General features: G+C 41.9%; 1 protein-coding gene across 2 annotated transcripts; it reads right to left on the bottom strand.

Annotated features, from left to right (window-relative positions):
* Positions 1-14,470: 14,470 nt before the first annotated feature.
* On the bottom strand, positions 14,471-79,080 carry AQP4 (aquaporin 4). Of its 2 annotated transcripts, none has more exons than XM_082258844.1 (5): positions 78,967-79,080; positions 28,833-29,247; positions 26,931-27,095; positions 23,913-23,993; positions 14,471-15,270 (listed from the first exon to the last, which is right to left on the bottom strand). In XM_082258844.1, the coding sequence occupies exons 1-5, from the start codon at positions 78,996-78,998 to the stop codon at positions 15,007-15,009; spliced, it is 957 nt and encodes a 318-aa protein (XP_082114970.1). In that variant the 5' UTR covers positions 78,999-79,080; the 3' UTR covers positions 14,471-15,006. The 2 variants fall into 2 exon arrangements, with proteins under 2 accessions (XP_082114970.1, XP_082114971.1); XM_082258845.1 differs by lacking the exon at positions 78,967-79,080 and adding an exon at positions 71,730-71,790.
* Between the last annotated feature and the right edge of the window lie 65,099 nt (positions 79,081-144,179).

A 144,179-nucleotide genomic window follows, 5' to 3' on the forward strand; every position in this document is an offset into this window, starting at 1 on the left:
AAACATGGGTCAAGCGTAAGATGTTGAGGGGAGAAGTCCACCCCCAGCTCCCTCTCCCATTCCCGCACATAATAAGGTGGCGTGCGGGAGGCCGTGCTCAAGACCAACTTATACATGTGGGACAGCAGGGGGTGGGATTCAGGGGGATCCACAAACCACCTCTCCAGTACTGAGATAGTGGTCAATCGATCGGGGAGCAATAGGGAGTTTTGTAAAAAAATCGGTCAATTGTCGGTAACGCCAGTCAGACATCGGGTAATCCCTGAAATGCTCTCGCAAAGTCTCTATAGGTAGTAAGGTGCCCGCAGGTGCAAACTTGCCGCAATAGGTTTTCCCATCCGAACCCCACGATCGGAAAAAATGGACGTCATACAGCGTTTTTAGGTCAGGGGAAATGTTAACCCCAAATATGGGAGATAGCCCTCCCGCCACCTGAAGCCAAATGACCATCTTAGTGTCTCCGACATATTCGGGGGGTATATGAATGGGCAGTAATTCCGATTTGTCGTAATTAATCTTGAAGTTGGAGAGTTTGCCAAACAAGTCCAACTCACGCACTAGTACAGGGAGAGAGAGCTGGGGTCGCGACACATAGAACAGTAGGTCATCGGCATAAGCCGATAACTTGTGCTCCATCGAACCCACCGTGATGCCAGCAATGTCGGAAGCGGCCCTCACTCTCCTCAAGAAAGGCTCCTTGTTGGGTGCCGTTGAAAATAGGAAAGGGATCCGACAATAACCCATTCACCCTGACTCTGGCGCTTGGGCCATAATATAGTGCCAAGATCCATCCCAACTTGCTGGCCCCAAGCCCCAGGGAGCGGAGGACATCCGACAAATAGGGCCAGGCCACCCTGTCGAAGGCCTTCTCCGCATCCAAGGAAAGGACCAGGCATGGACTCTTGTTGAGCCCACTGAAGAATATGGAGGGCGTGGATGATATTGTCGCGGGCCTCCCAGAGGGGCATGAAGCCCGCCTGGTCAGGATGGATCAGGGCAGCAACATGATCCTGTAGGCATAGTGCCATAATTTTGGCCAATATCTTGGTGTCAGTTTTGAGGAGAGAGATAGGCCTATAACTGGCACACCGTTGGGGGTCCTTGCCCGGTTTAGGCAACACCACTATGTGAGCCATTAATGCCTCTGGGGGAAGGGGATGCTCGTTAGAAACCTCATTAAAGTAGCAGCAAATCTGAGTGCCCGGGACAGGCAACAGGGCTTTGTAATATTGATTCGTGAAACCGTCTGGGCCCGGACTCCTGCCCGGGGGCAGACCCGAGATCACCCTGTGCACCTTGGCTTCAGTAATGGGAGTCTCCAGTTCCGCCAGAACCCCTTCCGGGAGCTGAGGAAGACCAGAGTCCTTCACATAAGATTGGATGTCGACCAACCCGTGCCCCCCTGACAAGGGAAGATGATACAGGGATTCATAAAATTGCTGAAAGGAGTGGGCTATCTGGGGGTAGCTAACACCTTCCTCCCTGCGGTCTCCAGTGTATGGACATGGCGCGCTTCGGCACGCTTATGTAGCATGCGGGCCAAGCATGCGACCGCATTTTTTACCATGTTCGTAAAAGCGATGAGCCCAGAAACGTAGTTTGTCCCGAGCCCGTCACTCCAAACATGACGTAAATGTGCCCCTAAGAGTCTAGTGATCGTGCATCTTCCGGTGCCAGGTCGCGCTTGTGTTTCAGTTCCAGCTCATGGATCCGTTCCAGAAGATCGGAGATCTCCTGTTGACGTTGCGGCTTAAAACGAGCACCCTGAGAGATAAGAACCCCTCTGAACACTGCCTTGTGGCCCTCCCCAGTTCGCGAATGGAGATACATCAGAGGAGGAGTTGAGCTCAAAGTAGGATCGCACCTCCTCTGTGACCTGTCCCAAGACAGAGGAATCATCTAAAAGATTTTCATTAAGCCGCCACGTGCGGGTCACACAGTGAGCCCCAGGGGGCACAAAGGATAAGGAGACCGGGGAGTGATCAGAGAGGGTGATCGATCCTATTGAAGTGGAACGAACAGAATCCAAGTGGAACTGATCAATCATAAGCAAATCCAGTCTAGAGTACATATCATGAACCTTAGAATAGTAGCTATAGTCCTTGGCACCGGGATTGGAGACCCGCCAACAATCCACCAAATGTAGGGCCCTGAACTGCCTCCGAAGGTACCTCTGAGCCCTAAAAGAAAGGGGAGAGTGACCCGAGGAGGAGTCCAGGGCAGGATCAAGAACCACATAGAAATCCCCCCCGAGGATGACTATACCCTCCCTAAAACTCTTCAGTTTATTAAGAGTGGAGGACAGAAAGGAGACCGTTTTAACGTTGGGGGCGTATAGGTTAGCAAAGGTGTACACATGGCCAAAAACAGTGCCTTTCAGGGAAAGGAAGCGACCCTCCGGGTCCACAAGAGTATTAGACATCACGAAGGGGTAATGTTTTTGAATAGCAATGGTGACCCCTCTGGCCTTGGCAAGCGTGGACACACTGTGGAACCATTGAGAAGACATCTGAGTCGGCAAGCAAAGAGTGGATGAGGTGGTGAAGTGTGTCTCCTGAAGGAAAAGGACATCAGGGTGTAGATAACGCAGTTCCTGCCACATCCTGCCACGCTTATTAGGAGAACATAACCCTCGCACATTATACAAGGTCACATTTTAACTTATCAGCCATAATGAAGTACGAGAGAGCGCACGTGGATACTCATATTGGTAAATAAACCTAGCTCCCAGCACCAAGTACCATGCCGGGTAAACGTGCCTCCAGGACGCATTGCTCCGTTCACCTGATGTAAATGAAAAGCCTCCAGGAAATAAGGCAAGAAAAAAGAGGGGGGGGGACACAGAAAAAACAAGAAAAAATATGGGTTAGCAAAGAAAAAACACAGGAGGAGGAGACAAAAAACGTCTCCACTATGGGGGAACAGCCCAGAGGTATGCTCCACCGTAGCCAAAATATACAAGGCTAACTCAAAAAACAAAACCCTCGAGAGCAATACACACTCGGGGCCGCCTATTGTGGGGTAGTGACTGGTCTATCAGGGAGAGGAGCAATGCATCCCCGAGCCTAATGCAATATAATAACAGATATGAAACGTCCTGCAGCCTGTCCGGGGGAGACCAGCCCCCCCAAATCACTCCAGCCTGCACCACCACATCTCTTCCCCCCGCCAGCCCACCAGTTTACTTATCTTGTTCCTCCGGAATGACAGGCGGCGGCTTCGCCCTCAGGCTCCTTCATGTCCCTTCTCGGCTGCCATCTCCTCCCCCCTTCTTGGCCAATAGCATGCCTTCTCCTTTTGGCCAATCGGGAAACAGGTCTCAGGACCAACTTCCTGCTTCCTGATTGGCCGGGAGGAGAATCAGTGTGGCAATAGTGAATATTAATTCGCTATTGTCACACAACTGGGTGGGCTCAGGGCGCAGTGCTCTGCGCCCCGAGCCCGCCCTTTTTTGAAGCCTATTAGAGCCTCTGGCTCTAATCAGGTGCTGGAAAAAAAACCCCATTGGAATCCATGCGTCTGGTGCCCTGTAAGTAGGGGACCGGATGCATAGATAGGGGGGCGACGCCCCTGCGCCCCCAATGGACGGGCCGCCACTGCTCTTTGTGTCTTTGGATACTGATTCTAAATGGCTGTAACTAATTTATTTTAATCAGCTGGTGCACGTTCATGGTTCCGATGACAAACATTGCATTGTTTGCATCCCTTTAGAAGCATCTTACTGAAGATTACATGCAGAGGATGCCTAAAACCTGACTTGTATCTTAGTGCAGAGCTCAGTCAAGTAGGAAATGACATTTCTGGGGGTGTTCAGTAAAATGAGTGGAAATGAATGCAAAAACACAAACAGCACCCCAGGATCCGCCTTTACTAATTCGTATAATTGGACTACAGAACATTGGAGGAGGCTGCCTATAAATCAGCAGTGAGATTGCTGCACTGGCACAGCTGCCAGATCCTATCTCTCTGCTGTGCCTACCTGGCACAGTCCTATGTGCTGCTCTCAGGACAGCTCCTTCTTTCTGTTCTCCATGTGCTGTATGATGGCATTGCCCAGTGATTAACAGATAAATAAGAATCAATACCTGGGATTGCCATTATCTCTTCCATGTGGGTGCAGGGCTTTTGTGTCACAGGTGTCCACTAGGAATATGCAGGCACACATACTGAGGACATGCTGCAGGCTTATGGTCGCCCAGCATCTTTATGAGTCTTTGAGCTATTACACGTGCTACCTGCCTCATGTCTGATACATGGTTATTGCTGCCCAGCATCTTTTTGAGTCTTTGATCTACTGCAGTTGTTACCTGCCCTATATGTGATATATGCTATCCGCAGCTTGTGATACATAGGATATATTGATACACCCTGCCCTTCGGGATGCTCCTATATATTTCGGCCGTATGCCACGATTACATTATATGAAGTAGCCAATTAGGCCCTGAATACGGAAACGAATATGCACCTATATATGTCGTCCTACGGAAGTTTAAGAATTATTCTCCTGGGCAATTATATAATACTCTATCAACATTGATCTTGGACTAGTATTATCCTCCTCTTGCATTTTGTTTTGCCTGCCACCGTCTGAGTTGCATCGGAAATATCGGTTTATCCTGGTCTCTCTGGCCCTGAGGAAGCCTTGTGCGAAACACGTCGGCTTGCTGGGGACCCTAAGACCGTATTCCATCAGAGACCTCACATCATCATCTAATTTAAGTGATCAGCATTCCCCTATTGGGAAGTATTTCTACAATGCGATTCTATATGTTTGATGTTTTTTATGTTATATATGGGTAACCATTCCCATGTATCATTTTAATATGTATAATAAAATTACTTTTTAGTTTACATTGTGTTGTCATGGATCCTTCTACTCTCATTTAGCCCCCAAAGCCCCATCTTTCCTATTTTTTGGTACATACTATTTAGGGGTATGGGCTTCTCTTACACGGGTATTTTTTGTCTATAGGTATATGCAGGGGATGCTTATTTGTTGGGGAAAAACACCTCAAAACAGGGAAAAATGGTAAACTTAACAAAGATACACATTGACAAATTGTTTCACAAGTAGGAGAGCTCATGTATTATTACTAATATTATTATTATAATACAGGATTTATATAGCGCCAACAGTTTGCGCAGCGCTTTACAGTGTGGGGGAAGACAATACAGTTATAGTACAATTCAATACAGGAGGAATCAGAGGGCCCTGCTCGTTAGAGCTTACAATCTAGAAGGGAGGGTCAAGTGAAACAAAAGGCAGTAACCGAGGGGGATGGGCAGATGGATAAAATGGAGGTAGAGTTGTTAGGTGTGGGTAGGATAGACTTCTCTGAAGAGGAGGGTTTTCAGAGATCGCCTAAAAGCTAATAGAGTCTGAGATAATCGGACAGATAAGGGTAAGGAGTTCCACAGGATTGGAGAGGCTCTGGTAAAGTCCTGGAGGCAAGCATGGGAGGAGGTGACAATTTGAACCATGTACTGTACTTAAAGCGAAGTTCCGGCTGAATTTTTTTATTAAAAAAAAAAAACACCCTAGTATAGTTAGGGTTTGTGCATTTACACTAAGTTATCCTTTAAACCATGGGTGTCCAACCTTTTGGCTTCTCTGGGCCACATTGAGTGTAGAGAAATTTTCTCGGGACGCAAATAAAATATATACTATAGTTAAGGTATATAAGTAATAAAACCTTGCTGCGCCCTTCCCGTGCTGCTGCGTCCCCCCAGCACTAATTTAACACAACTAGTGGATGATCCCCTCTGAGGCAGCCTCTGCCTACAGTTAGTTGGAAGCCGCTGTGGCCGTGCACCGACTCGACTTCCTTCCTCCCCAGCAAAAAAATAAATTGTCAGGGGGCAGAGGGCCGCATTGCCTGCGGTTTCGGGCCGCATGCGGCCCCCGGGCCGCAGGTTGGACATGCCTGCTTTAAACTGTTTTTGTTTTGTTTTTGTGCAGCATGTCTCACTTACTTTATTCTTCTCCCGGACAGCGCGGCCATCTGCAGTCTGGGCATCTGAAGCCGCACTGTAGTTCTTCCGGGATTCCTTGCATGCTGGCTACTCAGCATGCTCCTCCCGTTCTCACGCATGCACAGTGCGTCACGGTGAGTCCCACAGCTTGCTATGAGCTGGCGTTGCCCATTGCCTCCTGGGATTGTTGACAGGAGCAAATGCAAAGAAGGAAATAACGTAGGCGGCTGTGGCGCAATAAGGAGGAAGTGAAGAGATTTTTCATCAAAAGTAAGGTAAAGGAACCAAAAAAAATAAAAATAGCTAAATAGTTTTTAGCATGTAAAACAGTTATGCATGATGGGAAGTGTAAAATATGGCTGGAACTCCGCTTTAATGCAAACCTAAAACAAAACCTTTTTTTTTTTTTTTCATTTCCCATAGATTGGGGTAGGAACAAAACCATTGTGGAAGATTTTTTATTGTCATCTGCATCTCATTAGGTAGATTTCCTTTCAGTTCCTTTTTTATAGATACAACAATAAGCGAGAGGATATCGCTGCAATTTGAGGGATATTACGTCTTAGACAATTGTCTGAGAGCATATTTCCCATTTGGAAGATTTCTACTTTATTCCTGTTCTGGTGGCAACTCAAATATATAAACAATGGAGTTGATTTACTAAAGGTAAATAGGCTGTTCATTGTGCAAGGGAAGTTGCACTTTGCAAGAGAATTTTCCCCATAGCGTAGTAAATGATGATTTTTATCATCAAATCATGCTGTTTTTTTTATTATTTTCCTTGCACATGATTGAGTATTGATGTTTAAACTGTGTTCTATATTTACATATAGCTTACACTTTTAGTCTTCAACTATTTTGATATCCTTTTTTTATACTTTGCATTACATTACTGTATATCCTTTGTTTTCCACTACTGCAAAATATGTTGTTTATTTTAACAAGAATTTAAGTGGCGAGTTGGACTGGTTTTACAGACCTTATTAGATCATTTGACCCTTAAGTGGCGTACACACATAAGAAAATAGGGGCGAATGATCGTCTGATTTTCCTCATTGTTTCACAGCAAATCAGAACCGATGAACGAAAATTCACACAAAAATTCTCGTACGACAAAGGCTTTTTTTGTAGTATATTGTTTCTGATCATGCGCAGTCTTTCTTTTCTGATTTTTCTTGTACAAAAATCGTACGAAAACGGTATACATTACGTTCGTATTTTCCCATATGAGAAACATTTTGGAGTTTGTCCCTTCAAAATTTTTCGAACGAAAATTCAGAATCGGCTGTCGCAAGTTGTGTACACACTATACGAAAATCGTACGGAAATTCTATGGATGAAAATGTTCGCCCGATTTTCCTATAGTGTGTACGAGCCTTTACTTCCTTCATTTCTACAGCAGGTGAGTCCATAGTATGTCTATACAATTGTTGTTGTAGATGTCAGGTTAAAAAATAGTAAATGTATCCAAAGCCATACAAACACATATAATACTTATTTTGCTTTTATTGAATAGATATACTGTTGTCTGCAATCAACTAAAATATACACAAGCATTTATGCAAATAAAAAAAGTAATTTTTATTGTCAAATTCTCACACAATTCTGCTAAACAGCTGAAAATCAAAACTGCAACCGTATATTAAACAATAAAATGTTAAAAAATATATGCAAATCAATAAAATACTTTTCTGCCTATATAAACCGTACAATTTTAATCAAATATTTTATAAAAGTAAAATCCCAACTCAACCCTTTTTTTAGACATAGTTGGGAAGAATTAGAACCTCTGTAAATTCTAACCCCTCCCAACTATGTCGGTCTGAACACTAAGATGATTTGTTAGACCTGGACTTTAGTGGAACATCGGTCTTTTGACACAGACTTATATACAAGCACACTTTTATGCAGTAAATTAAAAAAAAGTTTTTCTTTTGTTGTCTATGTCCCCCTAGAGATTTCTACTTATTTTAGGTGCCCTCTTTCAGGGGGACACAGTCATGAGTAATAACCTGAAAGAGGTGCTAACCCTTTCCTACTTTATCATACACTAATATACATATATATATATATATATATATATATATATATATATATATATATATATATATATATATATATATATGGAGAGAGAGAGAGAGAGAGAGAGAGGGAGATAAATATAGATATATATACACACAGTATCTTACAAAAGTGAGTACAATTCTCACATTTTTGTAAATATTTTATTATATATTTTCATGTGACAACACTGGAGAAATGACACTTTGCTACAATGTAAAGTAGTGAGTGTACAGCTTGTATAACAGTGTAAATTTCCCTCAAAAAAACTCAACACACAGACATTAATGTCTAAACCACTGGCAAAAAAAGTGAGTACATCCCTAAGTTAAAATGTCCAAATTAGGCCCAATTAGCCATTTTCCCTCCCCGGTGTCATGTGACTCGTTAGTGTTACAAGGTCTCAGGTGTGATGAGGGAGAAGGTGTGTTACATTTGGTGTTATCGCTCCCACTCTCCCATACTGGTCACTGGAAGTTCAACATGGCACCTCATAACAAAGAACTCTCTGAGGATGTGAAAAAAATAATTTGTTACATAATTGTACATAAAGATGGCCTAGGCTATAAGAAGATTGTCAAGACCCTAAAACTGAGCTGCAGCACGGTGGCCAAGACCATACAGCGGTTTAACAGGACAGGTTTAACTCAGGTTCGACTCAGAAGAGGCCTCGCCAAGAAGTTGAGTGCACGTGCTCAGCGTCATATCCAAAGGTTGTCTTTGGGAAATAAATGTATGAGTGCTGCCAGCACTGCTGCAAAGGTTAAAGGGGTGCAGGGGGGGGGGGGTTCAGCCTGTCAGTGCTTAGACCATATACCCCACACTGCATCAAATTGGTCTGCATGGCTGTCATCCCCGGAGGAAGCCTCTTCTAAAGATGATGCACAAGAAAGCCTACAAACTGTTTACTAAAGACAAGCAGACTAAGGACATGGATTACTGCAACCATGTCCTGTGGTCTGATGAGACCAAGATAAACGTATTTGGTTCAGATGGTGTCAAGCATGTGTGGCGGCAACCACATGAGGAATACAAAGGCAAGCGTGTCTTGCCTATAGTCAAGCATGGTGGTGGGAGTGTCATGGTCTGAGGCTGCATGAGTGCTGTGGGCATTTGGGAGCTACAGTTCATTGCTGAAAGCATGAATGCCAACATGTACAGTCTCCCTTCGGAGACTGGGCCACAGGGCAGTATTCAAATATGATAACGACCCCAAACACACCAAGATGACCACTGCCTTGCTAAAGAAGCTGAGGGTAAAGGTGATGAACTGGTCAAACATTACTCCAGACCTAAACCCTATTGAGCATCTGCGGCCTTCCTCAAACATAAGGTGGAGGAGCGCAAGGTCTCTAACATTCATCAGCTCCGTGATGTCATCATGGAGGAGTGGAAGATGACTCCAGTGGCAACCTGTGAAGCTCTGGTGAACTCCATGCCCAAGAGGGTTAAGGCAGTGCTGGAAAAAAATAGTGGCCGCACAAAATATTGACACTCTTGGCCCAATTTGGACATTGTCACTTAGGGGTGTACTCACTTTTGTTGCCAACCTTTAGACATTAATGGCTGTGTGTTGAGTTATTTTGAGGGGACAGCAAATTTACACTGTTATACAAGCTGTACACTCACTACTTTACATTGTAGCAAAGTGTAATTTCTTCAGTGTTGTGAAAAGATATAAGAGATAAAGAGATAAATATATAATAAAATATTTACAAAAATGTAAGGGGTGTACTCACTTTTTTGAGATACTGTGTATATATATATATATATAGTTCTGCAGTAACATGATAGAAGTATGTATGCCCAAGCAGGCGACATATTGAAAGTAATAAAATGGATGCAAAAATGTACCTGGGTATCAATATAATGTTAGCATTGTCCAGGCTGTCCCTTGTAAAACATTAGTGTAGGGAAACATATCAAATACCTTCCACAAATACATGAACAGTGAAACATATAAATCTGAATTAGCACATTTAGGATATAATGTATGTAAGTTTTGTTATACTATATGATAGGTGTGGGTTACACCCTTCTTTATAAGTTTGCTAAGCTGCTGAGGGGTGTTAGAAAAGGGTTAAAGTTCCTATAAATTGTTTCCTATAGAATTTAGTACCCACAGTGTGATGCCATGTTGCTTACAGGTACCTTCAAGTGCACTTGGGAACATGTAGTAGATTGAATAACACAGGTAATAAAACTTTAGCAGACCTTCCTAACAACTATACTAGCTCATTAAAGTCAACCTCTTATCTCTTTACACAAAAACAGATCTGATCAGCAAGAAAAACAGCAGATAAAGCAAACTTAAAGCATATCTAAACCCCAAAGCAAGGATGTAATATATTGCAGCAATGTCGTATTGGGATAAAACAATAGAACATCTTCCTCCCCTTATCAATATAACATATAGGGAGTAGTTCTGTAATCCTCAGACGAGGACTAGGAAACTGATAACTGAGAAGTGCGCAGGAAGTTAAAAAAACAAAAGATTTCTGGCAGAATAGAGAGGTATTTTTTTGTACTTGCAGAAAATGTACTTTCCATTAACCGCTTGATGATCAGGTCATTTTTTGCTATTCAGCATTGCGCTACTTTAACCTGTAATTGGGTGGTCATGCAAAGCTATAACCAAAATAAATATTATATCATTTTTTTCACACAAATTGATCTTTCTTTTGGTGGTATTTGATCACCACTGGGTTTTTTATTTTTTTGTGATATAAATGAGAAAAGACCCAAAACTTTGAAAAAAAAAAAGATATTTTCTACTTTCTGGTATTAAACATATCCAATAAAAAATTAAAAATCCAATAAAAATAAAGAAAATTTAATTTCTTTATAAATTTAGGCCAAAATCCCAATAAGTGTGTATTGGTTGGTTTGTGCGAAAGTTATAGTATTCACAAACTATGGTATAGATACTGGAATTTTTATTTATTCATTTTTATATAGTAGTAATAGCGGTGATCAGTGAATTATAGTGTGACTGTGATAGTGCAGCGGGCAATCTGACACTTTATGGGAACTGACTGTCACTGACATCTCCAGTGACACTAATACAGTGATCAGTGCGAATAATAAACACTGTCACTGTAGTATTGCCACTGGCTGGGAAAGGATTAACATCCAGGGCAATCAAAGGGTTAACTGTGTGCCAAGTGTTCATATATGTGCCGTGTGCTGTTTTTACTAACCAATGAGACATTTTTTACTCCCTGCTTTGCACAGCTCTGTCCGTAGAAAGGTTGTTGGTGAACAACAGAGGACTCTCTTCTGTCATTGACTCAGCCGATAAGCGAGTGCCGGCTATAAATCATTGGCCAGGATTACCTTGTGCTGCAGCGAATGGTAGCTCAAGCTTCCAGGTGCGCGTGGGGACCCGGAAGAAGCCGCAACAAACAGGTATGTGATTGTGTAAATCAAGTAGGCGTATCCCCCGTGTGCATGAAACGCATTGGTGGGGCCTTACGCGCTGACATCACAGCACCATTTCTGGGTTCAAGATAGGCGGCCATTATTGTAAGTCCGGCAGCATCTGTTTGTGTACACCACATGGATGTTTTAATTTGTATTATATGGGAGAAAATCATATAATAAACACTACACTTGATAGTACATCTTGGGCTCCATGTGGTGAGCATCTTTTGATTAGAACTCCCCCTGGCTAAGTGATATATACCTGGGAAAGTGATTGCTGGAGACCCTGGAAGACTGGAATATTGTGCAATAACTATTTACTATTACTACTATATAACTATTATATTACTACTATATAACAATTTACTATTACTATTATATAACTATTATATTACTACTATATAACTATTTACTATTACTACTATATAACTATTTACTAATAATGCTCTGGTGAGGACATAGTGGTAAAGGACTGGCACTTGAGACCTATTAAATCTTTGTTTTGCTGCACTGGGAAGTGTCACTACTAGTGAATCTTTTATGTGGACATTTAAATATATGTGGATAGTTTATTTTTTATTATGGGCACTTTATGATCACATGTATGGTGTTTATTACAATTTTTTTTCAAATTTATGCATGCTGTTTTTGATGTGTATGGTTGTTTTTTACACATTTTACCCGTAATAATATATGTTATATATTTTATATATATATATATATATATATATATATACATATATATACATATGTCATATGAATTTTATAGTATTTATAAATATATATATGCTGCACATTGTTTTAATTTATATTGTTTACCAGGTTGGTCACCTTTTAGTGCTAGCATCTCCACCCTCTAAGCGCTCACTGTTTTCACTATCTTAGGTATGTGATTGTGCCCGTACGAGATGACCTGATGCAGTAAAAGTACTGCGATAGGTCGACAAGCGGTTAAGGAAAACAAATGTAGTCAGCTAAAGACTGGTAGGCTGCTATATACTACATTTTTCTTCTTGGGTTTAGATTTACTTTAAGGCCCCGTTCACATAGCAGCGACGCTACTTCCCGGGGTGACCTCCGAGGTCACGGCGCGCTGCTCGCCCCGCGACCTCGGAGTGGCCGGCACGGACTTCATAACATTGAAGTCTATGACGGTCGCTCCGGGTCGCCCCAAAGAAGCTCCGGACCCTTTTTCTAAGTCGGAGCGACTTGTGTCGCTCCTATTAGAACGGGTCCGCAGCTTCCCTATGGAAGGCGACCTACGGCGACCTGTGAGGCGACCAGGTCGCCTCACAGGTCGCCCCAGTGTGAACGGGGACTAAGTCCACAAAAAATTGTTTTAGTTTCATAGAACAGCACCTGAGTAAGAATTTTCAAAGCATAATTAGATACATTTTTCTAAACTTCTTAAAAGAATGTTTTGCAAAGCTTCATTTCAAACTCCAACATACAGGGGATGATTTACTAAAACTGGAGAGTGCAAAATATGGTGCAGCTATGCATGGTAGCCAATCAGCTTCTAACTTTAGCTTGTTCAAGTAAACTTTGACAAAAAAAGACCTGGAAGCTGATTCGTTTCTGTGCAGAGCTGCACCAGATGTTGCACTCTCCAGTTTTAGTAATAAAACACACCATAGTAGAACTGCACGATTTTGGATAATATGAGAATCACAATGTTTTTGCTTAGAATAAAGATCACAATTCTCGGTGTAACATCATCTTTCACATTATACAAAAAAATTGGGCTAACTTTATTGTTTAGTTTTTATTTTTTATAAATTCCTTGAAGTGTATTTTGTCCCCAAAAATTGCGTTTGAAATACAAATACAGTGTGACATAAAATATTGCAACAACTGCCTTTTTATTTTTTAGGGTCTCTGCTAAAATTATATAAATATATATAATATATAATATATATATATATATATATATATATATATATATATGTTTGGGGTTCTAGCAACACATTTTCTAGCAACAAATAGTGATTTTAACTTGTAAACAACAAGTGTCAGAAAAAGACTTAATCTTTAGTGGTTAAACTGACCTCATTTGCAGACCAAAGTTCATCCCTTTGATCTCTAAAAGAACCAAATAATATAATGTTTCATTTTATCTCTCAGCGCTGAGCAATGTTGTGATAAACTTTGCAGGCTGCTTTTTTTTTGACAACTGTGAGCAGAGAACTGCTCTGCACTTGTTACATGATTTGGAAATGCTGGATTAAGATCGTGAGGGGGGTTGAAACAAGATCGCAGTGTTTTAACAATTAATCTTGCAGCTCTACACCATAGTTTCGTTTTCGATTTGGTGATAGCATGATGCAGTTCTAAGTTAATGGAAAACATCTAGATAATTCCTGATTGCTCCTTGAACTCTTTCCCAATTTTTGCATTCTGCAAATAAATAATGTGTTCAAGCTTGTTCTACAAAGTGACTGGCACCCATCTTTTGTCTAAGAACATAGAGAAGAATCAACCCTCAAATGGCTATTCCTGGGGCATTACCACTACATGAAGCATCCACAACATGACCTGTTTTGTTATCTGATGGTCATTAGTTGTCCCACAAAAGGTAAAAAAATTACACAGGTAAGGATCATTGAGCTACTCTACATAGCGTGTTTTCTCTACTCAGTACATAAACATGAATATTTGACTAAAATAATTATGAACTTGCGTAAAAATATTTTACAAGAAGATCTTCTGTTGTAGGAATCTTTTGACTTTCATCTCATGCATGTTTCTAGCTGTTGTTTTTAGATAACCAGAACGAGCTTCTATTTTTAGTATGATCTGGACTCTTTTGCACCGTCTTGATAAATTGCTACAGCCATTCAACAGTTCAAACAGAGGGAAAGATACATGGTCAGAAAAATCCAGAAAGGTGCTTAAAGATTTAATTTTCTTCCTGAAGCCATTGGCTGTTTTTCATCCTGTTTCTTTACCTCCAAACTACTTTTTTTTTAAAGTTTATACCAGCAAGCAATCCTTAAAAATAAAAAAAAATCTTTAAAAAACACATTTTTTTTTTTTTACAGAGGAAAAAAAAATAATACTTTTAATAAAACATATCATATTTTTAAGGCTTGATTTTGAATTTGCTCATCTGCTGCTACAATGCTTCTGGATAGATTAAATGGGGGCATGTCTTAATCAGTGCTGACAACACAACAGCCAATTATGCGCCAGAGGAAAAACCATTTGTTTGAATTTGCCAGTGGGTGTTTTAAACTAATGTGCACTGTCAATCTAGATGCTAAACGGGCAGATTTTAGGCTCAGTATTGACTTCTTGTTAAATTAAGGATCATTCTTATTTACCTTAGATCCGCCAAAAGGATTTTCATTTGAAGATCTTGTGTATAAATATTTTTATAGTGTATTTACATTGTTGTGTGTGTTTAAATTATATTTGGTAATATACCTAATTAGGTTTTTGTGACTTTTTACAAAACACCTGCTATCATAATATATCAGTTTCTTTGATTGGAAGAAATGGCGATGGTGATATGGGTGGCGTTTCTTTTGTTGCAGAAGCCGGTGCTAGTCATACAGAAGATAATACTTCACCAGATGGACCTTTTTCTTTTTTCTCATCGAAGACATGAACAATGCCTGGCTTCAGCAACAGATCATCCGATTCAATCTGACTTTTGCTTTCTTCTACCTCACTGTATTTTCCTTTTCTTTGTTGCGATGCTTTATTTAAGACTTCTTTTAAACGATTCTTTATTTCAACATCAGGACAGAAAACATATTCATAAAGGCATCCTGCAAAAACAGCACCAGCAATTGGCCCAACCCAATAGACCTAAAATATAAATAAAACAGTTACAATTATAGTTGGCCCGAACCTAAATTAAATAAAGTGAGAAAGTTGCACTTGCATTTAAACACTATTAAATAAAAACATATTTGGGACCCCATACTTACTCACAGACATATGGATGCACATATATGCAGTATATTCATACTATAAATGAATGCAGTGGTACATACAGTATACACACAGTTACACACATTTATAAAAAAAAATCAGTATATGCACATAAGAATATGAATACTCACATATATACAATGGGGTTGGTTTATTAATGGAGTAGAGACTGTTCACTTAGGAAAATAAATGTTAGTAAATTAGATAAATGCACACTCATGTGTTAGCAAAAATCCTGCTTTTTTCTTTCTTTTGTCGATAATTAAAGAGGAAGTAAACCCTCCTCTGCAACTTGTACCTATAGGTAAGCCTACGATAAGGCTTACCTATAGGTACTGTAAATATCTCCTAAACATGTACCGTTTAGGAGATATTTACCTTACATGCAGCCAGTGACGTCACTGGAGCATGCACTCTGAAGGCGCTGGTGCCGTTCCTTCAGAGCCCCGTGCTGTGACCGTCGGGTCCCGCGCGCGTGCGCGGGAGTGACGTCACCGCGGCTCCGGCCAATCAGATGGCCGGATTCCGCGATCCCGGAAGACGGGCGACTGAAAATGTCGCCCGTCATAGAGGTAAGCGGGCGGCACGGCGGGGGCTCGTTCTAAGGTAAGTATTTCATAATGAGCTAGTATGCGATGCATACTAGCTCATTATGTGTTTCTCTTTCAGGGTGAAAAAAAAAATGGGTTTACAACCTCTTTAAGTATTTAAAATGAACAGTTTCACCTTATTTAATAGCATTAACTTTGAAAACTGAACATAGAATTTTCAAAGCAAGCATTTGCTTTCATGGCAGAGCAGCGCATAATCCTTTAGTAAATGAACCCTGCTTAATGTATATTCAATAATATACAATATATACTTTTATATGTTTGCGTAAACTCGCAAACACACACGTGCAGCCTTGTTGTAGACTGTGCTGCCACGTTCTCAGCAACCATGTTAAAAGAGACAGACCTGTTCCCAGAAACTGTAATTTTCTCAGAAACTGACCTGTTCCAAGATACTACGATGTTTAAGTTACAGCACAGTTTTTTTGTGCATCACTGGCAACTCTGTCATGTGGCCTGTGGCATACTGGAGGTTAAACCAGAACTTAAGTTACACACTGTGAGCAGGCATTATTTTTATTGCACAAGAGACATGCAATAAAACATACAGTGGTCAGCCCAATCCCTATCTGCTGAAATGATTAACTCCTAAGCAGGAGTGATGTCATTCCACACCGACCAATAAAGATGGCCAAAACTGGCACACAGGAGATGATGTTATACACTGTGAGCAGGCAGGATTTTTATTGCAGAAGAGACATGCAGTAAAACATACAGTAGTCGGCCCAATCCCTGTGTGCTGGAATGACTAACTCCTGAGCAGGAGTGACATCGTCCCGCACCGGCCAATAAAGATGGCCAAAACTGGCACACAGCAGACGATGCCAGTGTTGGTGAGGGAACGTTGGAAAGGTGAGTATTGGTCCCTTAATTTCTGCTTTAAATATAGGGATTAGTCCAGTGGAGTTTTCTGAATTGGCCACCAGATGTTGCCATAGTTAAGGTTCTTGTAAGAAGGGTAGGCAACCAACAGAGCCATTGGAGCCATTAGAGATCCTTATATGTAAGATAGCATTGATTAGAAAGGTCAGAAAGAGTTAATTCCAGCCATGCCCCTGCCAGTATAGGACATCTTGGGCAAAGGACTATACATACTCATATACATTCCTGATATTAGGCTTGTGCAAATGATGGACAGCTGTGTGACGACTCCTTGCTGTATGGCCTCTGTAGTGGGTATGTGAAAACGCAGCTGAAGAACACCAGCATGATGGGAGACCTCTGAATAGATACATTTAATTTAAGGGGCAACTGATGGAAGTTTTTAGAGTGACTATGAGCCCAATGACAAAAGTATCTCAGTATGCTGTTAAAAACAAACACAGGTGGGGAAAAATGTCTAGCGCATGGGGTAGTAGACAGGATTTCTCGGATAACTAAATAACTTAAACTAAGATAAATAAATGACACTACAATAATTTAAGGTTGGAAATTGAAGAGGCCACGGCCGTTTATTATTTATTAAAATTAACCAATAACTTTATATATCAATATAAAACATCATAAAACAACCCAGTCACCACGACCCAGGTTGCCACCAGCAAAATTAAAACTCAAAATAATTATCCAAACGAACTTAGAACATTCAATCACAAGAATAAACGTCCTCCTTTGCAGCATGCAAAGGTGACCCTAAAATAATAAACTGACCGCGACAAACAAGGGAGGGGGGGGGGAACCGCTCGGCTTCGGCTTCCTGAGGCGAACTGAAGTCCAGTCAGTGAGAGATCCCTTAAGTGAGGCTGAAGGAGGGCTCTGAACCAATCCTGGATGAGGAAAATAGGCGGGAAAAACGGGATGCAGCAGGTAAGAAGCCTAATCTGCCTGGATACTGGGGCAGCTAGTAAAAGGAACAGCCAATCAGCTCAAGGATGAGCTAACTGGCTTAAACTCCCTAGAAATATCCCTGGTCCTATAATACTTATGCTAAGCTAACTGTACCTGTCACTACCCCATAAATAAAAGGGGTTAATTAACCCCTTTTCTTTTTATTACCACCATAACCATTTACTGAATCTCATAAACAATAACATACTCACAGATATGAATTAAAATAGGCATATCAAACAACAACTCCAGCTGTAGGTGCCCTCATCGACTCCAATGCCACATGGTTGGGAGGCTTTCACATTTTGGGGGACAAGGCCCCTTCCTCCCAATAGGGGCTTGTCACTGAAACACATAACTGTGTGGCTTTGAAGTTGCCTATGACTGTTGTTGTTGTTTGATATGCCCGTTTTTATTCACGTCTGAGAGTAATGGTTATGGTGGTAATGTGCTAGGCGTTTGGGTCCTCCTGAGTGTGTTTTTTGCAGTGTATTGAAGATTTGAGAAGAGTTGCATTGAGCAAAACATTACATGCCAAGATATCACGTGAAGCATTCTTGTCTGAACACTAGAGGGTTTAGAGTTTTCTGTAAATTTATATCAGTGTGCTTAGGGGATCCGCATTCCCTGTCCATGCATGAAAGCTTGAATAGTACAACATAGTGACCATGCAGCCCAGCATGTGGCCCTGCACCATTAGACAACAGTATTATTTGCCAAGCTCCAGAGGACAACACTCCTGACAACACTACAATTACACATAGGCAAGCAGAAAAAAGCCATTTGATCACCCTACAGAAAAAAAAGATGACAATGTTGCTCCAGGCAGGAGTAATGTCATCCAGCCATAAGACTAAAAACATAAAGATATTGAGGAGAAAGAGGTACACAGCTTCAAATGAAGCCATGACCCATGGGTTACACATCTTGGTCTCCGGGCATTGCTGCTCTATCCCTGTCATTCTAGAGAAGGAGGAATGAAGCTAAACAGTTAGCAACCTCATAATATTTGATGTCAATATATATAACATTGTACAGGTACCATCATAATAATAAGTTATGCATTGTATTGCACTGGGACACATGAGGTTTTTTGACCTATTATGATTTTAACTATTGTGCTTATTGGGAGAAATTACTTATACTTAGGTTAGCAACTGAGGTTGTGCAGTAACAGTAGGTATCTGTGTATGAAATTACTAATTGTAAATGGTAAATAGTTACTACAGCATGTGTAGGAAGATGTCCCTTAATATTAATATTATGAGGGAGTCTTTCTATTCTACACATAGACTGTTTGTCCCTCTTGCTTTAGGTTTGATGTTATTTAGCATCAGGGCCAGAACCACCAGGCTCAGGAACAGCTTTTTTTTCCTGATACTGTGAAATTAAATAATTATGCATCACCCTAAATTATTAAGATTGATAATATTGCACTTTTCTATTGTTAGCCACCTCAGCTAAGAAGGGTTTTATCCCCCTCATGACCAGACATTTTTTTGCTATTCATCACTGTGCTACTTTACCTGGCAATTGCACGGTCTTGCAACACACATTTTTTTCCACACAAATAGAGCTTTCTTGTGATGGCATTTGATTGCCACAGTTTTTTTTTAATGGTTTTTGTGATATAAACGAAAAAAGATTGAACATGTATCCAGTAGGGGGGATTCTTTGGAGAAGGATTAGAACCCCTGTCAGTTTTTATTGCCATCTGTGTCCCCATTAGGGTGATTCACTCTCTCTATTGTTACTGTTTTTCCATATCACTAAAAGTGAAAGGAAAAGAAATTCCTACATTTTGAGTTGACATCAGAACATTAATAGTGGGGAAATCTCCCCAATGGGATATAGATGGCAAAAAAACAAAAACAAAAAAAACTGCCAGGGGTTCTAACCTTTCATTACTCTAAAAAGTAAGTTTTGTCTTCAGTTACACTTTAAAGTATTTTTTGCTGTGATATTTGGCAAATGAATTGCTATATCTTTGGACAGGTCTGGTTTTTCATCTTTCTTTGATTTTTTTGAAAGTGTCACTCTGATATCCATCTGCCAAACCTTTAAATTGATGACAACCCTCTCCTAACAGCTCAAGTTCCACACCTTTGTAAGAATACTTGTCTATTCCTAATCCGATTCTGTCTTATTATATATTATTAATATTTGCACCAAAATAATTGTGAAAAAGTATCCCCAATACATATGACATATATTTTAGCAAGGGATTTGACCATTGTAATATGCACGTACATTCTATTATGTTTGGAGTGATTGTTAGGTTTATGCAGCAATTGATATATATGCTTGTATATACACATAAAAGTCTCTGAAAATCTAGTGAAATGATGGGAGAAAGTAGATATATTTTACTACATGCAATGGGGTTGATTTACTAAAGGCAAATAGACTGTGCACTTTGCAAGTGCAATTGCTCCAGAGCTTAGTAAATGAGGGGGAGCTCTGCTGACTTTCATCACCCATTCATGTGCAATCAAAAACATTTTTTTTTATTTTCCTTGCACGTTGTTGGGTATTCTTTGTAAAGTGAAGTTTTTATCTCATTTCCAAATCGCTAGAGCAGGGTTTTTTTTTACCAGGGTTCCTCCTGAGGTTGCTAGGGGTTCCTTGAAACTGGGAGATTTCTGCCTCTCAGATAAGTTCCCAATGACACCATTGTTTCTTTTAGCTATCTGTAAGGGGGTAATTCTTCCCAATGATGACAAGAATAGAGAGCATTCTTCCCACTGTTACCCTAATGTGTCATGAGTATTAGATTTTACATTTTTAGCAGGGGTTCCCCGAGACAATAAATTTATTTCAAGGGTTCCTCTGTGTTGAAAAGGTTGAGAATGACTGCGCTGGAGCAACCCCAATGTTTCTGTGTTTTTCCATATTTAGGTTTCTATGCATTACTGTTGAGAGACTGATCCAAAAAAGGTAGAGAATACTCCAAATTGGCTATTATATTACATTCCTTAAATACCACATGCCTGGACCACCAATCATTTAACTTGAGCATTTATTTATTTATTTCCTTTAGTGAAAAGGAAATTGTACTTTTTTTTTTAACATACTTTCAGAGTAGTTCAGTGTCACCATAGTAACATAGCCAGCATCTGCTTGGAAGCAGTGCCCTTCAGACATGGCGGTGTGGGGCAAACTGTCCTAGATGCCATCCAGATCTCATGGGGATTGTGATGCCTCTGCCATGACCAACTCAAGTCCTCAACTCCCTCTATGGATGTTCCCCGCCTTGCACCTCTATCCTGCTTGCAAGCTGCTTCATGTGGCCGTAGCGGCTATGGGCTTACTGACGGGGACTTGTGCGTGATGTCACTTCCGCCGGGTTGGGCTGGCACATGCGCACTGGTGCGATTTATGCCGTCCACTTCCTGCCGTTATTGGCAGATGCCGGCGGGATGGGAGGGGGAAATAAAGTGGCGTCTAGTCACCATTGCCCATCACAGCGGCAGTAACCTGAGGACTCTGTCCCAAGTCACACCAGTGAATGATCACATATGTAGCGAGGTAGGTTAAGGATCCATGCTAATAAACCATTTGGGGACACTGTTTGACCTCTAGCTGGTAGGTAAATAGAATGCCTTCTGCTATATTTCCCTGCGATTTGACAATGACTACATTGTGGCTTTTTGCCCTTTTTCCTTGTTGTTTCCTTTTTAGTGAGTAGACAGTGGTCCTATCTCTGGATGGCCCCATGGGGATTTCGAACTAGATCTGGGTAAGAGGGATTACATCAGGGCAAAAGTGGTGTCATAAAAAGTAGAAATGGGGTTATTTATATAGTTTCTTTTATGTTGTTTATTATAGATAAAGATAGATATCTTTCTCTACTGACCTCCTGTCCTCTCCCCTCCTCCCACTGGGTCCTCCTGGTTCTTAAAGCTCTCCTTGGGATTCATCCTGGTTGGGGATACCCTGTTCTTAAGGAACTACAATTGCAACTAACAATATGTAAAGTCTGCTAAAGGCATTCTGAAGGGTTTTGGTTTCCCTATATTGGGATTATCAGTGTGAATATACAAACATGTAAGTACAGCATATATTCATATATTTTAGGCAATTGTTGTTTGTCCCTCCTATGGTCACAAATACTTCCTGTGTGGTCACATCCATTGGAAACCTTAAGCACGATTGAATTAGCATTTTCATCTCTTTGAGCATTCCAGTAGGTCCCTTTCCCCAGCATGACTCATATCTTTGTGATCACTGATGGTTGACCTATTGTGTTAATTATAATGCACATTTACATGTCCATGTTACTTATGTACTGTATGTTTTTCTATTTATAGTGCCATTGTTATGCAGCACTCATAAGACTCCCGAAGAAGCCTTTATGGTGAAGCATGTAGAGCGTAATTTACTGCATCTCTGTACAAGCCGCATCGTTCTTTGTGGTGAGTTTAATATTTTGTTTATTTAAATTTTTGTATATGTAATAAAAATTATGTTTTATCTAATCCAAACAAAATTGTGAAGTAGTCGTTTTTGGGAAACAAAAAAAATCCAGTTTTTATTGACCAATTGATTTTCAAATTATTTGGGATGTACTGCCCATTGATGATCCTCTAGTACCAGACACAGCAAATCCCCATAGTTTACTACTTGGGAGGGTGATCATGGATTTTATTATTATTATTTTTTTACATTTTAATTGCTGTTACAATGTTGATCATTGCAATGTCTTGTACTGTCATGAATGGGTTACATTCATAACAGCTGTGATTACTAGTGATCTGTAATTGGCTACAGCTAATCACATTGTACTGGGTGCTGTGGTTGGCCCAGGTGTGATCGCTGTGGGCCAATCACAGCATAGGAAACACGGCTGTTATGATTAAATTTATTAACAGCTTTGGTTACATTGTGATTATGCGATCGCATAGCAATCACATGATCACCGGGCCACGGGTGCCAGCATGCCCCAAACCTGAAGCAGGCTGAATGAGATAAATATATGTCATCTAGCCTGCCTGTGTCACCTGCCCGCAGTAAAAGTACTGTGGGCAGTCGGCTAGTATTAATAATTGCAAAATGATTTTATTTATTTATATCTACATATTTATTTTATGTATTTGTCTTGATTGCATTATTATTCACTAGGACCTATGTATCTTATTTCATTCCTTTCATGTATAACATTGAAAGACAATAAAAAATATCTATATCATTAACTACCACTATTGCCTGACATGGTTAAACCTGTTAAAGATCCATCCATGGTGCACCTCTGTGGGGTGACCACAAACAGGTATAGAAGTGGTAATATGCCAAACAAATATATTTCTCTTATATTAAATGTTCACTTATCAACTGGAACAAGCTAGTTAGATGAAATTGGAAGGCTTAACACAGATGTAAATCTAAACTTTTTATTTTATCAGAACAATTAGGGGCTGCGAATAAAAGAATGATATTTAAAGAAAAACTACCTACATTCCCCTTTTTTTTTAATCTCCTCTATATCAGCTGTCATGTGATATTCCTGAATCTTCTCTCTTCTTCTATGTAGAGAAGGGTCCCTCTTTGGGTGTCCCCATCATAGCTGTCTGACGTGGGCACTTTCTATTGGCTGTTTAGCAGCCGGGTCCTCTCATGATAAAGAACATATTAAAGTAAAAAAAGCGGACTGGATTACTAGCCCCCTCACTCTGAAACTGTGTTTTAGAAGGCAAATTAAATAAAAAATAAAAAGGTCTGAATGTGTGTGTTGGGGGGGGGGATTTTCATTTTTGCCTGGAGATGAGCTTTAAGATGTAAAGACAAATTTAAAGTAGTAAATCTGCCATTCAGCAAACATTCTCTGTAGGAGAATCTTCTAGGTGCATGTGTTTAAATGACAATGGTTGATTTGCCACCAGAAAGCCATATTCACTATTTTTTTTGTTTTTCTCCAAATAGAAACATTAATGTTAAAAAAAAAAACAAAAAAAACAAAAAACTAGTGTAATACAATCCCCGCAACTAAGGATTTCTAATAGCAATATATAACTTTATACATATATATTTTATTAGACTTTTAACAATTGTATTGTAAATAGTGTATTTAGTTTGTCTTACCCAGTGGTTTTCCCATTTGTTCATAATGACAGCTGGCCCAAATGATCTAGCTGGATTCATGCTGGCTCCTGTGTAGTTGATCTATTAAAGGATTAGACATAAAACAAAGGAAGTAGCTAAACAGGGAGATTTAAATGTATCAGCTTTGTTCTATGTTAATAACCTTTTGACATTCTTGTCCATATCATTACCATACCATAACAGGTGATTAGCTTGAGACAGTGCTACTCCAATGTACCTGATCATCATCAGCACTGACATTACATCATCATCATCATAAATTCATATAATCAAACCGTATTCACTATTAATATTATCATGATCATCCCTATCAGTTTCTAGACATTTACCCAGCGGTGTGAAGGATGCTGAATCTATTATTATTAAAGCAACCCTTTATTTTGCCATAACTCACACAAACCACTTCCAAACATGAGCTATTTAGCTTAAAATCAACTAATCATTAATTAACAATTGACACAAAAAAAAGTCTATCTACAGATGCCCAGCGTTCCTCTATTGTGGTATGCCATCTTTCCCTTTATAAAGCATAGAGAAGGTGAGGTGAAGGTAGGCAACTACATTTAAATTACACATATAGTAGAAGTAGATCCAGTTTGGAAACATGATTGCTGCACTGGGAATAGCTTGATCATAAATGTGAGATGGTGTGAAAATCCAGGGCTTCTTTTTATTCCCAATAAAAATATATGCAATACAGCGTTTGGGATATTCTCTAAATCTCCCCCAAAACAAAAATAATAAACAAATGTTCTAAGCAGCTGGAATCCCCTTTTCCCCAAAAAATGGTCTCAAATCCAAATTTTATATTCCCAGAGCTAAGAATTCTAGTGTGCAAAGTCAATATTTCAGTTGGCCATGAGCAAATATTCCTCCTTCAATAATCTTCTATGTGAGACTTCCACGCAAATTTCTCAAATGCTCACCAGAAATATAGACCCTTATACACTATTGGGTCAAAACAAGCATGTGTAGTAGTGTAAATAACCATCAGGTGTCACTCTTCCACCATTCCCCTCCTAAAGAAGCCCTATTGGGAAGGTTCAATCAACCAAATACGTTGAGGAAGTGACGTCATCAAGCCAGAGCTGGAAATACATAATCGGGACCAGAAGTTACAGTGCCGCAATCTTTGATAGTAATAAATGTGTGTGGTAAACACCTTTATATATATAACCCTATATATTTTTGCTTTCAATAAATTTTTATTGTTTTAAATGCAAAGGAAAATAATACATAATAAAACAGTGTAGAGAACGTCCGTTGTGGAGTACATGGGTACAACTTAGAAACACAGCAAGTGACACAGTCTCCGAAGGGATTCATAACAACATACAACATTTCCAAGTGATACATTGTTTGCTATGTCCCCGGCCGGTCGGTCCGGGCCAGGCCCGGCTCCGCCCCCTCCCGGTGCCCCGCAGGGGAACACACTGCGCCGAATGGAGGGGGGCGGTCGTCCAGACCCCAGCCCATCCCCAACCCCGGTCTCAGGGGAACCATGTAGCCGCAGTATTGCACCAGATGGCATAACTACAGTGCATAGTAAGGCCGCTCCAGGCGGCACTGTCAAACCCAACGGGATCCCAAGGGGACCGCGTCTTAGAAAGTATGGATCAACAGAGATACAGGAAAGAAAAAGGAAAAATAGAAAGAGAGAATAAGAAAGTCTGGGAAGGAAAAGAGGGAGTAGAGGGAGTAGAGAAGGAGTAAGACAGGGGGGGCAAGGGGAGGGTGGTGTCCACGTCTGCCACAAAGAAACCAATGTAGCCGTGGAGAGGTGTTTCCAGAGGAGCTCACCCTGAGAGCCTCTCATGCTACTGGGGTCCCGCCAGATATCTCATCCAAGGGTCCCAGGTTTTCTCGAATATGGGTAATTTGTCCTGAAGGATAGCCACCATTCGCTCGTTCACCATGATCCAGGTTAATTTAGCTTTAAGTAGTTCTAATAATATTAACCCTATATATTTTATAAAAAAAAATTACACTAAGTCTAATTTCCTTTCTTGTGAGGTCAACTGGCCGTTCTGAGGAGATACCAGTGGGGTCACCGATTTCTGGTGAGATTGTAGTACATGTTGGTGACACCTGGTGTTGGAGAAGAGGAATAGGAGCACAATGTGATGTTTGACACTTTATTTTTATGTGAGCACAACTCCAAGGAGTTCTTTGGGAAGTTATCTAGTTTTGATATTACTGCACTATGATGTTTGTATTTGTTTTTGTACGACTATGTGGTAAATTGGAATTACAGGGAGCGGAATGGTGGAAGAATGAGTGACACCGGGGGGCTATTTACACTACTACACATGCTTGATTTGACCTAATAATAGGGGTCTAAAATTCTGGTGAGCATGTGAAAAATTTGTGTGGATGTATTGATAAAATATTATTGGAAGAGGGGTTTATTTTTTTCAGCGACAAATGATATAATGACTTTGCACACCAGAATTATTAGTACTGGGAATATAAAATGTGTATTTTTTCCCTAGACCGACACTTGGAGAGAACTTTATGAATGCACAAGAGAGGACATTATAATATATACACTTGTACTACATTTAAAGCCTAAGAGCTCAGTGACATCTATCTGTTCTTTTGCAGTGCATTATTGCCCATTATGTTGCACATTGTTGTGCATTGCATTAAGGTAGCCTATCTATTTGATTGGTCTGTCAACACACCACAATGGACCAGAAATTGGATACACACCATTTTTTCCGATGTAGCGCATCACAGCACTTGCTAATTTGTTATCTTGTGTTATGGTACACAGCAATACAAGTACTTTAGTGCATTATGGTGCCACCTGAATGGCACTGCAATGCCTTAACACTTGCATAACACATGGCCATGTGCTGTGGTAACACCTGTTTTCACATGGATTAGGTGTGAATGGGCCCTAAAACATATTCCTTATAATGTTTAACCCACAATAGTGTCAACTCATTAAATAACAAGTTCTCATGATATATCTACAGTGGTTGTTATACTTACAGCAAACAGATGACCTATTGCCACAGAAAATCCAATTGCTAGTGCTACTGATCCACTGATATCATTGCGCTTTGAATCACAACTTGCACAAATGGTAAAAAGCAACTGGAAAGTAATTATCAATTCAACCAGGAGCCCATGACCAGGAGAAAGCTTTTCATTCACCTATGAATGTATTAAATAAAAAAATTACGAGAGCAAGTAAAATATAATGTTTTTCTTTTTATATAAATGTTCTCAAACAACAAGCATGATTCTGTCCTTAATCTGGTCCTCCAAAGAGTGTCAACGGAGCTCCACATAATAAATATTGACAGTGTATAAATATGACCGTGGTAAAAGGAGACCTCAAAAAGGAATTGTGAGAGTCCATTTTGGATAATAGACAACAATCTACCTCCTTCTAGTTTGAAGCATTAGCCCTCGTTTTGCCTACATCTGATCTAAGCTTAAAGTGAAACACTATTGCACACTTCTTACTATTTCCTGTCTTAAAACTCTCAAAGTGAGAGAGTGGAAAGGGTGTCCTTCATTATGAGAACCTGAGCAATTCCACTATTGTAATCACAAAGGGAGCCCCATCTGCAGTTCTTTAACTGTTAAAATCCTGTTGCACGAGTTGGCACTTGTGACCAGAGTCACTTTGGTTGAGGGGCCCGTAGAATCCAGCTTATCTTAGAGAGGTTTAGAAAGCCCTCTCTCAGCTCCCTAGGCCCCTCTTATGTGTAAACCACCCTGTGTCTATAAGGGACACAGGGTGACCAAGAAAATTATTGACAGCTACTTAATGGACACTGAGAATATGGTTTGGATTAATTCAAATGGGACAGTAATATTTATCAATTATATATCTCAATAAATATATAGATACTATTCCTGGCCTGTTTGATTCTGAACATGTTCATTGAATAAGCTAATCACATTGACCTCTGTTCCATGTTCTTCAATGTAAGAGACTGACAGTCTGTTACAGGTGGTCTCCTGCTATTGCCTGTTTAATAAGGAGTTCTGTGTTTATACGTAGGATAATGTGTAATATATTTTGTTTTAGCCTTGTTGCAGTGCTGAGTTAATTAACATGTTAATTATAACATTGCCTAGATGTGGATTCTCATTCACCTATTGTTTCTGTCCAGATGGCTAGGTAATTAGTTCAGGTAAATTATATTTCTGAAAACAATTTTATCTGCATAGCATTTTGTAATCAGGCACCTGGCCTGGTGGGGTAATCTGATCAGGAGGGGATGTCCTCCCGTGTGGTATATATTGTGTGTGAGTCTGTTCAATAAAGGTTCCAGATCTATACAAGCTTTTCTCGGCTAGTTTTGTATGGGGGCGGCTAGAATATCTGATATCTATGTTCAGACTGGAGGAAGCGGTATTCTGATGGAAGCCCACAAACACAGTGTGTTGTCGTGGTCTTGTTACACGCCTAATTTGACTTCTAGCTGTGTACAGGCTTCTGGGAAAAGCAGTGAGCCAAACACAAAACCAATATATAATTTCTGTAGGAGTTCTCGTTTGCCATACAGCAAGGAAACAGCATTTCAGTTTTTGGCCGTATTCGAACATCATTTAGTTGGCAAAGTGGACTTTTCCTTCAGTTACAGATAATAACATGCTTTCAAAAATATTTGCTGTACCAGTGGTCTATCTCTAGGTGGCACATCACTGATTGGTTATCAGATTATTAGGAAGGGCTGCAACTGAGTTAAATAATTAGTGCTGCTTAAAAGTAAATGATTGGTTTTGGATAGTTGGGATTTGAGGCATGATGCAGTTCTACAAGTGCTTTGAAAAAAATTGCTGTGAAGAATTAGATGCTTGCGTGAATCACAAAATATTAAACAAAAAAAAAGGATTCTCTGTTAAATTAAATTCTAGAGTAGAATTGATGATTACCTGAGTTATACCAAATCCTCCAGCAACATCAGATGGAGTGACTACATAGAGGATTCCAGCTCCTGCAATGGCACCCAGACACTGTGCAACGATATAAAAGGCTGACTTCGCAAGGCTGATCTTCCTCATACAAACCATTGCAATAGTAACTGCGGGGTTAATGTGGCCTCCGCTTATGTGTCCAAAACATTGCACTAAGGTTGCAATACTTAGTCCAAAGCAAAGTGCAATAAGGACCAGATCTGCAGGTTGAGGGTTTTCTTTTTCACTCCAATTAATGGTTGAACCAAGGCTTAGAAGAACAAATATGAGCATAGCCAGAAATTCACCAGTGACTGCCTTCCAAAAGGGCTGGGTCCACACTCCTTTACAGGCCACCATGATTGGATTGCACGTGCAAAAACGTCCGCACTTGCTAAAGGAAGTAAATAAGAAAATAGGTATTTATCAATAATACAACATAACACACAAACACTTACATTTAAAGCCCATCTTTGGGAAAAATAAAACATGCCTCCTCCTTGCTCCCACCATTACACAAGCCCCACAAAGCAGTTTTCTTTTTTATCTTATTTTAAGTCGGGTGATCTGCTACAATGCCTTTTCCAGTGGTGGAGACCAGTGTGACATCTGTGTCCGAAGCGGATTGGTTCCATTGTTGTGAGACCATCATGCCATTGCAGTCTTTTGGAGCCTAAGAGGACCTTGTCAATGAACGGCAAATAGGATGTGTCTAATTAATTCAGGCAGAGATCTGGGCAACCAAGTAAGGACCTTCCCCCACTGCAGTCTAGAATAAATCACAGGCAGGACCTGGGGTGTTATCTGACCATGGATTTAGGTGAGTCAAAAGGGATTTTAACTTTTTTTTCTGCAGTGAATAATTAAAAACAGGCATGGTATTGTTAGTGGTGGAAGGGGGGTCCCTGGCTGGAGCAAAACTTTAAGAATCTTTATACACAGGTCGATAGCTTAGTAGTGCTTACCCATTGGCCTACATGTTTGCTAAATCACCAACGCATACAGGGAAAATAAGAGAAAAGTTATTTGTTTATTTGTTCCAGGAGAGTGTCTCAGGTAGTCCTGAAATCAGAGGGTCAGCATGACTGCCAAGCAACTGGTAATTTCAGAAGGAGATGTCAGCCCTTGCAATCCCAACAAGTTTTCAATTGCAGGTTTCCTTCAAAGCTGAAGGAATATCTGACGTAGCACCCTCCTAGATAGGTGCTAGGTAAAGTATATCTGTGGCCCTGTTCTGCTTATCAGGAGGGCCTGATGTGCTAGTTAGCCTGTCATGTGCTTCCAGGTGTGCACTGTTGAGTCTGGGGAGTCTCCCCACTGTATCCAATGAGGGCTCTTGTTGGACAGTGGAGGAAACCTAGCCAATAGCACACTAGGGTTTATGAGTGTCCCAGTGGGCGGGCATTGCTGCAATGCATCCTGGGATTGGAAATAAATCCTGAGGAGACATGTGACAGGGTGTCTTTTGGCGGGAAGAATGTCCCAGAAGGAGGTGAGGGGGGTCTCTCCTTCTGTTGAAGTGAGGAAGGTGGTCTGGGTGGTCTAAGGACTAAGGGCCAGGGGTTGAGCTGCGCTGCAGAAGATCCAGTGTGTGCTGACCGAGTGGAGCTGCTGGGCAGTGTTCTTTTGGAAAGACAGTGTCGTGAGCACTTAAGATCTACCCAGGGGTCTGCATAAGAGAGGGGACCACGCTAGAGAGGTCAAGGGGATCAGAGAGCCAGCTAACCCAGAATGTATAGTAAAGGGAGAGCCAAGTTGTGAAACCCTGAAGATTAGGGAGCAAAAGGGGGCGCCAGGAAGGGCCCTGAAGTGTCTCAGCAGTACAGTCTGCACTACAAGTCAGCTACCTCAGGAAGGAGTACCTTAGGTAGCTTAAAGGACTTTATCACAGTCAAAGGTGAAGCTAAAGTAAGCAGCCTAGCCACGACCAGCGTCAGTCAGCATTAACCAGCATCAGTCATCGCTAACCAGCGTCAATCAGCAATTCTGTATAGTCCCTGCCTATTTTGTGCATAGTTTAGTTGTTGGAGTATCCCAATCATCCCTTCTCCCATCCAAGTTCTCAATAAACCCTAATAACCAAAGAAATTGGACTGGTTCTTGTCTGAGGTAATCACACTTGCAAACATGCTTAAATGCTCTACTGTTGTTAATGGTAACCCAGGGGGACCCACACTCAGCAGCTCCCTTGGAAGTAGTGCTACACTTATGAGCCCCACATAATGAATGTAGAATTTTGAATGTTGTAGCCTTCTTACAAGAACATTTACTCTAAATGGAGCACAACACTTAGCCAAGAAAGTAAAGTTCTACAGTTGCAAGACAAATTCACTCTTTTTAAAATGCTGTGGGCAGTGCTACCAGGGGAATTCAGTTTGGGGGCACCATGGAAAATTTATCACAATAAAACACACAGGCATGAAATATGTACAGAACTACTGATTCATTTCCAAGTTCTGGTTAAATATAGATGAATTTGTGTTTCTTTTTTAATCTTGGACACATATCAACACTATGTTTGTACTGGCAGCACTTTGATTAATACTTCAGATACTGCAAAACTCAATATTAGACCAGAGTGTGAATCAAAATGGAACTATTCCAGACTGTTTTTAAAGCTTTGATGAATAAATCTGTGAATGTTAATAAATAAAATAGATGTTTACCAACGTAATGTGCTATTAAGCAGTTTGCCATCTGAATAGTTTAGTAATCTGTCCTTTATCGCTCCAGCTTAAATATAATAATCTATGGCTTAAAAAAATCTAGGCATTGAAAGCTACAGTAAATATAATTTGATAGTTTATCATAAAATAAGCATGTTAAGGTCTAGTCTTCAAAAAAAGATGGCATAGTATCTTCTGGGAAGTGGAACCTGTGCGTATGGAAATATAGAGGTTGTCATTGCTCACCAACCTTCTGAATAGGCTAATTTACATTTTTTGTGAGCCATTTACCAAAAGCAATTGTGAAGTCAGTAAAATCTGAGTGACATAAAAACTGCTGGCCTGCAATGCTTTTTCAGGTAAATGGTTCTGAAACCAGGGGTCAGCATGGCAGATAGGCAACTAACATGTTCAAAAGGAGGAGTCAGAAATGGCTGCCTCGCTGTTTCTGTTACTACAGGTTTCCTTTACATGTCCTAAACTGCAGTGAACTTTATATCTCTAACCTACTTGAATTTATTTATTCTATAATTACCTATATTGATCTAGTGCTCTCCACCTTTTATTAATTTTTTTTAAGTCAGGGCACATGCGTTCCCCTAGCATACAGAAACTGGAGATATCATTAACCGGTTGCCGACTGCGCACAGTATATTTACTGCGGCAGTCAGCCCCGGCCAGGCAGAGTGACGTAGGTCTACGTCGCTCGCCTGTCACTGCTACTAGAGCCAATAGCGGCTCGGCTCGTTCACAGAGGAGTGCAGGCGTGTGACCGGCGGACCCGATGTCCGCCGGTCACTCTACGATCGCCGGTACAGCGGGAGAAAGACAGAGCGGCTTATGTAAACAAGCCGCCTGTCATTCTCCCCTGTGTAAAAATGAAGATCAGACAGTTCTACTATGTAGAACCATTGATCTTTGTTTTTACACTAGGTGACCTGTCCCACTACAGTTAGAATTACGCCCCTAGGACACACTTAACCCCTCCCTGTCCAATACAGTTAACCCCTTCCCTGCCAGTGTCATTTTTGCAGTAACAGTGCATATATATAGCACTGATTACTGCAGTAATGTCACTGGTACCCCCAAAAGTGTCAAAAATGTCAGTCAAGGGTCCGATCTGTCCGCTGCAATGTCGCAGTACCGCAAAAAAAATCGCAGATCGCCACCATTACTCGTTAAAAAAAAACCACCAAAAATGACAAAAATCTTTCCCTTAGTTAGTAAACGCGATAAATTTTGCGCAAACCAATCAAAATACGCTTTTTGCAATTTTTTTACCAAACATATGTAGCGTAAAACAATTTGGCCGAAAATGTAAAAAAATTTTGATTTTTACATTTTTTTTGGGGGAATTTCATATAAAAAAAAGTGAAAAATAAAAAAATAAAAAAAATTATGCTCTTTTTTTGTTTAAAGCGCATGATCAAAAAATCGCACAGGTGATCAAATACCACCAAAAGAAAGCTCTGTTTGTGGGAAAAAAAGGACGTGAAATTCGTTTAGGTACAGCGTCGCACGACCGCGCAATTGTCCGTTAAAGTCACGCAGTAAAAAATCGCAAAAAACCCCCTGGTCAGGAAGGGGGTAAAATCTTCCGGGGCTTAAGTGGTTAACCTAAATAACTGTTTGCGATACTCAGTAAAGGTGACAGAAACCGTCAAGGGTAGCGGTAGAAGGAAAGTTTGAAGATCACTGTATTTTACGCTAATCCCATTTCCCAAACCCCAGAAACAGAGAAATAGATAGATACTTTTTTTACTAAAATAAAAAAAATAAAAAAAAGGTTAAAAGTGGAGATTCACTTTAATGCGACCCTGTAAACAAGACAAATAATGAAATAAGTTGGGAATACTGTATACCTATCACAAAAGGAAACATTTTCTGGTGAGGGTTTCAGTGTCAGAATAAATGTCAGCCAAAGCACAGTTACCTCACCAGTCCCCGAGGTGGGCAATACTCATTTTGAATGGGATGCCAAGAAAGTTTTTGACACATATGTACCTCATCATGTAACTTTTCCCTTTCATTTCTCTCATTCCTATCTTTCATCCCTTGCAACACAATTATTTTAAGCCCAAATGAACTTTCAATTTAAAATTGCCAAATACATCCCTTGGGCATTTAAACAAAATGTATTACAGTTTGATTTCTTTAGAAAGCAGCCACAGCCTGAGCAGACAAGCATGTCCCCTGTCAGCATGCTTTGTGGAAGGACTTTTTTTTGTGTGTGGAAACAGCAGTCTCTCTGAAATCAGGATTTTATCCCAGAAATGGCAATATGTTGCGATAACTGAGTCTTCCCTATAGCTTGTTTTGTGGCAGTGAGGTCTTGGGTCATGAGAGTGAATTGAGAGTTAAAAATCCCCTCAGGCTTTCGACTGAGAAGAGCTTTGCAAAGGTTAAGCAAGAGCATCGGAGAAAAAAGATAGTGGTAGGATACAGTGCCCTTGCTACCAACAGCATTGCTAGGCTCCGCCTCCATCATGACATTATCAACCAGTGCATGCTGGGTCAGTGACGTCATAAGGGGGTGGGTCCCTTACCTATTTAGGAATTGTCAGACAGCGGTTGTAGAGCATTTTCTTTTTTTGGGTCTGGCGGTGATTGATGATGGATCCTCATCGGGGATATTTTTTTACATTTTTTTAATAAAGGACTTGTCAAATACCCTTGTAGTGTTTTTATTTATTTTTGACAGTTTTTTTAGGGAATGAGTAGGGGTACCCTATACTTTTTCACATGGGGGGGAGCCAGGATCTGGGGGCCCTCTTGTTTTAAAGGGGGCTTTCAGATTCTGATAGACCCCTGTCCACAACCACCACCCAGGGTTGTCAGGAAGAGGACCTTGTCCCCATCAGCATGGGGACAAGGTGTATCGGGAAGGGGGGCAGATGGCTCTGCCCCAAAGCATCCACCCCCCTAGTACCCCCGGGTATGTTTTAATGGTTTATGACCTGCCAGGCTGCATGCTCTGATAAGGATCAGAGCTGTTTCACGCTGTTTTTTTTTTTAAATGTTCTTTATTTTAATTTTTTTTGTTAAATAGCCAGGTGCAAAGATGAGTACATGTTTTTTTTTTTTTCTTTAGAAATGTCATTTTGGCTGCAGCATGTTACCTTTACTGACTATACATGCTACAGATGAGCCAATTTACAGCAGACTAAGGATACCCCCCCAGGCACTATAATTAATTTTTCATACCCTTTTTATGGCCAATTACTTGCATATAAGCCTTCAAAATGGGGACATTTGGTTTCTCATGTTCAGCTCCCATAGACTTCAATGGAGTTCACGGTTCGGGGCTAAACTTTTCCCCCTGTTCAGGAGTTCTGCTGTGAACTGAACAGGGGGGTGTTCGGCCCATGACTAGTGGTGGGTATCATTTCATTTTTTTTGGGCTGGATTACAATTAAAACTTTAGTTTTTAACATTCGCAGCAGGGTTTTTTTAGTCATTGGTAATCCAAGACTTGTTAATTCTAATGAAAGAGAACCAGCCAACACTGTCAGGAGGATTTGCCACTTCTTCATAATAAAAAGGTTTGATGCACTGTAGGTCTTTTCGGATAGCACATTGGCAATCCAGAAGTTTCAGAACATACTGTGTAAGCACTGGCCAGTTGTCTAGCCTGGATATCCAATAGGGGGCCCTTATCTCTGAGAGTGTCTGCATCAGTCCTAGACCTTATGCAGTCAGCATTAATGTGAAACTACCCATGAGTGCTGCTTGCAGCCAGGACTGGCCACTATGGTTTGTAAAAAAACCCAGAAACGTGGGGTTGAGGCAGCTGCCGACACCTCTACTCCATCTCTTAGGGAGTGTACAGGAGGCATGATTATTATTATTATTATTATTATTATTATACAGGATTTATATAGCGCCAACAGTTTGTGCAGCGCTTAACAAAATGAAGGCAGACATTACAGTTACAATACAATTTGGTACAAAAGGAATCTGAGGGCCCTGCTCGTTAGAGCTTACAATCTAAAAGGGAGGGTCAATTGATACAAAAGGTAATAGCTGTGGGGGATGAGCTGATGGAGAAAGTGAAACAGTGTATTAGTTAGGATAGACTTCTTTAAAGAGAAGGGTTTTCAGGGATCGTCTAAAGATGGATAGATTAGGGGACAGTCGGACAGATTGGGGTAGAGAGTTCCAAAGAATAGGAGAAGCTCTGGAGAGATCCTGGAGGCGAGCTTGGGAAAAGGTGACAAGGGAGCTAGAGAGCAGGAGGTCTTGGGAGGACCGAAGAGAGCGGCTTGGTTGATATTTTGAGATCAGGCTAGTGATGTAGCTGGGGGCAGAGTTGTGGATGGCATTGTAAACTATTGTTAGTACTTTAAATTTTATTAGTTGGGTGAGTGGAAGCCAGTGAAGGGATTGGCAGAGAGGGGTGGAGGACACTGAACAGTTGGTAAGGTGGATGAGTCTTGCAGCAGCATTCATTATGGACTGAAGAGGGGGATAACCTATGTAAAGGTAATCCAATGAGGAGGGAGTTGCAGTAGTCGAGTCGAGAGATAACCAGGGCATGAATTAAAAGCTTGGTGGTGTCGTTGGTTAAAAAGGGCCGTATTCTAGCGATGTTGCGGAGGTTAAGGCAGCATGATTTGGACAGGGATTGGATGTGAGCCTGAAAGGACAGTGCAGAGTCCAGTGTTACTCCTAGCACCCTGGCATGTGTGGAAGGACTGATAGTTGTTTCATTGATCTTGACAGAGAATTCAGGGGAAGGGGCACGTGGAGGAGGAAATATTATGAGCTTGGTTTTAGATAGATTCAGTTTGAGGAAGTGGTGTGACATCCAGGCTGATATGTCTGTTAGTAGATCAGTGATGCGGGAGGAGACTGATGGGGTGAGCTGAGGGGTAGAGAGGTAGATTAGGTTGTCATCAGCATAGAAATGGTAGTGGAAGCCATGGGAGGCTATTAGTTGACCCAGGGAGGAGGTGTAGATTGAGAATGGTAGCGGTCCAAGGAGAAAAGCTTGGGGGACCCCAATGGTAAGGGGAGTTGCTGGGGAGTAAGTGGAACTGTAAGTGACACTGAAGGTGTGGTGAGATAGGTAAGATTCAAACCAATGGAGAGCACAGTCACGGAGACTGAGCAAACTGAGTTTTTTGAGAAGGAGAGGGTGGTCAACAGTATCAAAGGCAGCAGAGAGGTCCAAGAGTAAGAGTACTGAGCAGTGACCATTGGTTTTAGGTGTTAGTAAGTCATTTGTAAGTTTTAGGAGAGAAGTTTCTGTGGAGTGCTGCAGGCGAAATCCATACTGAAGGGGATCAAGAAGGTTATTCTCAATGAGGTGCTTGCTCAGGCGGTTGTAGACGAAACGTTCAAGGAGTTTGGAAGCAAAAGGGAGTAAGGAGATGTAGGATAGAGCCAGAGGGTGAACGTAATATTTGAGAAAGAACAGGGTCCAGGGGGCAGGAAGTTAGGTGGGCATTAGAAAAAAGTTTAGTGACTTCCTCTACAGTAGTTTGGGTTAAACAAAGGAAGTATTGATTGTGTAGGAGGACAAGGTGTGTAAGTTGAGGGAGATATCTGTAAAGATCTCTTCATGAATTGTATCAATCTTATTTTTGAAGTGATTGGCAATCTCTTGGGCAGTGAGTAAGTTAGTGGGTGGAGGTAATGGAGGACAAAGTATTAATGAGCATTGAAGGTGGAAAAGAGTTGACGGGGACTGTGTGAGAGGTTGTTAATGAGAGTGATAAAATAGGTCTGTTTTGCAGTGTGGAGGCAGGAACTGTATTTTTGGAGGGCAGATTTATATTGGCTGAAATCTTGCTGTGACTTAATCTTACGCCACAGATGCCCTGGAGTGCGGCTACGGTTTTTGAGGCTTCTGGTATTGTCTGTCTGCCAGGGTTTTAGCGGTCGGCCTGATCCTGTTTGTAGTGTCTTTGTGTAGTGAGGGGGGCCAAGGCATCCAGGGTAGATGACAGTGAACTGTTGTAGACAGAAGTGGCCATGTTGGGGCAGGAAAGGGATGAGATTGTGTAGAAGAGACAATCTGTAGCAGAAAAAAGAAGTGAAGGGTTAAGATGGCGAAGGTTTCTACGGGTAATCATTTGGTAGTTGGAAGGTAAGGAGGAGGACAAGGAGAGACTGAAACTAAAGAGATGGTGATCAGAGAGAGGGAATGGAATGTTGAGAGGTTGCGAGGAGTGCATAGGTAGTAGAACATGAGGTCCAGGTCGTTGCCATTAGAGTGAGTAGAAGCATGTGTCCATTGTTTTAGGTCAAAAGAGGAGGTTAGGCTCAAAAGTTTAGAAGTAGCAGGAGTGTTAAGATTAACAGGGATGTTGAAGTCTCCAAGAATTATTGTGGGAATTTCATAAGAGAGAAAGTAGGGTAGCCAGGCAGAGACGTCATCAAGGAAGCCTGATAACGAAAATAGACGAATACCGTGAGCTTCAAATGAGGAGAGGGACAGAGAGGGGGGTGGATGAAGAATCTGAAAAGTGCTTTGAGGGGAAAAGAGAATTCCAACCCCACCTCCTTTCCGTCCACTAGGCCTGGGAGAGTGAGTCCAAAGGAGGCCACCATGGGAGAGGGCAGCAGGAGAAGGATAGTCAGATTCTTGAAGCCAGGTCTCAGTAATTGCAAGCAGGTTGAAGCAGTTTGTGATAAATAGGTCATGGACAGAGGTGAGTTTTTTGCAAACAGAGCGGGCATTCCAGAGGGCGCAGGAGAAGGGGAGGTTGGCTCTAGGCAGAAGAGGAATAGAAACCAGATTGTGTGGATTTCGTCTGGAGTCAGAGGATAGGGGGTGGCGGGTATGTTGGCCAAAGATAAATGATGGGGGTCCAGGATTTGGAGAAATATCTCCAGAGGTTAGAAGAAACAGAAGGGCGAGGGAGGTGATATGGGAGTATGATTTATGAGGGGGGACACATCTTAGTGTCCTGGAGGTTTTATTGGTGTGTGGGTTCAGAATCAGCAGGAATTGATGAGTGCAGTAAAAAAGGTGAGGATAGGAGTGAGGGTGATATATACAAGCTGTGGGGCGGAGAAGATGGGTAAAGGAGAGAAAGTTTTAGGAGAGAGGATGCAAACATGAGAAGGTGAATTAGGGATTGCATAATACAGGGTGGTGAGATTGAGAAGTAGACTGAATGAGAGATGGAAAAGTTGTATAGAGACTCAGGTCACCTGTAGTCTGTTTGTTAGTTTGCAGTTGTATGATCAGTGGTTATCAGTAAGGATGGGCCTGGGTTTGACATAAACTCATGTTTGGCCAAGCCTGGAAAGACACTATAAAAGTCAGTCCAACATGCTGCAGCCTGGGCATACCATGTAGCCATATTCGGTCAATGATATAATTCTTGGCTAGTTGTAGTTTTTACTCCACCCAGCTGGTGCCGCCCTGCCGCCTCAGAGATGGAGTGGAGTTTTAGAGGAATGATGTTCCCCTGCAGCCTTCATAAGTGTCACCAGGGGGAGCAGCTGTCCTATTGGAAATCTCCCAGTGACCCTCTGTAGCCATTTTGGTTGCTAATAAATAGCAGTTCCCTGCTATTTATTAGCAACTGTAGGGAGGGGATCCACGCTTGTCAGGGTCAGAGAATCAGCCTCAGGAAAATATTTATGTGCGCTTAGGGTAAGAATAAGGACACTGCTGTATGCCTCATCTTCCACCAATATCTGAAAGTACCTAGAAGGCTTGCTCAGCTTTCCAAAGTGCTGCTTGTGCCTCCACCCTACCAAGGCTAAGGATAGGGACACCTCTGTATGACTAATCTTCCAATGGTATCCAGAAATATCTAGAGGACTTGCTCATCTTTGCAAAATGCCGCTTGTACCACCACTCTGCCAGTCAGGAACCCCTCCTGCAGATGCCACCCATTAATGTACAACTTGCTTGTGTTTTACTGTGGTGCTGAAGATACACTGCTGCATACCTGTGTTCAAGGGCTACTACTGCTTTTGGCCAGTGCTATCCAGTTATATTGCATCCTCAGCCCTGTGCCAAAAAGTATAAGGATATCTGGCAGGAAAGGTACATGTGTAATTTTTCCTAGGTAAAGTGTGACCAGCTTGTCACACCAACCTGGCTGAAGATAGCATTGGGTCAGCCACCTCAAGGCCTGGGCTCTGGTGCAGTGTGGCTCCTGTCTCCCAGAGATGTGAGCTGCAACACAACATGGCAGCATTTGACCTGGGATGTTGCATATGCTCTGGGGCACTTGGGGAAGGGAGCACTGCTTGTTCAGAAGAGTCAGAAGATTATTGGCCGGGGGATCGTGTGATTATACGATCATAATGTCAAAAAAGTTGTTATGAATGAATTTCATTCATAACAGCAGTGTTTCCTATTCTGTGATTGGCCCACAACTATCACATCATACTTGGACCACTCACAGTACCCTGTATCATGTGATTAGCTGTAGCCAAATCACAGATCATTAGCAATCGCAGCTGCTATGATTGTAACCCATTTATGACAGTACAAAACATTGGTGTTACAAGGATCATCATTGTAACAGCAATCAAAGCTTAAAAAAAGTAAATACCTGATCATTCCCCCAGAGTGGTACAATGTTACTATGGTGACACCGAATTACTCTGATAAAAAAATAGTAAAAAAATAAAAAAAGGTTAAAAAAACAAAAAAAAAATGTTTAAATAACATACAAACTATTTTTTTGAAAAAAGTTTGTTTTTGTTTTTATATAATGTCACCAGTTAGTGTCCCTAATCACTGCCACACCAGTCATATTTCTTCATTATCTCATTCAAAAAAAGTGGGACAAAAAATTACAACTTTAAAAACTTGCCATGCCTCCTACTAAATAACTTAGACTATCAACTTTCCAAAAAAGGTGTAATTTGGGGGGGTATTTGTACTGTCTTGGCATTTGAAGGACCTCAGGAATTGAGATCTGATGAGTACAGCAGAACTTATTAATTTTCTAATATATATATATATATATATATATATATATATATATATATATATATATATATATATATATATATATGCCATAGTTTGTAGACGCTATAACTTTCACACAAACCAATTTATATACGCTTTTTGGGATTTTTTTTTTACAAAAAATTTGTAGCAGAATACATTTTGGCCTAAATTTATGAAGAACTTTCATTTTATTGGATATGTTTTATAACAGAAAGTAAAAAATATTGTTTTTTTTTAATTTTCGGGCTTTTTTATTTATATAATAAATAATAAAAAATCCAGTGCTAAACAAATACCACTTAAAGAAAGCTCTATTTGTGTGAAATGGAAACAATATAATTGAATTTGCATATAGTGTTACATAGCCGCGCAATTGCCAGTTAAAGAAGCACAGTGCCAGACAGCAAAAAAATGGCTTGGTAACGCAGGGGGTAAAATTTAATTACACTACACTTACCCTTAGTTTCCTATAATCCAATATCACCCCCTCACTCCTGCCAATTATTTTAAACTCTCCCATTTTAGGCTCTCAATGGCTTTCAATTAACAAGGATCCCATCCAGTATACTTTAATTTAATTCTCATCATCACAACTAAACTAAAGAGCAGTTCCTCTATCCTGTCCTTTTAATAACTGGAACAGGGATACCACCATCATCGTGTACCGCCGATGGTCCTTAAAGCGGAGTTCAGGCCTCAAAATCGACAAAATCGATTTTGGGCCATCCGCTTGCTCTGGGTCACCTGAAAAATAAATGGATATTTACAATTTTTTTTTTTGTTTACTTACCTTGATATTGAAGAAAATAAACTCACCTTTCTTCTACTTCCTCCCTCTGCGGCCGCGGCCCGCGCCGTCACTTCCTCCTTGCATTGACTCCTGGGAGCTGAATGTCATCGCTCCCAGGAATCAATGCGCCTGCACCGGCCCCGCTCGTCAGTTCCGGTGCGGGCCTGTCATTCCCTGCTAAACAGCTTCTGGGCATGCACAGAAGCTGTGGAGGGGCTGGTGCAGGCGCATTCTGGGAGAAGAGGACACGGAAGAGGACGCTGGCTTCAGCTGCCCACACCTGAGAAGGCAGCGCTGGAGAAGAAATTTTCAAGGTAAGTATTTATTCTAAAAGGTAAGTGCGTCCCGGGACAGTTCAGAGGCTATCCATTGTGGAATGTACTAGCCCTGACTATCCCAGGGGTATTTTTATCTAAATTTCACCCCGAGGCCAGAACTCCGCTTTAAGTTCTAAATAATTAGAGCCACATAAGCTTCAGACCTCCTGAAAGTCAACCATGCCACGTTTCAGAAAATAATTTTTATTTTAAAATTAACCAACACTTACATATTATAAGGTAAATGTAAGCATTATCATGACATGATCATAAAAGGATTACATTTTCCTGTTATACCAATATTTTTAATGTTTCATTTAGAATTTGCATTATCATAATTTGACAGATCAAAGAAGTCTTATTGATCGCAAAAAAAAAAAAAAAAATGCATTCTATGCCTCATGTTTCTTTGGAGCTCCCAATAATGCGCTACGCATCGCCCTACACGGGTTTCAAGGGACATCTTCCTGGGGCATCGGAGTAGTGGTGATAAGGGGCTTCCTTGTTTACAGTATATGAACTGTAGACTCAACACTCTCTGTTGGACTACAAACTTCCACACATGAAACAGCACCCTCTGCCCATGTTAATCGTTACTTTAGTGTTCAACTTCAGTTAAAGTGTTTATTACCCCAACACTTTATTTTCCTGATATGTGCCTGCTGTACCATGTACTTGCATGAGAAAGTATCCTGTTATCTTTGTATTGCTTCCTTTGTGTGAAATCCCTGGTGTTCCTGCTAGTCCCCTTGCTTTCCTATTACAAACTGACCACACTAAGCAGGAAAGCACAACCTGATCAGTTCTCTAGCTGTACTGGGAACTCAGTGTACTCTCTTCCAATGATCAGACTTGTCCTGACATGCCACATTCACTGGCAAGCTCAGTGTGCTGCTGCTTCTCCTCCCCACAGCTCTTATGCAGCTGAGAATAGAGGGAATGTGATCATTTATAAAAAGAGTATTTATAATGTTTTTTAAATCTATACAAAAATGTTTTGCCTTTAATTTCTATTTAAAACTGAATGGGTTGTTGTACAAGGTGATCATTTACAATAAATACATTTTTACTTTGATTCTTTAAAAACTATTTAAATCTTACAACTTCACTTATATAAATATTTTAATATACAAATCCTTCACCAAAAACTGTAAAACAGTTCATAAGTGTCAAGTTACAAATCACAAGATAATTTAGTACTGCATTATTAATATATCAGTGTCCCAGTAAAAACATATATGATTAATATAAAACCCATAAAACACTTTATCATTTACAGAATGCATATATCTCAATATGGGACACTTCACAGGTCCCAGAAGGCTGTGGGACCATTCACAAAGTGCAGCGTGGCTCGCACATGCGCGGTGGAGAACTGACTGTGAAGCCGCAAGGATTCACAGCCAGCTTCCAACAATAAACATGCTTATGCTGGACATCCAAGACCGGAGAAGAACCAGCTTGGGTGAGGACAGCTCTGGATTCCTGGACAGGTAAGTGTCCTTTAATTTTTATTTCTAGGGTGAAGATCCTTTTTAACAACCAGCATCCCTGAGCTGAAAAAGCTCCTAGTCTCTTTTGCAGTCAAAACCGTGAAACAAACCTGTGATGTTGTACTACAAAGCTCCATTGAAAATCAGATCATGTCATATCTGCCTAAATCATAATACTAACCAGTGAGAACATCAATGAAAAACACAAATAAAGCAAGCCCGGTAAAGTACTGTATTTTAAAAAATATATACATTTTTGTTTATTTACAAACACATTTAAATATAAGTAGATGCAATTTTGGAATAACTTGTTTTATGAAATTAATCTGTACAAGCTACTGAATTCAGAATCACAATATAAATGGTATATCACATATTTATCAATAGAGGGCGCTTTAGGCTTATATATTAAAGCTGTATTTTGGAACAGTAACTCTCATATTTTAGAGGTATTTGAAAAATGATCTGTAGCATTGTATCTTTGAACCGTTTATGATGCTATTGTTACAGGTTAAGAAATGTAATGCCTGTAGAGATATATAAATATAAATAAATATGATTTTACACATTATTTAATGTTCTGTACATTTTTTGTAATTCAGATCTTATATTCTGTAAGTACATACAGTGCAATGGGTCAGTTGTTTTGTATTATTCAGATATAACGATTAACAATATGACTGGCCTTGTCAAGGTTTACTATTATCTTTTTCTTGCAAACTTTTAGCTGAATCGGTTGCTGCCGAATATATGTGACAATGCTTACCAGAAGATAGAATAATAGCCAGCCAGCTATCATAAAATAGATGTACAAAAGTCAATGTCGCTGCCTTCTATGCAGAAGCTTTGTTATACCATCTTGTTCCTAAAACAGCTAAAATTCACTATGACAAAGTTGTGCGGGTGGATTTAAAGACTAAGTTCTACTTTGAGGAAAAAATAATAAATGCACATAATTTTGCAGGAAAAAAAAATGTGCCGTAGCACTACCCCCATAGGAGCCGTTGTGCATTTAATCAATTCTTTCCCAAAACAGGGCAGAGGCAGCCAGGCATACCGCAACGGTCCATTCACACCAGCTCATTGAACAGCCTAGGGCAGGGGTATTGAATTAAAATTCACTGAGGTCCCGTCCCGCACGTGTCTGACCTTCAGAGGAATGCTCTGCACTTTAGCATGAGCCCAGCAGTGCCATTTATTTTTAAAGCGGTAGTATACCGCTTTTTTCCACTTTTAACTACAGGTAAGCCTATAATAAGGCTTACCTGTAGGTACAATTAATATCTCCTAAACCGGCACGGTTCTCACCCCCCCACATTACTGCCTCAGCCCCCTTTATTACAGTTCCCAGTCCCGTTCACATTAATGCTCTCACCCACCCTCCACATCACCATCCTCAGCCCCCCACATGACAATCCTGAGCCTACCTTCATTATTGTTCTCAGCCCACCCATTTTACAGTCCCCCCCCCCGCATTACTGTTCTCTGCCCCCCCACAATATAGTCCTCAGCCTCCCACATCACAGTCCTCAACCCCCCCCATAGTTGGCAGCCCCCCACATCGCAGTCCTCAGCCACCCCACTTGAATGTTCTCAGCCCCCCCCCCCAAACATCTTGGTAAACTAACCACAGATCTTCTATAGAAGTAGGCTGCCTCAAATCCTTCTGTCTCCTCATGTAATCCCAGACAGACTCGATGATGTTGAGATCAGGGTTCTGTGGGGGATAAACCTTCACATCCAGGACTCCTTGTCCTTCTTTACACTAATATATATTTCTTAATTACATTGGCTGCATGTGTAGGGTTGTTGTTCTGCTGCAGAATACATTTAGGGCCAATCACATGCCTCCCTAATAATATGGCATGAGGGATAAGTATCTGCCTGTATTTCTTAGCATTGAGGACACCATTGATCTTGACCAAATCTCCAACTCCATTTGCAGAAACAAAGCTCCAAATTTGCAAGGAACCTCCACCATGCTTCACTGTTGCCTGCGGACACTCATTATTGTGCTGCTCTCCAGCCCTTCAGGAACAGACTACCACCTGCCACAGCCAAATATTTCACATTTTGACTCATCAGTCAATGGCACCTACTGCCATTTTTTTGCACCCTAGTTCCTATGTTTTCGTGCATAGTTGAGTTGCTTAGCCTTGTTTCCACATCCTATACACAAAAACATAGGAACTGGGGTGCAGAAAAATTGGGTTTGGGTTTTCAAGAAAAGACAGAAGAATTTGAGGCAGCTTACATCCACAGAAGACCTATGCTATGTTCTTCAAGATGTTTGGAACAACCTACCTGCTGAGTTTCTTCAAAAATTATGTGCAAGTGTACCTAGAAGAACTGATGCTGTTTTAAAAGCAAAGGACAGTCACATCAAATATTGATTTGATTCTGATTTCTTTTCTGTTCATTTACTTTTCATGGTAATAATTAATAAAAAGAAGCTATTAACATTTCTATTTTTGAAAGCATTCTTAATTTACAGAATTTTTCACATCTGCCTAAGACTCTTGCACAGTACTGTATACTATGGATGGGCCAAACACCCCTCTGAACTCCTGAACAGGGAAATGTTCTAACCCGAACGGCGAACCCCATTGAAGTCTATGGGAGCCGAACAGAAAAAATTAAAAGTGCCTATTTTGAAGGCTTATATGCAAGTAATTAGCCATAAATGGGGTATGGGGGTCTGAGTACTGCCTTGGGGGACATGTATAAATAAAAAAACAAAAACAAAAAAAGAAGATTTTTTAGGAGCAGTGATTTTAATTACGCTTAAAGTGCAACAATAAAAATGAAAAATTCCTTTAAATATAGTGCCTGATGGGGACCCATTGATGTGCCTTTAAAGTGGCACATCTGTATCATGCATAAAACATGCTACAGCATGACCTGCCAGGCTGCATGCTCTTAGGGTCTGGTATGAATTTTTAAGGGGAACCCCGTGACAATTTTTTTTTTAAAAATGGTGGAGGGTCCCCCTAAAATCAATGCCGGACCCTATCTGGGCATGCAGCCTTGCATGTCAGGAAGGGGAGGGGGAAAGTGAGTGCCCCCCTCCTGAACTATACCAATTCACATGCCCTCAACATGGGGGGGGGGGGTGGGTGCTTTGGGGCAGGGGGGGCTAAAGTTGATGGAGACAAGGGGCTCTTTCCGACAACCCTGGGCTGTGGTTGTCGGGATCTGTGGACAGGGAGCTTATCGGAATCTGGAAGCCCCCTATAACAAGGGGGCCCCCAGATCCTGCCCCACCCATGTGAATGAGTATCTGGTACCCATTTACCAAAAAAGTGTACAAAAGTAATAGCCCCACAAGACAATTTTGTTCCTTGATGTAAATCCATCATCAATCACACCGCCCAAGGACCTGAAAAATAGAAAAAATGATAAACGCTCTGCCTCCTGGGAGGCCTTCCACCATATGCCCACTCTACGCTTTGATATTCCTTTTGTAGGCAAAGGGCAGGGCCACCCAGCTACGTCACCCGGTGGCACTGCCCTCTTCTGATGTAATTATTTTTGAAATAAAGGTTTTGTAAAAAACTATCTCGTGTGGTTATTACTTTTGTACACTTTTTTGGTGAATGGGTAGGGGTATTATGTACTTGATACCCATTCACATGGGGGGGGGCTTCCAGATTCTGTTAAGCCCACTGCCCGCAGACCCCGAAAAACCACAGCCCAGGGTTGTCAGGAAGAGGAACTTGTCCTCTGATGACTCATTGGTTGTAAAGAATGCCGCCACCGGCTATCCAGTCCCGCTCCTTAACAACCAGCTTACACTGCGCCCTGATTGGGCAAAGCTTTGCCTAATCAGGGTGCAGAATGCACTGTGCATCGCTTGGTGTATTTCAGGGTGTTCATCGGTGAGAACACCCAGCAACTACCCTGCAAACTTGGGTGTTCAGCGAATGGCCGAACAGGCAAATGTTTGGCCTGAACTCATTCTCAGGCCAAACCATGCGCCCATCCCTACTGTATACCTTAAGATACTATCTAAAACTGAGGGCACATTTGGACTTAAGACTGGGAAGGGGAGGGGGCAGTATAACTAGGAAAGTGAGCAGCATTTTTACATTCCCCAACTTCGCCCCTCTAAGGGCCAAAGGCAGCTAGACAGGGTGGTACTGCTGCCCAACACAACCTATTCAAGTGAAAGAGGCTGTGCCAAAACTACCCTGCAGCCAGAATGGTTGCACTGTGGTGGTATGGCATTCACAGGGTTAAAACAGGTAAGAGGTAACATATCACCTTCTTACTGCTTGTCAAATGCCTCTGAAAAGTAATTGTTTCGGATCAATTTGCAGTGGTGAGGCAAAAACAGCCTGATAGCTACACCAAGTAGAATTCCATGTTGAATTTCACTTTAAATAATTTGTTTGGGCCAAACTGACCTGAATAAGTTATTTATATTAGAGAACAATGTGGCCACTGGGTGCTGTAGTGAACTGAAGTAGCATTAGCTATATACAGTAAGCAGTGCTGTGTTCTGGCAGCAGTATGGGCAACTTCGGTCTGTTGCTAGAATTAAAGAAAGTCAGTGCTTTTCTACCATTCAGGAGGATCCTTGTATTTTTATCAGTTTATGTATTTTTTTCTTCCTCTGATTTGCTGAAGTGGAAATCATGACATTATACACCCAACTCTGGATCATCAGAGGAAGTCTTCTATTCTCTAATTGAATTACTAAGCTTTATGGAGAGTTCAGCTGGATTAAAAAAAAGTGAAGTCCCCCCCCCCCCCCCCCCAGCCTGTAACTGAGTTACAGGATTTCTTGGGTTCCAGTTCTTATTCAGATTTTTATTGGGATCCAGTCCCACTTCTGCAATCCTCACCTAGGCAAGGATGACATCCATTGCCCTTTCCCTTCCCACAGCCTCCTAGGACATGTCACGTGTCCCAGGAGGCTGAAGGACCATTAACAGAGCACCAGGCAATCTCACAAATATGCAGTGGGGAGCCAGGTGTGGTTCCTCAGGAAGCCACAGCTGGCTCCCATATCCAAGAAGGCAGCACCAAGAACGCGCAGAACCCATGAGAAGAACCAGCTACAGGAAGATTGAGCTGGTATCCATGCACTGACAGGCAGAGGAAGAGGCAGGCCCTTTCGCAGGGGCGGTAGGGGTAGGGCAGGAGCACCAGGCCGGAGCCAAAGTGGGAAGTTGCAGAAGGTGCGTTCGATTACGTCAAAGGATGCACCAGACTTGGTTGAGTGGCTCACTCAGCCTTCCTCTTCTGCACCCTACTCATCCTCTCTATATGCACCCTCTTGACTCTCTGCTGTGTGCACCCTCAAAGACACCACCACCATATACCCTCCGCTTGAGTCACAGGAATTATTTTCTGATCCTTCACAAGACATTACGATGCGCAGCCATTCTTGGCATCGGATCAGGAACAGGAGGTAGACACAGCCGCCACTCAGCACTCTGACGACAGTACCCAGATCAGCCGAAGGAGGTTGGTCCCCGCTGTTGCTGCCTACTCCGAGATCTAAAATGTTAGTGGTGGGGAAGGTGACGTCGATGATGCAGAGGCAAAATTTCTGCAGTACTCAAATACACTATTATGAAAGTATATTGTTCTATAACACCCCCGCTTCAATCCATCGTTTTGGAGGGCCACTGGTCTATCACACCAGTTATAATACTTTTTTCTAATTGCGTTTGTTACTCTTTGTAGTTGTAGTATCGCTGCAGAACAGCTCACCAGTCACAATGCTGCACAATACAAATCCACTATAATATGCTTTCTATATTCATCCAGCATTGCGACTTCCTCATCTTCCTGCTCCTGTGTAACGCTCCTGCGTTTTATGTATGATGTGGATTTTCAGCTGCAGAAATATTTCACTTCAGTAGTCATGTAGAGAAACGCTGAGACACCAATCCCAACTCCCAATGACTCATCATGTGTGGATGATCTCAATTCAGCAAGTAAATACACACACTCAATAAGATGTTTCCTAGAGTGACTTATGTATATAGTAACACAGTGATGATAGGCTGAAGAGACAGGTTGGGTAGAGATGGTAGATGACAGACACTTGAAAGGAAATGTTCTTGAAAGTAAGATAGTAGCAAATGAGATGCAGATAGGTTTAGCAATCATGTATGGTAGCAGATGACAGAGTAGCAGGTGGACATACAGGAGAGATCAACCCAGTGCAAGAACAGGTGGTAGTAGGCTCAAGAGCTAGCAATCTTAGATAATGCAGATGTAGTAATAGTCCTTAGTATCCAGAGCTAGATAGTGTAAGCTTTAGTATGAAGGTTATAGAGGTTTCCCCTGTGGGGTACTTATCACTAATAGCAATGTAGCAGAGGAGAGGTTCGGCAAGAGCGGATGATCCGGTACCGGGATACAGGGATCAGCGCAGCGTGGTTCCGACAGCGAGGTATGCTTGCAAGCATGAGAGCTTCAAGACAGGTTAGCATCAAGGCACAAAGCAGTTTGAACGAACACATGTGAGTGAGAGCCGGCGATCTAAATAGCCATCCAGTCCGGCGCTCAGTGATGACAGCATCAGTCTTAAAGGTGTATGCGCACCTTACCAAAAGAGAATGGTGGGGCGCATACACTTATGAAAGAGTAATTAGGGTACCCAAAGGTACCAGAACATTACAGTACCCCCCCCTTAAGGCCGGCTCCTGAAGGCCTCTGGAGCTGGTTTGTCTGGGTACTTCGCATGAAAATTGCGGATTAATCTAGAGGCATGTATGTCAGAGGTGTTTAGCCAGGTGTCGTCTTGGGGCCCATAGTTCTTCCATCGAACCAAGTACTGAAGTCTTCCTCTGTGGATACGAGAATCCAGAATCTCTTTTATCTCATATTCTTCTCCACCTTCAACTTGTACAGGAGGAGGAGGTGGGATAGTAGGCCTTATTCCTTGGTCAGGAACATGGGGCTTCAGTAGCGACACATGGAAAATGGGATGTATTTTAAGGTCTATTGGCAATGTAAGCTGTACTGCAGCTTTTCCAATAAGTTTCTTGATTGGGAAAGGTCCCAAGAACAGAGGTCCAAGCTTTTTGCTAGGGATTTTCAGTCTTACATTTTTTGTTGAGAGCCAAACGAGGTCCCCGATAGCGTACTGAGGAGAAGGTCTTCTGCGAAGATCATAGTACTTCTTTTGTTGACTATGAGCGTGTGCAATGGTAGTATTAAGCAAACCCAGAGAGTCCTTTATTTGGGTAAGATAGTCTGAGGCTACTGGGTTATTTGAAGGAAGGATGCGTGGTGGAAGAATAGAGGGATGAAACCCATAGTTCAAGTAGAACGGACTCTGCTTGGTCGTACTGTGGGTTGCGTTGTTGTAGGCAAATTCTGCCAGAGGGAGAAGATCCACCCAATCATCCTGTTGGTAAGAAGTGTAACAACGTAAATATTGCTTGATGCATTGGTTGACTCTTTCAGTCTGTCCGTTGGTCTGCGGATGGTAAGGAGAAGTGAGCTTCCGCTCGATCCGTAGTATGTGACATAGTTCTTGCCAGAACTTGGAAATAAATTGTGATCCACGGTCAGACAGAAGAGTTTTTGGGATACCATGTAACTTAAAGACATGTTTCATCAGGAGTTCTGCCGTTTGTTTGGACGAAGGTAGTCTGCGAATAGCAATGAAATGTGCCATTTTTGTCAGATGGTCCACTGACACTAAGATGGTATTAAATCCTTTGGAAGGAGGCAATTCCACTATAAAGTCCAAGGACACAACTTCCCATGGAGTTTGGGGTATTGGTAGACTGCATAGTAGACCGGATGGTCTCGTAGTGTCAATTTTGGACCTGGCACAGACATTGCATGAAGAGACGAATTTTTGTATAGATGTTTTCATGTCAGGCCACCAGAATTGCCTGGTAATGTGATTAAGAGTCTTTGTCATACCCATATGTCCTGCCATAGGTAAATCATGCGATAATTCCAAGATCTTGGTGCGTATGGTAGGTGGTATGTAAAGTTTGTCGTTGTAGTAGAGGAAGCCTTCTGCATCAGTATTTAGTTGTGGTGGGGGTGAATCCAAACTTATACCATGCAAAACCTCTTCCTTCAAGGAACGGACAACTCCAATAATGCGTTTGTGAGGTATTATAGGAACGGAAGGGATTTCAAAGTAGTTTTCTTCAGTTAGTCGTGATAGTGCATCCGCCTTTTTGTTCTTATCTGCAGGAAGTTAAACCTTAGAAAGAATAGTGACCATCGTACCTGTCGGTGAGAGAGAGTTTTGTTAGTCTGAAGATATTGGAGATTTTTATGGTCCGTGTATATAAGTATTGGTAATTGGGTGCCTTCGAGTAGATGTCGCCAATTCTCCAGAGCCAATTTTATAGCAAGCAGTTCCTTTTCACCCACGGGGTAATTTATCTCTGGACTGCTTAGGGATTTAGAAAAAAAGGCGACTGGATGAAGTGGTGAAGTGTGAGTTGGTCGTTGGGAGAGTATTGCTCCTACTGCCATGTTTGACGCATCTACTTCCAGAATGTATTGGAGGGATGGGTCTGGATGGCGTAGTATGGGAGCAGAAGTAAACCTTGTCTTTAACAGGTGAAAAGCTTTATTTGCTTCATCTGACCATTTGAATGTTTTTTTAATGCTAGTGAGCTGTGTGAGGGGTATCACAATGGCAGAGAAGTTTCTAATGAACTTCCTTTAGAAATTCGAAAATCCAAGGAATCGCTGTAGCGCCTTGCGTGTGGTTGGTGTAGGCCAATCCTGAATGCAGGATATCTTACTCATGTCCATCTCGATTCCTGTTTTGGATATGATGTAGCCTAGAAAGAGTACCTCTTCTTTATGAAACAAGCATTTTTTCAGTTTCACATAAAGGTTGTGTGCAAGCAATCTCGATAATACTAGTCTTACATGTCTTATGTGTTCAGACAGGGATCGTGAATATATAAGTATATCGTCCAGATATACCACAACACAGACATCTAGTAAGTCTCTGAAAATATCGTTTATAAATCGTTGAAAAACTGCAGGGGCGTTGCATAGCCCGAATGGCATTACAAGATATTTGAACAATCCGTATCTGGTTCTGAATGCAGTCTTCCACTCGTGTCCATCACGGATTCGAATGAGATTGTATGCTCCTTTCAGGTCCAATTTTGAAAAATAGGTAGCTCCACGCACCTGCTCAATGGGCTCAGGGATAAGCGGTAGAGGATAGCGATCTTTTATTGTAATAGCATTCAATTGCCTATAATCGATGATAGGCCTGAGACTTGAGTCCTTATTGCGGACAAAAAAGAGTCCTGCTGCTGTGCAAGAAGTGGAAGGTCTAATAAAACCTTTTTCCAAATTCTCATCCAAATAGTCTTTGAGATGGGAAAGTTCATCCTGTGAAAGAGGATAAACATGACCGAACGGCAATTTGCTATTTGGGAGTAGATCAATGCTACAATCATAGTCTCGATGGGGAGGTAGTGCTTGAGCATTTTTCTCAAGAAAAACCTCAGAGAGATCCTGATAACATAGTGGTGCAATCTCATCTGTCACCACAGACAGGATCTTCCCGAAAGATGGGAGGTTACACGTACCCTCGCAATAGCAAGAGAGGAAGGCCAGGGTCCGTTCCTTCCAATCTATGGTTGGTTGATGTGTGTGCAACCAGGGAAGTCCCAAAACAATGGGAAAGTGGGGTGAAGGTATTAGATCGAAGGTAGTGGTCTCCATATGAGACCTGTTAGTAGTGACTAGGAGTGCCTGTGTCTGATCAGTGATCGGACCAGAGGAAGAAGGAACACCGTTAATAAGACTCACTGAGACAGGTTTAAGTTTAGAAATAATAGGAACTTTATTTAAAGCAGCAAAACGTATGTCAATATAATTTCCACAAGATCCTGTGTCAATCATGGCCTTAGTAGTAATCCTGTTCTGGTCCCACTGTAATGTTAAGCAAACAGAAAGGTAAGGGTTAGTGATTGAAGTTGTCAATCCCCCTAGGAGGACATGTGAACACTCACCCTTCTTTTTGTAGACTAGGGGACAGACGTTTATCTTGTGATCCGGGGATGCACAGTACAAGCAGAGATTACCAGATCGTCTTCTGGCTCTTTCCATAGTTGATAGAGGTGGGCGTATGGTTCCTACCTCCATAGGAACGGGGTCAACGGCCGAAATCCAAGAAGAACTGGATAATGGCATTCCCATTTTCTCAGCCTTTCTTTCTTGTAGTCTTCTATCTATGGTGATACTGAGTTGTATCAATGCATCCAGGGTTTTTGGCAGATCCGCTCGGGCGAGCTCGTCTTTAACGGCCTCTGATAGGCCAAGCCTAAATTGGGTTTTCAGAGATGCATCATTCCATTCTGAATCAAGGGTCCATCTCTTGAATTCTGCGACAAAGTCTTCTACAGGTCTCCCACCTTGTTTCAAGGATCTTAATTGAAGATCGGCAGTACTCTGCCTATTGGGATCATCATATAGGCTAGTGAGTTCTGCTAGGAACAAGGCATAGGAGTTGAGAAGCTGATCGCTTTTCTCAAAAAGAGAGTCTGCCCAGGCCCGAGGATCGCCTGTTAGGTAAGAAATAATAGTACAAACCTTAATGTGATCAGTAAGGTAGGTACGGGGTTTTAGCAAGAAAAGTAACTCACATGCGTTTTTAAATTCGCGAAATTTTTTGCGATCGCCTGTAAATACCAAAGGAGGATTTATTTTGGGTTCAGGGGACTGAGCAGTGGTAAGTTGTGTCAGTCTAATTACCTGCTGCGTCAGAGCCTGATTGTCTTCTTTTAATTCAGCAAGTGCGTGTATTAACGCAGTTACTTGCTGTTTTAATTGTGTCATCTGAGTGGTTATTTCTGCTGAATCCATTTGTGGTTCGTTCAATCTGTAACGCTCCTGCATTTTATGTATGATGTGGATTTTCAGCTGCAGAAATATTCCACTTCAGTAGTCATGTAGAGAAACGCTGAGACACCAATCCCAACTCCCAATGACTCATCATGTGTGGATGATCTCAATTCAGCAAGTAAATACACACACTCAATAAGATGTTTTCTAGAGTGACTTATGTATATAGTAACACAGTGATGATAGACTGAAGAGACAGGTTGGGTAGAGATGGTAGATGACAGACACTTGAAAGGAAATGTTCTTGAAAGTAAGATAGTAGCAGATGTGATGCAGATAGGTTTAGCAATCATGTATGGTAGCAGATGACAGAGTAGCAGGTGGACATACAGGAGAGATCAACCCAGTGCAAGAACAGGTGGTAGTAGGCTCAAGAGCTAGCAATCTTAGATAATGCAGATGTAGTAATAGTCCTTAGTATGCAGAGCTAGATAGTGTAAGCTTTAGTATGAAGGTTATAGAGGTTTCCCCTGTGGGGTACTTATCACTAATAGCAATGTAGCAGAGGAGAGGTTCGGCAAGAGCGGATGATCCGGTAGCGGGATACAGGGATCAGCGCAGCGTGGTTCCGACAGCGAGGTATGCTTGCAAGCATGAGAGCTTCAAGACAGGTTAGCATCAAGGCACAAAGCAGTTTGAACGAACACATGTGAGTGAGAGTCGGCGATCTAAATAGCCATCCAGTCCGGCGCTCAGTGATGACAGCATCAGTCTTAAAGGTGTATGCGCACCTTACCAAAAGAGAATGGTGGGGCGCATACACTTATGAAAGAGTAATTAGGGTACCCAAAGGTACCAGAACATTACATCCTGCTCCTTGACGGCTTGATCAATGACACGACGCAATGCACGCTCCAAAAAGAAAGCGTAAGGTACAATGTGTGCCTTGCACGGCACGTGTGTAATTTTGCCCTGTTTCAGCACGCTCAGCAGATTGGCACCATTGTCGCACACCACTTTACAAACTGTCAAATTGAGCGGTGTTAGCCACTGATCTGCCTGTGAACGCAAAGCTGAAAGGAGTGCAGGGCCAATGTGGCTCTTGGCTTCCAGGCACAACAGACGCAGAACAGCATGGCAACATCTCACCTGGCATGCAGAATAGGTTCTGGGGATCTTGGGCGGCACAGCAGAAGAGACGGTAGCAGCAGAAAAGGAGGAGTCAGCCGAGGAGGAGAGGGAGGATGGAGTAGGAGGAGGAGAAGAAGAGGCAGGCCTGCATGCAATCCGTGGCAGTAAAACCAAATCTACACAGGTGCCAAGGGTTACATGCTTGACAGCCGTCAGAAGGTTCACCCAGTGGGCAGTAAAGTTATATACCTTCCCTGCCCGTGTTTGCTAGACCACGTGTCTGTGGTCAGATGTATCTTGGCACCGACACCGTGTGCCAGAGATACATTCACTTGCCGCTGAACATGGCCATATAGCTCTGGGATGCTCTTCTTCGAGAAATTTTTCCTTCCTGGGACCTTCCATAGTGGTGTTCCAATGGCCACAAATTTTCTAAAGGCCTCCAAGTCCACCAGTTTATATGGCAGTAGTTGGTGGGCTATCAGTTCCGACAAGCCAGCGGTCAACCGCTGGGCAAGAGGGTTATCCGACGTCATCATTTTTTTACGCTCGAACATTTGGGCCATAGAAGCCTGCCTTTTTCTAGAAAAACGTGAGGATGGCATGATGGAAGGTGGAGTGGAGGACAATTGTGAGGAGAGAGGATAAGGAGAAGCAGAAGAGGCTGGATGATTAGAGCCTGTAGTGTGGCTTTGCGGGGTCTGATGGCATTGCTCCCACTGGGCTTGGTGATGGGAGTCCAGGTGCCTTCTTAGGCCCTTTTCACACAGGCGGACCGTTTTTTTGGCGGATCTGAACGGTCCACCAATGCATGTCTATGGGGCATCGGATGTCAGCGGAGACATGTGCGCTGACATCCGATCCGATCCAAATCTGTCTGGATGGAAACCCTATTTTCCATCAGTCCAGCAGATTGTCCCTAGGTGAGTGCTGGGCTCACTGCGACTTATGTGTTGACTGCAAAGGCTCCAGCATCAGGAAACGCATAGACCAACAGGTGTCCGACTACATCGGGTTAACGACTGATGTGGACACTCTGAGAAGTGATGAACCCCTGGACTACTGATTGGGCAGGCTTGACCTCTGGCCAGAGCTTGCACAATTTGCAATGGAACTATTGGCTTGACCCTTGTCCAGTGTCCTGTCCGAAAGGACATTCAGCGGAGAAGGGGGGATCATGACAGATAAGCTCACTCGCCTAGCTCACGACAGTGTTGACTACCTCACATTTCTAAAAATGAATGAGGCATGTATCTCGGAGGAATTCAACACATGTGACCAGTAGACCATGTTTGATTTCAATTCCTCATGACAGGCCACAAATATCCGCCACCACCCATAACAATTCATGGTCCCTGTCTTAGGTAAATTCAGCGGCATAAAAGGCCTTTTATGTCCGTTGAATGCCTAATTGCTACAGTCTGTCCCAGCTCCACACAGCAACCTCTCCCTACACTGACAAAAGACTTTTGTGGACCTATTAGCTAGTGACTCCACACAGAAACCTCTGGCCACAGAATACAAAGTTCTTTGCTGTCAGGTGAACGCCTGTGGGCTAATTTTTGGGGCCTGTACTGGCCGACACTTACTTCTGTATCCTGTGTATGCCTAATGTACCTCCAGTCACAGAATACAAAGTTCTTTGGTGTCAGGTGAATGCCTGTTGGCTAATTTTTGGGGCCTGTACTGGCCGACACTTACTTCTGTATCCTGTGAATGCCTAATTTTTCAGACTGGCATTGAAAATCAATGGGTCTGTAAACGTTCCGCTAAATTGTGGAACGGATGCTGACCCATTTTACAGACGTGTGAATGGACCCTATATGTATTTGACATGTATTTACCGGCTGCTGTCAGTTCTGGCTGATTTAGAAAATAAATAAATACATTTTTGGGCTGGAAAAAAAAACAAACATTTTTCCAATAGCAATACTTCTGGTATGTCAGTGTCCATGTTGTGGGACTATGTGTGCACAGCTAGTGGCTGCAAATATGACCTGGAGGTTTTTAATGTTCACTTGCCATTAAAGTGAATGGGGTCCGCCGCAAACTTGCGTTACGCGAACATTTGAGAAAGTTTGCGGATCGCGTTCGCGAACCGCCCTGTCCGATGTTCGTCCATCACTAGTGTCTATATAGAGAATAATGTCCATTGGGATTACCTGTATATAGCTCCATAAACTTTGAACCTATGTTAACCGCAAGAGTGACAGATAAAAATAACTGTTAATGCACAAAGATCATGTAGTGTGGTCTAGAGGAAGGCCCAGTAAAGAAGGTGGGAAGGCCATGCAAATGTTGATCCACCTCCCTCCTTCACTAAAGTAAGATTTCTTGATATTTACGGATAGTCTACAGACGGGTATGGTGCCAGCTGATTGGAAAAAAGCCAACGTGGTAGCAATATTTAAAAAAGGGCCCAGATATATCCCGGGTAAATATAGGCCAGTCAGCCTAACATCAGTAGTCTGCAAGATTTTGAAAGGGAATGTTAAGGGACTATATACAAGACTTTAGTAATGAAAACGGTATTATAAGTAGTAATCAGCATGGATTCATGAAAAATCATTCTTGCCAGACCAATCTATTAACCTTCTATGATGAAGTGAGTTGCCATCTAGATGAAAAAAGGCCTGTGGATGTGGTGTATCTGGACTTTGCAAAGGCATTTGACACAGTTCCCCACAAACGCTTACTGTACAAACTAAGGAAGGTAGGTATGGACCATAGGGTGAGTACCTGGATAGAGAACTGGCTCCAGGGGCGAGTCAAGAAGGTGGTGATAAATGGGGAGTACTCGGATTGGGAAGCTTGGAAAGTGGGGTTCCCCAAGGATCTGTCCTGGGACCAATCCTGTTTCATTTATTCATAAACGATCTAGAGAAGGGGATATCCAGCACAATCTCAGTATTTGCGGATGATACTAAACTAAGTAGGGCAATAACTTCTTTGCATGATTTGGAAACCTTACAAACAGACCTGAACAAAATAATGGGGTGGGCAACTACATGGCAGATGAGGTTTAATGTTGAAAAATGTAAGGTAATGCACTTGGGCGTCAGAAACACAAAAGCAAGCTACTCACTAGGGGGAGAACCTCTGGGTGAATCTAAGATGGAAAAGGACCTGGGGGTCCCAGTGGACAACAGGCTTGGCAGTGGCATGCAATGCCAAGCCGCTGCAAGCAAAGCCAACAGAATACTGGCATGTATAAAAAAGGGGATTCACTCCAGAAATAAAGAGATTATTCTCCCACTTTACGAGACTCTGGTCCGGCCACATCTGGAGTATGCCATGCAGTCCTGGGCACTGGTCCTCAGGAAGGATGTGCTGGAACTGGAGAGAGTCCAGAGAAGGGCAACAAAAGTAATTAGGGGAATGGAGGACATCAGCTATGAGGAAAGACTGCAAGCATTGAACTTATTCTCTCTGGAGAAGAGACGCTTGAAAGGGGATATGATATCAATGTACAAATACTGTACTGGTGATGACCATAGCATAAGGAACAAACTTTTCAGAGAAAGGGAATACGATAAGACACGTGGTCACTCACTAAAACTAGAGGAAAAACGGTTTACCCTAAAATACCGAAGGGGTTCTTTACTGTCAGGGCAGTGGTATCAGGAGGGAGCATTGATAGTTTCAAAAAACTATTAGATGGGCACCTTAATGACCATAACATAAAGGATATACAAAGTATGGTTAGCAGCAAACACACATACACACATCATAGGTTGAACTGGATGGACTGATGTCTTTTTTCAACCTCACAAACTATGTAACTATGTAAGATGATATGCATTATAATCTATTTTTCCAAAAGTTGCAAATCTTTCATGTAAATAAAGTTGATAACAGATGAACAATAGCGTGGTCCAGGTGAGGATTTCAATGTCATATAGCCTCCCTCACATGCTAAACTGAAAAACCTATTCGTGCATACATATGCTGTAAGGTGGTGTGTCAAGGCTCTTGATATTGAAAGACAGATCACATTTGTGAATCCTGTGATAAGCAAATGTAGAGGTATGGTCCAGAGGAGGACTCCAGACATGGAAATTTTCTATACCTCCCTCACATGCCTTTGATAAGCCACCGTACATCTATCCATGACCCACAAAGTCTCCAATCTGCAATACAAGTGTCCCAATGCTGGTCAAACATCCACTAGCAGACAAATAGTTCCATGGAACTCATATGTTTAGGCATCACCTAGTGGAAACATTCATGAGTTTCCATAATGAATATGTCAAGTAATCTGTATACTTATCGCTCAGCCATGCATGCACCCATAGTGTAATCTCCCGGTCATCCGACTTGCAGATGATGGAGGAACAAACGCCAACCTGACTGGTTTCGTCAGTTCTACCAGCTGGACCAGAGGCACGTCTACCATGTTTATAGTGAGCATAGAGCAGCACACATGACTGCAACTAATGTACACTGCTTGTTCTAAGCAAAGGGGAGTGGGGGTAAAAAGAGAAGTTAGCAAGCTTGCAGAGAACCTTACAAGGAGATAGAAAAACACAGAAAGGAACATTTTAAAGACAAATAGATTACAGAGCCATTAGGCAGTAGATATGCATGAAATAAGAAAAATGTTATTGGCCCTTTAAACATGAAATTCTACTTTAAAGTGTATGTAATTCTAATGATAAACTTCTCTTATTTGCACCATTTTGATCTGTTACATCTACCATTGAAAGCATTTTGTTATGTCTGTTCCCTAAGTACAAAATATATCTGTTGATCTTGCCAGATATGTTGTGAGCTGTTAACTTCCTGTGCTCTTTCTTTATGCAGCAATCCTTTGGTTATATTGGTCCCAGTTACTGTATCTCTGAAGACCACAAAACTACTTCTATCTAAGTTATGGAGGAGAAGGAGAGTTTTCTGTAGTTCTGTTGTAGGGAGGTGCAGGTGTTCCTTCTAGCTGTAGGTGGCACTGTGCTGCTGCTACAGGTAAAAAGGAGTTTGTTAAGAGAATTTTCCCTTATTGACTCCAGCAGTCTTCTCATGGAAGGCAGTTGTCTACTTGGACGATCCCCTGAGATCACAGACAGCCTTCTTCTTGAGGTAACTTTTAAATAGAGTGACCAACCTCATTTGGGCACAGTCAGGGATAGGTACCTGTTGGTTAGGGAAAGAGAATAACACAGGGAAAGGTTCTTGATAAGTAGGGACAGCCTAGGCAGAACTTTTTTTGGTGTTAGGTACTGCCTGGTATCTGGAATAGGAGTGTGAGGCTGACTCATTCAGTGGAAACAGTGCCGACCTGGAACAACAACATCAGGGGCAAACTCCATATTTGCTCGATAGGGGACACGGCTGCATCTTTCTTCCTGGCTAGCTGGTTGTCATCTGACCTCTGGATACACATCTCACCACTTGATGACACCCTAATGCTGCCAAGATATTCACCATTACTAAAACCTGTAGTAAAAACAAAAAGCAGAGCGCCTCTAAGTGTTATCAGTTTAATTAAAAGGGTAATGCAGGTACAGGAAAACTGCTCACATTTAAAACAGTATAAAATAGCTCATCTGTTAGGTGGTCTGCAGGAACACAGGGGTCCACGGCTGGATGTTAGTAGCTCCAAGAGATGGTGCAGGGGATGCTGAAGGAGGGAGATGTCTGGAGAGCCAAGAGACCAGATAGTAGGATGGTCAGCAGCTTCAGGAAGGTGTTCTGTTCCTCAGGGAGACACCTGGTGAGCCGAGAGACCGTTAGGTAGAATGGCTGTCGCCTTCAGAAGGGCGCCCTGCTCCTCAGTACATCCGGCGCCAACAGATAGGGGAGCCCAGCGTGACAGATCCAGCAGCCAAACGCACAACGCGTTTCCGAGCGTGCGCAGTAGCCTCACAGGGCGTGCGCGCTCCTTTCTCAAGTGCAGTGGCATGACACAGAAGAGCTGGACAAGTTTATAGGAAGCCAGCACTCAAGCTGGGTGGATACAGATGGACTTAAAGTGGCCATTGTAAATGGGCTGGACAGTGGGACCACAATACTTAAAGCGGCAATAAGAAAATAAACACAAAAAAAAAAAAAAAAAAAAAAAAAAAAAAATCGCATACAAATGAAATCGCACCCAGTTAGTCCCTCTCCCGTCTGCAGACAATATAAGCCAAGACCCCCACTCACTTAATGAGAACACTGGCTCGGATCCCACTGAAGGTCCAACCATATTAGTGGGTGATTTCCAGCTTGGTGATATACCACCTCACTCCACCTCTGTGTCTTTTTTAGGGATCAGCCCCCACCTAAAGCAAAGGCTAAAAAGAAAATTCATAGAAGAGGATGTAGAGGAGGAAGGCACAAACACAATAATAGGAGCCAAGGTGCGCAAACTATAAAATTATTTAATCTATCATCACAGGCCCTCACGCCTGCTGATGAAGCCCTACTCAGCAGAGGTCTTTCTTTTTCACCCACCACATATCCCAACTCTTTCCTCCTATTTAAAGATCTTAATCAATTTGTCAGAAAATTGACCCTCAATAGACACTTCAACATTAAGTCCAAGAAGGACTTGAGCAATACACCCCTCCTGGACAAGGACATACCCACTAGCACCCCTGATACTGAACTGCTTACCATTGAGGATGATGTTTTTAGCTTATATGAGGTTGATCCTGACCCCGATGACCCTGACCTCAACCTATACTTGTACACACAACACTTACAGACATCTCCCCCTGTCAAGCACACCAATCTATATCCCCCGTCAGTTTTCTATCCTACTAGGTCCAAAGGCCCGTATATTGAGTCTTTTTACAGAATGGTGTTTTCTGATCTCCAGCAGCTATGTCATCAGCCCTCTAATACTAAGAAATTAATTCACCACAACCTTACCCGCAACGAAACCCTTTCCCTTAAAAAATTTACCGACAATACAGATTTGGTCATTAAACCGGCCGACAAGGGTGGAGCTATAGTCATCCAGGACAGGGCCGATTACATCAGGGAAGCCCTCAGACTCTTGTCTGACACAAACACCTACGTCAAGCTAACCAAGGATCCACTCCCCACCTTTAGATTAGAGGCGGAGTCTTTGATCTGTAACGCAGTTAGAGATAAAGTCCTTGATACCAAAGAAGCCGCTTTTCTTAAAAAGGAATACTACCATACACCTTATTTCTATCACCTTCCCAAGGTACATAAAGACCCCCTCTGCCCACCTGGTAGACCTATCGTTGCTGCCATGGATAGCATCACCAGCGGATTGTCACAGTACATTGATGTATTTTTGCAGCCACTCGCCCAGTCCCTGCAGTCTTATATCAGAGACTCTATCCACCTATTGGAGCTCTTAGCCCCATACTCTTGGGCGGATAGCTATCTTTGGTTGTCCCTGGACGTTAATTCCCTTTATACGTCCATCCCCCATGACATAGGTCTGCGGGCGACACAACACTTTTTATTAAAAGATCCTATGCTCAATAACCAACAAGCCACCTTTATCCTTGATGCCACCGATTTTTGTCTTAGGCATAACTACTTCTGTTTTAATGGCGACTTCTACCTTCAGACCCATGGTACCGCAATGGGCGCTAACTTTGCACCCTCCTACGCTAACCTGACCATGGGTTTCTGGGAAGAATCCTTCATTTGGCACAACAACCCCTTTGCTCAATATCTAGTTTTTTACGGCCGTTACATAGACGATATCATCATCATCTGGGACGGTCCTCCATCCTCGATTGATGATTTTGTCATCCACTGCAACACCAATGATTTCGGTCTCACCTTTACTTCTGTTTGTGATGCGGTTCATCTAGCCTTCCTGGACCTCGAGCTGGGTAGCGAAGGAACTTCCATTTTTGCCCGGAACTACACCAAGCCCACCGCTGGCAACTCGTACCTACACTATAGTAGTTGTCATCATCCCCAGTGGGTAAACAATATACCTAAAGGGCAGTTCTGTCGCCTTAGACAGAACTGTACCAGGGATATAGATTACATCACACAGAGTGATGCTTTGAGAGCCAAGTTTAGGGATAAGGGTTACCCTGACCAATTGGTCAATCAAGCTTACACCACCTTCCTGCCTGGTAAACCCCCCAAAAATACAGCTAAATATGATGAATCCACTCCGAGGTTCATCACCAGATTCCACTGCCGCTACAGGAAAATGGAATCCATACTACAGAAACACTGGAACATTTTATTACAGGACCCCCATCTTTTACCCAGTTTAGGTCACAAACCTAGAGTTACTTACCGTAGGGCTCCCACCCTAAAAAACAAAATTGCACCCAGTCGTCTCAAAACTAAAAAAGTCCATAATCCACTATGCCTCATTCCCTTAAAGGGCATGTATCGATGTAACAAGCCTTTATGTAAAACATGTGCCTTTGTGCGACATGGTAAAAAACAGTTCACCCATGAGAATAAGACTTACCGTTTGGAAGAATTCTACAACTGTTCTACTGATTACGTGATCTACTGCCTGACCTGTCCCTGTGGACTACTCTATGTTGGTCGCACCATCCGCCCACTACGGCAACGATTTGGTCGCCATCGCAGGTTTGTGGAGGAGGGTTGTGACCAACATAGCGTACCACGCCATTTCCTCGAGTTCCACAACAAGTCCACATCAGGATTGGAGGTTTGGGTAATAGAGTCTATCCCCAAACTTCCCTCTGAGGCCGAACGATTTGCCAAATTATGCCAACGAGAGACATTTTGGATCTATACCCTGGATTCACTTTCACCCAAGGGTTTAAACGAAGAGCTAGATGTTAACACCATATTATGATTAGAGCCGATGTATGTCTTTTTACCTTGTTAAATAACCATTTTTTTTTTTTTTTTAATGCGATTTCATTTGTATGCGATTTTTTTTTTTTTTTTTTTTTTTTTTTTTTGTGTTTATTTTCTTATTGCCGCTTTAAGTATTGTGGTCCCACTGTCCAGCCCATTTACAATGGCCACTTTAAGTCCATCTGTATCCACCCAGCTTGAGTGCTGGCTTCCTATAAACTTGTCCAGCTCTTCTGTGTCATGCCACTGCACTTGAGAAAGGAGCGCGCACGCCCTGTGAGGCTACTGCGCACGCTCGGAAACGCGTTGTGCGTTTGGCTGCTGGATCTGTCACGCTGGGCTCCCCTATCTGTTGGCGCCGGATGTACTGAGGAGCAGGGCGCCCTTCTGAAGGCGACAGCCATTCTACCTAACGGTCTCTCGGCTCACCAGGTGTCTCCCTGAGGAACAGAACACCTTCCTGAAGCTGCTGACCATCCTACTATCTGGTCTCTTGGCTCTCCAGACATCTCCCTCCTTCAGCATCCCCTGCACCATCTCTTGGAGCTACTAACATCCAGCCGTGGACCCCTGTGTTCCTGCAGACCACCTAACAGATGAGCTATTTTATACTGTTTTAAATGTGAGCAGTTTTCCTGTACCTGCATTACCCTTTTAATTAAACTGATAACACTTAGAGGCGCTCTGCTTTTTGTTTTTATTTTCACTTTCAGAGCTGACTTCTCTCTGCAGCTGAGCTGGCCCTGAGTGTAATCTATTTCAGCCATCAACTACACCAGATTAATGACTATACATGAACTGCATACCCCTTGATGCTATATAGGTATGTGTGATGCGCCAACTCTTATCCTGCTACTAAAACCTGTAGTGGTGGCTTGAACCTTGGCCCTTGGTGACACAGTGGACAGAAGCCTGATGAACTACCCTATCTGCCAAGGGAGTTGGCAATATCTGGCCATAGTATTATTGAGTTTATCTTTTGAATGCCTTTTTAAACATATATTATAGAGCTTGGCTGTAGTTCTCTTTCTGATGAGGCGGGCAGCAAACCATGAAACGCGTCAAAGTCACAGCAAGCAACCCATCACCCGATTTCAGTAGGGATGATGAGGCAACTTCCATATAGTACCATACAAATTTTGTGTACGTATTAATGTAATGCTTTTACGTATTAATGTAATGCTTTCATTGTTTACATGATTTTATATTTTATACAATAAATATTTTATATTTGATCATAATCCAGGTGGTACTGTCATAGTCCTCAATTTCGTTTTTAGGGGTTTTTTTTGTGCAGATTCTTTCTTAGGATTTGATACTGGACACTTTGTGTCCAATATTTAGAAGGTCCCTCTGGGCATTCCATCCTCCCATCCACTAATTTCTAAATGCCACCCTGGAACAACATATACCGCCACCCCTCCAGCAGAAACCATAGTCCGGTAATACAAACTGAAAGGCAAATACCACAGTAATATCACAATTTCTAGATTGCCTTATGCCGATGCCCACAGAACTGTTTATGTTTGGTACAAGCAACCTATACAAAATAAAGTAAAACTCCACTTTTGTTGAGAAAAAAACATCCCCCCTGTGGGTGATCTATGTACATTGCAAGAATTATGACAACCTTTGTTGCAGATTCCTACCTTTTGTTTTTCTAAAGAAATCACTGTTTGTTCCGCTGTTCCCCTGTTCTGAGTGGATCTAATAGGAGTGGTTTCATAATTATAAATCATCTGTGCAGCTGCAGAGCACTAATGAGGAAATCTGCTGCGTCTTTATCCCTTTAATGTGTTCTTATTGGGAGTATCTCTCCAAAAATTAAATTTTTGTTCCAGGGGATGCCAGAAATCAGACTTATGAGAAAATAGGTGAGCCAATCACACAAGCAAGAAATTATATTTCTGGGGCGTGTTCAGTGCACATTCTGTGTACAGAAAAACTCCAGGTAGCCATATTGCAGTGCTTTTTCAGAAAATGATAGCGGCTGCGGCTTGAAAAGGAAAGGTAATTATGAATAACATTCAATTACAATATGACTTGTATCGCAATTGTATACGCTATATTGTTTTTTCTTTAATTGCTATTTTCTGTCCCCACAAAAGTGGAGTTAACCTTTAGCCCCCGTTCACATAGAGGCGACCTGGTCGCCTCACAGGTCGCTGCAGGTCGCCTCCCATAGGGAAGCTGCGGACCCGTTCTAATAGGAGCAACACAAGTCGCTCCGACTTAGAAAAAGGGTCCGGAGCTTCTTTGGGGCGACCAGGAGGCGACCGCCATAGACTTCAATGTTATGAAGTCCGTGGCGGCCGCTCCGAGGTCGCGGCGCGCTGCTCGCACCGCGATCTCGGAGGTCGCCACCCGAAGTCGGATCGCCCCTATGTGAACGGGGGCTTAATACAAGTTATTTCAGTTCACTAAAGACTTTGTGTGTGTTTACTCCCTCTCTGGATACCTTGGCCGAGGACATCCCACACTGCGCTAGGGTACAATGCTGCTTCTTTATAGATGTGGTGCAGTGAATTAGGGCTCATGCACACTGGGCCTAATATACATTTTTTAATGCAAACAATGTAAGTAACTAAATCTAATTTGGTATTCAGCCTTTGGCAGTCTACTGTACAGTCGGTACAGCCGAGCTCAGAGCAGGGAGGGAGAAGTGACACAGGAAGCTAATCAGTTGAGCTGCAGTGCAAGGAGCATTCTGATAGGAGGAGAGAAAAAAGCCACTGAGAGAACAGCTCATCAGTGTTCTGCTTCTTCTTTCACTGTCAGAGTGAGGGACCTGTAAATGAAAGTGAAACTGCAGCAGAGAAAGGTCAGGTTTTTTCTCCTATTTGACAGTTGTTGGGCATATATACAGTATATCTCAGGACTGCATGGACAGAAACACAAATCCTTGGGCAGGTAAAACAGCTTTTTATAAAAAGATTTCACTTTGCTTGCCTGAAGTTTAGCTTTAAACTATATTTACTGACATACACTTACATTTACTTACATACAGGGCTTTCATTTTCTAGTTAGGATCTGACTGCTGCTATCCCATTGTCCGCTCATAGTGTAGTTGTGACAAGTAAGGGCACTCTTATTATCACAAGAATGTAGGTGAGGCTCAGCCCAAAAGTCAGGGTAGCAAGGCTTCCAGTAACAGAATGATATGAGATTAAGAAAAACAGGGGAAGGTTTTTCTGCCTATTAAACATAACAGCAGACACCATTTGGGGTTGTGGTTAGGCAAAACTTTATTTTAAAAATGTAAAATAGTTAATACGGCAGCTTCAGGCAGCAGTAGAGATGTAATGGTTAATAGCTGTTACTTTTGTATAGTGGGGACTGCTACTGCAGCAAGCACATTCAAGGGGGAAACCCAGCATGTCTGTGTACTGGCACTCAGAAAGTGTTAGTCATCGCTTAATAGCCATTTAACATTTTGGAAATATTTTGGAGTAAGAAGGTGTTGACATTTGGCACAGGGATCCTTGGGTATTAAAGTATACTTTATAGAAACTTTAGGTGCTCTTTCACAGCAACTGATCAGATTTAAACCCAAAACGCAAAATGGCAGGTGGAGAAAAAATGTTTTAGTTTGATTGGATGGTATGTGCCATTCAGTTATAAAACCACTTTAAATCTGAGGTTTCGTTGTTTTTTTTTTTTTTTTGCTACACTGCAGTCAAATAACTAAACCAGTAAAGCAGTCGCGTGGCACTTACTGCAGGCTGATGATTCCTTTAGAAATCTTCTCTTTAGTGATGCCCAGTCCTCTTCACAGCACTGAGCTTCCAGGATTGCGGAGGTTATTAGCTTTGGATCTAACATTGGAGTGCATTGAATGAGATCTTGAAAGGTGTCCACCCCTCTCTGTCCTTTCTGCCATCGGCAAAAGTCTGCATTTTTTGCACAGAATATAACTTATATATTATATATTGTGTGAATGTGGGAGAGGATCCCTTCTTTCATCCACCGCACCCCTGTTCATAGAACATGTTACAGGTACCGTTAGCCCACAGGATATTAGACGCACTTCATTAGAGTTCAGTTATATGTCTGCAACTGTAGCGAAAAAAAAAAGTAACTAAACTTCACCTTTAAGAAAAAAAAGTCCACTACTACTGCTTTTTAAAATTGATTTAAAATAATCAGGTAGGCTTCAGATACATACACAGAAACGTTTATTATGATGCAACGCTTATAGTGTATCTTTTTCTGCATACACTAGGATGGGTGATTTATCTTTAAGCCATCTTTTATTACTATTCCTGAACACTTTTTAATCAGAGTATAGCATCAAGTCAAGTAAACTCCTGGGATATTGACCTGGTCAGTTAAGTAGCAGAGAGGGTTTGTTAATCAGTTTCAGCTGCTTTGGTGTTAATAAAATTACCAACAGGTGCACAAGATGGGCAACAATGAGACAACCTCCATGACAGGAATGGTTTTACAAGTGGAGGCCACTGACAATTTTTCCCTACTCATCTCTGACTGTTTCTAACTAGTTTTGCATTTGGCTAGGGTCAGTGTCACTACTGGTAGCATGAGGTGACATCTAGACCCTATAGAGGTTGCATAGACAGTCCAACTCCTCCAGGATGGCACATCAATACGTGCCATTGCCAGAAGGTTTTCTATGTCTCCTCAGCACAGTCTCAAGAGCATGAAAGAGATTCCAGGAGAAATTCAGTTACCCTAGGAGAGCTGGAAAGGGCTGTAGAAGGTCCTTACCCCATCAGCAGGAATGGTATCTGCTCCTTTGTGCAAAGAGGAACAGGATGAGCACTGGTAGAGTCCTACAAAATTACCTCCAGCAGGCCACTGATGTGAATATCTCTGACCAAATATTTAGAACAGACTTCATGAGGGTGGCTTAAGGGCCCAATGTCCTATAGTGAGCCCTGTACTTACTGCCTAGTACCATGGAGCTCGATTGGCATTTGCCATTGAACAATAGAATTGGAAGGTCCGCCACTGGCGCCCTGTGCTTTTCACCTGTGCAGGCGCCCTGTGCAGGTTTACTCTGAGCACATGTGACGGACGTGAAAGGGTCTGGAGAAGCTGTGGAGAACGTTATTCTGCCAGTAACATAGTTCAGCATGAGCGGTTTGGTGATGGGTCAGTGATGGTCTGGGGAGGCATATCCATGGAGGGACGCACAGATCTCTATAGGCTAGACAATGGCACCCTGATTGACTGCTATTAGGTATCAGGATGAAATCCTTAGACCCATTGCCAGACCCTACGCTGGTGCAGTGGGTCTTGGATTCCTCCTGGTGCACAACAATGCCCGCCCGTATGTGGCGAGAGTATGCAGCCAGTTCCTGAAGGATGAACAAATTGATACCATTGAATGGCCCCCAAACTCGCATGACCTAAATACAATAGAACAACTCTGGGACATTTCGTTTCAGTTCATCCGATGCCACCAGGTTGCACCTGTTCAGGAGCTCAGTGATGCCATGGTCCAGATCTGGGAAGAAATACCCCAGGGCACTGTTTTCCTGTTGGGAGCATGCCCAAACATTGTCAGGCATGCATACAAGAAAGTGGGGACCATACAAACTACTGAGTACCATTTTGAGTTCCTGCAATGAAAGTTCAGCAAAATAGACTTGCCTGCTGCATCATTTTTTCACTTTGATTTTTGGAATGTCTTTAAATTCAGCCCTTCTTTAAGTTGATAACTTTCATTTCCATCAAACGATGTGGCATCTTTTCGTTCCTAACACCTTACCCAGTCCATATCAGTATAGATATCCAGCATGATATTTTTCCCTATTGAGATCCGATGTGTTTTCAAATTGTTCCTAGAATTATTTTGACCAGTATATATATATATATATATATATATATATATATATATATATATATCTGTATATGTACAGAGTTGTGCAACGTTTTAGGCCGGTGTGTAAAAAAAAAAAAAGCGTAAACAAAGAATGCTTTTAGAAATGAAAGAGTTAATAGTTTATATTTAGCAATTAACAAAATTTAAAGTGAATGAACAGAACTTAAATCCAAATCAATATCTGGCGTGACCACCCTTTGCCTTCAAAACAGCATCAACTCTTTAATTATTCTATGTACACTTGCATGCAGTTTGTGAAGGAACTCAGCAGGTAGGTTGTCCCAAACATCTTGGAGAACTAAGCACATATCTTCTGTGGATGTAGGCTGCCTTAAATCCTTCTGTATTTTTTGTAAACGCAAACCCCATTTTTCTGCACCCCAGTTGCTATGTTTTTGTGTATAGTGCATGGAAACAAAGATAAATGACTCAACTGTGCACATAATTATAGAAACTGGGGTGCAGAATAATGGCAGCAGGTACTCAGGGCTGATTTGTCAAAATGTGAAGTATTTGGCTGTACAAAGCACTACAATAAATAGTGTCTGCAGGCAACAGTGAAGCATGGTGGAGGTTCCATGCAAGTTTGAGGCTGCATTTCTATAAATGGAGTTGGAGAATTAGTCAGGAATCAGGATCAATGGTGTTCTCAATGCTGCAAAATACCGACAGATACTTATCCATCATGCCACACCATCAGGGATGTGTGCGACTGGCTCTAAACTTATTCGGCAGCAAGATAAAAACCCCAAACATGCAGCCAATGTCATTAGGAACTACAGTATGTTCAGCGTATAAAAGAACAAGGAGTCCTGGAAGTAATGGTTTGGCTCTCACTGAGCCCTGACCTCAACATCATCGAGTCTGTTTGGGTTTACATGAAGAGACATTAGGATGTGAGGCAGCCTACATGCATAGAAGATCTGTGGTTAGTTCTCCAAGATGTTTTGAACAACCTACCTGCTGAGTTCCTTCAAAAGTTGTGTGCAAGTGTACCTAGAAGAATTGATGTTGTTTTGAAGGCAAAGGGCGGTCACACCAAATATTGATTTGGTTTGGATTTCTCTTCTGTTTATTTTTATCAATAAAAGGATAATAAATGAACTTTTAACACTTCTATTTCTGAAAGCATTTTTAATTTACAACATTTTTTTCACACCTGCTTACAACTTTGCACAGTACTATAGATATTTTTAAAATGAAATCATTTATTTATTTATTTTTTATTTACTTATATTTATATACTGTTATGCACTCCCTAAGTTATGCAGCCCCTAAGTGCAGAAACACTAAGGCCCCTTTCACACTTATGCGATGCAATTTTACCGTGATTTTGCAGTGCGAATTTGACGCGACGTTGCCGCAATTTTGACGCGATTTTGAAAGCAATGGCTATGGCTATGGCTCAAAACGCAATAAAATCGTGGCAAAGTAATGCAGGAACTACTTTGAAGTCGGTGCGACTTCAAAACGCACTGATATGAATGGGGCTTATTGAAAATAATGGAAAACTACTTGTCATGCGATTTTGCGGTCCAAAATCACGGGACAAGTTGCACTAGTGTGAAAGGGGCCTAACACTGTAATATAGAAACAGATTGTAGCTGCTATGCATCTTCACTGTCATATTGATTTATACTATGATGAGACAGGTTTGCTTTAAGATCTACATCCTTCGTAGAGTTATTTTTAAATATTTTAAGTGTCAATCAATTTTACTAAGTAAAGCAAAAGGGGTCAGATAAATAATCGATGCCTAATCTGGTTAAAACAAAAGCAAACATTTCACCATTTTCTGCTCAGAGATGTAAAATATAATGAAGTATACAATGAGAAAACAAAACCAGTTTCTTTGATGGCAATGATAATCATGATTATTAATATACATATAAAAACATTGCCTAACAAACCTTATCAACTGAGTACACTAAAGCATTTCTAGCGAGAATTTGTAAAAGATTCTATAAGTGTTTGCTAAAGGTACTTGAGTCATATACAGGGCTACTATGAGACAAACAATCTTTCTGAAAAAAAAAAAAAAAAAATGACTAAACGCGAACAGTAATATCTAGAAAATTCTATTTAATGTAAGTGCTCTTCCATTTTTCTAAATATGTTATCTCAATGGTAAATTTTTACCTGTTACTGGAGTAGGTGTCTGTTCAGGGATTGGCTCCTGCCAAGCTGTTTGGCTGCAGTGCATGTAATATAGACGTTAGTTGGGGAAAGAGAACACACTGGCCATGTTCCACCCACTCAGCATCATCCACTGAATGGTGTGTAAATGTAGTGTTGCTATGGATGAAAAACGGGAGTTGTGCCAGGTGATTGCACTATTCTACCCCACAGGGGCATCTCCACACAGTGGCTACAGGCATTCCCTTTGCAATGAATTCCCTGTCAGTAGGGAAAACTGCAAGTGATTCAAAAATAAGACCTTGAATTTCAATGGTAATCAGTAAATGTCATAGCAAAACTGGACATCAGAAGTCTAACTTCTTTGGGAAGGCTACAGATACCCTTTAGAGGAAACATATTGCATATTGCCTGATTCACTAAAGTTTGCACTTCAAATTTTGCCAAGTTTTAACAGGTAAACCATTTTTCCAATGGATCTGATTCACTAAAATGTTCTCACTGCAGGGACATCAAATATATATATATATATATATATATATATATATATATATACTGTATATGCTATATTACCAAAAGTATTGGGACACCTGCCTTTCCAGGCACATGAAATTTAATGGCATCCCAGTCTTAGTCCATAGGGTTCAATATTGAGTTGGCCCACTCTTTGCCGCTATAACAGTTTTGACTCTTCTGGGAAGGCTGTCCACAAGGTTTAGGAGTGTGTCCATGGGAATGTTTGACCATTCTTATAGAAGCGCATTCATCCCAAAGGTTTTCTATCAAGTTCCTCCACCCCAAACTCGCTCATTCATGTCTTTATGAACCTTGCTTTTGTGCACTGGTCCAAACCATTCGGTGGTGGTGGAGGGGGGGGGGGGATAAACTGTGGGGTTGTTTTTCAGGGTTTTGGCTTGGCCCCTTAGTTCCAGTGAAAAGAACTCCTAAGGGGTCAGCATACCAAGACATTTTGGACACTTTCATGCTCCCAACCTTGAGGGAACGGTTTGGGGAGACTGTGCACCAGTGCACAAAGCAAGGTGCATAGAGACATGGATGAGCGAGTTTGGGGTGCAGGAACTTGACTGGCTTGCACAGAGTCCTGACCTCAACCCGATAGAACACCTTTGGCCTTTTCGTCAGTGTCTGACCTCACAAATGCGCTTCTGGAAGAATGGTCCAACATTCCCATAGACACACTCCTAAACCTTGTGGATGGCCTACCTGGAGGGTTGAAGCTGTTATAGCTAAAAAGGGTGGACCAACTCAATATTGAACCCTACGGACTAAGAATGGGATGCCATAAAAGTTCATGTGTGTGTAAGGCAGGTGTCCCAATTCGTTTGGTAATATAGTGTATTTGCATGTGCAACTTGAATGGGCAAAAAGTTTGTACTTAGAATTTTGCATGTGCTAAATTAATACTTCTGATTTATACATTTATGTTGTGGGTAGGTGGGTGTTTAGGGGTGGAATTGAAACAGCCCAGTTTATTATGCTTAAAGCAGGTGATATTTAGCTGTTGGTAAGTTAGATGGAGACTTTATGGCAGTTTAGGAAGCGTTTCAGTGACCACAAAACTGGATCATTGGTAGTTTTCCACCACAAGATTACTATTATATTAAGTTGACATTACATTGTCCCTGAAAACTTGTAATTCTTGTTTAACTCACTTAGATTTTTGGGGATGTTATATTTTTTATAGTTCAAACTGTACAACGTACGCTATGCAGCATAGCTTAAAGTGGAACTTCACTCTTTCAATCAATATGGACCATTTTTAATCCTGATAGCATTAGTAAATAGAGAGGAAACTATATCATATTTACTTGTTTTATTTATTTTTTTACATTTTTTTAGTTACTTCTTGGTTTCCAGACCTAGGCAATTTCTGGCATACATCACAGGAGCCTTCAGAAGGGGGTGATGAGTTTTCCCAGCTAAGCACCTCCTCATGCCTGCATGACTGAGCTAAGGGCAAATGGATTCTAGGAAGTACCTTTGTGGCCAGAAATGCTTGGTGTTTTTCAAAGAGTTTTCTCAGCAAAATAAAGCATGGAAACATGGATGGATGGGTGAATATGCTCTGAATATTAAAATTCAAAATAGTGTTTTTTTTTTTTTTGCGCTCAGATGCATTTAAGTTCTGCTTTAAGCAATTTTATTTTCACCCCCTAAATCTTTCTGTCAGCATCAAACTGCCTTCTATTTTATATTTGTGCATTAAATGTTCAAATGCTGCTTCCTGTTTTGCAGGGTTATGCAATGTATGTGCTCTAGAGCTTCTTCTCACCAATTGGCTGACTAAATAAAAACAACACATTCCCTATGTGGTTGATATTTTATCTTTAATACAAGGTTTACCCCAAGGTTGTTATTGTCGTGTGTTATGTTAGGTGAAATGTGATTTTCTTACCAAACATCACTCTAGTATGGTGAAACTGAACCCTCCCAACCCTCCCGCCACTACCATATTTTCTTTAAGCATAAAGGAAGATGGACTTCTGAAAGAAAAACCAATACATTCACAGTCAAATCTGGATATCAGAAAGGAATAGGAGGGTGGCAGGTTTCCATGTTAGGGTCGAGAAAAACAATAAAGGTGGGAGATTACTGCATCAGTTTTACAAGGAGCAGATAAAAGGTCCAGAGTTAATTTCAAGTGTGCTATTTGCATTTGGAATCTGTTGCTGTCATCTCTCAATATGAGATCCAAAGAGCTGTCACTATCAGTGAAGCAAGCCATCATTTGGCTGAAAAAACAATACAAACCCATCAGAGAGATAGCAAAAACATTAGGTGTGGCCAAATCAACTGTTTGGAACATCCTTAAAAAGAAAGAATGCACCGGTGAGCTCAGCAACACCAAAAGACCCGGAAGACCACGGAAAACAACTATGGTGGATGACCAAAGAATTCTTTCCCTGGTGAAGAAAACACCCTTCACAACAGTTGGCCAGATCAAGAACCCTCTCCAGGAGGTAGGTGTATGTGTGTCAAAGTCAACAATCAAGAGAAGAATTCACCAGAGTGAATACAGAGGGTTCACCACAAGATGTAAACCATTGGTGAGCCTCAAAAACAGGAAGGCCAGATTAGAGTTTGCCAAACAACATCTAAAAAAGCCTTCGCAGTTCTGGAACAACATCCTATGGACAGATGAGATCAAGATTAACTTGTACCAGAGTGATGGGAAGAGAAGAGTATGAAGAAGGGAAGGAACTGCTCATGATCCAAAGCATATCACTTCATCAGTGAAGCATGGTGGTGGTAGTGTCATGGCGTGGGCATGTATGACTGCCAATGGAACTGGTTCTCTTGTATTTATTGATGATGTGACTGCTGAAAAAAGCAGCAGGATGAATTCTGATGATTCAGAACTCATTGGACGGCGCTTCACATTGCAGATGGACAATGACCCAAAGCATACTGCGAAAGCAACCAGAGAGTTTTTTAAGGGAAAGAAGGGGAATGTTATGCAATGGCCAAGTCAATCACCTGACCTGAATCCTATTGAGCATGCATTTCACTTGCTGAAGACAAAACTGAAGGAAAAATGCCCAAAGAACAAGCAGGAACTGAAGACAGTTGCAGTATAGGGCTGGCAGAGCATCACCAGGGATGAAACCCAGCGTCTGGTGATGTCTATGTGTTCCAAACTTCAGGCTGTAATTGACTGCAAAGGATTTGCAACCAAGTATTAAAAAGTGAAAGTTTGATTTATAATTGTTAACCACTTTACCACCGGAGGATTTTGCTGTCTTACGTCCAGGCCACTTTTTGCGATTTGGCACAGTGCAAATTTAACTGACAATTGCGCGGTCATGCAACGCCGTACCCAAACGAAATGTATGTCCTTTTTTCCCACAAACAGAGCTTTCTTTTGGTGGTATTTGATCACCTCTACGCTTTTTATTTTTGCAATATTAATAAAAATATGCGAAAATTTTGAAAAAATAACAATATTTTTCTACTTTGACAGTTAAAAAATATCAAATATATTCAATGTTTGTCATATATTTAGGCCAAAATGTATTTAGCTACATGTCTTTGACAAAAAAATTCTCAATGAGCGTATTTTTAACCGCTTTATGACCGGAAGGTTTTACCCCATTCCTGACCAGGCCATATTTTGTGATTCGGCACTGCTTTATTTTAATGGATAATTGTGCAGTTGGTGCAGGGCTGTACCCAAATTAAATTTATGTCCCTTTTCCCCCACAAACAGAGCTTTCTTTTGGTGCTATTTGATCACCTGTGCGATTTTTACTTTTTGCGCTATAAACAAAAAAAGAGCGACAATTTTGAAAATATAACAACATTTTTCACATTTTTTTGTATGAAATCCCCCCCAAAAAAATTTAAAAATCTAAATTTTTTATCATTTTAGGCCAATTTGTTTTCTGCTACATATTTTTGGTAAAAAAAAAAAATCGCAATAAGCGTATTTTGATTGGTTTGCGCAAAAGTTATTGCGTTTACTAACTAAGGGAAAGATTTCTGTCATTTTTGGTGTTTTTTTTTAACGGGTAATGGCGGCGATCTGCGATTTTTTTTGCGGGACTGCGACATTGCGTCGGACAGATCAGACCCTTGACTGACATTTTTGACACTTTTGGGGGTACCAGTGACATTACTACAGTAATCAGTGCTATACATATGCACTGTTACTGTAAAAATGACACTGGCAGGGAAGGGGTTAATTTTTATTGGAGAGGGAGGGGTTAATGTATGCCTGGTGCTTACTAACATGTGTGGGGGGAGGTGACTGTGTGGGGGGAGAGCTATGCTGAACACTGCAATCTGACCCTGCCTGTCACTTAGGAGATCCGCCCGATTTGTTTACACAAGCGGGCGGATTTCCACACTAGATCCCCGACGATCGGGGAAGAGCGGCGGTGATCACCGCCGCTCCTCCCCTGGCCCGACTCCTGCTGTGTCTGATCAGAGAGGTAACTGAATACAGCAGGAGCGAGCCCCTGGCGGCGCGCACGTGCTGCAGAGAGAGGGGGATGTCTGGTGACATAGGTCTACGTCGCCAGACGATAATGAGCCACTTTGCCGCAGTACAGTCAATGTGACTGGTCGGCAAGTGGTTAATCTGTCCCATTACTTTTGGTCCCTTAAAAAGTGGGAAGCACATATGGGAGGCACATATACAAACTGTTGTAATACCCTCAAATTAAAGCCTGAAAGTCTGCAGTTAAAGCCCATCATGTTTGTTTCATTTCAAATCCATTTGTGGTGGTGTATAGAGCCAAAAATATTAGAATTGCGTCGATGTCCCAATATTTATGGACCTGACTGCACTGTATGTTGATTTATTTAACTGGGTAGTGCAAGATCCAATAACTGGGTGCAAAATACTGTACCTATAACTCATGCACTCACAACTGCCTTGTGAGGAAATGGTAATGCTAAAAAGTCTAATGACTAGAATCAGAGTAAACAGTACATGCTATAACAGTAGGTTGTCATGCAGCCACCCTGCTGTGCACCACATTGCACATTGCACAAGTGGTATTGTGACACTGCATTACAAAAAAGGGTTGTGTCTGATTTTTGGTCCTTTGCCATGCATTAGGAATGGGCTGTCTTAACACAATGCAAGTTAGCTTAGGCACTAGAACAGCCTGTAAAGGGGGCCTACAGTTTCACTTTAGTGACAGTAAAAATACAGTAACATTGGGCAGAACAGTGGCTAAGTGGCTAGCACTTCCACCTGTCAGCACTAGGGTTGTTGGCTAGAACATGCATGGAGTTTGCATGTTCTTCCTGTGCCTGCATGGGTTTTCTCCAAACTCCATAGACATTAGGTTAGGTAATTGGCTCCCGTATAGATTGACCCTAGTACAGTGATGGTGTACCTTGACACCCCAGACGTTTTGGAACTACATTTCCCATGATGCTCATGCACTCTGCAGTGTAGTTGAGCATCATGGGAAATGTAGTTCCAAAACATCTGGGGTGCCAAGGTTTGCCATTACTGCCCTAGTATGTGTATGTATGTTTGTGAGTTAGGGACCTTAGACTGTAGACTCCTTGATGGCAGAGACTGATGTGAATGTACAATATATATGTAACATGCTGCATACATTTTTGGCACTATAAAAAATATCTGTAAAACATTTATTTATTTTTTTGCATTTTCCTCAATTTCTGAAAATACAGTTTGGTAGGTGTACCAGTTCATGTACCTAGAGCAAATACATTCATAAGAATATATTATATTGCTTTGTGTCAGTAGTCAGGACAGAAAATCAAATCATGGATCATATTTATGTTATTATGATTGCACTATAAGGTACTGTGAATTGACATACTGCACGTTTATTTAGTTCAGCTGTGCAAAGGTATTATAAATTACATAGCTATCCTATTCATATAGCTATGAATAGTATGCTTTATTCAACAGAACATATAAAATAAAAAGCTATGCCAGTTTCTGGTGTTGTCCTTACTGTTGTCATACTTTGATAATATCACAGGAGATGCAATTTTTGAGAAGGAGATAATTTAGTAAAACTGCAATTCCTGTGCACTAATTTATGGGAACCAATTAATGATTTGCTTTCAAAGCTTAAAAAAAAGTATGGAAGCTGCCATTGCTGTCCCCTCCGTGGGAAAATGCTAGTTCCTTGGCTATCATAATGATCCAGTAGCTTCAATGCTTTCTGAGATGAGGAGCTCTGACTTCTCTCTGGCTTTCCCGATATCAGAGCCAGAGAGAGCCAGGCAGCTTGCATTTTCAGAAGAACCTTAGCTATGGCAGCCTCTGTTTTTCCAATGTAGAACTTATTCTGTAGACTGTTGCCCTTCACAATATTTCAGTAAAAACAAAATGACCTCATTAAATAAGGGAGTATAAATAGCAATAGAATGTACAAAGTGCACGGGGTCTCAGCAACCAATCAGAACACTTATCTTAACAGATCTGATTATGGTAAACTGAAATCTGACAGGCTGCTATGACTAACTGTACTTTGTACTTTGTTGTTTCTGCACATCTTTTATAGGCTTGAATGGCTTTATGATTATTATTAAAATGACGCTGCATGCTTTAGATTGTAACTATACAATCTATTTATAATAGAAAGACATAGAATGGTTGCCCTTGTCTTATGATCTAAATGTGGTCAGAAACCTGCAATGACTTTTAGCTAATGAAATGCCATCTGCGTCTCGCAAATGCAGAATTGATGCACTACTTATAAAAGCTAACACAGTGGAAAGCACTTACCCTCGAACCCTTGACTCAGGTCTGTCACTCATTCCTCCTTAGGATAGAATGATATGTTCTAATAGCCCACACTAGAAGAACATGAGGAGTCAGATTTCAGCAAGTTGTCTGATTGGGTTTTGCAGGGGTAGGGGTGGACATGGACAGTGCTATGTGCTCCAGGTATGATGTAACTGATCTACTGATGCCAATTAATATCAGAGCATAGAAATACATTTAGATATGACTTGTGTGCTCAGTTCTAAAGCATATTTTTTGGAATGGAAAATTGTAATAAAAAAATGCATACAATAAAAAAGAAACAGCTAAATATTAGGCTGGTTGTATTGCATTGCCGTATTCAGGTTGGTGTCTCTGAATTGTGCACCATTTAGGTAAATGCTTTTTAATGGAGATTACATGTGGTTGAACCATTAAAATAAACATTACAATGCACCTAATTACTTTCATAAGAGATTACAGTATAATGTGGTTTATTTACACTTGACCACATGTTTACATATGAAAGAAGATCCAACCTCAAACAAATTCCTTTTTCATTGAGCAACAGGTTGGAAAATTGCAAAGAGGATTTATTTGGTTTCTATAGGCAATACAATACAGAATGCATGCATAAGACTATTATCTAGCCATTTGTAGATTTGCACCTTGCTCTTAGCTAAACATTTAAGTGTATTTCAACTTTTACGGTCGGTTTTGGCAAAATCCTGCTATATGTTTGTTATGTGTTCCCAAAAATATTTTTTACTTATTCAACGTTTTTTAGGAGAAGGTGTCATGGCTGACTGACTGTAGGCTCTTCTGTACCAGTTCAGAGTAAGGCCTCATTCACATACGTGTACATCTGTGTGAAGGGCTGTCAAACTTAGACCAGCGTCTGTGTCATTGCAGTTGCTGCATCTGAGTAGACATGAAAGGGACTATCTGCACGTGGATGCATGGTATACCTGTGCATTTTGTGCAAGCAATGACATCCCTTTGCATGGATAAATGCATGAATGCACCTGTGTGAATGAGGTCAAAGTCTGTCCCAATAAAAACAATCAGGACAGGCTGAATCCACTTCTCAATAAAATAGTTCAGGTAACCCTTTGTTAGGACAGGCAGTGTTCAAATCTAGTTTACAATTGATAATAAGGTTCACCAGCATAGTATTGACAGGGTTAACCACTTTACCACCGGAGGATTTTGCTGTCTTACGTCCAGGCCACTTTTTGCGATTCGGCACTGTGCGACTTTAACGGACAATTGCGCGGTCGTGCGACGCCATACCCAAACGAAATTTACGTCCTTTTTTTCCCACAAACAGAGCTTTCTTTTGGTGGTATTTGATCACCTGTGCCATTTTTACTTTTTGCGCTATAAACAAAAAAATAGCGTAAATTTTTTAAAAATAACAATATTTTTCACATTTTTTATATGAAATTCCCCCCCCAAAAAAATGTAAAAATTAAAATGTTTTTACATTTTTGGCCAATTTGTTTTCTGCTACCTATGTTTGGTAAAAAAAATCACAATAAGCGTATTTTGATTGGTTTGCGCAAAAGTTATTGTGTTTACTAACTAAGGGAAAGATTTCTGTCATTTTTGGTGTTTTTTTTTTTAACGAGTAATGGCGGCGATCTGCGATTTTTTTTGCGGGACTGCGACATTGCGGCGGACAGATCGGACCCTTGACTGACATTTTTGACACTTTTGGGGTTACCAGTGACATTACTACAGTAATCAGTGCTATAAATATGCACTGTTACTGTCAAAATGACACTGGCAGGGAAGGGGTTAATTTTCTTGAAGAGGGAGGGGTTAATGTATGCCTGGTGCTTACTAACGTGTGTGGGGGGAGGTGACTGAGTGACACAGGGACAGATCGCATCGCTATGCTGAACCCTGCAATCTGTCACTGTTTGTCACTTAGGAGATCCGCCCGCTCTGTTTACACAAGCGGGCGTATCTCCAAACTCGATTCCCCGACGATCGGGGAAGAGTGGCGGTGGTCGCCGCTGCTCCTCCCCTGACCCGACTTGTGAATGAAAATAGCGGGAGCGAGCCTCCGGCGGCACGGGAGGAGTCCAGCGACGTAGGTCTACGTTGCTGGACGGAATCGAGCCACTTTGCCACAGTACCGTTCCAGTGACTGGTCGGCAAGTGGTTAATTATGGCAATCATTACACCCCCAGTCCCCTCTTAAACAAAGATCACCTCCCCTTGCCTTACGGGCTGCATGTGGCCCAAAAGGGATATGCATGCAGCCCAAAAGGGATATGCATGCGGCCCAAAGAAAATTATAAACCTGCAGCTATGAATGAGGCCAGGGCACACTTTTTTACTCAGATGGGTACATTGTCTAAATCAGTGATTGTTAAATTGAGATCTACCTGGCTTTTCTGCTCATCAGCTATCCTTATTGTTAGTGTATTTTATGTGTAGCCCAAAACAATTCCTCTTCTTCCAGTGTTGCCCAGGAGAGTCAAAAGGTTGTGCACACCTGCTTTAGGCTGGGTTCACAATAGTGTGAATTGGATGCGGGGTTTTCCAGCATCCAATTCGCATGTCAGGAGCCGGTGCCTGGCTCTCAAAGGAATTGGTTCACACTGCTCCGGGACAGCTGCAGAGTGGTTCGCAGGAAATTTGTGTGTGCGTCTTCTGGTCCATTTCAGGTCCAAATTTAGCCAAAAATTTGGACCAAATTCAGACCTGAAATGGTGAACGGGACGCACCAGACCTCCTGCCGCAAGCCGCTCTACAACCCTGTGTGAACCCAGCCTTAATTTAACCCTTGACTAAGTAATTTCATGTCAAATTGGACAGTATGAATTAAATGTTAATGGGTATTTCATCCACCCGGTGGCAGAAACAACCAGTGAAGCAATAGTGGTGGATTTCCAAATGTTGAACCCATAATGACATGTAGCACCCATATTGATTGGCATTCCAGAAAGATGCCAAGTCCCCTTGCGTAGATAAAAAAGGCTACACAATTGCAAGCTGAAAAGATTGAAAAAATGACAAAAGTCAACCCAGGTAAGCCTAAAAAAAGTTGAAAGTCTTTCCTGGATTAACACAGTGATCTATATTTTAATGTAATATAATGTGGGTTGCCTGGCTCACTTTTAACTCTCTTGGGTTTCTATGTGTGTGCTTCCTTGAAACTGTGTAAAAACGATGTCTGAAATAACAAGACTATGCAAAGCCCAAGTGATATCTGTAATTGACTGATCCTTCAGCAAAAAACAACTTGACATTTTCCTAATTATATTGATGGCACTCAACACTGGAACTGTAGCACTATAGCTACTACTAAAAAAAAAAGGAACAATTTATATATTATGATTAACTCTTTTCCCTATTCACTGAGACTGCCAATGCTGACTACTTTATAAAAAAGGAAGCTGTCAGACTGTTATTTTGAACTTCGAAATACTGACCCAAAACGATTATGCTGATCAGGGAAGTCAAAGGAAATCTAGAAGTCCTAACATGCATATGTTTCAGTGACCTAAATTATTAAAACGAGAGCGTAACAGCTAGGCATGACAGTCAGTCATCTAGAAAGTAGGAAGGCCAGCAAAGGTAGCCAATTTATTTTAAACATGCTTTAAAAAATATTTTATTTGGTTTATAGTCTGTAGAATGTGTCACTGATGTCATCATGTTAGCCCCACACTCTGCATTATCGATGAGCCTTAAGTAGTTCTAAAGCCTTAAAGGTTTTCGCTTTAATGTATTCTATACATTAAGGTAAAAAACCTTCTCTGCTGCAGTTCCCCCCCAGACCCCCTTCTTGCCACTGTCTCTCTCCTCATTTGAAAGATTGATAGCAGTAGGAGCAATTGGCTCCCACTGCTGTTAATCAAATCTGGTGACATGGGAGTGGGGGGTGAGGCCGAGTCTCGCTGTCTTTGTCAATGGACACAGAGCGAGCATGCATGATTGCCCCTTTCCCTGGGGGCACCTGATGAAGAGGAGGGGCCTGGAGCACCGGCAGGGGACCCTAGTAGAAGAGGATTGGGGCTGCTTTGTGTAAAACCATTGCACAGAGCAGGGAAGTATAGACATGTTTGTTATTTACAACCACTTTAAGGTTCAGCTTGAACACAAGCTAAGGCCGTTCAGACATTCGGACAAATGCCAGAACAATTATTCGCTCGGCAGGAGCCAAATGTTATGTATAATAATGTTATTATTTCACCTTTCTTAACCAGACATATCTACATATTTAGGGGGTTGCGATGGGCACTTGCTGCGCACCCTCCTATGCCAACCTATATTTGGGTGTTTGGGAACGGCTGGTCTTTTCGGATGAGGAAATGGATAGATGGTTGCCATATATCCTGATATGGCATAGGTTCATTGATGACCTACTTGTCATTTGGACAGGAACTTACACGGATCTTATGCAATTTCTAACAGCTTTGAATTCGAACAATTTAAATCTTAAATTTACATTTACTATCCATAAACACCAAATATCATTTCTGGACCTTAAGATCAGCCTATTAGTGGATGGACAAATCGATTTCGGATTTGTATCGAAAGCCCAGCGCGGGCAATACTATTCTCTGCTCGGCAAGTGCCCATCCCACCCCCCTGATCAGTAGGATTCCGTATGCTCAATACTTGAGACTCTGTAGGAACTGTTCCGCGGACGTCAATTTTCAAATCCAAGCCAATCAATTACAGGAGCGTCTACTTGCCAGAGGATACTCGAGAACTTTATTGAGGAAGGCTTACAACCGAGCCAAGACACGACCCAGAGCCAAATTGCTCTATTAAAAACAACAACGAAAAGCAATAATCAAAATGTTAGATTTATCACCACATATTCCTCACATGACAACATCTTATGCAAGGTTCTAAATAGACACTGGCCGATTCTTACCCAGGACTACACTCTGAGTAAATACTTAAATGCACAACCGAACTTGGTATTTAGACGTGCCATTTCACTCAGAGACTGTCTCACTAAGAGTCACTATACCATCGAGAGTGTTCCGAAACACATCAAAAAGGGCACCTATCAGTGCGGATCTTGTGACAAATGCCCCTGGGTCCAAATTGGACCAGGGATTCGTTTACCCAACAGAAGGTGGTTTAAACCCAAACATCATGCAGATTGCAATACGCAAGGTCTAGTATACCTCATGACCTGCAAATGTGGGGCTTTTTATGTTGGGATAACGATCCGCAAATTAAGCCAACGCATTGGGGACCATATATATCACTCAGAAGGTGGGACAATTCAAACCAGTGTCACACGTCACATAGGCCTACATCATGGCTATGATAATACAGTAGTGTCTTTTTATGTCTTGGAGGTTATTATTACAGACCCCCACGGGGGCAACTGGGACAAGCGCATATTACAAAAGGAAACCTACTGGATTGAGTCTTTGGAGGCGACCAAACCTCCTGGGATAAATGAAGTATTAACATATAAACCCTTTCTGGGATAAGATTTATTCCAGACTCAATCCCTGTACTTTACCTATCATTTATTTGTTTCCTTATTGAATCCCTACTACGTTGCCCCTGAGGTCCTGGCCCACTGCGCCCAGGTTCCGGCCTACTGAGCACAACTGTGTGAAATTGACTAGGGAGAAATATTTTATTTCATCTTGTCCTTTATCTGTGATTGTCACTTTGATGGTTTATTTAATCACTTAGTGATTGTTTCCTCAAAAGTATTTCAATATCCATTATATTGCTAATAGTATACACCAGTATAATCTTTGATATATTAGGATCACCCGTAGGAATTCCTGTACCTATTGGGTTTAGTATTTATTATCCTATTATATATCGTTATGGTGATCATGGGTTCACTATAACATTGCTTTGCATTGTGAATATGTATACCTTTTTTTTGGTATAAGGTGTAGCTTATTGTGATTTCAATTATTCTGATGTAAACTGATTGCTTTTCTTAACAACTGTTGTGATTCTATGTATCGGGTCATGCATGTGTGGACGCCTTCATCTGTTAAGCACCTGTTGCATTCTTCCCATGTCATTCCCGTCCTTGCCCCGGGGGGGGGGGGGCTGTGCCTCCCTAGTCTCCCAACGGATGTGTGATCTTCAGACACGTCGGCGGATGGGCAGGCTCCTCCCCTCCACCGCTGTCCCTGTGGCTGCACGCGGCTGCTCTCCAGTGTGGCACTGCAGTTGAGGATCTGACCCGCACGTGTGTCGCATGTCTATGACGTGCATCGCGCGCCGGAATGAAGGAGTATTTAGGCGGGTAACAGCCTAGCAGCTTTTAAGGAGATGGCCTTCACCGTCAGTGCAGACATAACATGGTAGGTTTTGAATTGGGCTGTTCTATCTTGACATACTTCTTCCCTCTGGCAACATTTTTAATCCCTGGCTGCTTATCTACTATTTTAGATGTCCTTGGACACCGGAATTTAGCCAAGGTACCCCAGTACCATTTTATTTTGCCTCTGGGACTTCTTTGCTTATAGCCTACATTCTACAACCTTATAATGCTGAATCTGATCTAACAGCTGGCCTCTCCGGACACTTCATTTACCATCACATGAGGTAGTCCCCTTTGCCATACCAGACTTCACAGCCATGTATCTATCCTATGTTTCATATGACCCTTTGCTTATGGCCATTTGTTTTTGTATACAGGAACTTTCCCTTTTGATATCTCTACACAAGGCAAATACCCTTGCTGTTCTCATTGTATTACATTTAACAGTGGCTAATGCCCAGGTATTTATTGCAAAACTTTTGGTCCTTTCCTATTCCCTTTTGGTGATACGGCCCCTCCTTCACTGACATACTAGGACATCAGTTATATTCCTGATTACACCTTCATCTTTCACTGCTTGTCTATCTCAGTTTGCCCCCTTTATTCTCCTTCCACATCCGTTGGTGAGGCGTTTTTGGGGGTGCACGTCTGTCCTCCTGGTTCTTTCTCGGTACTTTGGCTTGGGTGAGACTCCTGGTGTACACATGGGGGCGCTATATATGCATGCATGACCTATTGCTCTTAATGATGATAATAACAATGACTTTTTGCCATTTACATTATGCAGGTTAATAAAGGCATACTCTTTATACTATGATACATACCCCTGAAGAAGCGGATCTCTCTAGTCCATGAAACATGTCGGGTTGAATTCCAAAGAGCCTTTCATTGGATAAGTGTATACATACATAAACTGCCGCTGCAACATTAATGTATATATATGTACTGCATTGTCTTCTCTCATAATGTATGTGTCCATATAATTTTTGTTTTGTTTTTAAACATGTACCAATAAATATTTTATATTTTATATATTTCTAACATAACTTTGTTATTTCATGAGTTACGGTACCATTTAAAGTCCCACAAGCCCTCTCTTGTTTCCTGCTTCTCTCCCCTTTCCCTTGGTCTCTTTCCTTCCCCCCTTCCTTCCCTTTTTCCCCCCTTTTTTTCTCCCCTTCCTTTCCTTTCCCTCCTTCCTTTTCCCCTTTTGCCCTCCCTTCCCCTCCTTTTTTTCCCATGCCCCTATCCGTTTCCTCCTTTCTCTCATCCCTTTCTCCCCACTCCGTTTCTGGTTTCATCTTTTTTCTTGGCGTCTGGCTCTGACACCTTGAGCCTTTCCCAGCCTCTTTAGGGTCTTTCCCTATTTTTTGCATGTTAGTTCCACTATTATACATGAAAGATCCTTGCTGTCAATGGCTGTTAAGGACACTGGTGGAGCAGGCACCATCATGTTTTGAACAACCAGTGATGTCACTGGGCCCATTCACATAGAACGGAATTCCTGCCAATGTAAGCAAATGAGCCTGGATAGTTAAAAATTACTTGGGGTTCCCACCAATCCATGCCAGGCCCTTTGAGTTGCCCCTCCCCCTTTTTCATACTAGATCCTTTAGGTCAGGTATGCATTTTAAATGGGACCCCATTCAAAGAAAAACCTGTGAGATCCTCCCAAATTCTATTTTAAGGAGAAACCCCACACACAAATATAAAAAATGTGTCTTGTTGATGAGAACAAGGTCTTCTTCCCCCCAACCTTGGCCTGTTATTTGTCTGGGTCTGGAGGCAGGGGCTTATCAGGATCTGGAAGCCCACCTGAACAACAAAGAGGTACATGGTACTCCTATTTATTCTCAAAAAACATGTACAGTGTAAATAAAAAGAAAAAGACAGTAAAGTAACTTAATAAAAAAAGTTGCACAATCCTTGTATAAGTAATGGGGTAACCCCCACGCCATTTTTAAAAATCCCCATATACTTTGTTTACATGGCCGTGGCATTCCTTTATCTATACCTGACCCTTGTCCTAGACAATGGTCTGATTTAGGTGTAAAGGGGATGTCACACACAAAAAAATAAATCATAGTGCTTTCCCAATAGTTTATAGCAGGCCCTTTAGGTCTAGCATGGATTTTAAGGGGGGCACCTTGCACAAAACACAAAAATATGGAGTGTGGTTCCTTAAATTGTATACCATGTCCTCTGGGTCATACTAGGCCATTTAGATCAGGTGTGATTTTTAAGGGAGAACTCCACATAAGAATAAGAAAAAAGCGCATATAAAAATCCACTCACAGGCCTGAACCTTTGAGAAAGCCCATTGGCCACTACGAGTGAGGTTGGGGGTGAAGGGAATCACGCTGGGATTAGGTGGAGCTGTGTATGCAGAGGAATGTATTGTAAAATGCCCATTTTTTATTTCTGAAATGTGAGTGGATTTTTTTTTAATGTAAATTAATACTTTTTATTAGCGATTTGTCCTATTTTTCTTTGCTCTTACCTCCTATATGATTGACACCGTGCTGAGAGCTGCTGTGAGCCACGAATTTGGAGTGTACAGCCTGTGGGAGCAGTTCCACTTATATCACTGCAAAACTCATATAGACCTCCTTTAATTAGTGAGGTCCATTCAAGCAGGTGAGAAGACACCCATAGGTGGGGTGAAGGGCACTGTGGTGATCAGGGACAGTTACTGAAGAGCTTTTTGGTGTATGGGACTGCCCTTTTTTTCATTTATTGATGGAGTGTATATTTAAAAGAAAAAATGGACTCATGTAAATTTATTTTATATATATATATATATATATATATATATATATATATATAAATATATATACTGTATATATATATATATATATATATATATATATATATATATATATATAGATGATTTTTACACTGTTTTCAGATATTTCTTTATGCACTAAAATTTGTGTAGCAGGATTCCCAGCCGTTTTGCTGGTTATGGGTCCACCAGAGTTACCGCTAACAACAACAGCACATTTAAGCATGTTCTCCAAGTGTGAGCACTGAGACAAGGAACAGTCCAGTATCTTTGGGTTTGTTATGTTTATTGTGAACTTGGATGGGAGAAGGGATGAGTGGGATACTCCTCTGGCTCAACTATGCACAATTTTAGTGGGACAACTGAAAAACGCCTATTAGCGCTGACTTGACGCCGGTCAACGCCGGATGATGCTGGTTAACGTTGACTTGCTGTCTGTTAACGCTGAAATGACTTCTGAAACTTTCATGTGGCACAAAGTCCTAGTTAAAACTTCCCTTACCCCTCTTCACTGAGGTAGCTACTTATAAGACTGCTGCATTGCTTAACACTTCAGGGCCCACACCGGCACCCTCTTTAACACACACACTTATCTTCAAAGGTTAAGCACTGGCACCCTCTTTCCAAGCCCCTTCTACTGGTTAGCTGGCTCCTGGATCCCTCCGACCTTCTGGATTGGTCCCCTATCCTAGGCAGACCCCTGGGCAGTTTACAGTACTCACGACACTGCTTTCCTGGAAACTTCTGCCCCAGCAGCTCCACTCGGTCCTCAGCACACTGGATCCCTCTCTGCAGCTCAGCTCAACCTTCTGTCCTTCAGGCCGACCACCAAGGACACCTTCACTACTGCCGACAGGAGGAGAGACAGCCGTCACCCTCCTACTGGAACACTGCTTCCCACCAAAGACGCCCTGTCATGTGCTCCCCTCAAACTTATACCCCTTCCCAGGATGCACTGCGGCAGATTCTGCCCTCTGGGATAGATACAAGCCCTGGCGTGCTATAAGCCAAGTTTCCTCCACTGTCCAATGAGAACCCTCATTGAACACAGTGGGGAGACTCCCCAAGCTCAACAGGCACACCTGGAAACACACGAAAGCCTAGCTGAACAATCAGAGACTGGTATAGGTGCTCAGAGGTCAAAGGTCAAAGAGTTCATATAGATATAAGCTGAAACAATGGCAGATAAAAGTGTTGATGTACACAGGTGGGGCAAAAACAGTTCACACAGGGGGGGATTAAGAGTCCATGTGCAAATTTCTGACAGTTCTTAGAGGCAATCCAAGGGTGATCCGCAGCTCAGGGTCAGCTCATTCAAACAGAGTGAAGTCAACTCTAAACGGATAAAGGAGGAGGGAAAAGTGCCACTTGAGTGCAAGATTATGATTTATTATGACATAAATACATAGTAACTTACTTTAAAGTAAGGATAAAAGCGTCTGTCAGGTCCAAAACGGTTCCACGATGCCTGAGGCACCCTGGATTGTGTGGACCCCTCTCACCATCGTGGAACCGTTTTGGACCTGACAGACGCTTTTATCCTTACTTTAATGTAAGTTACTATGTATTTATGTCATAATAAATCATAATCTTGCACTCAAGTGGCGCTCTTCCCTCCTCCTTTAGCTGAACAATCAGGACTCCTGATAAGCAGGCAGGGCCCCCTTTATAGATTTTCCTAGCACATACCTAGGAGGGTGCTACATTTGTATGCACTTTATTGAAGGAGAGCCCTGCACTTCTTTGTGACTTTATTCACTGTATCCTACTCAAGCCAAACTCATGTACATTTATCTCAACACTACTCTGCCTCACCCAGGGCTGCATACCACCAGGTAAACATCAAATAGGAAGAGGACCCAGAGTGTCACGTGACAGGCCAGAAGACATAAAAAAAAAGTAAAGAAAAAAAAAAAAAAAAGAAAATAAAATACCACTGAGGGGGGCTGCAAGTGCAGAGGTGTGTGTGTGTGTGTGTGTATGCGTGTGTGTTTGGGAAGGGGGCTTGGGTTTGGTTTCAATCTTTACAATGATTCTCAATGCTTTACATTGTTGTTATTGCTATTTACAACACAATACTGCTGTAGCCTTGTACAAATGAGTACTCATGGGAACTATATTTATAACATTAGAACAAAGATAAGTAGCAGCTAAAATGAAAGGACTACACAAAAGGTTACAATCAGCAAAGAGAGGGTACTGATGAGAAATTGAGAAATGAAGGAAAATTTTCCAAGCATGCATGTTTTGACATTTCTCTGATTAGTAATGTACAGTATATTAGTTTAGTATATATATCTGCTAGTTGTATTCTGATATGACTAGATTAGTATGCCTCTCTTGACATTCAGTGCAAGTATCTTCTGTTCAATCATTCAAAAAATGCTAACATCCATGGCTGATATCCAGTGGTTCACTTGACACCTTCAATCAAATTAACTGGACTGTTCTTGGCTTTCTCTGGTGGCAATGTCCATGTCTCATTCTCAGTTACTTGGCTCCAAGCACAATTTACTGTGTTACAAATTGAGTAACTTGTTAGCTACAATCTATTTTGATATTTTGACTTTCAAACATCAAATGACAGGTTAATACAAGAAGTTTCCACTTTGCAATGTATATCATTGACATGAAAACTGGAACTGTATTTTTTTTTTACAATATGTTTTATTAAACAAATGTTTATAATTGTACAGAGTACAAAAATTCTATAATGTTTATAATTGTACAGAGTACAAAAGTTAGTTACAAAACAGAGAAATATAAAATCAATGACATATTAAAATATAGGTAATCTAATTACTGTTTTCCGTTAAAAATATAAGGATAACTTGCCAGACAACAATACGCATATTTGTAAACGGTGTGTTCTTGTAATGCAAAAATTAGAAGGAAAGGAACCAATTGTCCCTCAGGCAATAGATTACAGAAACCATGAGTACATGAAAAGTGATCTGACTAAGAAAAAAAAAAACAAATATTGAGAAGTAGTAAAAGTAAGAATAGGAAATACATGGCATCATAACAGTTATCTACTAATAGCTCTGGAAAGATCACTCAAGTATAAACAGACTATGTCTCTTGAGTATTAAGGAATACAGACATACGAAAATGATTCTGAACATATCAATGTACCAGTGAAAAGGCCAAAGGGCTTAAGAAAGGGGGAAAAAAAAGAGTAAAATCCTTCCCACTTGAGGTACCCGTCAAGTGCTTATATTCATCTGAATAAACAAAGATATACCAAGCTCTCCAGGTCTTATGGTATTGGTTTAAGCGATCATTATCCATTGCAAGGGTTTCTTTCATGGAAAGAATAATGTTAACTTCTGTGAGCCATTCTTTGACCGTGGGGGTATGGGTGGTCTTCCAAGATCTAGGGATCAGGAGTTTTGCTGCATGACTAACAAGCATTTGTAGCGGGGGATAAGTTGTGAAGATATGTTTAGTAGGCATGTGACTACATCCAACCTGATATCCAACTCTGTAATTTTTTTGATAAGATTACATATTTTACCCAATAACTGGCAATCAGAGGGCATTGCCACCAAATGTTTAGTATTGTGCCAACTTCACGTTTGCATCTCCATCAGACATTGCTAGAGTTTGGGTACCAGTTATGTAATCTATCAGGAGTGGAATACCAGTGGCTAAGTAACTTATAGGAGGTTTCCTGTAGTCTTGTGCTGATAGAGCATTTGTGTGTGAGTATGCAAGCTTCTTATTATTGTGTAACAGAGATTTCTTACATTTTCCCATTTACTTCTAAAATGCACTGATTGAGTATTTACGGATGTTTGCAGCCATGCATGTGTTAATGAAGTGTTTTTTCTCACTTCTGAAGCAATAATGCATAAAGTTTCAAATTGTGTAGGAGCTTTAGAGAAGAGAGGTTTGGATTTACGTTTGGAAAGAAAATTGCGTAATTGCATACATGTCCACTGGGGTAGTAGCTGGCCTTTACAGACTGTTTGCAGGTCTAACCTAGATTTAAATAGTCCTGATTGTAAGCAATGAGATGTTAGAAAAGACTGACCATTTTCTGTAGTAGGGACAGGGCTGCCATCAGAAATTTTGAGACCCCTTACACAGTTTTAGGCCTGGGCCCCCTGGCCCCCCATCCCTGGACTTGACCATATGCATTCACCAGGGCCCGTCCACTGGCAGTCCCACCAAGTCCAATTCCATGTCCTCCTCTTCCAGTCTCATCTCCCCCAATCCCATGTCCTTCTCCTCCTCCTCCAGTCCCATCTCCTCCATCCTATGTCATCCTTCTCCAGTCTCCTCCAGTCCCTCTTCCTCCAGTCCCATGTCCTCATCCTCCAGTCCCATCTCTTCCATCCCATGTCCTCCTCCATCCCATGTCCTCTTCCTCCTCCAGTCCCATCCCCCCATCCCATGTCCCATCTTCCAGGAATTCAGGAATCCAGAATAATTCAGCACAGACACAATGAACAGACACATTCAGCAGTGTATGAATACAGCGTCATATCCCAGGATCACAGTATAGATGTTCAAAAACTTGTAATTTTAAAGTGAAACTAAATCCCCATTTTTATTGTAGTTTTGGATGGAGTAGTGAAGGGTTCACACCCCCTCCCCCCCTCCTTCTTCCCTTCTGGTGACAACTCTATTTTATTCCTTTTGGTCACCAGGACAAAGAGTTCCTGGTCCCAGTGACATTACATAGAAAATCCAAACCTTTGAGTTGTCCCCACAGCAGGAAAAGGGAGGAAACCTCCCAATAGAGACTTCCATTTTGGTCACAACTGTTTCCCAGGGCATTTCCCTCCCACTACCTATTGTGTCTATGGGACCTCACAATGGGACACAGATGGTAAAAAAAAAAAAAAAAATGGGGTTTTAACTCTTCCATAATCTAGCTACTATGATAAAAAGTTCTTGCTTTTTATATACTTTGTATACATAACTAGAACATCTAATAAGGTATATTATTGCTTGCAATTGTTGCCTTATAATGTCCATATTATATATTATATTTAATATATAATATAAGGAAACAGTTGCTGGCTATATCCCCACAGAGAGATTCCCTCACTTCCTGTCCCAGTGACACCAAGAAAGGAAGTGAGGGGAAATCTCCAGCAATGATATAGCCCTGTTAGATGTTCTAGTTATTTACAAAACCAAATAATATACAAAGAAATCACCTTTTTTCCCATTTTGGCTAAATTATGGAAAAGTTAAAACCCTATTCATTTTTTTTGGCCCACAGCTTGCAGGAAAAACATTTGCTCAATTCCCCCATCAACACAGACAGGGGAATCCCTCCTGCGGAGCCATTGTGTCCTCCCGGTGGGAGGGAAAGCTGCCCCTGCCGGGAGAACACAGTGATTATTGCTAGCGGCTACAAGAGCTACTAGCAATAAGCTTATGTAAAATCCGACAGGCTGGTTGTCGATCAATCAACTTGGGTACCTTCAGCCTGCCCATACATAGTTTGAATCTGCATTTCAAATAAATCAATTCCATTTACATCTGCCACTCCATAGAGAAGAATGGAGAGTCTAATCAGGTCTGCCTGAAAAATGAACAGGCAGACCCGATCAGACCGCTCATGTGAAAGGGACCTGAAAAGCAATCTGCATGGATTGCTTTTCAGAACATTGGCTAGTTTAGTGAACCTGGACTAATAACAGTCACTGTAATGCTACCCATTTTGTTGTCCTTTTAACATGGTGACATAAGCTGACACCTATGCTATACACGTGTAAAGTTACTTTCACCTTGCTAAAAGGACAGCAATAGGGTTGTAAATACAGTTGCTGTTATTAACAGGGCAGGGGGCTGGTCACAGGCTATGAACTGTACATGCCTTCTAGCAGCTTCAGGGAAACATTTTTTTTTTTTTTTTTATTTCTCTTACCTCGATCTCTGCAGCAGGTTCTTTGCAGAGCAATTCCATTCCATCAGCAGAGGAAGCGCCAGGCTCTGCAGTTATGGACAGTGTACCCTGTGTACCCATTGGCTAAGGAGGCAGCAGGAGGCGGAGCAGCCCGCCTCCTACTGTCTCCTCAGCCAATGAGTAGCTGAAAGGCTCATAGGATCTCCAGAGTCACAGCCCTGCAAGCTAGCTTACTATGCGCTTATCATTAGGCGCCTCTCCTGCCTTATGTCTCCCCTGGCTACTGTCTCCTGCACACCTGCATGGCGCTCGGGCCCCCTACATGCGTATCGGCTGTCCCCCCTTGATGGCAGGCCCAGAGTAGGGATCGCATTTTTTTGTAAGCCTGGAATGAAATCTGGGCTATTTGCTTTTGGGGTGAGGGGCCCAGGGATGGAGGCTAACTTGTAATTGATTGAAACTTTATGAAAATTTGCAAAGGGGTACCAATAAAAGGATGTGTTTTTAGATTAATTGAATAGTTTGATTTTTGAATCCATGGTAGGAATTTAAGTGGGGACTTAGCTAATGCATTTTCAATAGTTATCCTGGTGACAGTGCCAGTCGATAATTCTCGCAAGGTGTGTAGCGTAATAATAGCTTTTAAAATCAGAAAGTCCCATTCCATTCCACCAGCTTTTTTTGAGTGAGTGATTATATTAAATTTTATCCATGGTTTCTTGTGGGCCCAAACAAATTGGTGCTTTATATATTGTAAGCGTCTAAAGAAAATTGATGGAATTGTAATGGGGAGGGCATGCATGCAATATAAAATTCTTGGAAGGGCAACAATTTTGACTATTGCAGCTTGACCAAACCATGAAAACTTCCCTAAATGCCACTTCTTGAGATCTGTTGTGACAGATTTTAATAGAGGAGAAAAGTTGTGTTCATAAAGGTCTTCTGGATTATGGGTAAGCCATATGCTTAAATATTTCAGGGCACCTTTTTCCCATTTAAAGGAACAAGCTTGGCGGGTTAGGTTCAGTGAATGTTTAACGCTTCAGACTTGTAATTTATTTTTAGGTTTGAAATGTAACTAAACAGTTTAAATTCATCTAGAAGGTTAGGGATGGATAAGTGAGGTTGTGTTAAGAAAAACAATAGGTCATCGGCATATTATGCTGTGGTCTTAAACTCTCTCTCCGCCAGTTTAAAGCCATGGATGGCCATGGACTTTGGTTTATAGTGCGAATAAAAGGTTCTAATGAAATAATAAATAACAAGGGTGATAAAAGGAGGCTTGCCTGGTACCATTTCTAATCTGTACTGTGTCAGATAGCTTCCCATTTATTTTAACTTTCGCGGTTGGGGAATTATAAAGGGTAGAGATCCAAGATAGCATATTATCTCTTGGTCCGATGTGTCTACATGTTTCAAACTAGTAATCCCACGCCACTCGATCAAAGGCCTTCTCTGTGTCTGTGGACAAGAGTAGACCCTCGGTCTTATTTAGGTGTGAACTTTAGATTAAATTGAGTGCTTTGTAGACAAAAGAGAAAATTGCCCTGGGACTTTAGATGAGGTGAGCACTAATGGCCATTTATTGTAGAGTAAGTATAATTCAAATGTTTTTGTTAAATAGAAGAAAATCATCATACATAAAGTACATATGCATATGCCAAACTGGTCAGTAATAAATGCATATTAATGTGCATGCTTGAAAATTGCATGATGATATAAAAGCTCCTTTGAAACTACCATAGATGCAGAATCCTACTTTGTTGGTGTGAAACTTTATGGATCTCCTCTCGTAAGACGGATCTGTCTCCCCAACCCGGTCTTGGTACAGCTTGTTCCACTTGGGGGTGCCTGGACCTTCGGTAGGCTCAACTGTTGGCTTCCATTATGCCATGAATTTTTCCATCAACGCTGCAATATAAAAGTACCATAGTTTATAAACCATACTATCTTATATTTAGCCACTTGGACACTTGTTACAGTTTGATTAATACTTTATGCTTGTAACGTTACAGAATTTGGAATGTACTTGTATTCTGGGCGTTTTATTTGTACACATTGTTGAAACCTCAATAAAACGTTTACAAAATAAAAAAGGCATATTTGAAACTCGACACGTTTCGTGAGCCACTGCTTACTTCTTCAGGAGTAGATGCGCATACAGAAGTCTATAAAAAATATATATATACATAATATCAATCTGAAAGTATGCATGGTGATGGATGGTCAGAGAGATATAAAAGCTCATAAAGGACCCTATTCTGGGGACCCATACTTACAAATTTGGCTGAGCCGTGATGCCAAAACAACACTGCCATCCAGTGGCGGCAAAAAGGTCTGATCCAGGAGCTGAAGGAGCGGGACCAACAACATCCCACTGGGGATAGATAAGGGATAGGTGAAATATGTGTGTATAAAAACATGTCCTTTGATGTCCATGAACACTGGTTGAAAAAAGTGTATATACTGTATGTATAAGCGATAAGGAGATGAAAAAACTGCATCACATGATAATGATAGCAGAAGTAAAAAAGTAAATAATAACTATATACTGTAGTATAGCCACAGTACAGCTAGGACATGAATATGGGGACAGGAAGGCAAGAAAACCAAAAAGTGCAAGGAGAATAAATGAGAGTGAAAACAGTGTATCCCTGTAAAAAAGGGACAAAGGTGATGAAAAAAAAAAACAGTGTATGCCATTTGTGTATGCAAAAAAAAAAAAAAAAAAAACACTCTACAGAGTTTGTGGGGTAGTGGGAGAACTTGGCTCTATAAGACAGATTAACTATAAAGAGGTTTAATCAGGTTTTTTCACTGATAACTGTTAGGTGTACAGTAATAGGTATAACACAGTTAACTTTACCGTAAAGGTCGTAGCCACGACTCTACAGTTTATGTAAAAAAAAAAAAAAAAAAATTAGAATTACAACATGCTTAACATGCAAATAGTAAATTCATCCCTGTTGGGAGAAAAGACTTATGTCAACAAATGTCCCATTTCGACAGATTATCATCTAGAAAAACCACTAGCAAAAGGAAAAACCAGAAAGATATTTTCTCAGCATAAAAGTTAAATGAGAGTAATTGAGAATGTCATTTTCAAACAACAAAATTAAAAAAAAAAATGTTTAGTTGCATAGAAACAGCGAGTGACGGTAAAAAAAAAAAAAGGAACCAAATTGCAGATAATCCAGACTAATGCGTCTGTTGAATTTGGTTATCAAAATAGGAAGCAAAGTACCATGACTTATTTCCACTTGAATACTGAAAGCATATTCTCAAAACTTATGGAGGTGTTCATTAGGACAGGTGTTGAAACCATAGGATAAGTTGTAAATTCGGGTATTGTCCCAAGACCTAGATGTTTTGGGATATCAGAGTGTAGGAAGCTTGACTCTTGCCAGATGATTTCTGATTTTTTTGTATCGGGTGTTTGCAGGAGAGATGGATGGAATCGCTTGGGGTCCTTTTGTTGCAGCTGGTAGTTTGAAATCTAGGTACCACTCAGGGAGCTCTGCCTGTGGGATGTTTAAATTGTTGCAGAAGTCATGGAGTTCATGCGGCATCCCAAGGTAGCTTTGTTTGCAATGAATGCAACTTGTAAGGCAAATGGGAATTTCCATCTATATAAGAGGCTGTTCTCTCTCAGAATCTCCAGTAGGGGGTGAAGTGCTCTCCTATTGTTTAGTGCAATATGGGAGAGATCCTGGAGGAGCTTTATAAGGTCTCCATTTAGAGAAATAAGTTCATTTTGGCTGGCTTTATTTAATATTTCCTCTTTTAGGGTGAATTTTGAGAGGCAACATACAATGTCTCTGGGGGGAGCATCATCGGATTCTCTGGGTCTCAGAGCTCTATGAGCTCGCTCAAAGACAATCTGAGTTTCGGGATCTCTTTCAAGGACATTGTTAAAAATCTTTTGTAGAGCTGGCTTGATTTGATCCTGTGTGACGGACTCAGAGACACCTCTAACCCTCAGATTATTCCTCCTTCCCCTGTTTCTAAGTCTTCCAAGTGTCTATTCATATTGATGAGGTGCTTGGAATGTGTTTCAGTTATGGATTCCAGTCTGATGATAGCTTTGTCTCTCTTCCTGCCCGCTTTCTCCTGAGCTGCAGTTTGTTCAGACATTGCCTTTAGGTCAGATTTCAGGTCGGTGATCACTGCTGTCACTGATTTTTTTAATGTCTGCAGCAATTTCAGTCATATCTGTCAAGGTCAGGAGCATGTCAGCATATATTGGATCTCTTACCAAGTCCTCTGATGTCGCAAACGATTCTGCATTGCTTTCTTCCTCATCGTGGGATGACGCCATCTTGCTGGCTGCCGTGCCGCTCCTAAGGGCCGCTCTTGGCTTAAAAATATCTGGTATTTGGCAGGTGGATGTCGCTCCCAGGGGACGTTTGGACTTGGACTGAGGGGTAGTTCTTGTGAGTCTGCCCATTGCCGGTCTGCAGGAACCGTTAGCCTAGCCATGGAGCTGTGAAGGACCCCGAGCTCTTCTAATATGCTTCCTTCTGCTCTGCGCATCAGGCCACGCCCCTTTGTTTTTTTTTGTTTTTTTACATACATCATGGGTAGCTTATTCCTCTATTTATGTTGTGTTTAGATAAGTATAATGAAACATTCTCAGTAGTTAAATTCTCTGTATACGATCAATTAGGCAAAGCCTCTTCTTTATTTTCTATGACAACTAAGTATTATTAAAAAAACTTTTAGCCAAAGTATAATCACCCATAAATGTAGAAAAGTCTGTGTTGTTGCATTTTTCTTTAACTGCTGAATTACTTGCACACTAATAATTAATAATGAGTTCCCTAAGGACCAGTTTACGTCACATAGTCCAGTGCATTTTTACTGCATCAAAAATGCAAGTACAGTAGGTTACATGGATTTCAATGGCAAAGTTCACACCATTGCAGTGCATTCCAGTACAGTCAATGAAAGCAGACCATCCTGCATTTTCTTCTGCAAGGAACTGCACTGGAATGTGGCAAAAGGCACCAGAATGCATTGAAACGCATTAAAAACACACCAGAATGCATTACATCAAAAAACCATAGGAAACTTTGGAAAAAAAAAAAAAAACAAGAGGGGAAAACACACTTAAATACTATAAAAACTCATCAAAAACACACTGGAACACACAAAAAATGAATGAACACGCATGCATAGAAAAATCGCTACTCTCCTAATCCAGTCTGTCTAGTGAACTACATAGACTGGATTGGGAGAATGGCGATTTTTTAAGTATGCTATACACTACTAGATGGTGATATTTCATGTCCGCAACTCATTCCTGAGCACCAGTGAGACCATATATACCCCAAGTACAATTAGCAGGGTGCCCTGACTTTACAGACTATGCACGTGAGGACCCCTACTCAGTACCCTTGAATAAAACAAAAGGAAACTTGGATGGACAAAAGGTTAGGTCAGGCAGTGGACAAGCGTTAGCTTATTGGTGATATGGCCCTGCATACTTAGAACAGAAGGGAGATTTACCTGAATATGGTTTTGTTTATTGCTGGAAATCCTTTTAGATGTGACCTTTCAAAAAAAGAGAATTGTGTGGAATACTTTACCATATGGGCAAGTAATTTACAAAACAACTGGGCAATTTTAATGGAACTAATAATATCTAAAGTTATAAATACTGAGACTCTGTTTACACTGCCACGACTTGGGATTCGACTTGTGAGACCCCAAATAACATGACATGTGAAAGCCCATGTTAGTCAAGGAGATCTATCTTAATTAGAACTACTGAAGTCATTATGACTTCAGAAAAGATTCCTGTACTACTTAAAGACGACTTCTATACAACTTATATTCTCTTCTATTCTATACTTCTATCAAAATAGTACTCGGGATGCCAGTAAGTTGCCTTGCAAAGGCGCAAGTCGCCCAACTTTCAGGTCGTGGCAGTGTGAACCAAGCCTAAACGATAAGAGAACAATATTTTAATTCAAGAAATTGACCTGACATGACTGCCCTTGAGGGTCAGTGTGGCTCAATTGGTAATAGTGTATATGGGTTCTGTTTTGCTTTTCAGGGACCAAACCTGTGGGGATTGAAAGTGGATAAATTCAATGGACATGAGTCTTTTTCAACCTTAAAGTAATTGTAAAGTCTATTTTTTATTCCCTATGAAAATACCAAACATGTTATACTTACCTGCTCTGTGAAGTGGTTTTGCACAGTGAAGCCCCTATCCTCCTCTTCTCGGGTCCCTCTTCTGTCATCCTAGCCCCTTCCTCCTGTTGTTTGCCCTCACGGCAAGCAGCTTGCTATGGGGGCACCCAAGCTGAGTCACAAGACACAAAGCCCTGACCTGGCCCCATCCCCTCTCTTCCCTGATTGGCTAGCTAACTTTGATTGACAGCAGCAGAAAACAATGGCACGGCTGCTGTCTCAGCAAATCAGGAGGGAGAATCTCTGACAGCTGAGGGGGCTGCTGCACACAGAAGTTTTTTATCTTAATGCCTAGAATGCATTAAGATAAAAAAAACCTTCTGACTTTACAACCCCTTTAAAGTGATATTAAAGTCTTGTTTTTTTTTGTTTAACCGGTTGCCGACTGCCGCAAGTACATATACTGCGGCGGTCAGCCCCGGCCAGGCAAAGTAACGTACCGGTACGTCACTAGCCTGTCACTAGCTTGTGAGCCAATAGCGGGCGAGCGCGCGCCCGCTGAGGCGCGCGCCCGCCCCGGCTCGTTCCCTAACAAGTCAGTGCGTGTGTCCGGCAGACCCGATGTCCTCCGGTTTACTCGCGATCGTTCACCGTGAAGGGAGAAATGTAAACAAAGCCGCCTGTCATTCCCCCACTGTGTAAAAATGGAGATCAGACGGTTCTAGTATGTAGGACCGTTGATCTCTGCTCTTACACCAGTAGCCATGTCCAATCACAGTTAGAAACACACCCCTAGGGACATACTTAACCCCTCCTTCCCCAATAAAGTTAACCCCTTCCCTGCCAGTGTCATTTTTACAGTAGCAGTGCATATTTATAGCACTGATTACTGTAGTAATGTCACTGGTACCCCCAAAAGTGTCAAAAATGTCAGTCAAGGGTCCGATCTGCCTGCCGCAATGTCGCAGTCCCGCAAAAAAAATCGCATATCGCCGCCATTACTCGTTAAAAATAAAACAACAAAAATGACAAAAATCTTTCCCTTAGTTAGTAAACGCAATAACTTTTGCGCAAACCAATCAAAATACACTTATTGTGATTTTTTTTTACCAAGCATAGGTAGCAGAAAACAAATTGGCCAAAAATGTTAAAAAATTTGATTTTTACATTTGGGGGGGGGGGGGGAATTTCATATAAAAAAATGTGAAAAATATTGTTATTTTTGCAAAATTGACGCTATTTTTTTGATTATAGCGTATGATCAAAAAATCACACAGGGGATCAAATACCACCAAAAGAAAGCTCTATTTGTGGGAAAAAAAGGATGTCAAATTTGTTTAGGTACAGCGTCGCGCGACCGCGCAATTGTCCGTTAAAGTCACGCAGTGCCGAACCGCAGAATACCCCCTGGTCAGGAAGGGGGTAAAATCTTCCGGGGCTTAAGTGGTTAAATAACAAACATGTTATACTTACCTGCTCTGTACAGTTGGTTTTGTACAGAGCCGTCCTGATTCTCCTCTTGTGGGGTCCCTCACTGGTGCCCCTGGCCTCTCCATACTACCAAGTGCCCCTACAGCAAGCATCTTGCTATGGGGGCACCCTAGTCGAGCCGCCGCCCTGTGTCCCCATTTAGACACAGAGCCACAGCTCGGCCTCACACCTTGTCTCTCCTCGTTGGCTCACTGACTTTGATCCACAGCAGCGGGAGCCAATTGCGCCTACTGCTGTCTCAGCCAATAAAGAGGGAGAGTCCTGGACAGCCCAGGCTCTCGTGCAACATTGCTGTATTGAGATGGGGCTCAGTTAAGTATCAGGGGACTGCTGCACACAGAAGGTTTTCATCCAACTCAACCAATAAAAAGAAAAAAGAAAAAAAAGAAAACACAACCGTACAATCCCATACCCACAGTTGATTCAGAGGAAGGGGAATAAATCCCAGCAAAGCATGATCCAATTTGCTACAGCAGGGTAAAAAATTATTTCCTAATCCCCCGAGAAGCAATCGGATATTCCCTGGATCAACTTTACCATCTAAATATTAGTACCCAGTACTTTGTGAAAATGTGGAATAGACTCCATCACTAGTTCTGGCCAGCTCAGTAGATTGTTTTAAAAAAGAACTGGATGATTTCCTAAATGGATGAAATATAACTGGATCCTAATTTAAGAAGTAATAATGCCAGGGGTAGTCGATCCAAAGAATATGCAATTAAATCCTGGGGGTTCAGGAAGGAATCTTTTCCCCCACTGTAGTGAATTGGACCATGCTTCATTGGTTTTTTTTTTGCCTTCCTCTGGATTAACTATGGGTATAGTATAGCGTATACAGAGGTTTTCTATTTGTGTGCAATTTTTTTAACCGCTTGCCGACCGCCGCAAGTAGATATACTGCGGCGGTCAGCCCCGGCCAGGCAAAGTGACGTATATATACGTCACTAGCCTGTGACCGGTTTGTTTCATTCACGGAGGAGTCCGCGCGTGTGACCGGCGGACCCGATTTCCGCCTGTCACACTACGATCGTCGGTAGAGCAGGAGAAAGGCGGGTGGCTTATGTAAACAAGCCGCCTGTCATTCTCCCCTGTGTAAAAATGGAGATCAGACGTTCTACTATGTAGAACCGTTGATCTCTGTTTTTACAATAGGAGACATGTCCCATCACAGTTAGAAACACGCCCCTTGGACACACTTAACCCCTCCCTCTCCAATACAGTTAACCCCTTCCCTACCAGTGTCATTTTTACAGTAACAGTGCATATTTTTAGCACTGATTACTGCAGTAATGTCACTGGTAACCCCAAAAATGTCAGTCAAGGGTCCGATGTGTCCGCTGCAATGTCGCAGTTCCGCAAAAAAAATCGCAGATCGCCGCCATTACTCGTTAAAAAAAAAAACACCAAAAATGACAAAAATCTTTCCCTTTGTTAGTAAACGCGATAACTTTTGTGCAAACCAATCAAAATATGCTTTTTGAAATTTTTTTTTACCAAACATACGTAGCATAAAACAAATTGGCCGAAAATGTTAAAAAATTTTGATTTTTAAATTTTTTTTGGGAATTTCATATAAAAAAATGTGAAAAATATTGTTATTTTTGCTAAATTTACGCTCTTTTTTTGTTTATAGCGCATGATCAAAAAATCGCACAGGTGATCAAATACCACCAAAAGAAAGCTCTGTTTGTGGGAAAAAAAGGACGTGAAATTTGTTTAGGTACAGCGTCGCATGACCGCGCAATTGTCCGTTATAGTCACGCAGTAAAAAATCACAAAAAACCCCCTGGTCGGAATGGGGGTAAAATCTTCCGGGGCTTAAGTGGTTAATTGGTTGAAGTAGATGGATTAGTGTCTTTTTTCAACCTGACTAACTATGTAACTATGTTTTGCCAGCTTGTCATGTAATTAGCTAGACAAAATTATAGATATTTATGTTACACTTGTTTATTATGAAATTGTTTGCTGATATTATCTTCCAGAGAAAGATCTAGAATTGTTTCAAGCTCCTGACAGGAAAGGTAATAGTGTTTGTTTTTCTGTAACCATAGTGAAGTCAGGTCCAACCGAGACTATGATTAGCTTTCATTACATATTGTAAGTGTTCCGAAACATTAATGCTATTTGCACAATCTTGTATTCTCTAAAATACAATAACAATTTTGTGGTGTTAGGTTTAAAAAATATGCCAAAATATTTTCCATGAATTTTGTCAAATTAATCCCTTACATTCATTATATACCAGAGTTTTGTCAAATTAATAGTACTACATACTGTCCATTTTGAGGAAAGTCTTGCTTTGGTGTAATTAAAATTATATAGTCTTGTATCTTCAAAATTCATTAGCAACTACAGTATGTCCATCACTGCTATCATTGACAGTTATAAAGCACATTTCTGGGCAAGCCATAACTTCTTTTGAAAAGGTGCCCCCAACCCTGTAAAGACCCCTACTGTTTTTGGCCATGTGACATCATCACTCAGCATTCCAGTCTCTGGTTTACAGTGGTACTGGGAGGAAGAGTCTGCAGGTCATTCTACATGAAGTAGACAGTAGGGCCATCTTAACGAATGGTGGGGCCTCCTTGGCAAGTGGGGCCCACGGGCAACTGCCCAGCGACCCAGCCCCAGCCAAGCATTAGTCCAGATTCTTGTGTGCATCCCACCACCGAACTTAGCAGGTGGCAAGCGCCTGTCGGCCCTGCGCTGCTGTCAGACCACTTTGGCCATGGAGGGATAGCTCACAACTGCAGGAATGCCTGTCTGCCTCCACGGGAACAGGCACACATAGGACAGTCGTGTCTGACTCCCGTCTGTGTGTGTGTTCACCGGACCCAGCTACCGAACTTGGAATCTGTCATTAGCCTGGCACTGCTGTCCCAATAAATATCGCCTTATCGATAATATGCATTTTTATTCTCATGGGTGATTGTGTAGGCAGGGCCCCAGTGCACTGCATTGCCCGGGGTCCTTTAATACTCTTAATATGGTACTGCTCAGGAGTTTGTCACTCAGTGAACAGATAGCTGGCTGGGATGACCTGCCCGGCATCATTTGGGAAGTCCTAATTTCTATTAGAAAGGTTCCCCCAATCACTCCATAGACCCCTGTTATTTTTTTTTTCTAATTCGGTTGGTCGCTGGCTGGTTGGTAAGTTTGAGCTAGTAAATCTCTTTGTATTTGTTTAAAAAACTACAAAGAACTGTTTTACATTTAAAGTAAATCTGTAACATTGGAAGTCAGACTATTTTTAACTTCAGCTTTGTTTAACCCCCTAAACCCCGGAAGGTTTTACCCCCTTAATGACCAGGCCATTTTTTTGCGATACGTAACTGTGTTACATTAACTGACAATTGCGACACTGTACCCAAATAACATTGATGTTCTTTTTTCCCCCCACAAATAGAGCTTTCTTTTGGTGGTAATTGATCACTTCTGCAGTTTTTTTTTTGCACTAGAAACATAAAAAACAAGACAATTTTGAAAAAAAAAAAATATATATATTTTTTACTTTCTTCATCAATTTAGGCTATAATATATTCTGCTACATATTTTTGGTAACAAAAATCCCAATAAGCATATATTGATTAGTTTGCACAAAAGCTATAGCGTCTACAAACGATGGAATATTTTGATGGAATTTTTATTTATTTATTTTTTTACTAGTAATGGAGGTGATCAGCGACCTATAGCGGGACTGCGACATTGCGGCGGACTAATTAATCAGACACTTAACTGACACTTTTTTGGGGACCAGTGACACTAATACAGTGATCAGTACTAAAACGTATGCACTGTTACTGTACTAATGACACTGGCAGGGAAAGGGTTAACATCAGGGGCGATCAAAGACTTAAATGTGTTCCCTGGGAGTGCTTGCTAACTATGGGGGGGGGGGGGGGTGGCTCTGACTGTGGGAAGACAGAGGTCCGAGTTCCTGCTTAGCAGAAACACAAGATCTCCATCTTCCCCACTGACAAAACAGCGATCTGCCCTTTTTTTACATAGGTAGACTGCTGTTCAGCCTCTCTCGGGAACGATCGCGGGTGGCCGGCAGACATCGGGTCTTCTGGACCTGCTGATTGGCTCCCTCTCTGTTCAATCAGAGTACCATAAGGTTTATGGCAGCGCGTGCACACCCCCTAGAGGTTATTGCGCGACATGACGTACAGGTACGTGATTTCACGCAATGGAGCCACTTTGCCACAGTAACTGTACGTTATGTGGTCGGCAAGTGGTAAACTGCTTGCTCCCAGAACAATGCTTGTCCCACCCGGCTATATATATGCAGTGGCCAGGTGGGACAAGTGTGGTTCTGGTCGGAGGTACCCATACGTCCTCCCACTTTTGGTACTTATGTGCCACTTTCAGTGGCCCAAACTTGTGATGCTTGGACACAGCGTATCAAAAATACTGGAGAGGAAGAATTTAAAGTTTTTCTTGGACTTACGCCAGAAATGGGTCAGCCTGAACTGCCCCTGGCCTATTTATCTACCACATTTCTGCCTTCCGCCTGAACTGGCCTTGCCCTGTTAATTGACCATGCTTTTTGTCTAACTAATCTGATCTGCAGCAGTGGGATTGAAGACAACACAGGAGTCTCACAAATGCAGAAGTTAAGGGCTCCAGAATGTTGTTTCAGAGCAGAGAAAATACATATTTTACTTGTCTCTGGGGTTCTCCGGGATCAGGGTCTGGAGTCTGTAGGCTTCAAAGAGGTTTGGGTGGGAAGAAGCCTCTACCTCTGTACCTTACTTGACTAAGGGCCTAAGCCTGGTGTGTCTTCCTACTGCCAGTACTAATTCTTTGTTTATTTGTTGACCACTTCTCTACCTGCTGCCTGTACTGACCCTGGCCTATTTATGGATCATGTTCCTGCCTGCTGCCTGGACCAATCCTTTGGCTGCTTGTTGATCATGTCTCTGCCTGCTGTCTGTATTGACATTGACCTTTTTATGGACAATGTTCCTGCCAGCTACCTAGACCAATCCTTCGGCTATTTATTGACTCCATCTCTGCCTGCTTCCTGTACTGACTCTGGCTTTCTTAATGGACCACGTTCCTGCCTTCTGCCTGGAACATACTGCTTTGCCTGTTTTCTGACCACATCTCTGCCTGGCACCAGTACTGACCTATCTGTATGTCCCACTGGCTACATTCCTGAGAGACACCAGTCCCAACCATTCTCTGTGGACAACTGAACTAATAGATTATACAGGTACTCTTTTGTTTCCCCTTTGTTCATCCTCCTATACTTCCTGGCCAGTAAACATAGTGCTATGGGGGAAACCGGGAACCGGTAGGTTAAGCCTGCTTGGCTTTTAGGAACAGGGACTGCTGTAGGTGAAGCTACACTATGCTATATTCACCGACCAATACTACAGAGGCGACTATTACAGTACATTTTGTTCTATACAGTATTGGTAGATTTTTGTGATTCACAGGTTTAATGTCCAGTACATAATCAGTCAAAACTTTGAAAAGGTCTTACACATTTGGTATTTCCATAGTCAGGAGAAGTAGCACAATGTGTAGAAAAATGTGTTTTGCGGTATAATTCTAAATATGCCAATGCTTGTCTTATAAATTAGAGTTGGGCCGGACACCCCCCTGTTCAGTGCGCACCAGAACTCTTGAACATGTAGAAAGTTTGGACCAGGCCTCAAACTCTATTAAAGTCTATGGGACCTGAAGGGGGGGGGGGGGCGAGCGAGTGCCCCCCGAACCATATGAGACCACATGCCCTCAACATTGAGGGGTCCTAATATTGATGTGGACAAGGGTCTCTACCCAAAAACCCTGGGCTGTGGTTGTGGGAGTCTTAGGACAGGGGGCTTATCGGGATCTGGAAGCCCCCTTTAACAAGGTAGCTTCCAGATCCTGGCCCCCTCCCTATGGGAATGAGTATGGGGTATGCAGTACCAAAAAATGTGTCATAAAGAAAGAAAAACACACGTATTTTTTGACAATTCCTTAATTAAAAACACAAAAACGATGTCCCTCGATGTACCTTGTAGATCCATCGTCAATCACGACACCCCTGTGTGATGTCACTGACCAGTGCTTGCTGGGTCGGTGACTTCACAAGGGGGCAGTGCCACCAGGTGATGTCGCCAGATGGCCCTGCCCCTTAGCTATATAGGAACTGGATAATGGCGGAGCAAGTAGTCAGCAGTTAGCCTAAAACGTGGTCAAATCCTGTGTGTGGTTTAATTTCTTTTTGACACTTTTTTTGGGGTGAATTAGTAGGGGTACAATGTACCCCATACTCAGTCACAGGGTGGGGTCGGGATATGGGGGCCCCCTTGTTATAGGGAGCTTCCGGGTTCTGATAAGCCCCTTGCCCGCTGATCCCCACAACCACAGCCCAGGGTTGTGAGGAAGAGGCCTTGTCCCCATCAACATGGGGACATAGTGCTTTGGGGTGGGGGCCTGGTAGAGCCCCTCTGCCCCAAAGCACCCCCCCATGTTGAGGGCATGTGGCCTGGTATGGTTCAGGAGGAGGGGTGCTCACTCCCCCCCCCTTTCCTGGCCTGCTGCGCTGCATACTCGAATAACAGTCTGGTATTCATTTTGATGTGGAGTTCCCTTAAAATCCATACCAGACACAAAGGGTCTGGTATGGATTGGAGGGAGAGGCGGAGGGACCCCCATGCCGTTTTTATTAACATTTTTCTATTGTTTTCTGTTTTCATTCAGTTGTCAGTGGGGAGGCTCATTGACAGCTGATTACTCATCCATTGTTAAGGATGCTTTAGCTGACTTCCCGACCTGCTCCTAACAACCAGCTATTCACTGTGCCCTGCTTGGGCAAAGCTTTGCCCAGTCAGGGCTTAGAATGCACTGTGCAGCACACAGTACATTGTGGAGTGGTCGGCCGGCGAACACCCCGCTTAGCACCCCGCAAGCTCGGGTGTTCACTGTAACTGTATTAGAAATTGAAAACTGTGTGTAAAAAATATATATTTTCATTTTCTTTTAACATTTTCCAAAAACTTGTGGTAAAAAAATTACAGGTTCAAAAGACTGAATATGCCTCTCAGAAAATACCTTGGGGTGTTTGCTTTACACAATGTGGACATTTTGGGGGTGTTTCAACTATTCTTGCGCTCCATGGTACCTAAATATGGGATAGGTAGTCAGGAAATTAGATGTGTAATTTATGCACCTAGAATGCCTGAAGGTACTCTTTGCATGTTGGGCTGTGAAAAAGTGTCAGGCATGTGGTATCGCCATACTTGGGAGGAGTAGCAGAATGTGTTTTGAGGTGTCATTCTAAGTATGCCTATGATGTGTGGGAGAAATAAGGTGTTAAAATGAAACTTTTGTGAAAAAAAAAAAAAAATGTATTTACTTTCATTATTTTCCAAAGAATTGTGGGAAAAAAACGACAACTTCCAAAAACGCACCATGCCTCTTACTAAATACCTTGGATTATCTACTTTCTAAAAAAAAAAGTAATTTGGGGGGAATACGTACTGTCTTGGCATTTAGGAAATTAAATAGACAGTCAGTACATCAGGAATGATTACTTTTTAAATATACAGTATACACCATAGTTGTAGAATTTCGCAGAATTTCCATAAATATTGGGACATCGACACAATTCTAATCTTTTTGGATCTATACACCACCACAAGGAATTTGAAATGAAACAAACAAGATGTGCTTTAACTGCAGACTTTCAGCTTTAATTTGAGGGTATTTACATCCAAATCAGGTGAACGGTGTAGGAATTACAACAGTTTGTATATGTGCCTCCCACTTTTTAGGGGCCAAAAGTAATGGGACATATTAACAATCATAAATCAAACTTTCACTTTTTAATACTTGGTTGCAAATCCTATGCAGTCAGTTACAGCCTGAAGTCTGGAATGTATAGACATCACCAGACGCTGGGTTTCATCCCTGGTGATGCTCTGCCAGGCCTCTACTGCAACTGTCTTCAGTTCCTGTATGTTCTTGGGGCATTTTCCCTTCAGTTTTGTCTTCAGCAAGTGAAATGCATGCTCAATCAGATTCAGGTCAGGTGATTGACTTGGCCATTGCATAACATTCCACTTCTTTCTCTTAAAAATCTCTTTGGTTGCTTTTGCAGTATGCTTTGGGTCATTGTCCATCTGCACTGTGAAGCACCATCCAATGAGTTCTGAAGCATTTGGCTGAATATGAGCAGATAATATTGCCCGAAACACTTCAGAATTCATCCTGCTGCTTTTGTCAGCAGTCACATCATCAATAAATACAAGAGAACCAGTTCCATTGGCAGCCATACATGCCCACGCCATGACACTACCACCACCATGCTTCACTGATGAAGTGGTATGCTTTGGACCATGAGCAGTTCCTTTCCTTCTCCATACTCTCCATACTCTTCTCTTCCCATCTCTCTGGTACAAGTTGATCTTGGACTCATATGTATTTTTCTGAGCACACACTAGAGCTTTCTTTTCCTGCTTGGTTTCAACACAACAGACCATTGGAAAGTAGTTGACAAACTCCCTACATGCACATTTTAAACTTTCAGAACTGACGGGAGATCATGATGTCATCACAATCTCCAACAAGCAGGATAGATGGTGTTCCCCTTTAAGAGGAAAGTTTCAGACTAAAAGTATTGAGAGGATCTATCTGAATATGGAAGACCAGTTGTACTTTCATATTGACCGCTATAAATGCACCTAGGTCTTGGATTTTTGTAAGTGTACATCCTGATTCCTTGTGGAAGTGATAATCTGACATAGTTTTTGACCTCCTATCACTGCAACTTCTTATACGTCAATAAGGAAGGATTCTATATATATCCGTCCTTGATGCAAACAGCTTGTGCTTTAGAGATATTACTTGTACAGATGCGTTTATTGAAAAGACCCGGGGGTGAACCTGAGCTTAGGAATGTGTGCTAAATTAAATATATAAAGCTTCAGAGGAGCTTCAGAGGACGCCATGTGGGTGTGGCGAAACCGGTCAAGCAGCAGGTCGAGCGTCTGACATCACTTCCATTTCTGGTGGTTGGAGCGCAGCGGAGCCACAGCGTCCACCACAGCAGGAAGGAGGCTTATTTTTATGGAGAGTGAGTGTAATGATGATTTTTTACTTAAATAAATACTTGTTTTAAACATATTACTCTATGGAAGTTTATTTTATTCATATGGCGGATGGTACTTGGTGGTGAGGACAGAGGATAGAGCCCTGAAAGTAACATCATAAGGACAGTCTAGAGTGACCCCCATCCCTGAGAGGAGGTGTGTGCCTTGGTGGAGATCTATAAGGCTTATCTCTTACCGACTTCTGGTAAGCAGGGAGGAGAGAGGGGAGCACAGCTCACAGCACTGCAGCACAGTGTGAATTCACATTTGTTTTCCAGTTTGTTCAGTGGACACTGATCGCTTCCTTGATTTATATTTGGACAGTTTGATGAAAGGACTTTGAAGTAGTAGGAGGAGGAACCCAGCTATAATTGTTTTGCGCAAGCACTTGTCACTTTATTGTCACTGCATGAGATTTTTGTTTAATGATATTGTCACTATATTTATTTATGTATGTTAACGGTACTACCATTTATTAAGTTATGGTTTATGCAGCACGGTAATAATATTAATTTGATTTAACTATTGTATTAACATGGTATAGGGGAGAGTTATTTTAGAGCAGCGCTGACACTTTTGCACACAGACACAGATGCGTACATTGTTTCTGAATTTATAAGCCTTTTTAAGTGTGTTTTATTTCCGTATTATCTCCTTGATAATTAACATCAAAATCTTTGGTAACAAGTGCAATTTAAAGTAAAAAAAATAGAAAATTAAGACTTTGCTTTCACTGTACTATCAAAGGATTAGATTTATTCACCTGCACTGAAGGAAAATTTAAACTAGTCCCTATGTATTATTCTGTACTTAAAATGACACTAATGAGCATTCACTTAAGTCTATCTATGTGTTCTGTCTATCTGTTCAAAGATTACTAAAGCTAGCCATAGATGGATCAAAACCAAGATCCATCAACTAGTCTGTCGGACTTTTTGTATGTGATTACTGCTGACGGCTATAGCCACCAGCAGTAATCACTGTGTTCTGCTGTCTGGAAAGGCTCCCTGCTGGTAGAACACAATGCAGAGGGAGAGATTTCAGTGTTGATAGGGGAATCAAGTGCTTTTCTTTCCTGCAACCCATGGATGTGGGAAAGAAAGTTGCATCATCTATGGCTTGCCTAAGCGCCGGTTCACACTGCAGCGACGCTACTTCCTCGAGCAGCGCGCCGCGACCTCGGAGTGGCCGCCACGGACTTCATAACATTGAAGTCTATGGCGGTCGCCTCCGGGTCGCCCCAAAGAAGCTCCGGACCCTTTTTCTAGGTCGGAGCGACTTGTGTCGCTCCTATTAGAACGGGTCCACAGCTTCCCTATGGGAGGCGACCTGCGGCGACCTGTGAGGCGACCAGGTCGCCTCACAGGTCGCCCTAGTGTGAACCGGCACTTAAAGTCCTCAACTTAAATACCACAAAAAATCATAATAATATTGTGATTAATTATTATTAATTACAATATAAGGTGTTAAAAATTGAAAGTGCACCAATTCCCAAAAACCATCTTCAAATCCCACTGCACATAGCTGGTGCAACACCTATAGTGATATGAGTGACAACTAAATGACTTTAAAAAAAATAAAAATAAACAAAAGCTGCAGTGTATAATATATTTGTTTTAAATATTTGACAAGGACTTAGCATACTACAGGGAGCAAATTTACTTGCTTGATTCCCTACTCCTGGCAAGAGGCATAATAATGTGTCTCAGAGCTCCCACCCATGAGGAATACAATATTTTATAGAATATGCCTGTTTTTGTTGTCCACCTTCTCTCTTTTTTTACCCTTGTAGGCAGTTGCAGTCTACTTTCTCAACTGCAGGTGGTGCTCAACAACAGCAGTATAGCAGGGGCAGAGGAAGTCAAAAGGAGCATGGCTCTTTCTAGGGTGTTCAGGGTCACTGGGAAGCTATCCGATTGGATTCTGCTGCCCCATGTGACTCTTGCAGGCATCTTGGGTCAGACAGAGCCTATTTAAGGCCCTGGCTCCCAGGCTTGGCCTGCACTCCTTGTGTGGGTAGTGAAGGGACAGGTCACACATCTGTCAGAGAGAGTAATTAGCAGCAGGAAGAGGTTCCAAATGAGTAGGGAAAGGACACCATCCTTCTGGAAACCCCCCCCCCCCCTATTTAGGCTCAGACCGACCAGGCCACATCCGCCCATCAAGACAGATGCTGCCAGCACATCTGAGACCTGGTCTGCTACATAATTGTTTTTTTTTTTGTACTGTTGCTTTAACAAGAATGATAACATATTCAGTCTTTCTTCCTTACTTTTCTTTTATTTTTGTATTGCCCTGTAGCCCTAAAAGGAACATGTTTTCTATGCCCTTCTTGGTTTTTATACTTCTTAGTTGAGTAATGTAGGTCCTTTTTGGCTCTGATAATTACTGCATTAGGCATTTGTACTTTTATACTTGTAGGTTTTCATAGTCTTTAACACATTTTAAGGATTCTTTCTGTATTCTTTATTGCCTAGTTTTTAGCCCTGATGAAGGGGGAGTGCTGAGCCCCCGAAACATGTTGGCTGTTCCAAAATAAATTTTTTTTAAAAATGTGTACAAGCTGGTGTGGTGCTCCCATCCTTTCAAAACTTTTGCAGTGAGTGAGAGGGCTTAACCAAAAGCCTTTCTAAGCCTGCTGGTCATGTAATTCATTATGGTTTCAAAAGATTACTTTGGGGGATTCTGCACATAAATGTCTGAGGGACTATGAATTTCGGACCCACAGAATTCACCATAGTAGCAGTGAACCTGGACCTCATCCCTAGTGCTCAGGAACCCCAAGAGTTCGGGTTCCATTAAATAAAGTGGAACATGCTATTTTAATAATGTATTTTACTAAGACATCTCTAAATACATTAAAGTTGATTTATTAAAGGGAAGTTGCACTTTCCAAAGAAATTTTCCCTAGAGCTTAGTGAATGTGGTTAATTTAAGTTTAATTTTGCAAGGAATACCTAAATAAAAAAACTGCATTTTTGCTTGCACACGTAGCGCTTACCCCTGAAAGGGCTGCTGGAGTCCACAGGTTCTTCTCCTAAGTTAGTGCAGAAGCAGCCAGACACACAGCGACAGTTCACGCACTCTGGCTCAGAAGTCAGTCTAGGAGATGTCATATTGTAATTGATTGCAGAAACGTGTAACTAGGGAGGACAGATGGGTATGGGATACTCCAAAACACTGGAGCACATAGTTGCAGAGGACACCTCTCTAGATGACAGCAAAACAGTCTCTCACTCCCAGCTGTGGATCTGAAGAATATTAGGCACAGAATTAGCAGAGGCACTCCACTAGGTAGTAGAAACAGTCTTTCATTACCAGCTGTAGACCAGAAGAATCTTGAAGCATGGATAGAACATGAAAGTAGGCTGGAACCGGACTGTCTAAGTTCCCGGCAGCTGACCACCACAAGATAGGTTTGCGCAGTTATTGGGAGCAGACTGGACAAGTTTGGGTTCTTACAGCTGAAAACTACAAGATAGAATAGCACACTAGGCACACTGGAGCAGATTTAAAAAAAATTCACAGCTGGGACCATAGATAAACTGCAGGTAAGAAGATTAGGCTCTACTCACAAATCCCAGCCAAAGCAAGGCCATGGGATTGATCCAGAGGAGAGGGAAATCCAGCAGCTAGTCAGGAAGGCTTCAGGGCTTAGTAGCCATCTAAAGTACACAGTCCCCCCTTCCTCCAAGGGAAGAACACATCACACTGGGCTCCCAGCTATTGTCTTGCCTCCCACCCACCATCTAGGCACACCTCCCCAGGGACTGCTTGGAGCAAGGTATAAGCCCAGCCTGGGCATTTGAATTTCCCCATCCTGAGCTCTGGAAAATTCTCAGCAGACTCAGGGGGAATTAATCAAATGTCCAGATTGTGGAGCCAGAACAGATCAAAACAGCAGATTACAGCTCCTCTGGCTACAGAACAGGCCACAGAAAATGTACCTATCGTCCTTAGCCTAGGAGGACACTACACACATGTCTGGATAATGGAAGTTCGCAGAGCTTTGCGTCATTTGGTAATGGGGAAAATTCCTTTGCAGAACAGATCAAAACAGCAGATTACAGCTCCTCTGGCTACAGAATAGGCCACAGAAAATTTACCTATCGTCCTTAGCCTAAGAGGATGCTACACACATGTCTGGATAATGGAAATTTGCAGAGCTTTGCCTCATTTGGTAATGGGGAAAATTCCTTTGCAGAACAGATCAAAACAGCAGATCACAGCTCCTCTAGCTACAGAACAGGCCACAGAAAATTTACCTGCCGTCCTTAGCCTAGGAGGATGCTACACACATGTCTGGATAATGGAAATTCGCAGAGCTTTGCCTCATTTGGTAATGGGGAAAATTATTTTGCAAAATGCGACTTTCCTTCCAAAGTGAACAGTCTGCTTGTCTTTAGTAAATCAATCGAACTGTCTCTCTAATGCTGTCCTAGCAATGCTGTAAAGTTAGGTCCAAGTCTAGTAAGCAGTGGAAAAGTAGGAATCTAGCTTTTACAGCTGTGAGAAGGAAACCTGACAAACATCTAAGGATAATGTAAACCATCAAAAGATGGGGCAAAAGACCCTTATGATGTCATCAAAAACATCAAAAATTCCATCAAAAATGTTATCTATCTTTGTATAAAACCAGATTTTTAAATGAAGGCGGTTTCTTAGCACCTAGGAACAGGCAGCCTTTTGTTCTTCTGAATGCAAGGTTTTTGCCATACATTAAATTGTTCCATTTAAAGTCTATATTTGCAGAACAAATCATTGTATGACACAATTCCAATCAATTTCCGGAGGCTACAAACCATACTATAAAGCTAAAGTGGATAGAAAATCCCAGTAGATGTATTTTCAACAAGAACAAAGATTTCAGATTAATTTATGCCTGAAGTTGGATTGAAAGCTCGAATGTTCAGGTACAGACAGGAAACGTTAGACATCAAAATAGGCTGTAAAGCGTCCAAAATGATACAACCTATTTTCCATTTTAGCTTTATCTATCCTGCATGTCATTAACATTTTAGTGTCAAATGTTCTGAATTTTGAAATGTAAGTTCCTTCTGCTTCTGATACTTAAGAAATGAAGAAATGGTGCTCCTTGCATGTCTCCTGACAATGGAAAATACATTTTTCTTTAAAATTACAATTATTATTTTATGAATTCCAAAAATGCTTGTCTGGTGGAAGAGTAATTGAACTGACCTTTACTAAAACTGTGTTCTCTGATTTTATTAGTGAGGATATAGGGTTGCATAATATAATATTTTAATATGTACCCAGATGCATATATAGCAAATAAAATTCACTACATAGTACATTGGAGATTCCTATCTACATGTTATTAACTTCAAGAGACAATAATAAAGATATTATGTAGAATACCTCGGAAAGCTGTGGTTCTTTTCATTTGTCTAGGTAATTCCTATTTTGTTATTCCTATGCAGGCATTCTTAGAGCTGTCTATGCTGCTTCTTGACTACAACCCCAGAGTAACAAGCACCCAATCCCATTGTGTTTTGATCAGTTAGGGAGGTGCATAGGAGAATTAGGTTTTGATAACATGTAGCATTAAACTGCCACTCAGAGACATGTTTGACATTTAAAAATGCCTATCTGTATAGCAATTCAGGCAATAAAATGAAATCCATACAATGGTGAGTACACCCACCTTCTAAGCTACAATAAACATTAATGCATATTCTGCTGAAACACTATAAGGGGGATTAAAAACACAGAAAACATACTGGACACTGAAAATACACAGGATACTTACTACTACTTGAATCCACCTCCACACATAAGAAATAGGAGAAAGCTGCGCACAAAGAGAAATAACTGAATGGAAAAGGCTGCCAATACAATAGTGTATCAAACCATAAAAATATATAAGAAAGGTACAGCGCCACTAGATTAACTAACTAAACTTGCAAAAGGTAAACTAGAGTCCATAAAGTCCACATAAGAGGATTGGTTCAGATGTAGAAAATGTGACCATAAATTCCAACATCAATCTTGCAAAGGGAAGCTCCTGGCAATCATCACATAAAGGTAATAAAGGTTGTCCCCTTACCGGAAAGTTAGACCCCCTGTTAAGGAAGGTCTACCAGGCATGCGATAAACCGATCATCAGGAACAAACGATGCACCCAATTCTCCTCCAGTCTTCCACAGGAAATCCGGCAGGATCATGGACTCAGTAGACCCAGTGGCGTAGCATGGGGGGTGCGGAGGGGGCCACTGGCACCAGGCGCAATATTTAGGGGGGCGCATCCCACGCCCGCCATCCACAAGATCATAGTGTCCCGCATCCTTTTATTTGTGACAATGCCCTGTCCGGTGGCCCGGCCGCTCTTTCCTGCACTTGGCTCCTTTACTGTGCAGGACGAGCAGCGGTGGACGCTGAAGTTGTCATGTGCGGCCATGTGGCGGGGCGGGGCTGACTCGTGGGTGAAGATGGCAGCCAGCGACTCGGTGCATGTGCAGCACCGCTCTTGGAGTCTCTCCCTGCTGTCCGGACCGGCTGCCTCCACGCTGGCTGCTGCTGCTGCTGACACGCTGTGTCTCTCCTCTGCTCCGGATCGTCTCCTCAAGTCCCCAGTGTCTGGACACAGAAAGAGGTGAGTGATGTGCTGCCTGCCCGGGAGCCCAGGGAAGTGGACATAGGAGGGGGGAGATAGGTCAGTGTAGGGGAGGTCAGTGTAGGGGGGGTCAGTATAGGTGTCAGTGTATGGGGGGGTCAGTGTAGGTGTCAGTGTATGGGGGGGGTCAGTGTAGGTGTCAGTGTATGGGGGGGTCAGTGTAGGTGTCAGTGTATGGGGGGGGTCAGTCTAGGTGTCAGTGTATGGGGGGGTCAGTCTAGGTGTCAGTGTATGGGGGGGGGTCAGTGTAGGGGGGGTCAGTGTAGGTGTCAGTGTATGGGGGGGGTCAGTGTAGGTGTCAGTGTATGGGGGGGTCCAGTGTAGGTGTCAGTGTATGGGGGGGTCAGTGTAGGGGGGGTCAGTGTAGGTGTCAGTGTATGGGGGGGGTCAGTGTAGGTGTCAGTGTATGGGGGGGGGTCAGTGTAGGTGTCAGTGTATGGGGGGGTCAGTGTAGGTGTCAGTGTATGGGGGTTCAGTGTAGGGATCAGTGTATGGGGGTCAGTGTAGGTGTCAGTGTGTGGGGGGGTCAGTGTATGGGGTGTCAGTGTATGGGGGGGTCAGTGTAGGTGTCAGTGTATGGGGGGGTCAGTGTATAGGGGGGTCAGTGTAGGGGTCAGTTTAGGTGTCAGTGTATGGGGGAGTCAGTGTAGGTGTCAGTGTATGGGGTGGTCAGTGTATGGGGGGGTCAGTGTAGGTGTCAGTGTATGGGGGGTCAGTGTATGGGGGGGTCAGTGTAGGGGTCCGTGTATGGGGAGGTCAGTGTAGGTGTCAGTGTATGGGGGGGTCAGTGTAGGTGTCAGTGTATGGGGGGGGTCAGTGTAGGGGTCAGTGTATGGGGGGTAAGTGTAGGTGTCAGTGTATGGGGGGTCAGTGTAGGTGTCAGTGTATGGGGGGGTCAGTGTATGGGGAGGTCAGTGTAGGTGTCAGTGTATGGGGGGGTCAGTGTATGGGGAGGTCAGTGTAGGTGTCAGTGTATGGGGGGGGGGTCAGTGTAGGTGTCAGTGTATGGGGGGGGTCAGTGTAGGTGTCAGTGTATGGGGGGTCAGTGTAGGGGTCAGTGTCGGTGTATGGGGGGGTCAGTGTAGGTGTCAATGTATTGGGGGGTCAGTGTAGGTGTCAGTGTATGGGGGAGTCAGTGTATGGGGGGATCAGTGTAGTTGTCAGTGAAGGTGTCAGTGTGGGGGGGGGTCAGTGTAGGTATAAGGTAGGTCTCTGTAGTGGTCAGGTAGGTCTGTGTAGGTGTCAGTATAGTAATCAGGTAGGTCAGTGTAGGAATAAGGTAGGTCTGTGTAGTGGTCAGTGTAGTGGTCTAGTAGGTTTGTGTAGGGGGCGCAAATTACTTACCTTGCCCCGGGCGCTGACAACCCACGCTACGCCACTGAGTAGACCTCATAAACCCCAGAAGTACACCAAGGATGTTTCTCCAAGAATACAAATGGGGACGCACATATTGACGTATGTACAGATTTATTAAAGGAATAAAGGTAAAATCACTCACATGTTGCTGCTTGATACAGGCATGCGCTCCACACATAAACCTATTAGCTGATAGCTAGCATATCTAAAGGCAAAACTTTTATTTTTAGTTTTTGGATACATAAGATAAAGGTTAAACCCTTGTTGATTTTTCTGTCTGTATTTAAAGGGGATTTCCTTTAACTTCCTGTCTTGACAACACATCCGAAATTGAGATGAAATGCCTTCAAAGTGAAGGAAACCCTTTCATAAATTGGCATTGTAACAAATGACCGCTGTATATTTTCAACTTAAAATGTGGGATTTTTTTCCCTCGCTTTTCTGTTTCAATCATTTTTATTCATTTTCAAAAAAGTAGTAGATGATTACAAGGTACAAAACCAAAGGTAATATTATTATATACATCCATCACATTATTGGGGAATAGTGGTGAGAGCTAAAGAAGGGAAGCACCCCAGAGTTGCTACGGGAGCGCCTTTCGGAGTGTTTTTTTTCTTCTCACTTTTGATGACAGTAGTAAGTGAAATAAATAGAGAGGGTGAATCTCCACAGTATGTGTGTGGCACAGAATCCAAAACAAAAGACACAGAGGTGGTAATGATAACCCATCTCTACCCTTTCTAAAACTCAAGATTCAAGACTTTACTAATGCATTGAAATGACAGTGTAACAAGTGCATTCAAGTGGTTGTAAACCCCATTCATGAAATCTGAGCTAAGCACATATATATGTAGTGTTCACTTATCTCTCTCCAAGGCTCTAAGTGTAATTTCTCTCTTGGGTTTCATTCTTCCGTTATCAGCATGAGGCACTTCTGATAAGTTCTCTGATACATGAGATAACATGAGCTCAAAATTTGTGTCGGGGAGGGAGCTTAGAGGGAGATGAGCACTGAGCTTGTCTATTCAGAATACAGCTCTTCTTGTTCCTTTTGATTCTCATTCTATGTAGGGGGAGTATTCCTTTCCTCTAATCAGCTCCCACACAGTGTAAGTCCAGTCTCCCCATCCACCCCTACAGGTGCATCTCACAATATTAGAATATCATCAAAAAGTTAATTCGTGTTTACAAAAAAGTGAAACAATGATGTTACTGTGAAACAAATGATTAACAAAACAGTGAGATGAATGAATGCTGTGGATAAACAGTGCAAATGCACAAATCTCTTAAAGAGGTTGTAAACTCTGATTTTTTTTTTTCACCCTGCAAGAGAAAGACATAATGAGCTTGTATGCATCGCATACTAGCTCATTATGCAATACTTACCTTAGAACGAGCCCCCGCCGCGCCGCTCACTCACCTCTATGACGGGCGACATGTCCGGTCGTCCGTCTTCCGGGATCGCGGCATCCGGCCATCTGATTGGCCGGAGCCGCGGTGACGTCACTCCTGCGCACGCGCGCGAGAGCCGACAGTCACGGTACGGGACTCTGAAGGAACGGCACGAGCGGCCGTTCCTTCAGAGCGCATGCGCCAGTGGCGTCACTGGCTGCATGTAAGGTAAATATCTCCTAAACGGTACATGTTTAGGAGATATTTACAGTACCTATAGGTACAAGTTGTAGAGGAGGGTTTACTTCCTCTTTAACTAATCCTCCACGGGACAATCGTGTTAATAAAAAGGTGAAACAATGTTGTAACTATAAAATCAAAATATAAAAAACTGTCCCAATAAGATAATGTGAATAATAATAGATTAAAATGATGCTAATATAAAACCAATAAATTTCATATTATAAAATGTCCCAATCAAAATGAAATCAATCGTATTGCACAGTGAATGTCCCAAACGATTTTATCGGATTGATTTAATTTTGATTGGGACATTTTATAATATGAAATTAATTGGTTTTATATTCATTGCACAGATATCCACCTGCACTGATATTTGATTCGTTCATTATTTCTACATTTATTTTTGAAGAATTACACGCTTTACACTACACCATACAGATTTGTTTACCTACATGGATGCAGGTTACAATTTTTTATTATTCAGTCCCTTATGAATTAACGCCGATTTTTTTAGCTTTTTTAATGAAGTGTTCTAGAATTTCCTGCTAGAGGGCTGCACTGACTTTGGACTTGGTAAAACACAATGGACCGACATCAGCAGATGGCATGGCTCCCCAAACCATCACTGGCTGTGGAAAATTCACACTGGACCCCATGCAACTCAGATTCTGTGCCTCTCTACTCTTCCTCCAGACTCTGGGACCTTGGTTACCAAATTAAATGCAACATTTTCCCCATGATGATGATTTGGGGAGCCATGTTATCTGCTGGTGTTGATCCACTTTGTTTTATCAAGCCCAAAGTCAGCGCAGCCCTCTACCAGGAAATTTTAGAGCATTTCATGCTTCCCTCTGCTGACCAGCTTTATAGAGATGCTGATTTCATTTTTCAGCAGGATTGGCACCTGCCCACACTGACAACAGTACCAAAACCTGATTTATTGATCATGGTATCACTATGTTTAAAAGCATATTCAGCTGCTCCAAATGGGTAGACAAGGCTGCAATCCAAGTTCCCCCTGCCTGTACACCAATGGGTGTTTTTTGCTTTTATTTGTCTCCTGAATAAATCGAATTGCATTGATTATGGGAGTGCAGCCATTCTTTGTTTCTATTCACATATCACTGTGCTTGATTGGCCAGCAAATTCCCCTGAACTAAACCCCATAGAGAATCTGTGGGGTATTGTCAAGAGGAAGATGAGAGACACCGGACCCAACAATGCAGATGATCTGAAAGCCGCTATCAAAGCAACCTGGGCTTCCATAACACCTCAGCAGTGCCACAGGCTGATCGCATCCGTGCCAAACCGCATTGATGCAGTATTTCATGCAAAAGGAGCCCTGACCAAGTATTGAGTGCATATTATACTGTACATGGACATACTTTTCAGTAAGCCAACATTTCTGTATTAAAAATCTTTTTTTTTTTCTATTGGTCTTATGTAATATTCTAATTTTCTGAGATACTGAATTTGGGGTTTTCACCAGCTCTAAGCCATAATCATCAAAATTAAAGAAATGCTTGAAATATATCACTCTGTGTGTAACACCTCTATTTTAACACGATCTGCACTTTTCAAAGGGTGTAGCAAGGGGAAGACAGTAGATATACAAGTAAAACCTATGTAGGAGGAATTGTTGCATCTCTGTGTATCATCGTAGGCTATTCACTTCACTGGGTTTACAAACACTTTAACACATGACAGTTAAACAGAATCACGTCAGGGAAAGATGAGACCCGCTCAGTCAACACATTTTCTCCACCTTGCATAATGTTTACTACTATATAGTATAAAGGTGGCCATGCATGGTACAGTCTTAGTGTAAATTTTTCTTTAGAACTACCAACTTTTATGTATTGTTAGGATTTACCTGACTGGTTAAACATTAAATGAAGTGTTGTTCACAATTGGTCCACGTAGTATATAGTTTTGTATACCTAAATGAGTTTGTACAACAGATTGTAGAATCTCATTGTAATGACTACATTTATTGTATAGGAAATTTGTTGTGAGAGAAATATGTAGGCTGTCATTGGTGACCTCATTCTGAGTTCATCACTTTGTGAGTCACTGACCCATGCAGCACAGGAGTTCTGATTTCACTATACCCTCACGTGACAGTGTGTACTGGCTCCCTCTTACTGCAAAACTGCTGTTGCTGATGCTACAGACTAACATTGTAGTTGTTACTTGTTCCTTCTCAAAAAACAAAAACCCCAAAAATAATCCTAACCTCCATAGGTGTCTCCCGCTGACATCTTGGCTCTGCAGTCTCGGATTCTGGCCACATCGCACCATGATCACCATCGAGCCTTGTTCCACCAGATTAACTTTTATTTCAACTTGTTCCAGTTTACTATTGTGCGCTTTGTACCCATTAAACTACTGCACTTAGAGGTGCTCTTCCTGTTTCCTTTTTATCTCCATAGGTGGGTGGGTATGTGTATAATATATATATATACACACACACACTCTTTAAAAAATACGTAAACAAGCATTTTGAAATGTATTAAAACATTTCTTAATGTTTTAATACAAACCCAATTCCAAAAAAGTTGGGACACTACAAATTGTGAATAAAAACAGAATGCAATGATGTGGAAGTTTCAAATTTCAATATTTTATTCAGAATACAATACAGATCAAATGTTTAAACTGAGAAAATGTATAATTTTAAGGGAAAAATACATTTATTTTAAATTGTATGGCATCAACACATCTCAAAAAAGTTGGGACAAGGCCATGTTTACCACTGTGTGGCATCCCCTCTTCATTTTATAACAGTCTGCAAACATCTGGGGACTGAGGAGACAAGTTGCCCAAGTTTAGGAATAGGAATGTTGTCCCATTCTTGTCTAATACAGGTTTTTAGTTGCTCAACTGTCTTAGGTCTTCTTTGTTGCATCTTCCTCTTTATGATGCACCAAATGTTTTCTATGGGTGAAAGATCTGGACTGCAGGCTGGCCATTTCAGTAACTGGATCCTTGTTCTACGCAGCCATGATGTTGTAATTGATGCAGTATGTGGTCTGGCATTGTCATGTTGGAAAATTAAAGGTCTTCCCTGCAAGAGATGACGTCTGAATGGGAGCATTTGTTGTTCTAGAACTTGGATACACCTTTCAGCATTGATGGTGCCTTTCCAGATGTGTAAGCTGCCCATGCCACACGCACTCATGCAACCCCATACCATCAGAGATGCAGGCTTCAGAACGGAGTGCTGAGAACAACTTGGGTTGTCCTTGCCCTCTTTAATCCGGATGACATGGAGTCGCAGTTTTCCAAAAAGAACTTCAAATATTAATTCGTCTGACCACAGAACAGTTTTCCACTTTGCCACAGTCCATTTTAAATGAGCCTTGACCCAGAGAAAACGTCTGCTCTTCTGGATCATGTTTAGATTTGGCTTCTTAGACCTATAGGCCTATAGAGTTTTAGCTGGCAACGGCGAATGGCACGGTGGATTGTGTTCACCGACAATGTTTTCTGGAAGTATTCCTAAGCCCATGTTGTGATTTCCATGATAGTATCATTCCTGTACGTGATGCAGTGCCGTCTAAGGGCCCGAAGATCACGGGCATCCAATATGGTTTTTTGGCCTTGACCCTTACGCACAGAGATTGTTCCAGATTCTCTGAATCTTTGGATGATATTATGTAGATGATGATAACTTCAAACTCTTTGCAATTTTTCTCTGAGAAACTCCTTTCTGATATTGCTCCACTATTTTTCGCCGCAGCATTGGGGGAATTGGTGATCCTCTGCCCATCTTGACTTCTGAGAGACACTCTGAGAGGCTCTTTTTATACCCAATCATGTTGCCAATTGACCGACTAAGTTGCAAATTGGTCCTCCAGCTGTTCCTTATATGTACATTTAACTTTTCCGGCCTCTTATTGCTACCTGTCCCAACTTTTTTGGAATGTGTAGCTCTCATGAAATCCAAAATGAGCCAATATTTGGCATGACATTTCAAAATGTCTCACTTCCAACATTTGATATGTTATCTATATTATATTGTGAATAAAATATAAGTTTATGAGATTTGTAAATTAGCCCAACTTTTTTGGTTTTGGGTTTGTACATTTGACATCTTATTGCAGAGTCGGTCAGAGAGAAAGAGTGTAGGGGGGTGGGAAAGAGAGAAAGGGGATGGGGGGGGGGGCAGGAGGGGTGAGAGAGAAGGGGGGAGGGAGAGAGGGGGTAAGAGGGAGAGAGAGGAGAGTGAGAGACAGAGAGGGGAGTAAGAGGGAGAGAGGGGGGGGGGGAGAGAGAGCAAGGGGGTAAGAGGGAGAGAGAGGAGAGAGAGAGAGAGAGAGGGGGGGGGGAGAAGGGATGTTTAATATGCCTGCTACTCACAATCATGGCCCCAAGCTGGTCTCCCCTAGGCTCAGGCAACCAGGATCTACAGTTGCTGTGTCCTCCATATTTAAATCTGCCACCTTCATTACAAGCCTTTTCACAGCAGTGTGTGCAAGTTAGGGGGTGGAGTGTAGGGCGGGCAGATTTAGCAGGGATAGGAAGGGAGGCGGAGCAGATTGATCCTCCTCAATCCTGTTTGTACACACACTATACTGGGCACTGCCGAGTTGACACTGCACAGTGCACCCACCCCTAGCTCACAGGCACTCCCCCTTCCCTGCCAGCAAGGGAGATGATGCAGTGGATCTAGTGCTGCAGATAAAATTCAATGGATTACTAGGGTTAGTGCATGACAGGGCACAGTGGGTCCCCCTTTTCTTGGTTCCCGTGTGCCCCGCACACTTCGGTACACTGAATGATACACTGGATGGCACTGGTGCAGGGGGTAATTAGGGTGTGCCCAGGCACACCTGGCACCCCACCTGCGCACACCTATGCTGACATCTTTCCTTGCCTTTTCCAGTGCCACATCACACAATCCAGTGTTTCAGCACTGTATAAGATGCCACTCAGTATTTCAGCAGCTGGACTTCAGCTGTCAAATTTCTAAAATTTGCCGCATGGTAAATTTGTGTCTCAAAGTTTTCAGCCTATTCCAGTGCCCAGGCACTGTGAAAGTGCCACACTATGTTTTAGCAGCTGGACCACAGCAACCACATTTCTAATAAATGCAGGGAAATTCTTGCTTTGTGCCACAACGTCTGCACTCAAAAATGTGTGCATATTGTCTCTCAATTAATAAATCTAATTTTTATTGCATAAACAAAACCTGATGTGATATTTGTGGCTATTGTCTCTCAAATAACACACTATATTTCAAGATTAAACCTGCCTCATCTCTCCCTCCTGAATTGAAGCCTAGCCAAGCTGCTTAGGTGCTTTTCAGCTACTATGTTGTGTTTTTTGTCAACTGTTTTGACATTTTATTAAACCTTAGTGCCGGTTCACACTGGTGCGGTGCGGGAACCCTGCAAATCCACTGCGGGTTCCCGCATCGCACCCGACTCTCAGGCAGTTCCCACTGCCATATGCCAACTGGTGGGAGAGTCAATACAAAGTTAATGACACCCCCCATATTAGTTTGCATATCGCAGTGCGAACTGTCAGTTCGGACATGAATCGGATCGCATAGGTTTGAAACCCATGCGATCCAATTTTGGTGCAGACCAAAAAAAGGTACCTGCACGACTTTGGTCGGAATGTGATGAAAATTCAGCCATACAATCTGTATGGCTGAATTCGAATCGCGCAGAAATTGCATGCGATTTGCAGAGCAGTGCGGAGCGAATCACATGCAATGTCTGGCATCACTAGAGTATGAACCGGCACTTAAGATGATGCAGTGATCTAATGTGAAAAAAAGAAGCTCACAAACTATGCTATTGGGGTGTATGTCTGTGCTACACCATTTTGCCACTAGCCAAGTTGAGGACTTTAGTATAGAGATGTACCGAACGGTTCGCCGGCGAACGGTTCCCGGCGAACTTCGAACGTTCGCGTTCGCCGCTGCGGGCGAACATATGCGATGTTCGGTCCGCCTCCTATACATCATCATTGAGGCAAACTTTGACCCTGAACATCACAGTCAGCAGACACATTCCAGGCCAATCAGCATACCTCCCTCCCACCTCCTATAAATAAGCAAGGGCAGCATCCATTTTAGATCATTTCTGTGTTACTGAGAGCAGGGAAAGTGCTGGTGCTGCTGCTGCTGTTATAGCTGGGGACAGTTCCCGGTCTTGTTAGCCAGTGTTCTTGGTACACTCCTGCTGTAAGGACAGCACCCCAAAAAGCCCTTCCTAGGGCTGGTATTTGAGGTTTTTTTTGGATATATATATATATATATATATATATCTATTGTCCCCAAAATGCCCTTTTGAGGGCTGGTATTTGTGTAATTTTTTTTGTTCTGTGATATATATATATATATATATATATATATATATATCTATTGTCCCCAAAAGCCCTTTTGAGGGCTGGTATTTGTGTAATTTTTTTTGTTCTGTGATATATATATATATATATATATATATATATATATATATATTGTCCCCAAAAGCCCCTTTGAGGGCTGGTATTTGAGTATTTTTTTAATATATATATATATATATATATATATGTAGCATGTCCAGAACCAGAAAAAAAGATCATATAGGTGTAAAAGGGGTTCCCACCATCCCTGCTCTACTGAAAAATTATCTTTTTTTCTGGTTCTGGTTCTTTTAGACCCCTAGACACTAAATCACACAAAAAAAGTTCTTAAAAATTGTCATTTTTGATAGAGAGCCAATTATTGGAAAAAAAAAAAAAACTTAACAAAAAAAAAATTTCTTTGGATTTATTGTCTGGGGGGTCTAAAAAGTGTACCTGTGAAGTTTCAGCTCTGTAGCATGTCCAGAACCAGAAAAAAAATAGAATCAGGGTTAGGGTTAGGGTTAGGGTTAGGGTTAGGGTTAGGGTTAGGGCTAGGGCTAGGGTTAGGGTCAGGGCTAAGGTTAGGGTTATTTTTAGTGCTTAGGGTTAGAGTTAGAGGGGTAGGGGTAGGGCTACTAACTCTAACCCTAAGTATCTCACCGTAACCCTAACCCTAGCCCCTAACACTAAACCTAACCCTAACCCTCTAACCATAACCCTAACCCTCTAACCTTAACCCTAACCCTCTAAGCCTAGCCATAAAAATAACCCTAACCCTAAACCTAACCCTAACCCTAGCCCTAACCCTAACTCTAGCCCTAACCCTAACCCTAGCCCTAACCCTAAGCCTAATTCGTATTTTTTTCTGGTTCCGGACATGCTACAGAGCTGAAACTTCACAGGTACACTTTTTAGACCCACCAGATGCTAAATCCAAAGAAATTTTTTATTTTTATTTTTTTTAAATTTTTCCAATAATTGGCTCTCTATCAAAAAATTAAAATTTTTAAGAACTTTTTTTTGTTTGATCTCTCTCCGGCATGCCACAGTCCAGGTGTTTGTCCCCTTGAAACAACTTTTCCATTACTATTGTGGCCAGAAAGAGTCCCTGTGGGTTTTAAAATTCGCCTGCCTATTAAAGTCTATGGCGGTTCGCAATGTTCGCCGGTTCGCGAACATTCGCCGATGTTAGCGTTCGCGAACAGCAAATTTTATGTTCGCGACATCACTACTTTAGTATTGTTTACTTTAATTTTAACCATCAATCCTTTAAATTATATGTTTGAGCGATGCCTTTAAAGCTGTATGTAATGTTGCAGAACAGTATTTTTTGGATGTGTAATTGATTTTTGTACATTTAGCTTGGCTTAAATATAAGCAGTAGTGCCCTAATGTCAGGAAAGGGTTCACCTGCTGTTGACACTGTGGCTCCCAGATCCTTAGGCTACCATTCCGGTGTCCACCAGCGGGTGTCAATCAGCAGTCAGAAGATCATCTCATGTAATCAGTCATCACCTGATGCTTGATGCAGGATATTTAAGGCTTGCTTATGCTCTTCATTCCTGCCTTGGTGTTCTGTCTCGATATGCCCCTGACCTGCTTTCCAGTGTTCCTGCATCCTGCTTCCTGTTCCTGGACCCTGATCCCTACCCTGCAGCCTGATCCCTTGCCACCTACTCTCTCCGCCTCCTGTTATCCTCTCCCTGTCCTGTCTTGCTCCCAGCTCCCTCTGCTTGATCTCCCATGTATGACCCTGGCTTCGTAACGACTACGCTTTACACTCCCTGCTTGCTGTATATATTTGGTTTAGGCAGTTTTTTGTTGTGTGTCCCTGTTTGTTTAGCTTTCTGGTTTGTTTTACACAGTTTGGTATATTTACTGTATGTTCACTTATTTTTAAATTATTTACATTATTTTACACTGTATTTGTGCCTGGTATTCTCTGCGGCAGTCCACGCATTTCTGATCACACCTGTTCCTGACACCCAATATGATGAACTAACTTGAAAAAAAGACAATTTTTGGTAGTTTTGACTGACACCTGATTTTTTTTCAAATAATAGGCCTGATATACTGTAAACTTTTCTATAACTTTTAGATCTGTTGTGACTGCTACTTCCACTGGTCAATTCAGGCCTAATATTGGTTGATATACAATCAGGTCAGGTGTCAGCCAAAACAACCTAAAATTGCCCTTTTCAAGTTAAAGTAAATCAGATTTGGGTGCTACTGCTGTATTTAAGCCAAGCTAAATGTACAAATTAAAAAAAAAAACAATTACACATCCAAACTTTGTGATGCTAGAATATGGTGACACAGAAGCTATCGTGAAGTCAGCACTGTTCTGCAGCACTACAACAGCTCAAGGCATCTCTCAGGCATGTTTTTTAAAGGACTGGTGTTTTTTTTTTTTTTTTTCATTTCACCATCAAAGTCTCATTAAAAAGCCCCTCTCTGATTTGTTCAGCATTTTGTTTTCTTACTTTATAGCAGGAATTATTTCTTCATTAGCACAAGGGCTCTTGGTGCATTTTCACTGAGAGCTTCGAATGACTCTAAGGATCTCTAAACAGTGCTTCAAATCTCTCTGTACATAGCATCCTCATTCTGTGTACTTTCATATACATTTTTCAAATACTTAATTATAGTAACATGAAAAGGTATGAGCACTGAGAACATTTGGAAAACTCTTATCAGTATTCTTTTTCATATTGCACAATGCATGAACTGTGAAGCATGCCAGTGGAATGTGAAGGATAGAAAGAAGAAATGTGATCCTGCAGTAATAGCATATCTGAGCACAAATCAAACACAATTTATTCAGTGAAAGGCATACATCACATTACCCCAAACACTCTTCTGCGTTAAACTTTTATTTTTAGTCACTGCTAAACTGTGATTATATACAGGAATCTGTCTGTCTGCCTCTCTGTCTGTCTGTCTGTCTGTCTGTCTATCTGTCTGTCTGTCTGTCCATCTATCTATCTATAGTAGTAAGTGTTAATTATAAATCAGATGACACAACCTCTTATTTGCACATTATTGACAAATATGAGATATCAGATTTATAAATAATTAATGCTTATTCATTTCTGCTCACCAGAGATCCTTTTGAAAAGGCTATTAAACAAAAAGCATTCCTGATACATATTGTATTATCATTAATATTATATATGAATATGTACATGTAGTGCAATGACAAAAAAAGAAAGCGCTGGCATGATAGAGACAAGCAGGATGCTAAAACCACAGACTTATAGGGTAACTCCACTTTTGTAGGAAAAGAAAATCAGCAAATAAAGAAAAAACAATATAGCGTCATATTATAATTAAAAATGACCTTTCCTTTTCAGTCTGCAGCTGCTGTAATTTTCTGAAAATGCAATGCAATATGGCTACCTGGAGCTGTTCTGTACCAGTGTTAATTTCGTCTACTAAAATCGACTAAAACGTTTTCGTCTACTAAATTAACACAATTTTAGTCGACTAAAATACGACTAAGTAAAATTTGGTGTAAACCAAAAAAGAACTGCGCAAACAGAGTGATATTTGACAACTAAAAATAAATAAATTAAATGTGAATAATAGGGATATCCTTCCACTAGCGAGCAGCAATAAAACGTGAAAACGCAAATAAATGATAAAGGAAAAGATTATTGCGCTCAGCAGTAAAACTCACAATAAAGTGCTATAGTGCATTAAATTAGTGATGTATCTCACATATATCATGTTAATAGATAGACCAATTCTGTTCATATGTATACATAATAAAGTCCTTTCATGGGTGAATAAATAAATAAATAAATGAATATAGTCCTTAAAGTGCTCCGTGCAAACTACTTGTCTCAGCAGCAAATTGGACTTAATAAAAGTGCCTTCACCAATCACCATGCACCCAGTGCTCGGATAAAATACTTCTTATCAGAAGAAGTTGACCCCTTAATTACAGGGGGTCACAACCAGCATATGTCTCCACAAGAGCTCCAGATTTTCCTTATCACTGTCTTCACATCAAGTGTGTAGTAGGCCAGTGGTGTATAGGTACACCGGAGCGAGGTACACCAGTGAGCCTATACCTATATAGGATCACTGGAGTGAGGTCTATTTATTAGCTAGGAGGCTTACATTTGTTTTTCTGGACTTTTGTTTTTGGGACTGTGTTTCATACCCCTGCATGGGAATCCTTTTGTTTGAATGTACATGCTGACCAATAAATACAAGCAGGAAGCCCTTAACCTTTCATGTGGCTTGGATCACCTCTGAGAACTATCCACTTGAAGCTGAACCTCACAATGTAGATGTCCTGAAATTGCGGAGGCCGAAACATATTGGCAGAAAACGGTGTTATCAGCATTTTGCCGATAAGAGAAAAAGGTCACGGGACTCAAAAACTGCATCAAGAAAGGGACACAGGAGTCTTCCTATTCTTTACAACATGATGTCCGGAGTCCCGGAGGTACCTATACACCACTGGCCTACTACACACTAGATGTGAAGACAGTGATAACGAAAATCTGGAGCTCTTGTGGAGACATATGCTGGTAATTAAGGGGTCAACTTCTTCTGGTAAGAAGTATTTTATCCGAGCACTGGGTGCATGGTGATTGGTGAAGGCACTTTTATTAAGTCCAATTTGCTGCTGAGACAAGTAGTTTGCACGGAGCACTTTAAGGACTATATTCATTTATTTATTCACCCATGAAAGGACTTTATTATGTATACATATGAACAGAATTGGTCTATCTATTAACATGATATATGTGAGATACATCACTAATTTAATGCACTATAGCAGGGGCGTAACTACAGGGGTTGCAATCGCTACCGGGCCCCATGCTCCAGGGGGCCCGGTAGCAAACCAGTGGGTGAACTTCCAGGATCGCAAAGGTCACACTTGCAACCGGACCCTGGCATTGCACCACTGTGGGGAGGCCCCAAGATTGCAGGAAGGGGGCCCATAAGATTGCAGGAAGGGGGCCCACTGCAGAACTTGTGAAAGAATCCTGCTGCGGGACCGTAATAAAAGGCCATGCAACAAGTGTAAAGAGCCCCAGGATTAGTGGGAAGAGCCCTGGGCTTGAAGGTAAGGGCCCCGGCCAGGGGTCTGGGGGGCCCTTCATGGTTTCTTGCATCAGGGCCCTGAAGGTTCTAGTTACGCCTCTGCACTATAGCACTTTATTGTGAGTTTTACTGCTGAGCGCAATAATCTTTTCCTTTATCATAAAATACGACTAAAACTAAAATGGCATTTTAGTCATAAGACTATAACTAAAACTAAATAAAAAATTGACATCATCAAAATTAACACTCCTCTGCTGGCCATTGGCTGGCAACACAATTCCATCCAGAGCATGTAATAATAGCACATTAAAGTTTAAACATGTATTGCACCACCGCATACGCATAAGTAAGGAGCATCTACTAAGCTGCTGAAAACTAAACAATTAAGAAAAATGCTTTTCTTATATTTTTCCCTAATATTTAATGTTGGTAATATATTCAGGTAATATGTGCAATGACATTACAGCCAATGGAGCTTACAGCAGTGTTAATTTCGTCAACGAAAACGTTTTCGTCACTGGTATTTTTCAACTGACGAAAACGAGACGCAAAGTATAGCACATTTTCGTCAAATGACGACAACTATGACGAAAATCAAATCCGTTTTCATGAACTAACGAAAACTAAATGAGAATGTGAGGCAGGGACGTTTACCCAACTTCCGGTTTTCACGGAGCTCCGCCTGTGTGGCACCTGGCGTGGCGTGCCCCGTGACGTCCAACGTGAGGAGTGGACTACTACAAGAGAGTCGACTCGAGACCAGTCACCTGACCTCACCAGAGCACTGCAGCACTACAGCCAGACGCGCCAGGCCTGACTCATCACACGGCACTAGTGCCCGGCCACCACCACATCCAGAGCAGAGCACCCACTGTGAGTTAACAGCCAGGCCAGCTATTACTGCCTCCCTGAGTCCCCTCAGACCACTCACCAGTCACCACTGGCATTCGATTCCGCCATCCATCCAGGACTGTGTGCGTGCATATAGGCTGCTGAGGCCTGGCCGGCCCATCCTGTTCAACAACTTCAGTTCAGAGTCAGACCAGAGACCACCATTAAACCTGAGACCCCCATCCAGCACTCTGAGCAGCACTGTGTGAACTCACTGCACTGACTGCAGGCAGCAGCATTACAGACCTCCTCTCTGACCTGACCATGACCATTTAGATGACTAAAATTAGTTTTAGTCGACTAAAATATAGAACGTTTTAGTCAACTGAAATGTAAGATGTTTTAGTCGACTTAAATGTACTGGAGTTTTAGTCGACTAAATACGACTAAAACTAAAACACTTGCAGAAGACTAAAATGGGACTAAAACTAAAATGCCATTTTAGTCCTAAGACTAAGACTAAAACTAAATTGAAATTTGCTGCCAAAATTAACACTGTTTTGCACACAGAATGTGTACTGACAACACAACAGGAACATCATTTCCTGCTTGTGTGATTGTCTCACCAATTTTCCCAGAAGTCTGTCTAAGGCTGGCCATACATTATACAATTTTCTGTACAATTTTCTTGAAATTTACCTTCAACTGTGTAGTACAAAGACCTGCCTAATTGGATACAAGTGAAAGTGTTGTTTAGCTTTGACCTCATATTATATGGATTTGGGGAAATCTAACAGAAAATTGTACAAGAAAATTGAACATGTATGGCCAGCCTAAGTCAGGTTTCTGGCATCCCCGGCAACAAAAATGTAATTTTGGATCAGATACTTCCAATAGGAACAGGTCTAAAGGGATGCAGACCGCTTACCATGGGGGAACTCGTGTGTGCTTGCACCCGAGCCCTGCTACTGCATCCATTGACACAGACAGCGGGACTCAGACCCACCTCTCGCTTCCTCATCACTGGCTTTGATTGACAGCACTGGGAGCCAATGGTTTCCGGTGCCCCAGTAAAGCCAGCGAGACCCGGAAATGAGGGGAGAGGAGAGCTGAAGACGTGCATGGTGCTGGATCAAATGAGGGCTCAGGTAAGTAAAGGGGGGCGGGGGTGAGGGGGATTCTGATGCCTAAACATTTTTTACCTTAATGCAAGGAGTGTATTAATGTAAAAAATATTTAGGCTTTACAACCACAAGTAAATGTAGGCCTCTATCTAGTGGGAGAAAATGCCTACTGTTGGCTTTTGATTGGCTGCTGATGTAGACTAATCAGAGGCTAGGACTGAGCAGTCATACAACTCAAGAGAGAGGAATGAGTTTACTAAAACGTAGATCAGGAGAAACAATTAGAGGACAAGGCCTGCTCTACTGGAAGCTGCTGTCAGCGGTGGCTTTTACTATATGTGCACAGTGCCAAAAATAACTCACTCAGCAGCTAATGAGCCATAGACGTGGCACAATCATTATAATCCATGCCATGTAAACAAAAGCGAGAAGGATAAAAGCTCATTTTAAATGACTAATCAGAGATAAATATGCATATCTCTCAACTTTTTACAAAAGGGAAAAGAAACACATTATAGCACAAAGTATGTAGGCGAAGGACACACCCCTGATATGCTCCCACTTATGCCGACCATGAAGAATTACTCAAAAACTAACAAATAAAACTAAAAAATTTAGATGTTAAATCAGTGGCGGTTCTACATTAAATTGCTCCCCGGGCAAGACTCCCTCCCGGCGCCCCCCCTCCCCCCCAAAAAAATAACATGACAACATAACAATAAATGCAGAGTGCCACAGCATTGCCCCCAATAAATGCAGAGTGCCACAGCATTGCCCCCAATAAATGCAGAGTGCCACAGCAATGCCCCCAATAAATGCAGAGTGCCACAGCAATGCCCCCAATAAATGCAGAGTGCCACAGCATTGCCCCCAATAAATGCAGAGTGCCACAGCAATGCCCCCAATAAATGCAGAGTGCCACAGCATTGCCCCCAATAAATGCAGAGTGCCACAGCATTGCCCCCTTTCAATGTAGAGATGCCAGCGTGCCACCTTTCAATGCAGAGCGCCAGCGTTCACCCCGCGAGACCCGTCCGTGCACTTACCTCACTTCTCTTCAGTTCAGTCCCCGGATTCCCCGTGTCTCCTCAGTCCTCCAGCGGCGCCTCCTCCTCGGCCAATTGCGTGGGGTTTGCCTTTTGGCCAATCAGGAAGCGGGAGGACCCGCTCCCTGATTGGCCAGGAGGAGGATCAGTGTGACAATAGCGAATTTTCATTTGCTATTGTCACACAATGGGCGGGCTCAGGAGGGAGCAATGCTCTGCACCTCGGCTGCCACAGTGAAACTATTCAAAGTTCCTCAGGCGGCCCGGTACCATTTGATCCACGGACCGGTACCGTCCGCAGCCCGGGGGTTGGGGAACACTGTCATGCCACCCCCCACATGTCATGAAAAAATGCCGCCCCGGGCGGCTGCCCCGTTCGCCCATGCCTTAAACCGCCACTGTGTTAAATTGTTTAGTGCTGCAAAACACTTTTGGCGGTTGAATGTTAGATTTTATATAGAGGTCTATCTATACATTAGACCGAAAGAGGTACAAGTGAAGTGTAAATAGGGACAGAGGAATTTAGCTGTACCAGAGAACAGTTGGGCGTAATCTCTTAAAAAATATTGCTGGATTCAGCCCCTTGGCATTTTTTTTTTAATTCTGTGCCGTCTTGTCAGTCTGTTTCTATTTTTTTATTGTTTTCCTATCACCTGTTACTTGTACTTGTTTCTAGTGTGTTTCTCCTCACCCTCCTCTCACCTGTGTCACAACAAAAATGGGGGTTTTCTCTTGGCTTCCATAACCCTAATTAGCTACAATGCTAGTGACTTGGTTACCTTCCTATCTGCAGCTTATCCTTGCCTGTTTGTTTATGGACTTTATCTCTTCCTGATGATTCTGTACCAGTGTCTATGTCTCTGCTTGATGACTCCACCTAGTGGTTGCCACAAAAAGTGTCATTACTTGCACCCTTAGTCCAATTTTTTTTTTGTAAGGGTTAAGGTAGTTGTAAACCCTTACATATACCCAGTGAAGTGACCAGACTCAGGTGATACACAGAAATGAAACAAGTCCTCATACCTAAGTTGTACCTGTTTATCTGCATTCTTCTCTACGTCTGTTCAAAGTCCACAATTTATACAGCTTGTCTGAGCTTTCAGAAAGCATGAGTGGATAGCTAAAGTAACACAGATTTTGCAGATTTCACTGAGAGCTGATTGGATGGAAAGAACATATCCATATCACACAGCACACAGAAACAGAGCTGTGGCTTTCAATCACAGGCTGTGTGCAAGAACTCCCTCCCCTGTCACCTTTTTTCTTGGTGTCAGGAAAACCTGCCAGATTCATGCAGATAGCAGAGGCATGAGGCAGCAGGCAGAAATGACACTTGTGATCTTGATTGAGACAAGTACACACTATAGAATGATGCGCTTGGATATAATTTGTTCATATTTTATGTTTGATGTTTATAACCACTTTGAAGGTGAATATCAGGTACTTCTTGAATGTTATGGGCCTGTTTACTAAATTAAGTCTACATACACCATGCATTGTATATATACTGTAGATATATATAAATATATATACTCACCAGCCACTTTATTAGGTACATCTGTTCAATTGCTTGATAACACAAATTGCTAATCAGCCAATCACATGGCAGCAACTCAATGCATTCAGGCTTCTAGACGTGGCAAAGACAACTTGCTGAAGCTTAAACCGAGCATCAGAATGGGGAAGGAAGGGGATTTAAGTGACTTTCAACGTGGCATGGTTGTTGTTGCCAGACGGGTTGGTCTGAGTATTTCAAAAACTGCTGATCTACTGGGATTTTCATGCACATCCATTCCTAGGGTTTACAGAGAATGATCCGAAAAAGAGATAATATCCAGTGAGGGGCAGTTGGCATTGAAACAAGGCATTGAAAATGCCTGATGTCAGAGGTCAGAGGAGAAAAAAAGCTATACTGGAAGGGACCAGTAGACAAAAAGAGAGTCTTTTGAGGATGGACTCCAGCCTCAAAAGGCTCTCTTTTTGTCTACTGGTCCCTTCCAGTATATCTTTTTTTCTGCCCACGTCCTAGAGCCAGGGGAATGACCGCTATACTTGCGGTGTCACCAGGGATATCACACCCAACTATTTCAGCTAGACCATTCCCCCCCTTTTTTTGTATGCAGAGGTCAGAGGAGAATGGACAGACTGGTTCTAGATGATAGAAAGGCAACAGTAACTCAAATACCACTTGCTACAACCAAGGTGTGCAGAATATTATCTCTGAATGCACAACACATCGAACCTTGAAGCAGATGGGCTACAGTGGCAGAAGACCACACCAGGTGCCACTTCTGTCAGTTAAGAACAGGAAACTGGGGCTACAATTAATGCAGGCTCACCAAAATTGGACAATAGAAGATTTGAAAAACATTGCCTGATCTGATGAGTCTCCATTTCAGCTGCGACATTAACATGGTAGGGTCAGAATTTGGTGTAATAAACATAAAAGCATGGATCCATCCTGCCTTGTATCAACGGTTTAGGCTGGTGGTGGTGGTGTAATGGTGTGGGGGATATGTTTTTGGCACACTTTGGGCTCCTACATACCAATTGAGCAAACGCCACGGCCTACCTGAGTATCGTTGCTGACCATGTTTATCTCTTTATGACTACAGTGTACCCATCTTCTGATGGCTTCTTCCAGCAGGATAATGCACCATGTCACAAAGCTCGAATCATCTCAAACTGGTTTTTTTAACATGACAATGAGTTCACTGCACCCCAAATATCCTCCACAGTCACCAGATCTCAATCCAATAGAACAACTTTGGGATGTGGTGGAATGGGAGATTTGCATTATGGATATGCAGCCAACATATCTGCAGCAACTGGATGATGCTATCATGTCAATATGGACCAAAATCTCTGAGGAATATTTCCAACACCTTGTTGAATCTATGCCACAAAGAATTAAGGCAGTTCTGAAGGCAAAAGGAGGCCCAACCTGGTAATAGCAAGGTTTACTTAATAATAAAGTGGCCGGTGTGAGTGTATATACTGTATCTCACAAAAGTGAGTACACCCCTCACATTTTTGTAAATAGTTTATTCTATGTTTTCATGTGACAACACGGAAGAAATGACACTTTGCTACAATGAGTAGTGAGTTTACAGCTTGTATAACAGTGTACATTTGCTGCCCCTCAATATAACTCAACACACAGCCATTAATGTTAAAACTGCTGGCAACAAAAGGGCGTACACCCCTAAGGTAAAATGTCCAAATTGGGCCCAAAGTGTCAATATTTTGTGTGGCCACCATTATTTTCCAGCACTGCCTTAACCCTCTTGGGCATGGAGTTCACCATAGCTTCACAGGTTGCCATTGGAGTCCTCTTTCACTCCTCTCTGACGACATCATAATGCTGGTGGATGTTGGAGACCTTGCGCTCCTCCACCTTTCGTTTGAGGATGCCCCACAGATGCTCAATAGGGTTAAGGTCTTTACACATGCTTGGCCAATCCATCACCCTTACCCTCAGCTTCTTTAGCAAGGCAGTGGTCATCTTGGAGTCGTTATCATGTTGGAATACTGCCCTGCAACCCAGTCTCTGAAGGGAGGGGATCATGCTCTGCTTCAGTATGTCACAGTACATGTTGGCATTCATGGTTCCCTCAATGACCTGTAGCTCCCCAGTTCCGGCAGCACTCATGCAGCCCCAGACCATGACACTCCCACCACCATGCTTGACTGTAGGCAAGACACACTTGTCTTTGTACACCCCACCTTGTTGCCGCCACACACGCTTGACACCATCTGAACCAAATAAGTTTATCTTGGTCTCATCAGACCACAAGATATGGTTCCAGTAATCCATGTCCTTAGTATGCTTCTTCCGCATACTGTTTGCAGGCTTTTTTGCATCATCTTTAGAAGAGGCTTCTTTCTGGCATGACAGCCATGCATACCAATTTGATGCAGTGTGCGGTGTATGGTCTGAGCACTGACAGGCTGACCCCCACCTCTTCAACCTCTGCAGCAATGCTGGCAGCACTCATACGTCTATTTCCCAAGGACAACCTCTGGATATGATGTTGAACACGTGCACTCAGCTTCTTTGGTCGACCATGGTGAGGCCTGTTCTGAGTGGAACCTGTCCTGTTAAACCACTGTATGGTCTTGGCCACTGTGCTGCAGCTCAGGGTCCTGGCAATCTTCTTAAAGCCTAGGCCAGTGATAGCGAACCTTGGCACCCCAGATGTTTTGGAACTACATTTCCCATGATGCTCAACTACACTGCAGAGTGCATGAACATCATGGGAAATGTAGTTCCAAAACATCTGGGGTGCCAAGATTCGCCGTCACTGGCCTAGGCCATCTTTATGTAGAGCAACAATTCTTTTTTTTCAGCTCCTCAGAGAGCTCTTTGCCATGATGTCCCATGTTGAATTTCCAGTGACCAGTATGAGAGAGTGAGAGCGATAACACCAAATTTAACACACCTGCTCCCCATTCACACCTGAGACCTTGTAACACTAATGATTCAAACTACACCGGGGAGTGAAAATGGCTAATTGGGCCCAATTAGGACTTTGTCACTTAGGGGTGTACTCATTTTTGTTGCCAGAGGTTTAGACATTAATGCCTGTGTTGAGTTATTTTGAGGGGACAGCAAATTTACACTGTTATACAAGCTGTACACTCACTACTTTACATTGTAGCAAAGTGTCATTTCTTCAGTGTTGTCATATGGAAAGATATAATAAAATATCTACAAAAAATTTGAGGTGTGTACCCACTTTTGTGAGATACTGTATATATATATATATATATATATATATATATATATATATATACATATATATATATATAGTATCTATAGTATAACATGTCTGGGGTACGCCCTTACTGTGCCTGTGAAGTGATGCATCTGTATGATGTATACAACCTACTGCAGCAAAACTGTAATTTACTGTACAACAAAAAAAAGTGTGTTCAAATTGTCACCAAAATCAAAATGACTGCTCCTTCATTCTGTTTGCAAACAACGGCAAGGGATACCATTCTTCTACACCAGCCCCTTTATCCTAGAGGAAAAGCTGGTATAGATGTTAATGGGGAACCCCCTTACACAGAATCCCCCAGCCCTCGGATTCCTACTAGGCCCTTTACATTCTATATCAGACCCTTAAAGTCTTGTATGAAATTTAAGGAGGGGATCCCAAACAAAAATCAAGAAAAAAGATGCATGTGGTTTCCCCCAAAAATTCTTGCTAGATCCTTATCCAAGAATGCAGCCTTGGCAGACTCCCCATAAACCATTCTAGACCACCTGCCCTCAACATGGGGGAGTACCCTGCCAGCGGCATACCCTGGCCTGGTGGTTGTTGGGTTTACCAAAGTCAGGGGGCTTACCAAGGTGGATGTTCTCTTTAACAATAATGGGGAACCAAGAGACCCCTCCCATGTGAATGAGTAAAGGGTACGTAGTACGTAGTATCCCTAGTCATTCACAAAAAAATGTAAACAGTAAAAAACACAGAGACAGTTTTTGACAAGTTAAAATGTCCCACAACATGCATCCACCCTTGATCACATTTTCCAGCATCAATCGCATTGATCTACATCAGTGATGATGTCTGACACCCATTAGCTCCCATGGCTTCACCCTCACCAAATAACAGGTCTGGTCTGGTGGATGATAGCGGATATACTGTACATAAAAGTGTGGGCATTGGGTATTGTAACTGGTATGGATATACAACCTTGGACTATACCCCAAGCCATTTTTTATAATTACCCAGGCTAAATTGCTTACTGTACATGGCAATATAATGAGATGGTGCTGGTGACATCACTGGTTTTTAACGACTCTGTAGTGCCTGCACCCGCCAGCGTTCTTAATAACCATTGACAGTGGGATGCTGTCATGTATTATAGTGGTAGTAATACTGCTATTAGAAATGATGTTCAGCTACCGCCGAACGGGAAATTTTTTGGGCGTTCTTCCAAATGCCCAAATGCCCAAAAAGCCTAGGTTGATGATTTTAAGATTCGGTCCAAACAAAAATTCTGATTGTATGTATGTATGCATACATTTACAAGCTTTCGTGGGCCCACAATAAAATCTTACTGTAGCAATTTATCCCTACTTCTGCTTATTTTCTCTGTAAATAAGGGCACAGGCCTATGCATGATGCAACTCAAATAGTCATAATTTAGAAAATCGTCATCAATCTTTATCATGTCTGCTCTGACCCTCAGCATCTAGCTGCTGAACTTGTCCTGATTCTGGATATCTTACTATGCTCCTATTATCAAGTTCCAGTGTTTTAGAAGTTGCTAAAATCCTCAAATATAACCATCCTTACCTTGCTGCTTATTGCAATCTCAGCTAGATTGTAAAGTAATTACTTATTTATTTACTATTTTATATATATATATATATATAAGCCTTGCTAGTAGTAGGTAAATGCTTCCCTAGTGTCCTTCATGGTGGTAACCTCAGTAATAGCAGTGACCTTTCTAGTGGAATCTGTTTGAGGCATATGGAGAGAGATATCATTCCACAGTGTAGTGCTAGAACGTAGCAGGCAAGTATCTACTTTTAGAATGTAAATAAGAAAAGTGTGCTGGATATAAAAATGTGAAGCTGCAACCTTAGATCCAAAATAAGGAACAATGTGATGAAGTAATAAAAGCAGGTGCGCTAAACGAATATAGATCTGATCAAACAAATGACACATAAAGAGCAGACAATTCGTGAAGGGCAAAACAAGGGTCTATCACCTAAAAGGTAACTGAATCCGTGTGTGCGAGACACAATAAATGACTGACCAAATAAACCAGTGTAAAAACCAACAAAGGATGACTGATCAATGAGCAGCCAATAGCATAATTTTGTGCAAACAAATGAACAAAATAATTCAACTGTGCAAAAGATGCATAGTCCACATAAAGTCAGTGGTACAACAAAACACACTCAGTGTGGCTCCAGGTGAAAATTCCACAGCAACTGGATGTGCAGATTATCCCACCACCGATAATGAGCTGGCTCCCTTACCAGAGTGAAAAACAAAAGGGCGTGTAAATGACCAGATCCACGGTGGGAATTCTCATGCTAGGGTGAGGGGAAGGAGAGTATCAGCCACCCCTCTCCTCAACAGGAAAGGGTAAGGTAAGCCTCTTACCAGATCTATATGATATGAGGGCTTGTGAAGTAGCTCAGCTGGAAATAGGTATCCTCCTCTCCTCCTGGCATAGGGCTGGATCGGTCACCTCTAGTTTTTATAGTATGGACACAGATCCTCACGGTATAACATGCAGGAAAAGAATCGACTAATAGTGTATTATCCTCAGACTAGTTTAATGTACAAAAAAAGGGTAAACTTACAAAAGTATTCCCTTCAGAGGCATAAATAAACATCCAAGAGGTTCATAGAAGACCGCGGCTGCCTGCAGCGACCGCGGCAAATGATAGTGACGATGCGGCGCTCCTCTCTGACGCATTTCCTCTTAATGCGGACATCAACTGAGACAGGAGATGGCTCGCATCGTCACTTCCGCCCTTAAGTCTGAGATCGTGAAAGGACTTCCGGTGTCAGCAAAGGATGTTCTGCTGCTCCGAATGCAATTAGAATATATAAAACAGCCGGATATCACCTAGGCTTGGTAAAACCAGACATAAAATGAATAACTTTCTTCCACTATTAGTATAGGGAGCCAAAACGAAAATTTAGAACCCCGGAATATACACCCTACAAAATTGACTAAATACACCGGAAGTACATTTCAAATGGGTGTCTCAGATGTTCCAAAAACAAATAAAATATATAAACAAAAATAAAAACACAAATTTCATAGTATATAAAATGGCTACAACACATGGTATATATTAAAATTAAAATTAAAATATATGGTGTACCCAGGGATACGATCCCATAACTCCCCACACAGGAAATCTCAGGTAACCAGTGGGGTGAAGGGTACTGCCCAATAAATATGAAACTCACTAAAGCTAAAATGGAGTGAAAAGCCCCATCACAGATCTGGGGTAAATTATAGGATTGATAAAAATCAAAAAGATTAAAATAGATAGCTAGAAAAAAGAGATCATGAATCCCTGTTCCTCTCAGATTCCCATATAAAGAAAATGGGGAGGTGCAGGAAAAAAAATGATGTCAGGAGAGAGATGGTATATGGGAGAGAGAGATGTAGTAACTATAGATGGGACATATCTAAAGTCAGATACCTCAACCATTGTTAATAAATGAGTTAATGTCCCATTCTACATTGTGTCCTAAAGGGCGGGAGCACCTGAGTTCGTAAATCCAGAAGGTCTCCCTCCTGGATATAGACCTCTTCATGTTGCTTCCTCGTCAGTGGGGGGTATATTTTTGAATCACTATTACTTCAAAGTTGGTATGGTTTTTGTGATGATGTGTTGAGAAGTGTTGGGACAGGCTATGTCCTTTGAAGCCTTTGCGAATATTGGCTAGATGTTTGCTTATTCTTATATTCGCCGTCCTAATAGTCCTGCCTATATTTTGTTGTTTGCAACTGCATGTCAGTAAATAAATGACACCCTTAGTGTGGCAGGTGATGAAATCTTTGATGGGATATTCAACCCCCGTCACAGTAGATTTAAAAGAGTTGGATTTAAAAGTTTTGGAACTCCGGCATAAGTTGCAGTTCCTACATGGAAAATAACCCTTCAGATTGGGAAATAAAACAGGGGTAAGAGGTTTGTCAATAGGAGTGCGGGCTATAATTTCTTTAAGATTTTTAGCCTTCCTATATGGTCCCAACACCCTATCTTCTTGTAGTATTCCCCAATGTTTTCCGAACACATAATTCATCAACCTATAATGGCTGGAAAACTGGGTAATGAAAGCAAAATCAAAATTTCTCTTCCCTTTCTTCTGTTCCTCATTACTATTGGGGATGACAAGTTCCTCTTGTTTGTGTTGTTCTATTTCTCGTATATCGTTCTCCAGAGAGTTGGGGTCATATCCTTTTTCTACAAACCGCTTTTTCAAAGTGTGTGCTTGTACTTTATAATCAACATCCTCAGAACAATTTCTTCTGATCCTCCTAAATTGTCCTTTAGGTATTGACCATAGCCACGACGGGTGATGGCAACTATCAATAGAGATGAAGCCGTTTTTATCAGTTGGCTTCTGGTATGAGCTGGTGAAAAAAACAGTACCTTTTCTGGAAATAATTAAATCCAGGTAATTGACTGAGGTCTTGCTGCATAGATAAATGAATCTAATACCCCAACTGTTGGGGTTTAAATTCCGCATAAATTGGTGCAAGGTCTCCTCCTCACACCTCCAGATGAATAGGGCGTCGTCTATATAGCGACGCCAAAATATCAATTCCTGGATCTTTTCTGAGAAGATATTTCTATCTTCCCAGAGTGCCATGAAGAGGTTGGCGAGGCTGGGGGCAAATTTAGTTGTAAGAAGAATTGGTTGCCGAAATAAAAATAGTTGTGTTCCATCCCAAAAGTTAAAAGCTCTAAAATGAACTTTCTTTGCTTAAGAGGAATCTCGTAAGCTTGGTCAAGAAACACACTCACAGATTCGTACCCTAAATCATGTGGGATGACCTTGTATAA

Source organism: Pelophylax lessonae, assembly GCF_965119305.1.
Source record: "Pelophylax lessonae genome assembly, chromosome: 5".
In the NCBI taxonomy this organism is placed as follows: domain Eukaryota; kingdom Metazoa; phylum Chordata; class Amphibia; order Anura; family Ranidae; genus Pelophylax; species Pelophylax lessonae.

Bases quoted from the DNA above. Each gene is read 5' to 3' on its own strand.
- AQP4 (XM_082258844.1), bottom strand. From the start codon at position 78,998: ATGAGTGACAGACCTGAGTCAAGGGTTCGAGG. The intron at 29,248-78,966 runs GTAAGTGCTTTC...TACTTCCTTTAG, and splicing joins CCTGAGTCAAGGGTTCGAGG to CAAGTGCGGACGTTTTTGCA. The intron at 23,994-26,930 runs GTAAGTATAACA...ATCCTTTAATAG, and splicing joins CAATAGGTCATCTGTTTGCT to ATCAACTACACAGGAGCCAG.